Below are 144,179 nucleotides of genomic sequence, written 5' to 3'. Positions count from 1 at the left end.
CAAAAATGGCATGATGCCAGAAATGCTTACCTCAATTCAAAGACAACTGTTCGAGCAAATTTCTTCAGGAATGTGCTTTTCTCTTGTAGCCACTGAAATAACTTCACACAGGCCAATATCCCATTAACAAGTCACCCTTTATATATACATGGCAAGTCCTTACACTGATCCAGCTCTCAGAGTAAAAAAGATGTCTGACACTCCTGTTCTTATCTATGAGCCAGGGCTCCCTGATTGGGACTGTTAATCTGGTCCAATCAGGGAATTTATATTCTATGAAGTCCATCTGGCTGACCTTCACTGCAGATGCCATGCTTTAATGATTTAATTTGTAAGTGGGAATGGATTTTGCATGCTCTCTGTGGTATAATAAATGATGTCTTCTCACCTTAAATTGGAGTCCTTGTGCCCCATTTGTGGGCCTCTGACAATTTTTCTGCCAACTGACTCCATCTATCTTCCCAGAAGTACATTGTCTGGCATGAGCACAGATAGCAGATTTACTCTAATTCTTTGAAATCCTTGATACCACTTGCTTTTCTGGTGCCAATATGTGTTTAGACTTTTGTGCAAAATGCATTTACTTCCCAGTTGTATGTGAAAAAAACACAGAAATCATAGGGATGGTGTTCAGCACAATGCAATGCTTATTCTTTCAGGGCTTACTATCGATGATTACAAAAAATAGACATAATCGTTCATCAGATTTGTTGAATTCTCGGAGATTCTTTTCATTATCCACAAGACAGGGGGTCATTTTAAATTAACCTTCTTGTGACCACCTGAGGGATGAGGTGAAAAAGTAGTTGAGCGGTTCCTTCCCTCCTCAGCCAGGAGCTTGACAATTTGGAGAATCCTTTCTGGAATGGCAATAATTTGGACAACTTCACCTGCAAACTGGGCAAATCACATGGAATCGTTCTTGCTCTTACAGCCTGGTGTTGCTGTGTAAAATTCAAAGGAAATTCAAGATTACTGAAATGTTCTCCTCTCCTATATTGAATATTGGTATTATACAGACCAGCAAGCAGATAAAGTTTAATTTAGTGGTTTCCAAAATTTCACCAAAGACTCAAACAGTGTGCTCATCCAGCAAGAAGAACCAGTAAAACTGGTAAATGAGAACTATTGGCCTGACACATCTTGTATATTTCAAATGGAGCTCCATTATGACCATTTACAAATAATATTGTTTATTTACTAGCTTTGTCCCTCCAGTCAGGGAATCAACTGTTAAAATCCAGCCTTTTTCTGTGGGTCTCAAAGACATTATATGTGGGCCACTGCCTGATGACTTGTGGTCAAAGATGTTTTCCAACGTAAACTTTTCACTAAGAAGTGAGCTATTTGGCACATCCCACTGAATGGCGTGCTCTGCAGCAATGGCACAGACATGTCATTCACAGTACTGGACACAGAGAGAATCTCAGCTTAAAACAATACTGTGTTTATGAACTGAAGGTCTGCCATTGCTTAAAGCAGCCATTATTGAAGCCATCATGACTGAGGCCAAGGCCAGCAGTAGCACTTCATCAATTAAAGGTGGTGTCATGTATATCCCTAATCCTCCTCACATCTGTTTCTCTCTTAATCTTTAATCCACAATTATTTTTTATTTCGAAGCTACAGTTGGTCTAAGCATCATCCCTTATATTATCCCTATCCTCATCCCAAATTTTGTCCTTTCAGGTGCCATGAAATTCAGCCTGAGCAGGCAGTGGAGGAACAGACACAGGTGGAAGCCAAAGTAGGTAGATAATTAACAAGCAGAAACGCAATCATGCAGCCCAGTGTAAATCAATGAACAACTAACCTGAAAGTGGTTGATGATAACTTGAAACAGCAGCAGTGGGGGTTCCGGTTCATCTTCCTGCTGCTGAATATATGTATAGCTGTGTGAAGTTATTTATGAGAGGGAGCTAGTTGGAGCCTTCAGAAGATAGCACTGCAAGAGACATATCAATACTATATTGTGCCAAGCTCTGCCTACTCTACATAACCACTGTTCAACGCTTACCGCTCCTGTGCCATTGCCCTTGCCAAATTGGCACCTGGCAATGATATGTCCGAGAAGCATGAACACCTGGCACTAATGCCCTTTTGTTTCAAAAACACATCCATAATGTCATAGTACAGGCACCATGCAACTGCATTTTACAAACAGTGTGATATTCAACAGTTAACACTAGCAATAAGTGAGTCTAACATTTGAATCTCAAGGGCTTTGTGGAGGAAATTGCCTTTACTTAGACATGGAACAGGGGTGGCCTCCTTTCTTCTCAGCACCAATGTTGTTTGGGGCTCCTGCAGCAGTTGCAAGTTGAGAGGAAAACAAAAGCAGCTTAAGGGATTTTAAAGTCATTCATTACACACCATCTGGCATCACAGGAGATAAATGGCATTTAATGTTACGGCCAACTATTTATCAAATATCTTCTTCTGCCAAGAAGTGGCAAAAAATGTCATGGTCAGCTTGCTGACTTTCTCGAATGAAATGCAGTACAGTCACTTTAATAAATTGTGGAAAATACATTGACCGATTGTAACAGCAACTTGTGAGTGCTATTAGTTTTCTTCCTATCTAAACCAGTCAAATGATTTTAGACTGGGCTGGACTAACAAACAGCCTCATTCACACGTTTATTAATAGCTAAATGCAGATTGGCAACCTGTATAATTCTTCTGGCACTAGTTAGAGGAGCTTCGAAATTACATTTGTATTTCTGAATTTCAGAAATCACAGATAAGTGAGCCTGCTTTTAACAAAATTTGAAAGTTAATGGATTCTATATTTTCATGTTCATGTTTATGTCATCATTCATACTTTATATTGACTGACATTTTAAATATTATTAGTTACATTATTCCACCAACTAACTATCGTCTTGAAGAGGATTTCATCTGGCATTCTTATTGTCTAATCATCTTAGATGTAATTCCCGGGGGGTATTTTTGGGGCATTTGATTTCACACAATGTATTTTTATCACTTAATTAAAATAAGACAAAATGGGTTTTTTCTTCAGTTTTTATTCCATCATTCATTTTTAAATGTGCCATTTATTTTGACCGAAGGTAATGAATCTCAGTACAGCCTGCACCCTATTACAACAGTGCAAGATGTGAAATTGAATTCTGTGTGTGAAGTCGACAACAAAAAACAGAGAGACATCTGCATTCAGTTGGGATCATATATCCTCAGGCAGATTGTCTCATCTGATTAATAGGGTAATGTGAGTCATCCACAGAGATCTCCAGAAATCATTGACGAACCATACAGCAAAGCTCTTAGCAGTATACTGCAAGGAAAACAACAGATCCAGAGGCCACATGATTGTAACCAATTGGAACACAAGGGTAATATGCTGTGCCAAATGCTGGAAAGAGGAAAGATTATTTTCACATACAGGAAAGATTATATAGACCTCAAACTGTACAATCAGGCCCAGTCATTTACAGTGAAGATTCCACAATACAGGTAACAAAGCTAAATTATAATTCTCAAGAAAAATCATACTAAGGAAAATGAAGATATGTATACAGATGTACAAAAATGTCATCTACTGAATTTAGCCTCAGCACTTTTGTGACTTTGTCTGATTAGTTACTGACAAAGTGTAGTAAGGATGTCCAAAGCAGTTACAGTTTTCTCAGTTTATTAAAGGACAAAGACAACATTTTTACATTTGAGCCAGATTTTAGATGATACCACAGATGCTGCTGGAACTTGTCCTACAAACTTTGAGTACATCAACAACATAGGTTTCACCTCAATGATAAAACATGTTATATTTTGGGTTCCTAGATGAAAGGCACCTTATTCATCGACAAGCTCTCTGTTACAGTTATGCACACAGGAAGGGGCAGGGCTAATTTCTTATTCATTTGCATTTTTACGACACACTTTTGTTTATGGTTGAAGCTATAATTCAACAAATTAAATAGAAAAGTTCCACCTGAACAACCATAGTAGCTAATTTTCATGCAGTCAATTTGACATTAACAGAGCAGTAATAGCCTCAAAGTGTGCACATGAGAACTATTATCTCCTAATGCTGAGATCTGGCTACCTTTATTGTTAAAAGGGCCTTTTCTCATGGAGGATTGACCAGTTATATCAGTTTGTAAGGATCTTGGCTATGCAAAGCAGTGTTTTTGTTAGGATTCCAATTTTATGTGGCATATTCATGAATTGTACCTTATTCTTATTATACTGTGTATCCTGATAACTGTCTCATAGAATTCCCACAGTGTGGAAACAGGCCCTTCAGCCCAAAAAGTCCACACCTTCCCTCAGAACATCCCGCCCAGAACCATACCTATAACACACCTAATCTACACATCCCTAGTCGCTCAGGGCAATTTAGCATGGCCAATCCACCTAACCTGCACATCTTTGGACTATGGGAGGAAACTGGAGCACCTGGAGGAAACCCATGCAGACAGAGAGACTGTGAAAACTCCACACAGACAGTCGCCTGAGGCTGGAATCAAACCCGGGTCCCTGGCACTGTGAGGCAGCAGTGCTAACCACTGAGCCACCATGCTGTCCTAATATCTGTTGTTATTACTTTATTATATCTTGGTGAGTTAGGAGGAACAGAAATGCCTCTTTTATATTTGGAATAATGTCATAGAGTTGTACAGCATGTTATCAGGCCCTTCTGTCCAACTCATCCTTGTCGATCAGATATCCTAAATAAATATAGCCCCATTTGCCAGAATTTGACCCATATACCTCTAAACCCTTCCTATTTATATACTCATCCAGATGTCTTTTAAATGTTGTAATAGTACCAGCCTCCCCCACTTCCTCTGGCAGCCTGTTCCATACATGCACCACCCCCATGTGAAAAATTTGCCCCATAGCAGCCTTTTAAATTTTTCCCCTCTCACCTTAAATCTATGCTTTCGAGTTTTGGCCTCCTCCACCTTGGGGAAAGACCTCGGCTATTCACTCTATCCATGCCATTTTATAAGCCTCTACAAGGTCACTCCTCAGCTTCCGATACGCCAGTCTATTCAGCCTCTTCCTATAGTTGAAAACTTCCAACCCTGGCAACATCCTTGTAAATCTTTTCTGAACCCTTTAAAGTTTCACAACATCCTTCCTATAGCAGGGAGACCAGAATTGAATGCAGTATTCCAAACATGGCCTAACCAATGTCTTGTACAGCTGTAAAATGACATTCCCAACTCATGAACTCAATGCACTGATCAATAAAGACAAGCACACCAAGCTCCTTCTTCGCCATTGTTAGAGACAAAAAATGCTGCAGGTGCTGGAATCCAGATAGATGAACAGGGGGCTGGAAGAACACAGCAAGCAAGCAGAATCTGGAAGAAAGGAACAGTCAATATTTCAGGTATTACTCCTCTTCAGTTGACTGCTCCTTTCCCCCAGATACAGCATGACTTGCTGTGTTCTTCCAGCCTCCTGTTTGTCAACCGATCCTTCTTCATTGTCTTGTTTACCTGGGACTCCACTACCTGCACTCTAAGGTCTCTTTGTTCAGCAATACACCCCAGCACCTTACCATTAAGTGTATAAGTCCTGCCCTGATTTGCCTTTCCATAATGCAGCACCTCACATTTATCTAAATTAAACTCCATTTGCTACTCCTCCACCGATTGGCCCACTTGATCAAAATCCTGTTGTATTCTGAGGTAACCTTTTTCTCTGTCCCCTACAGTAACAATTTTGGTGTCATGAGCAAACTTACTAATCGTACCTCCTCTGTTCACATCCAAATCATTTACGCATATGATGAAATGCAATGGACCCAACACCGAACATCACAGCGTATCATTGGTCACATGCCTCCGGTCTGAAAAACAATTCTCCACCATCACCTTTTACCTGCGAGTTAGTTCTGTATCCAAATAGCTAATTCTTCCTCTATTTCATGTGATCTAACCTTGCTAACCAGTCTACCATGAGGAAGTTTGTTGAATGCTTACTGAGGTCCGTATAGATCACGTCTATCTCTCTACCTCCATTAATCCTCCTCAGTACTACTTCAAAAAAACTCAGTCAAATTTCCACCCCCAATCAACTTTTGAAAGTTCTTGTCTAATACTGTCCAAATTGGCCTTCTCCCAATTTAGAACTTTAACTTTTCGATCTGATCTATCCTTTTCCATCACTATTTTAAAACTAATAGAACTAATGTCACTGGCCCCAAAGTGGTCCTGGAACCTCAGTTAGCTGCCCTGCCTTATTTCCCAACAGTAGGTCAGATTTTGCTCCTTCTCTAATGGGTACATCCACATGCTGAATCAGAAAATATTTTTGTACACACCTAACATATTCTTCTCCATCCAAGCCCTTAACACTATGGCAGTCCCAGTCTATGGTTGGAAAGTTAAAATCCCCTACCATAACCATCCTATTATTCTTGCAGATAACTGTGGTCTCCTTTCAAATTTGTTTTTCAATAGCCCACTGACTATAGTGCAAATCCAATAAGGTGATCATCCCTTTCATATTTCTGAGTTCCACCAAAATAACTTTCCTGGATATACTCCCAGTAATATCCTCCCTAATGCAACTGTAATGTTATTGCTAATCAAAAATGCCACTCCCCTCCTCTCTTGCCCCCACTTTGTATCCTTCCTGCCTCTATACCCTGGAACATTAAGCTGCTGGTCCTGTCTATTCCTGAGCCATATCTCTGTAATTGCTATGATATCTGAATCCCATGTTCCCAATGGCTTGAGTTCATCTGTCTTATCTGTTAGGCCTCTTACATTGAAGTAAATGCAATTTCCTTTATCAGTTCTACCTCGTTCTTTGCCTTGTTCCTGCCTGCCCTGACTATTTGACTAACTCCTTTTCCCAACTGCACCAGTCTCAGACTCATCCATTTTCTCATTATCCCCCTGGGTCCTACCCCTCCTTACTAGTTTAAATCCTCTCGTGCAGTTCTAACAAATCTCCCCAACAGTAGTGTTGATGACTAGGCCCATCCAACATTGGATAACAAGGAACAAATAATACCCTTCCTTCACTGCAGCAATTCAGCTAGCCCACCACTTCATAATAAAGGGACAATGAATTTTTTAAAGTCAGATTAAAAGATTTCCAGCAAAAATCAAAATTATTTGAGGAAATCATATCGATCCATTGTTGAGCATGATTACTTAGGTCAAAAGAAATAAGCTTCCATTATTCAAAGTCATTTCTGAGTCTTAATTGAGCAATTTCAGTTTAATTTGCAGAACCTGAATTCACTGATTTGAATAGACTGCAAGACAACAAATGCTACAAAAACAAGTTTGCTGTAAAAGCTTAGCAGGCCTGGCTGCATCTGTGCAGAAAACAAAAACAGAGTTAATGTTCTGGGCCTGGTGACCCTTCTGCAGAACCCCAGTTCTGAGGAGTTCTGTTTTTTTCCTTCACAGATGCTGCCAGACCTGCTGAGCTTTTCCAGCAACTTTGTTTTTGTTCCTGATTTACAGCATCCACAGTTCTTTTGGTTTTTAGACAACAAATGATGTTTTGAGGGGTGACTTAAGTGTAGTGGTTGTGGTCCTATCTCTGAGCTAGGAGGCCTGGATTTGAGTCCCAGTTGTTCCAGTGGTGTGCCATAACATCTCTAAACAAGCTGATTTTAAAAAATACCCAAGTGCTGTTTTGCATCCTCCCTGTCTCCCTAACCTTCCCTCACCTTTAGTGGTTAGTGTTGCTTTTGCCAGGCTTTGCATGTACATTGATAAATTAGAAACAGTGATGATTTAGTGGTAGTAGATATGAGATGAAATGATGTGGTAATGGGGGAAAAATGCCATTCAGTTGGGGAAGTGATTCCCTAGTCATATTATTGATAGACTATTAATCTAGACATCCAGGCAATGTTCTGAGGACCCAGGTTTGAATTCCATCATGGTAGATGGTGGAATTCATTTAAGTTCTAGAATGAAGTGTCTAATGATGACCTTGAAAGTGTTGTTGAATATCCAGGGGAAAATAAATCTGTTTTTGTAATGCCCTTTATGGAAAGAAATCTGGCATTCTTACCTGGGGTCTGGCCTACATGTGACTCCAAGCCCACAGCAAGGTGGTTGATGCCCACATGATATCAAAACAAATATTGATTTTTTTTTTGGAGCATTCTTGTGGTGAGGTACTTCTCAGCCACAAATATGTGGGTTTAAGTGCTGCCTGCTCCAGAGACATGTTATAACAAGCTGGAACAGGTTGATTGAAAAAATATATAAATGCTGATTTTTTTTTCTTTTGGTAATACAGCAATGGGTACTAATATATGAGCTAATCATTTTGGAATAGTTAATGGTGAAGTTGCATTAGCTTTATCCAATCTGATGTGATCACATAGTCTTTGGGTGGAGACAAGTACAGTCTACACTGGCCTGGGCAGGGAACAGACATATTTTGTACAACTTCTGAGAGTATTTGGTAATTATGCATGACTGTTAACAGAAGTTGTATTTGTTGCAATTTCCTGGCACTGCACTCACTGCCTTGCCCTCACAGCTTCTTCATCTTACATTCTGTTGCCCTGTCTTTTTAGTACTTTGTCCTTTCAGATAGAGATAACTGTCTGATTATTACTCTCTAATGCCATGCTGTTTAGTGTAAATGCAATGGAGGTAAGCTTGCCTTAGTTGTTAGCAGGTCATCAATTCAAAGGGTTTTTTTTTTGATAGCTTTTGATCCGGGGCCCTCAGAACAGTAAGTCAAGGGCAACTTCTGATTCCAGTTAAGGTCCTGCAAAAAGTCAGTCATTCATCCAGAATAATCAGAGGCAGGATGTTCTCCATATGAGTGGTGACGAGTTGAATATCAGGTGCCTAACATTTGTCTTGAGTTTTTCTGCCTTATTGAGGGCTATTTTCCTCCAAGAATGAGAGAGGCAGATTTGCAGAGGAATAAAAGTGAGTGGCATAGCTATTACTTTGGTACAGATGGGAGATGTCCTGAGTGAGTGAACTGGCAACTCGGAGGGCACGTAAAATTAGTGGTGTTAGTGTCAGTATGGGTAATACCTCCCTATTTACACTTCTCATAATGCACATTGCCACAATTGAGGTTAGGCTCCATGAAGCACAGCTGCAGAGAACAGTGAAGAAATTTATATCCGGTCTGCGGAATTAGGAAGGTCACTGATTCTATATGAACTGGAAAGGATCAAGTTTGAAGAATTCTAGTACAAGGTTTTAACAGAAGAAGAAAGTCATGATTTAAATGACTAGGACTTGGTTTCACAATTTCAGTGGAAGATTTATGAGGATTACAACCAGAGAAATTTATTTAAAATAAAAAAAAATTCAGTGCCAGAAAACATTTGGTGCATTAGACTGGAAAGATGGGAAAACAGTATACTTACGAAGGGGGAAGAAAACTCCATCTCAGGTGCAGGAGCTGGGAAAACCCTGAAAAAGGAGGGGAAAAGCTGCTCAGCAGGAGGAGATTAATCTCTGTTGTTGTTGTTGCTGTTATTGGGCTTCTGAATGGGCTTCTCAAATATCAAATTTAATGTTGATCTCACTTTGTGTAAGTTCCATGCAGGTTTAATATTGTATTTCTTGCTCTGTTCTATTACCCTTATGCACTATGCATAGCATGATCTACCTGTAATGCATACAAGACAAAATTTTCATTTGTACCTAGGTACATCTGTCAAAAATAAATCAAATTAAATCAAAAGGAGACAGCATTACAAAGAAGCAGAAATTTGAAAGTGGTAAGTCATGACATACAGCCAGTAATACAATTTAAAGCTTTAGTGAAGAACTTAAAACATCATTATAACAACAGAGTCTCTCACAGTTAACAAAATTTTAAAAGCGTGAACACAGGAACACAAACTTAAAGAACAGCAGGTTACAAACAGTATTAAAATGATGCAGATTTTATAACCACATTAAGAAGGAATGGAATGAGAAATGAGTCAATGTCATCACTGGAACAGCAAAGTTTCACAGATACAGATGATGCCCAGCCATGACAAAAGACAGCTACAAGTTTGTAGGTTTAATTCCAGAAAAAAGAGTCATGGAACTGCCAAAAAGAGTGAAGAATAACAGGCACAAAGTTCAATACAGTAATCTCCTTTTTAGAGCAAATAACTGAGGCATTTATTGAAGGAATTTGTGGTTCCAACAACTCAAATTTCACTGAAAATGTTTGTGAATAGAAACCCTTTTGTTTTTCAGCTTCATATTAGTGCTGAGGTCAATATCCTACCAGACGAGTTAACACAGCTGAAGAAATAGAATTGATAGCTTTGAGAAACAAAACTATATGACATAAGTGTAATAACTGTCAAGAGTATATGTATTCTACAATTTGCACTGCAACACACAGAGCATAAGATGTTGAAAATGTTGTGTAGTTTATGACCAACACTTCTCACTTTTGGATCATTTTACACATTTGCATCTCGCTGTCATTAACAGGACTGAAAGAGTCCGACTGTTTCCAAGAGAACTACCAGTTAAGGAGCAACCTGTGGAAAATTTCATGGAGCTTTCTACACTTGTGGAACCTAAGAAAGAGGGAAAAAAAATTGTTGAGATGACCTAGGATGGCAGAAAATAAATGTTCATAGGGCTGAGAAGAAACAGTGGTCAGCAAGCCAAGAGCAGCTCAACCAAAGTTGAAAGAACACAAGAATGACCAGGAATGTACCACTATTCATGAACATTATGTTGAAGGTTGGCCAAATAAGAATTCAGTGAGTTGGCTGAGAACGCTTCCTTTCTGCACAAACAGCATTTCACAATCATAGATGACATGCTTGTGTATGGCAAAGACTAACTATACCAATTTTTGGGCTCACTTTGGCATTGGCAGGTGGCCTCAATTAGTAGAGTGGTGGCCAGATGTTTCAAAACAGAATGAATATCTTTTAACTCATTGTGAAATCTATGATTATACAGGATTGTCAGATCTGGAAAACATTCCTATCACTGCCAAAGACAGATCAGAAAATCAGAAGATAAAATAAAGTATAATTAACAGCTGTATGTGAAACCAGAAAAAATGTGAAAATTCTGAAAGGTAAATGACATAATGAGAACCAAATTTTAAAATATTAAACTTATAAGAAAAATAAACTATATAACCTTAATATTCTATTGTACAACCAACTTTTGTTTTGGGATAGACGCTTATAAATATAAACAGTTCATTACTTAGTTTAGGACTTGACTTTTTGTTAGAAATTAGAAACTTGTCTTCATATGCCCTGAAGAATGTTACATTTAACATTTCATGAATGTAAACTCGCTGGTATACCATGGTATTTCTGTATATTAGTTTTCTTGCAAAAGCCAATGCAACTTTTATAAATATCATCATCTTTGCTTTCCTGTTGGCTGACTTCATTGTTCTATCTAAACAGCCACAAACCGGATTGTGCTAGTTTCTAAAGTTAAATGTCTGTATCTTAAAGGCCATGCATGAAGTCTGATTCACATGTCACTGGTTACATTTCTCTGGGATATTAACCTACAGGTGGACTTGACCTTTCTCCTCGCAATCTCAAGGGCCATGAATTGACTGATACATAGCCAAAATATGGATAGCTGACAAAACATTGATCTTTATTAGTGTCTTTCAAAATCCAATAACCTTAAAGCATGTTTTGAATCATGGCATGTGTATGGATTGAATCAACTTTGACATTACCATCTGACAAAAAACATTATTGTAAAAGACTACTTTTGTGCTTCTCAACCTAATAGTGCACCAAAGGGTCGGTACCACTTATGACTCGGAATTTCCTCATTAACAGTTACTCTGTTGTTAGTCTACAAGGTTGACTGGCATGAAGAGTTTCCTGGAATGATAAACATTTTTGTTTAGTTGTTTAAAAGTGTTGTCTATATGTTTGTGGCAAAGAAAGCAATGAATAGCTTTGTGGCATTTTGCACGAAATCACTTGGTGGAATTTCTCATCAAAAGCAAGAATTCAGATTGACATCCTTGTAACCCTACTGATGACTGGAAAATGGTAAGAGTTAATGTGAAGGCTTAAAATCATGTTATTAAAACAGCATTGGGAAACAAAAACCTTTCTCAACTTAGCCTGGTAGACTGCAGGTTAGAAATATGTTTTGTGTGCCATTTGTATATAAAGCAGGTTGCACGAGAGTAAAGAAAATGAGGTGAGATTCTAATCAAAGTCTAGCTACCAACATGTCAGCTATATGCATTGAGGAGAAGCAGAATCCAGAACATTCTATCTATGAAAGAAGGTCCATTGTACTGACATCTCAGACGTCAGCCCCACCATCCAAGTAAGAGGCAAGACTATTAACCTTGTTGGAAAAATTATGTTGTTTGAGATCCAAGGATCATAGCAACACCATTGTGGATGTTCCTACACCTCAAAAACTGCAATGGTTTAAGAAGGCAGCTCATAACCATCTTCTCTGGGGCAATTAGGGGTGGGCAATTAAGGCTAGCCTGTCAAGTGCCATCCACATCCTGTTATCAAATAAAAATAAATCTGTCAGAAATATGTTGGACTAACCAGACTTATAAAACAGCTGTTTTGAAGTGTTGAAGTCAACACTTTGTAATAACAGTGTATGGTCAGCTTCCTGACAAATAGAAATTCTAGATAGTCTTATCTGGCCAGATACCTTAAAAATCTGATATATTCTTACTCACCTCTTGCCAGGTAGTCTGGGTGTATTAAGTTTACCTTCAAATCTTTCCAGGAATGATGGATTATTGTTTTCCCTGGAAAGAGTGCAAACTCAGTTACCCTGCTTATGTTTATCTCATATTGCAGTACGCTTGCCTTACCAAACATCAGAAATGAACTAGGACCAACAGCACTGTGGCATTTTCCAAAATACTTTATTGTGAGTTCTACATATTGCAAACTCTGTCCTTATATTCTCTCTGAAGCTTCTTACCCATAAGGCATGTGTAGGGAGTGATATATTGTGGGTATTACTTCTGAGCTTTTTAAAACATTTGAGTAGTTCTTGTTCTTGTGCTTAGCTGCTGAATCTGAAATGATCCTATCTGTTTAAATTTAAGGACATGACGATCATGAAATTTCAGGTCCTTTCTTTGGTGATGCAGACAACAAGTGGTCCAGTGAGGTGGGGATTTTATTTAATTATGATTCATCACCCTTGCAGCCTATCATGGTTTATATTGAACATAGAAGAGTACAGCATAGTGCATGTATCTCAGACTATTCACAATGATTCAAGAGAAATTTTTGCCAGGCTGATTGACTCGGTCTTTATATTTTCCAACCATTTCTATGGTGACTGTGGGAAGATAACATATTGTTGTCTGGAAGTGGTCTGCAGCTATTGGCTATAAAATTGTTATACTTGTCACTGCAGCTGTTTCTGGTTCCTCACATGGGCTGCTGTTTAGACAGTCCTCATGTCACCCTGTCTAAAAACAAGTCACAAAACCAGAATGTACTTTACATATTCATGACTCTTGAAATTTTGATATTTTTAGATTTTGAATTTTAATAAATTGGAGATTTCCAACAATCACCAATGATTCTAAATCTCCTAGCAAAATGTATGGATAAAACAATATATATTTTACACGTTTTGTTAGAGCAATCGTCCAACTCTGACATTCTTCCTTTACATAGGTAGAGTCTAAATGTTCCTCTGTCCAAAATGAACCCCAGAAAGGGTGACAAACTATTTTGCATTGTGACTGAAGGAACTCAACTGTGTTGTCAGTCCTAATGTGTCAGTGCATTCTTCTATAAACAGCATGCAACAAAATAGTACAGCAACTTCACAAGATACATGTATAAATTCTCTTTCCTGAATATAGAATTCTCCATTTACACTATAATGATTAGATGTAAGTGTAAATACTTGAAGAGCTGGACCAGGAGCTGAAACTATCGAAGCCTTCCACCAGAGTGTGCAATAACACAAGATATTAATGTATAGTGAAGGTGAAATTGCCAAATACCTAAGATAGATTTCTCTATCTTGGATTGCTGCATACTCCGCTTGTAATTGGAAATAATCGGTTCTCGGCACCACAAAATTCTGATGAATAATTTTAACCCATGTTATTAGCATCTTATATAGACATTTGTATTGCAACACCATCCAACTAACTGCATTATTTTTCGAACCACAGTTTTGCATCACAGTTCAGTTTGAAATAAATACTGAATTAAAATGTCCCTATCCGAAAAATCTTATCCAGATTTCAGTTAAAGTTTTAGTACAGAATCTAAAATGGCTGAGTTATTGTTCTTAGTTGCATTAGTCGGCTGGAGATGTGAATTAGAGTTAGAGATCCACAGATTACAGATGATCACTCAGCCTGTCATGTCCATGCTGACACTTAGAAAGAGCTTCTCTGGCAGGAGTCCAGCTTCAGAGAGTGTGTATGTGAGAAATTCAAATTGCATGGAGAGAGAGTGAGGTCTGGAGATTGTGGGAGCTAAAGCAAGTGTGGTGGTTGCCCATATGGAGTGGCCTGCTTTAGGGAGCAACCATGGGGGCAGACCTTGGGGACATAGGATTAAGTTGATTTTTCAAAAAATTGTTTTTGTGTAATGATCAAGCGAGGGAATGATTAATATAAAATCTGCTTAATTATGGGGCAAATTTAAGACACTATCTGCAAAGCCAGTTTGGAGTGAACCAAGTTTAGTGTGAAGAAACACAACTTTCTTAGTTTAGCTTTGTAACTTAAAGTGCATATTGCTGAAAAATGATATTTTCTGAAGCTTTTCACTTTTCACTCATCGAGACTTTTGGCAAGAATGAGCAAAGGGAAATCCACATTTTTTTTATTCATAGATGTAAGGAAGTTCGTATATTTGTACTTGAAAGGGCACAACCTAAACTGAAATATCTATTTGATCCAACTTTTTTCTTCACTAAATGCAACCTCTAATTTTAGTAAAAGCAAAATACTGCAGCTGGAAATCTGAAACAAGCACAGAGAATGCTGGAGTAACACAGCAGATTTGGCATCTGCTGTGAGAACAGAATTAATGCTTCGAGCCCAGAATGACTCTTCTTCAGAGCTTTAATGTTTAGCTTTATTGCTCCTTTTATACTTGATTCTTTGATTAGAGGTGGAAATTAGAAATGGCCATTTTCCAAATTCAGATGACCAGCATGCTGCTTTGCCCACCAGCTGCGTTTATCTGAAAACTACAATTAACTGCCAATGAATTTCCAACCATTAATTTATTATGCATAACCAGTGTGAAAATGCTCCCTGCTGCTCAGACAAATTCATAAAAACAACTTTATATTGCTTGAGTGCAAACAATACTGGATAAAGCTCCTTTCAAATACAGTTCTCACTTAAAGTGAGAAACAGGCTTACATTCCTATTTAAGGTATAAGCCTTACACAGCAAGCTAGGAAGAGAATCAAGTCAACGAAACAAAGGAGATGGTCATTGACTTCAGGAAGTGGAGTGACAGTACACCCCTATCTGCATCAATGGTGTTGAGCTGGAAATGGCCAAAAGCTTTACATTTTTGGGAGTGACGATTACCTACAAACTGGCCTGGTCCACCCATGTTGACACAGTTGTTAAGAAAGCATAACAACATCTCTAGTTCAGGAGGCAAGGCATTTTGGCATGTCCATAAAGACTATTATAAATTTTTCATGCATGCACCATCTGGATGCATCGCAGCATAGTATGGCAATTGCTCTTCCCAAGATTGCAAGAAATTACAGAGAATGAACATAGCTCAGCCCATCACACAAACCAGCCTCCCATCCATTAACTTGATCCAAATTTCAAGCTGTCTTGAGAGAGCAACCAACATAATCAAAGACCCCTCCCACCCCAGCTATGCTCTCTTCAATCCTTTTCTGTTCAGGCAGAAGATATAAAAGTTTGTGTACATGTTCAAACAGATTCAAGCACAGCTTCTTCCCCACTGTTATCAGTCTTTTGAATGGACTTCTGTAATGTTAATGTTGATCTCTCTGAGCACCTTATCGGAAGCTGTAACATTGTATCTTGCACTCTGTTCTGTCTGTAAAGCACAGAAGACAACACTTTTCATTTGGGTTTTGAAGTAGATTTGTAGCTTGGGTTGTGGGTGTTGAGGTTGGTTGGCTCACCAAGCTGGTTTCTTGTTTTGCAGATGTTTCATTACCATGCTGGGTTCCATCCTTGATGCAGCCACTGATGAAGTGTCGGTGTGTTTTCCCACCTGGTTTATAAACTCTGGAGTACGTTGAGATGGATTGCCTCACTTCTGGTTTCCCAATGTACATGGGTTCAAGTTCAATGTGTTTATTAATAGCATGCTTCATGGAGTGCCAGGCTTCTAGGAATTCTTGTGCCTTTCTCTGCCTATTCTGTACAAGGACCTTAGTGTTGTCCCAGTCAAAGCGGTGGTTCTCCTTATCCATGTGGATTGAGATGAGTGAGTACTGGTCGTGTCTTTTTGGAGCCAGTTGGTGTTCATGTACTCTTGTTATTAGTTTCCTTCCTGTTTGCCCAATTTTATTCCGGTATGGGTGTTGTTTATAAGTTTGTGTGTCTCCTCTAATTTAGTCCGTTTAATGATGACAAAGGTGTCGTCTGCATAGTGTATCCAAAGTTTTGTTTGGATGTAGTGTTTCTCACAGTCACTGCAGGGGATCTTATAGATGGCATTGGTCCTGTCCATGGCTGTGAGTGGGTCTTTAGTTCGGGTGAGCAGTTGTCGTAGCATTGACGTGGGCTTGTGTGCCACTCTGATGCCCAGCGGTCATAGGAGTCTAGTGGTGAATTCCGACATGTTCCTGATGTAGGGTTGTGTGATGAGTGTGATAATGGGAACTGCAGATGCTGGAGAATCCAAGATAACAAAGTGTGAAGCTGGATGAACACAGCAGGCCAAGCAGCATCTCAGGAGCACAAAAGCTGTCGTTTCGGGCCTAGACCCTTCATCAGAGAGGGGGATCAGGAGAGGGTTCTGGAATAAATAGGGAGAGAGGGGGATGTGGACCGAAGATGGAGAGAAAAGAAGATAGGTGGAGAGGAGAGTATAGGTGGGGAGGTAGGGAGGGGATAGGTCAGTCCAGGGAAGACGGACAGGTCAAGGAGGCGGGATGAGTTTAGCAGGTAGGAAATGGAGGTGCGGCTTGAGGTGGGAAGAAGGGATGGGTGAGAGGAAGAACAGGTTAGGGAGGTGGAGACAGGCTGGGCTGGTTTTGGGAGGCAGTGGGTGGAGGGGACGAACTGGGCTGGTTTTGGGATGCAGTGGGGGAAGCGGAGATTTTGAAGCTTGTGAAGTCCACATTGATACCATTGGGCTGCAGGGTTCCCAAGCGGAATATGAGTTGCTGTTCCTGCAACCTTCAGGTGGCATCATTGTGGCACTGCAGGAGGTCCATGATGGACATGTCATCTAAAGAATGGGAGGGGGAGTTGAAATGGTTCACGACTGGGAGGTGCAGTTGTTTATTGCGAACCGAGCGGAAGTATTCTGCAAAGCGGTCCCCAAGCCTCCGCTTGGTTTCCCCAATGTAGAGGAAGCCACACCGGGTACAGGGGATACAGTATACCACATTGGCAGATGTGCAGGTGAACATATGCTTAATATGAAATGTCATCTTGGGGCCTGGGATAGGGGTGAGGGAGGAGGTATGGGGGCAAGTGTAGCACTTCTTGCGGTTGAAAGGGAAGGTGCCGGGTATGGTGGGGTTGGAGGGGAGGGTGGCAACTGCACCTCCCAGTCTTGAATCTTGCTCAATACTGATGACATCTCACTGTTCAATCACATTGGAAGTCAGCTACAAAGGCCAATAGATTATCTCTCCCATGATTGTAATCTCTTATCCCTGACTATAAGCTTCAAGAAAGCATGCTCATGGAACAGGATGTCACAGCTCCATTCAAAATCCCACTAAATAACACACCACTGGGAGCAGGAAGTAGATATTGGACCTAACTGTTAATCTATCTCTCGATGTAGAACTTGGTATAAATAAAGGCAATGCAGCCACCACATTTGGCTGTCTCAGGAAACATGAATTGAATTTAAGTCCAAGGTATTTGGCCACAGGGAGAGACCTGCCATAGGGAGGTTAACGCACATGATAGAAATAGTGGCACATTGTGGCTTGGGGCATCCTACTGCTGGTGAACTGTCTGCATCTCAGCAGCATGTTATGTGTCTATAACTTACAGCTATTAAAAAGCAAATGTAGCAATTTACATCTTTGTTGTTTGCAGTACAATCTAGTCATCTCATTGAAGAACAATATCGCTTACGTCGGGGATTGGGTTCTTTAGCTATCAGCGAATATGCACCATTTGAGGCTCCCCTGTCGTGAATGGATTTGATTTATTGCATGTTCATCATACAGAGATGAAAGGATACTGACAGAATTCATTGTTACAGTTTTGGTGCTAGACTCGGGTCTTATCATCAAATTAAAACAGGTGTAAAATTCAAAGATTTTGTCTCCTCTCCAGAATCCAAGACCTCCAGAAGAGTAGATCCAGTGGAATTATACACCTACCAATCAAACAGAATTTCAGGATTTTAATTTTCCTTGCATTTTAAATTCATACTTTATCCTCTAGATTAAAGTTTTTTTTCATTACTGAATTAATACTGAGGGAACACTGATGAGACACCCTCATCAGCCTGTTTGTGTGGATGTAAAAGATGTAAAAGAACAATGTTATTATGTTGGAGAAGATCAGAGGAGTTACCCATTGGTTCTGGGAGCAACAGTTACCCTCAATGAACCTCAGAAAACAGATAATCTGTTAATTATCACTCTGATTTTTGTGGAATTTTGCTGACCACATATTGGCTGCTAAGTTTCAGACATAATGACAGTGGTTACACTGCAAGAAGTGCTTCATTAGTTGTGAACCTCCTTGAGAAGTTCAGTGGTCATGAAAAGTGTGACATAAGTGTAAGTCTTTCTTCTGAATGTCAATTTTTAATTATTTACATATATAGTGACCCTGCTTGCTGTTTCATGCAGGCACTCCAATTCATCAGGTGTACCTCTGGGAGGATGTAGTGCACAAAGCATTATGACCCAAAGTTTGCTGCTCCAGCCTCAATTTATCACCTAAAATGTGTGCAACAAGATTAAATTCCCCTTGATGTTTACACCTACTTTAGCGAGATAGAGCAGGCTTTTGGCTATCAACAACTGTGACTAGACAATCGCTAATATGTTTCCCAGAGTAAAAGATGGCTGATTCTGGTGTCAGGAAAAAAAATGCATTTTGAAATATGTAAACTGTATAAAGATGGGAAGCACAATATTTGAAAAATATCAATCGACTACAGTTTGCTAGAAACTTAGATTACCTTTAAGCATTGACATTATAATTTATCAGTCCTTGTATTCTTTTAAGGGAATAACTCAGTCTGTCAGTTGACCTTTATAAGTGTTAGCAAGAACACAATAGAAGAATGATTAGATAGAAAATCAAGGACAGCTAAGGTGAACGATTCTTAATATTTCATCTGATGGTTGTTTTTGAGCTTTTGAAATTTTTCTTAAGCGTGATTACTTAAAAGGAATAGGTGACCAACATTTATCATACTCAAAACTGAAAGATGTTTACTACAAACTTAATGTAACTTTGTAACACAGTATTGTTTGTTTAATGGAATAATTAGTTACACTTCGCCTACTTCTCTGCAATTATAAATCCATTTGAAAACTAAACAGACCCTAACGGTAGCTTAGGTTCAAAGGATGGCTTGTTATAAAATTAGATTGACTGCAGTGAAGTGGATTTATAAATCCAAACTAATGTCATTAAACATCTCATTAGATCCTGTGAATGATTTTTCACAACACCTCTACCCATCTATGTGAATTGTTTAATGAGGTAACGTAAGATTTGAGTGAGGTGGCTACTATGTCTTAAATTTTATTTTAGTTCATCAAAACCAGTTAATAAATGATACAGGTAAATAAAAATGAATTTGCAACATTTTGCTAGCATTATTTTTCTCCTTTCCTGTATCAATTACGGCAACACACAATACAATATTTTGAAAAAAAGAGGACGTATTTGTACTTATATAGCATCCTTCTCATTTTCAGGACAACATAAAACACATCAAAGCCAATGAATTATTTCTAAATGGTTTCCACCACATATTTTGTAAGAATACATGGAGGAAAATCATTACCACACATCATTAAAAACAACGTTGGTGAAATGTGTAGTTCTAGAAAACAGGGAAATAGCTAAAGTAATTTCTATATTTAAGAAGAGGGATAGAACATATCCAGGGAATCACGTGGGAGGGTCTGAAACCAGAGGGCATATTCTCCCAATAAGGGGCCGCACAGTTAAGACAGAGATAAGGAGAATTTCTTATCTCAGACAGTAACAAAGTTTTTACCATAAAGAGCTGTTGAGGCTGGGTCATTTTTTTTTATACAAGGCTGAGGTGTTAGATTTTTAATCAGCAAGGAAATCAAGGTTATGGGGAATAGTCAGGAAAATGGAGTTGAAGATTATCAGATCAGCCATGATCTCGTTGAATGGTGGAGCATCGACGGGCTAAATGGCCTGCTTCTGTTTCTAACGCTTGAGGACCTCCGGACCTCAGTTTGGGTGGCTCAATTCCCCAGGGGATGTGGGAGGTGCCCATACATGCTGTCAGAGACATCAAGGGATTGTCATCTCAGGACACAACAGAGGTGTTCTGCCATTTCAACTCCCTTCTACCAGGGCCCAAATATCTCTATCAGCTCAGACTGAGAGGAGATTTCACTAAGGCGTGTGAGGGATACCCCAGCAGACTGGGACCCTCTAGGCCCAGGGCGACCAGAGGATGACTGCCAAAGCAATCTTTAGCCAGGCATCAAAACAGTCAATAGGCTTCATTAGCTTACCTGAAGCTGTGGAGGAAGCAGCCAGATGGGAAGCAAATATAAAAGAATATTAAATTCACTTTGGCTGCATAGGTGTGAAAATTTTATAAAGCACTGACATGTAAATAATGCACCATAAGTTTACAAAATCCTTTTGTCTGGTGGACGTTGGTTCTATCTCAATGGTTTTGCATTGCCATCTGGAGTGCGATGGGACAGAATGGAGCATTGTGAGTTTGGTGTGTAAGGGAGTGCATCTTTTGACTGTAGTCTCTTTTTATAAAATCTAATGCTGCTCACTCGCACCAGCATCTTATTTAAGTTTGTTGCTTTCTTCTAAGCAAAGGTGGGACAAATCAAACTCTCTGCTGGAGAGAAGGTGAGAGCAATTGATTAAATAACTGGCCAAAACTGGTCCTGTAACTGCCAGATCACAAACTCATCAAAATCTAGAGAGGGAGGTCTTCTGACATAGTGGTAATGTCCCTCCTTCTGGGGTAAAGGATCCAGGTTCAGCTCCCAAAGTCAGAGCTATATCGCCATATGTCTGAATAGGTTCAGTAAAAGTAGCTCTCAGTAAGGATGGTTAATTGCAATGGGACAGAATGCATTATTGCACTCAAATAAAGTTGAATGGAGTGAGATATTTTCTTTATTTTCTTTTCCTATTATTGCCAGCCTTCAGTAGACCAGGATTTTGAAAGCTACATGAGCTCACGGAGTTTGAATAATAATATTAAAGAGGACCGTTACAGGAAAACTGTGAATTTATTGGTCTCTAATCTTCAATTCATAATAATTAATACCGATGTATGCTTAGGTTATGGCAGAGCAGCTTGGCCATGTGGAATGCCGATCTTCTGGTACATGGGGAATCATAGACACTTCACTTGACCTATATGAACATATGCGCAGGGAATATCCAACTGCAGAAACTTGAGCTGTAGGCTTCAGAACTTGAGCAATAGCTAAATTACTAATAGCTGAGGCAAACAAGAAGAAAGGCACTGCCAAGCCTGTTTCCTGAGAGCGAGGTGGACCAAGTAGATTAATGAGGGTGTTTTTAGGGGTCAGTGATCATTCAAGAATAGAACAGCTGTGGAAAAGGACACTGAACAATTTGGAGTAAAACTAACTAATGGGAGAGAGCTGATTTCAGTGGGGTAAGAACAGAGTTTGGCGAAATAAAGTGAAACCAAAGGTTGGCAAGAAACAGTCCGGCCTTTTCTTTAGCTACTTATGTTGTTACATTGTATTTCCACATGGCAAACTGCACCCATAACTCTCATATTTACTATATCCTGTGCATTCATATGCATCCACAGTAATCCTGATTTAAGCTTTATTACTTTCTCCCTAACTCCAACTTCATCTATGGATTTTCTCTGCTCTGTACAAGTGCATTCCAAATCTCCGGGCATTTTGTGCATCTTGGTTCTCCTCTCTAATATTCTCTCATGGTTTCCACATGCTTGCTGAGCAACATTCCCTCTAAGCTGCATGGACACCTATTTCCTGAAGTGATTGGTGCACATGGACTTCAAAGGTCTGTGCAGAAGAAAAAAGTTTAGCAGAAATGCTGAGTTAGATTAAAGTTCTAAAAAGGTTGTTATACATTGCCAGGAGCTCAGACTTGAACTCAGATGTGTGGCAGGTGAAAATTCTACCACTGCACTGATTCAATTTCAAAGTTAGCCGATTGTAATGAGCTTCCAGCATCATGTGAAGATGCTAAGGGAATGCACTAATTGGGAAGCTCAAGAGCTATGCCAGATCTTCAGCAGCATGTTGTGATGACAAGGGAGGGCAGTCAGAGAAGTCAGATGGATTTTCTCTGGAAAAAAAAGGCTCTAGAAAAAAACACTGAGAACAGCTCACTAAGTCATATAGGTCTGTCATCAGTTTGAGATAGCAATAAGTGATTTCTGAAATGGTTTCCTCAAGGGAGGAAGGAAGATGGGAGCTAATTTAGTTAATGGCGCAACTGGTAAATAACTGAACAGGAAAGATATCAGAGAAGCAATTTTCCATGATTCTGTCCCAGATCAGACTGGATAATTGCAGAAAGTAAGGGGAATTCAGGCTTGTTCCCAGTTCCAACCGTGAAGGCTGCTTTCACCCTCTTCATTGCCCATTAGAAGGTAACATCAGAGGAAAATCAAACTCAGCTTAGTCATTTCTTGAGGGCTATTTTACCCCCCTCCATGAGAATAATGTTGATTGATGAGTTATGACAACCTTAAGCCCTGCCTTCAATTGTTAATTTCAAAAATGAGATCAATAGATGTTTGTTATCAAAAGGCATCAAAGGATATAGGGCAAGAATAGTTACATGGAGTCGGCCACAGATCAGCCATGATCTCATTGATTGGAAGAACATGTTTGAAGCACTAATGACATTCTTCTAATTCCTCCAATTAATGCTAATTTTCTGTTAGTCACAATAGTACCATATAAAACACCTTTGTTCCAAATTTATCTTTGCTAAATCTCCCTATTAATCATTGAAAAAAAAGTTAAAATGTTGCTTGCAGTGTCAGTAGTTTACAAAGTGAATTATTTTCAGCAGTGGTGTTTACTTTCTTCCAAATATTCATACTGTGAGTAGTTAATCCAGTTGAATATGTTCTCCTCAGCCTGGGGAATTGATTGTGAAATATTGAACATCCTGAAAAACTGAAATATTCCTTTATTTACTTTCATGATATGAACATCACTAGCAGGACCAGCATTTATTGACCCTCTCTAATTGTCCTGAGAATAAAATTGATTAAAAAAAACTGAAATATAATTATGAAATTAAATTAAAAATGTATTTCTATTATGGCCCATTACACCTCCAGGTTACACAATATTTTGAACCTAACATTGGCTCTGCACTTAGTTGCAAGCAATTAAACAAAATTGTTGAATGGAGGTTAGCTAATGCAATCCACTATTTAAACAAAGGAGGCAGGGAGAATACAGGAAATTATAGACTGGTTATCCTGACATTGGTAGAAGAGAAAATTGGAGACCATTATAAAAAGTTTAATAGCAGAACACTTGGTAAAACAGTAACAGGATTGAACAGACTTATGAAAGGGAAACCATGCTTGACAAATCTACTGGAATTGTTTGTGATCTAACGAGCAGAGTTGATGAGGTGAGCCAGTGGATGTAGTTTACTTGAACTTTCAAAAGGTGTTTGCTGAGGTCTCACATAAGAATTTAGCATCTAAAATTAAAGTGCATGGGTTTGGGTTTAGTGACATGGATAGAGAACTGTTGGCAGGTAGAAAACATAGAGTAAGAATAACAGAGTCACTTTCTGAGTGGCAGCCAGTGACCAGTGGGGTATTGCAGGGATCAGTGTTTAGATCTTAGTTATTCATAATATGTATTAATTATTTAGATGAGGAAGCTAAATATATTATCTCCAAGTTTACAGATGACACAAAACTAGGTGAGAGGGTGAATTGTGAAGAGGATTAACTGGGGCATACTGGTTTAGAAATTGTATAAATCCAGGAAACAGAGTAGTGATCGATGAATTTTTTTGGACTGGAGGAATGATAGTAGAATTGGCCCCTATAAATCAATGTTGGAGTCATTTTTCTTCTCACAGTATAAAAGTGAACCTCATGTGCATATGAGCTGGAGATTTACAGAAGATACAAAAATGGCATGGTTGACTGTGAAGAAGATTAATCAGTCTTAGAAGGGCATGGACAATTTATGAAATCAGGCAAATATCAGATGAAAATTAATTTAAAAAATATGAAACAATACATTTTGGGAGGATTGTTAAGGAATAGACACATAATGTCAAACATTGAAGGAAGTACAGGCACAGAAGTGTTTAACAATTCAGATATAGTGGGACGACATATTGTGAAAGCAGTAAGAAATGTACATTGGAATCTGTGGGGTTTTTTTTCCCTTTATTGATTGACAGAATGAGGGCGTCGCTGGCTAGGCAGCATTTATTGCCTATCCCTAATTGCCCAGAGGGCAGTTGAGTCAACCACATTGCTATGGGTCTGGACTCACATGTTTGCCAAACCAGGCAAGGATGGCAGCTTCCTTCCCTGAAGGACATTAGTGAACCAAATGGGTTATTTCAACAATCAACAATGGATTTACAGTCATCATTAGATTGTCAGATTCCTGATATTTTATTGAATTAAAATTCACTGTCTGCCATAGTGGGATTTGATCCCAGGTCCCCAAAACATTATCTGGGTCTCTGGATTAACAGTTCGGTGAATATACCACCAGGCCATCGTCTCCCCTTTACGAACATTTATCCATAAATTTAAAAAAAAAGATGCAGTTGCCTCTCCATGTCTTGAATGATGAGTTTCTAGTGTCACATTTTTCAATCACTGGTTAAGGTTTAGTTATTATTTTGTAATGGTGATCTGCCCAAGGACAGGTCCCTTCGCAAATTTCTCCACATTTCATGATTTTCCACTTTCTTGATCAATTGCTCATAAATGCTTCCCACTTCCAATTACAATGAGCAATGACTAGGGGTAAAAGTACATAAAGTGGTTTCCTGTTGCCTTCCTTGTGTGCTTAAAGGAAACACAAGTCTCATTCCAAATGATCCTCTACCTGCAGCTAGCTGTTCCTTGAGGGTCTAAAACTTCTGCCACATCGCTAAAAATTCACTATTTCCATCATTAGTCATGACTTGTAACTCCACCCCTAAAATATTTTATATTATAGCATGTATAATTACTATATTTAATCTGTTACATTCTAAATTTTCAGATCTAAAAAGGTAAAGGCACCTTAGTCTTTCTCTCTCATTAGGTTTAACCTGGGAGTTACTATACCTCGGGCAAGAGGAGAGCTTGGGAAGGACAGTCATCAATGTAGCCTCAGCCAGTTGCAGGAATTGAACCCACACTGTTGGCATCACTTCACAGCACAAACCAATCATCCGTTCAATTCAATTTACCAACATCAATGTTATTGTTACTATGTTACCACACTTTACAAATTTTATCTCTATTTAGCTAAAAGATTTAGGAGCTTGAGCATTGAAGTCATAGCATGAATTGCATGTTTGCAACAACCTCATGATAAATCATCATTTATGTTGTAAATTTTTAAGAGAAAGTGATACAGAGGTATGATAATGAGATTGTAATCTTTTGGCGTATTGACATAAATGCAAAAAATGCAGAAATCGGGCAGGTTTGAATCATAATATAATCTTCTCGTTGACAGTGTGTAGGGTAGTTTGCACTGATAGTACTTTGTTTAACATAATCCCAGAATGACATCAATTGCAAAGTGATTTGTTTTGTTAATTTAGACCATAAAACGTCGGACCGGCCAGATCATTCAACCAAGTGGATGATCCATCTCAGCCTGCTCCTGAGGTCCTGAGGATCTCAGGTACCAGTCAGAGAAACAAGGTAATCGGACAGGTTCTGGTTTTCTGCAGTTTACCGCATATATGTTCAGACATCAGCTGTTACTGCCAATGTGATCCTTAATAGTAGTGCGCTGTGATATCCTCACCATTATTGCTACCACAAAGTCCATTTCCAAGTCATCAAATCATGCTGTTCAATGTAAATTGGTTGGCCTCATGCTGGCCAGGAATGTTCTCTTTCTTTCTAGTAAAAAAATACTATTTGTTTTTACCAAGAAATTAAATATGGAAAAGGATATATATCTGCAAAATAGCTGTAACTCCTTGATGCCAGAATAATTCATCTTAACTTTGAACGTGATACATAAGCAGGATTCAGTGATTGCAATTTGTAGTGTAGCATGTTTTCCATAACATATCAAAGTGTTCATTTAGTCTCTCTGTCTGCTGCTCCATATTTCTCCTCTGCGCCGTTTTCCCATTACTTGATGTTATCTTGTCTTTCAATCTATTCTTATTTACACCCTATCATGGCTCTTATTTTATCTTTATTTTGATACATTGCATCTCTCTTCCAATTTCCAGTTACTCTGAAATAAATGCTGTTTCTGCTCATTTTATAAAATGTTATTTACTCCCTTCTTTCAGCCTTCTTCTCCCACACTAAAAACATGTCCCATTAGCAGCTGAACCATCCTCCCTTAGGAACATATCACTTGAATATTTTCTGCTTCCCTTCGTGATTCTGCAACGACCTCCAACCTATTCAATATTTGCAGAGTGTCAAATCCTATTGTTTGTTTTTCTTTCTTTGTCACTCCTCTTACTTCTTTCTTTTTCTAACTCTCCATTAAATGTCTTTCAACTTTTTTTCTGTTCATCCAGTTTTTGATATAGTAGTAATCCAGTCATTTTTATTCCCTTATAAGTTACAAAATGAATCTTTCTTTCAATCTTTTTCTGACTCCCATTTGTGTGTGGTCCATCAATAATGTTGTACAGGTTATAGACTTTACTTTTTATTTTAACTGTTTGCTAAAAGTTGCTAATGTTTGTCAATAAGAGTTTCAATAATGTAGATTCCATTAGATTGCATTGAGGTAAATTTTCAAGCTCCTTAGTGTGCCAATTATTTGGAACTAGAATGACTGAATTCCTAGAATTCCCTATTACTAAACTAAAAACTCAATTACATCTCTGCTTTTATCTATGTGTTACAAGCTCTTTTTAATTGGAGTGATCTCACTGAGTCAGCAAGAATCTCCCCTCCCCTCCCGCCAAACAACATGATGTACAATTCAACTGTGCGGAACTATTTAAGGCACCAGTCATTGCCGTGGCTCTGTAGTCACATGTAGGCTAGAACAGTTAAGATGATAGATTTCACTCCTGAAAGAACATCTGTTGCGGAGTTGGAGGCAATTGCTGAGAGTGATGTCCCATTGCTTTAGAAGAGTTTAGTGGCTGGTTGCAGAATTTGAGATGGGTTATGTTGCAGAAGGTGATCATTTGGTCCATCATGCCCGCAGTGGCTCATTAAATGAGCATTATTACTTAGTGCCAATCTCCTGCTTTTTTCCTATATTCTTGCAGATTATTTTTAACCAAATCATCATCCAACACAGACTTGAATGCCTCAGTTGAACCTGCCTCCATGAAACTTCCAGGCAATGCATTCCATATCCTAACCATTTGCTGAGTAAAAATGTTTTTCCTCACTTCACACTTGCTTCTTTTGCAGATCATTTTAAATCTATGCCCTTTTCTTTCTTGTTCCATTCATGAGTAGGCACAGTTACACCTATCTGGCCTACTTATCATGTTGAAAATCTCAATTAAATTTCCTTTCAGGCTTCTTCTCGCCAATCATTACAGTCCCAACTTCTTTAATCTCTCCTCATAACTGAAGAGCCTCATGCTTAGATCTATTCTTGTTAATTGCTTCTGCATACCCTTCAATGTGTTCAGATCTCACCTACAATACAGCACCCAGCCTGTACATAATGCTTCAGCTAAAGGCTAACAAGTGTCTTATACAAGTTTGACATCACCTCCTTGCTCTTGTACTCCATGACCTTCTGACTAAAACCAAGGATACTGTTCGCTTTACTTACTGTTCTATACTTGTTCTGGCACTCTCAATGATCTGTGCCCATATATAACTAGGTGCCTCTGAGGGTCCAGCACCAATCTTTGTGACACATTACTGGTCACAGACCTCCAGCCCAAAAAGCAACCCTCTACCACCACCCTCTGAAATAACTCTACAGAGGCTGGTATCCTATCGCCAAGCCACCCTTTATTTACATGTGGAGAGCCCTTGACACTGTTCCAGCTCCCTCAGAGCCAGCTCACAGGCTAAACAGGATGCCTGACATACCTGTTCTTATCTGTCAGCCAGGGCTTCCTGATTGGACCCAATCAGGGAACTCATATTCTATGACGGCCATCTAGCTGACCTTGTTACTATCATTACACCCTCTGTCTCAAAACGTTTGAGCCAATTTTGTATCTAATTGGCTAGCTTCCCCTGGATCCCATATGATCTAACATTACTAACAAGTCTTATTATGTGGAACCTCAATGAACACATTGCTGAAGTCCATATACCCAACATCTAATGCAATATTTAGAATATTATGAGGGATTATTCCTTGAGCCAAATTAAGAGTTCTTGTGATTATACATGATTTTATCACTCCCTTCGGAGTACCTGTTTGGCAAAATACCTTTCAGAGGTAATAGAGACTCCATTGGGAGGTACTTGAATGTGAATTGTTTGTTTCTTTTGCTTCTCAGATGTATAATTGATTCAATGTGTCAAGTGGCTCACTTAGGATGGCAATCATACCCTCCTGTTTCCTTTTCAGTTCCCTGCCCAAATACAGGCCCAACCCACAGTGCCACAAATTCCACCATGGGCAGGGTGAGGAGACAGATCCAAAATCCATCCCAGCCAGAAAGGCAACCAAGCCCTGTGCTGTTCGCACCAAATTGATTCATACCAGTTTCCAACCAACTGATCTCTCCTGGCCACAATGAGTCTGAGCTGCCAATGTGATGTACACTTTGGCCTGTATACTGTGGTCCAGAGCTGTACATATCAGTGCTAGATGCTTTCATTTTCTTTCTGTCACATGGCTGACCAAAAATTGCTCCCAATTTTACATCAGTATGTGTTGGGAGGATTTACAGGTTGATACTCGATTTGTTTAACTACAAATGTCCTGGCCTTAAATGCTGGACTGGGGTTTTAACCCAGAGCGTCAGGCTTGGAGGCAGGGACACTCCATAATGCACCACAGGTCCTCCATTTACTATTTGTGTTACAAATTTAAGGTAGCTCTTCTTTCGATTTTGTTGTACCATAATGTTCACATATATCTAGAACCTGTTTCATATATTGTTCTGACTCATAACTATAATGGCAATAGTAAATCGAAGATTCCTTTAAGACTCAGACTCCTACTTGCAGGAATAGTTCACTTTGCATCTGTTGTTTCCTAACAGCTTCTTGCCTTCCTACTTTAGCCTCTTCATATTCCCTCCTTTGCGTGATGTATGTTGCTTTTCCTTTCCAAGTAAACATTTATAGTGCCTCAAAACAGAGCTTACGTGTTTCAAATAATTATGAGAGAAAAAAACAAATGAGAATGGAAGAAGTTGGACATTTATGATGTCAATTTATCACAATCTTTTTTGGGATGTATGATTAAGGTTGATGTAAGGATGGCTGGGCTCAAGTGTCAACAGGAAAGAAGGAAAGATAGGGTTGTGGGATCTCCTGCTAAATGACCGAAGATCCCTTTGCCTCAGTGTTAGCAGTGTGGTTGAATGTCAACTTCTGTACAATGCACAAGCTATCACGCCACCAGGTTTGTTTAAGATTGACCCAAGGATCTCAGAAATGTTTGCCAGCAGATAGGCAGACATTTTACTCTTATACATATAATTCCATGCATTGTTATTCACATTAAAGTAATACAATCTAACAGGTACTGACAGTGGTGTAAGAGAGTGGAATAAAAATGGAGTAATGTTTTATCTTTTTAATAAAACCTTGAATGGCTGTTACTCAATATAAAAGTGTACTCGTTTAGCTGTATCTTGACAATCTTCTAACATTGAGAAACTAAATTGATTTTGAAGCAAAGATGAAAATGAAAAGACTTATTAGATCCATGCTACGCATTGTGAAAGATTAACTGTGAGCTGTGTCTCAAACGATAAGACATGGGTTCTTGACATTAATTCATAAAATGGAGAGTTGTCAATCTATGGCCTGCTGTTAAGAAATGGGGGTCTGCATCCTTTAGGTGTGCAAGCCCACACCTGACAGCATAATGACTGCTAGCCATGATGATACTGCCTTTTCAAACAGCACTTGAACCAAGAAAGGTGTCATGCATTTTAAACTGCAGAGGAGGATTCTGAATATTTGCAGCCGCCTGGAATTTGCAGTCAGTATTGATGTAACACCTCTTGACATTGACCTGAAAGAAGATATGCACACGAAGACCAAAGAATTTTTGTGGTGTGAATTATATAATTCTTATATATTAATTTCACCGTGGTGCTAGCTATCTGGTGTCAAAGATGGTGGTCTCATTTGTAGGCTAAGCAGTCAACCACTGTGAAGAATTCTCTGACAGCAAACGAGAAAGTAACAAGCACGCTTTATCATTTGTTTTGTATTATTTTACAGAAACAGCAATTAAGATTTCAATATACACATGGGGTTAAGATTGAAGCTGAAATATAATACATAAACATCAATGTTTTTAAAACCATTTATGCAGGTTGTACAAATGTCATATTGCACAAATACAAAACTAGTTTTTTTCAGGGCCAAAGAGGTTGTTCAACAATAATAATGATCAAATATACTTTTTGAAAAAGATATGCCCCATTGAAACAGGCTTACAATTTTAAGGTGGCTTTTACAGCTAGCTTATCATGCTGTGAAATTTGGCTGTTTCTCAAAGAGCATTTCGGTACTTCAATTGTTCTGTGCTCCAGAACGGTGTCTCAATATACATGCAAACATCTGGTGCAGACCTCGCTAGATACCGAGTTAGTGATGGTGTTAGCATGTCATACTGATAAACCATTGGTGCTGCTGTTTTGGAGTTCAATGCTTCATTTTACAGTCCTTTTTTAACCTTACATAACTGAACTTTCCCTCAGAAGCAGAAAGGGCCATTCATCATTACTTTTTAAAGAGATCATAAACTATTTTCCGGCTAATTGCTAATTGATTTCTAATGATTGTTGCTGTTAATAAAAGTGCTTCATGGTTTCTTGCATGTTGGTAAACATTGCTAAAGCCTAGAGTGAGTAAATCATGTAGGAGGTCTGTGTTCAAGGATTCTACACACCGCTCAGTACCTGAGCCCCATGTGAATTCAGCAGTTTAGATAGACTTTGGAGTGGAGGATAACAGGGAGAAGGAGCACAGAGCACGCAAAGCAGGGCAAACTGCTGGAAGAAGTAGCAAAAGTGGGGAGGGCCATGAGTTGGAAGCCATATTCACCTGTGGAATTCAAAGAGCGATTCGACTTGAACCTCATAAAGAAACAATCGAGCATTTCACTAACCTTCTGGGGGAGAGCTGGGTGGGACATAAAATAGCAAGTGATGGCATGGCATGGAATTCTGGGTATTTCCCTCGTGTCAAGCCAGCTTGTGACAGTGAAAAGATTAGTGATTGATTATTCTGTACAGAGGTCAATTTGACCACATAACTGGCCAATTAAGTGTCTCTTCCATCTGCCACTGTCACTTTATTGGCAATCAGTAAGCCTCTTGCTGTGAAGACTACCAGATAAACCCTGGTGGTGTCCAAATGGACTCGGTTTGTAGGGAGGGGAGGATGCTCTCCAATTCAGGCACTGGCAATGTTCACTCCTGGATTAAATGCCATTCCACCCCCAAATATCATACCCATTTCACTGCCAAGGACTGCCAAACTGACCCCAGTGACCACAGACCACATTAATCTATTCAGAAGGGCAACATGCCTCCATGACATCCTCTTCTAGTGTGCACTCTCAGCAGTGGCTACTGCTCCCTGGCTATACTGCTGATGCTGGTAACACTCCAATTGTCTCATAGCTTCTAGACATGGTTGACCATGAATAACGGGGATGCTTGTCTTGATGGCAACCAATGATGGCTGCATGAAGCCTGTATAATGTGATTCTGTATCCTGTTGATGATCTAGAAAATGTCACTGCCCTCTTTGCTGCTCTGAGAATGACTGCACTGAAATCTTCCACCTGCTGCAGCTACAACTTCAACCACAGTGCACTCTGCAGAAGGACACTGTTGGTGGTTGTGACTGCGAACATTTAAGCATTGCATTCCTTTATAGCTGGAGTAAACAATGTCTGCAACAGCTCTTATTTTATCATATGCTGTTCAAAAGAGCCTTGCGGTATTCAACATTCCTGCTGAGAATGTATTGTCTTTTTCACACAAAAGGTGACCAAGCAGATTATTGGGTTGCTCAAACAATGCTTGCACTGCTCTTGAGCAGATGTGCAACAGCTGGCAGATTGTGTCAAAATTTGTATTAATCTGCTATATGCTGGACAACCTTATCACGATAAGTAAAGAACACTTGCTATGTGGTGTCTTCTCCCTTACACAAACACACCAACCACACAGTTTGGTAACTCAAGTAGATGGGCTAATTTAGTTGGAGAGCTGAAATTATGCTTAAAAATGTTTATGAAGTTAATTATCACATCCAGTCTGTAGGACTGCTCCTTTCATGATTACATGACTATATTGACAATATCCTATCTGGTGATGCATAGCAGTTTTAGATATGCTCTTCAAGGTTTACTACAAAATTCCTTTTTTAAGTTAATGTAGTACCCTTACATAATCAGGATTATTTACATTGCATCAAAATAGACCTGTTAGATGTGTAAATATATAGTCACACAAAATGATAAATTTACAAGTTTCTGAAGCATAACAGTAGGGTTTGCTCATTGATCCAGACTACTGTGAAGTGGAATTGAGATTGCTATATGTTCTCATAATTCTGATTGTTTGTACGAGTGAGTTGCTAGGCTCATGTCTTAGATTCTGTTCTACTTAAGATAGGATTTGTTAACTCAAGCAGCATGATTAAATTGCATATCAACACTGATTCTGCTTTGTTTTTAAGCAGCAAGACTTCAAAAGTGGAGCAACAGAGAACCACTGACAGCAACTACTGGTCTTCTGTATTGAACTGTGGATATGCCGGCACAGGCGTTGCCACTTTCACAGATCAATGGCAACAAATGGTAAGGGTTTCACTGTCAACAGAATTGTAAAATATTAGGAAATTGATCAGTACATGTATGAAATAAAAGCGTGTTGTTTTTCAGCAAAATACTATTTTCCCTTCAAGTAAATCCGTTACAATTCTCTCTCTTTTTGTGACATGATGGAAAACCCTGTAACAAAGCCTGGCAGCCATAACAGCAAAGATCGATGAGAAAAGAATGGCAGTCATAATCAGAACATTGTAACAACTGAATAACAGGCCTCACTCATAGATAAAATGCTATAGACTAAAGCTGTAACACTGGCTTTGCTCTTAACAGTGAATTCCGTTCAAACTGTTGCGTTAACACTTACTTAACAAACTCCCAAATGGTCAAGAGTTATCAATGAACATTATTGGTGTCCAGTACAGCATGGAAAAGTGCTTCTTCCTCACTGGACATACTGAGATTTTCAGTGGGAGTTTTACTCCTCTTATAACTTCCACTTTACCAGATCTAACATTATGTGTGTAATGTTATCTATTGTACAAATGTTATTGGCAATGGAAGGTTTGTTTTATTTCTGTATGTGAAACAGTGAGACACATTTATGGCACTTAACCAAGATACATGCAAAATTATATGTGTCAATGGCAGAACTAATTTGATATTACATTTTAGACTAGTATGAAGGAAAGCTGACTTTATAATCATGTGGGCTGTTGTATGCATTGCTGAGTGCACTTAGTTGGCAGTATAATTGCTCTGTGATTCTCCTTCTATGGAGGTGCAAAAGTCCTACCATATATGTTACATAGGTTTGTGGAAGAAACATACTGTTACATTTGATTCAGTGATAATGGGAACTGCAGATGCTGGAGAGTCCAAGATAACCAAGTGTGAAGTTGGATGAACACAGCAGGCCAAGCAGCATCTCAGGAGCACAAAAGCTGACATTTCGGGCCTAGACCCTTCATCTTCTCTCTGATGAAGTGTCTAGGCCCGAAACATCAGCTTTTGTGCTCCTGAGATGCTGCTTGGCCTGCTGTGTTCATCCAGCTTCACACTTTGTTACATTTGATTGTTTTGATTGCTTTTGTCTTGCTCTGTAACTCCAGTTTCCAATGTATTTAAAGATTTTTACAATTTTTTACAGATCATTCAAAAGCAATGACATAAAATGAAGCAAGGATGAACTATAGTGCATAACTGAGTGAATGTTAAAAGAACACAATATTTTTCTGATCATCAAACTGAGTGTAGGAATGAAGACCTATGTTAATGGTCAGGATTGAAGCTTTTGGAAAAAATCGTCATTTAAAGGGAGCTAAAAACCAAAATTATACCCTAATAGAAAAGCAACCAATATCTGTGCTTACAAACAATTGTGATTTTCTATCTGAATTTTCATACAATATTAAACTAAAGATAAATTCTTCCTTGGCTGGGAAATCGTTCGGGTTTTATCCTGATTGGCAAAAACAGCATTTTTGTTCTGTGAATCGGATACTTGAACCCTATCTTCCCCAAATCACAGTTTATATATTTACAGTAAATATGAGGTCTACATTTTTAAACTGAAGAATAGAATCATACAGTTTTTCTATATTTTGCTCCATAAATACATGTAACTGTTCCATCTATCTCCCCTGCTACTAATTTCCTGCTAATTCAAAACTGAACACATCCTTGAGTTATTACAAAAGGTATAACTACTGATCAATTATTTTCTGTGACCTTATGAGTGAATGGTAACTGGGCTTTTTTCAACAAAACTATACACAGAAACGGTAAAAAAGAACACTGTACTCACAGCCTACAGACCAAGACTCCACATCATCTGATCTAAGTATGACTTAAGTCCTTTTGCATGTGCCCAATAATTAAGCACAGAGTGAAGGCATAATTTTCTTTCCATCTCTCTCCAAGTTCTTCTATGGTACCCATTTTTACCAGTAACATTGAACAATGAACAGTTTAATACTATATTCCATTTATTCCTGCCTCCATACTCTACACAAATCTCTTGTGTTTGATGGACTAATTTTCAATTTCCAATAGGTTTCCTTATAAGATGTGTAGGATCTGTGTGCTGTCTTGTAACTTCCTTCGTGGTACAGAATGGAAACTCCTATGGACATCAGCTTTTTGGGCTATGACCCAAAGACTTGACTGTAGAAGACCTATTCCGATGCGCAAGCAAAACTCCAGGGCTCAAATAATCACAGCCTCATGAAATGGAAGTTGAAGAAATGGAATTCTCCCTCATCCTTGTATCTGCTTCACTCTTTATCCAGGGATGAGTTCAATAGAAGAAGAATAAAGTATTATGCTAGAATTGAGGTGATGAAGACCTTTATTATGTCTAGGATAGGAGCTTCTCTTTATTAGGAAGGATACTTGCTGCAATGTGAGGAGGCTTTGGTGCAAGCAAGACATCCTGGGGACTCTGTGAGAAAATAGAACTGCAACATCTCAGACAACACAACAAACTGCCAAAACAGATCCAATTAGTAATTTTTCTTTTGTATTCTGGTTTACAGAGATGCTTGAAAGGGCAACTTGTGTTTGCTGGTGATCTTTGTCATTAAGAAGGGACTCTAGATTCTTGTTCACTTTTTGGAGTGCTTATTTTTGAAGGACTAGGCTATTGCTCGTTAACGGTAGAAAGTTTCTTTAGCTAGTCATTCATCTTGACCTTGGAATGCTGAACATTTCGGAAATAAAGTGTTTTTCCATCCATCAAATAACTCTTTATTGTGCCACTTTGGTGAGAGCACAAGCCTATAGGTAAGATTCTGCAAATCTGCAAGCTTGTTTTCACACTGCAAGATAATAAAATGTGAGGCTGGATGAACACAGCAGGCCAAGCAGCATCTCAGGAGCACAAAAGCTGACGTTTCGGGCCTAGACCCTTCTGCAGTTCCCATTATCACTAACACACTTTCACACTGCAAGGTTTGGTTGTGTCGTACTGCTAATCAACAGCTGGAACTCTAATACAGTATCACTGAGGTAGTCAGATTGTGGAATTCTTGTTGAATTCTGAGCTGTTTAAGCTTGTTCTTATGTTCAACTTTAAACTTCACAGAAGTATTCTGAGTGTCCATGAACTTAATGATCTGGTTGTACGGGCTTTGGCTGAAAACAACTCATGTACTTTCTTGACTTACTGTAAATATTTTCTTTAAACATATCAAACTCATGTAGATGTTCTCTCCCTTGCCCGATTGAAAAAAACTCTATAATCCTTCATATCTCAGATTTTGTGATAACTTTACATTCTCTTAAAATGTTAGGACTTAAGTGCCTCTGGTGTCTGCCAACTGAAAAAACATCTAAGTCTAGACAAGCTTAATAAAGAATCGTAATGATTAGGAATTATGTACAAGGTTTCCATAATCTCTTTTCCATTGTAGCGAAGTGTCACATGCATCTGGCCCTTTCCTCCAATTCTTGTTCTATCTGACCCCCAGTGTTCAATCAAGGATGGTTTGAGGAATACTTTCTGAAGGCTTATTGTCTGATAATTCATCCTGGGCTTTTTTGTTTGTGCTGATTTGCTATTGTCTGGGAGTAGATTCAAAGACAGGGTGAGTAGGGAAGTCTGAAGTCTACTTCAGAAATTCTAGAACAGGAATCAAACCATCTGTCCCTGTTGAGGAGCAACTAAAGTTGCTCTGAATGCCTTGATGCCCTCCCTTTTTCCTGGCAAGATGTCAGTTACCAACATTGCCTTTCTCCTCGTGATTCCTATGAGATTTCTAAAAAGGAGACATAGCACACTATTTTTCTTTTTTACCATTTTTAGGTGAGGTTTTTTGAGAATTTTCTGGTAGAGAAACAAAGAGTGTATTCACGGGTGGTATTTATGGTGGATTTAAGGGCAGATCAGGCTCTGTGGGCCCTGCACCAGGATGAGGCACTGACTGAGCAAATTTTTCTTCATGAATCTTTGAGGCCAATGACAATGAACAATTCTTGAACAATGGCAATTCTTTGCTGCTTTTGTATGATATTTATGGAGATAATAGACAACATGAGGTGATGGATGATGTGGGCAATCTTGCAGTCTCCCAATTGGATGCTGACATAGTTAAGCAAGCATCAATGCAATATGATGTGCCTTATAACCAAGCCATGCTCTCGGAATTTCTCAGAGGAAAACTTCCAGTGGTGCTTACCTTCCCTACGCCTTCCTTGGGAGTCCACATGTTTTCAGAGGTTTGTGTCCCTTCCAACCAGAATGCCATGACCTAACATAGTCACACTCCATGAAATCAATTGAACATCAGAGTCACAGCCAAAACAGAAGCAGACAATTGAATGGGCTCAAAGATAGTTTGAGGAAGGTTCACCGAACCCAAAACATTAACTCTGATTTTTTTCTTCATGGATGCTGCCAGACCTGCTGCGCTTTTCCAGCAATTTCTGTTTTTGTGGCAGATTACTGAAGGAGCACTGGCAGAATGTAATATGTGAGAAAAATAGAACACTTCATTTTCTTCTGAAATATGAAAGATAAAAATCTCCATTCTCTGCTGTGGAGATAAAGATGAATATTGAAGAAGAAAAGACTGAACTAGCTCAGAGGAAACCCAAACTTGAGAAACCATCTCTAGGATGATGAATGCTTTAGGGAATACTTCTGCTCAGCTCACAAAAATGAAAGAAGAGTTGTAAGTGTAAAAGCAGGGAAGCAAGATAACTGAACATCATATGAGACCATTCAAAAGGACAGTTAAGAATCAATTACATATAAGCCTGGTAAAGATGGCAGCTTTCTTTCCTGAAAGAACATTAGTGAACCAAATACATTTTTGCAACAATCTAGAAGTTTCACGGTTACTATTACTATTTTTTAAATTTCAAATTTATTTAATTAAGTGTATTCCTGTTTCTAAGATGCTGTGGTGTGATTTCAACTTTTGTTTCTGGATTATTAGTGTAATCTTCCATATTGCTGTGATAACAGCCAAAGGTTCTGAAGATTTCAATAGGGTCTGGCAGCATCTGTGGAGAGAGAACAGAGTTAATGTCATTTTGACATTAATATGACTCCTTGCATTATTAAGTTTGTAATACAACCCATTTGGCAATATACCCTATATAATTCTGCAATATTCCCAAGGCCTGGGAAGTTGCAAATATAACCCTGTTGTTTAGGAAAATGAAGGGGAGAGAGATTAGGAAATTGTAAGCCAGTTGGTCTGATTACAGTTGTGGAGAAAAACATCTATTATTAAGGACGTGGCAGTAGAGCCCAGAATTTGCAATTGTAACGAGGATGAGACTGTTACTGCTTGGTGTTATTATGGTGACAGCAGCCTCCGCATTTTGCACATGTGCAGTTAGAAATGCAACACAGTAGAAATGTAGAAATTGATGTTGGTGACCTCCCGCGCCATTGCAGGATGCATGTTTCTATCTCCACATGATTAATCAATATAGTACTATTGATTAATTGAACTTTAACTTTTAATGGATTATTCCAGACATAAATACAATAAATATGGTAAACTTCCTTTAATTATGTGCATAAGCTTTTAAATACACACTAAGTCATAATTAGTGCTGGTTCTGAGAAGATAATTTCACAAGCATGGAGTCTCACACCCTCAGAGAAACATTTAAAATTTAAAATCTTCTAAAATTAATATTAGTTCTATTGAAAGATTGTTTTATGACATTTAAGTTTCTCCATTAACCTAATGCGTGTATTCTAACTTTTGTCTCACTTCTGACATTGCTCCCTGTTCCTACATGTCACAGGTGATTGATCAGATGACACTGAATTCAAAATTACATCAGAAATGAGGAATGGCTTCTTCTACAACCCACAAATTTTCTGTAGCAGCAATTGCCAAGAGCAGTAATGAGTGCTATCCCTTCATTGCTAACTGTAAAATCTGGGCCAACATGAATACGTCAATTCAATGTATGTTTGTGAAACATCAGTCATATTTGAGAAATCCATCAGATATTTTTGAGGATTTAATCATCAAGGAAGAATGGTTCGATGTTAGATGCCATAAAAGAGATTTTCACATAAGACTGGGGTCTTGGCGTTGGGAACAACGTATTAGCCTGGATTGACAATTGCTTAAGAAATAGAACACCGATCATTTTTGGGTTGGTGGGATGTAGCTGTTGATATACTGCAAGGATCTGTATTTGTGTCTCTGATATTAATGTCTATATCAATACCTTGTGTGGGAAATGAGTGTAATTAGTCCGTGATTGCTGATGATGTAAAACTGGGAGTTGAGGTAAACTACGAGGAAGATACAAAGATATGCTACTGAAATATAGGCCAGTTAATTGATTAAGCAAGATAGGCACAAGTCATATATAATGTTGGGAAGAGTGAAATTATCAATGTTGATCAGAAAGTAGGAAAACAAATTATCTGTTTCAGAGTGAGAGGTACAACAAGCAATTAGGAAGACAAATGGTGTATTAAGCTTTATTACAAGAGGTGATAGGTTGAGGAACATATTCAGATGAGCTCTCAATAGGCTAATTAGTGTATGATACGTTGAGTTATTTGTACAGTGGGATGGTATATTAGTCACCACACAACACTTTCATCCGTATGCTCTGACTAAAAGTAGGAAAATCATGTCTGAAACAAATCAAGGCTTAGTGGATCATGCAGGAATGTTGAATTAACTAAAACCTTAGCCTTAATTTTGAAAATGTCAGAGGTACAGTATGAACAATGGATGGCGCATTCCTGGTCCCATTTCTTTACTTCTACTGAAATATCATACTTTTGGCCATCTGACAGTGACATTTAAACCTGGGATGAAATTTAAAGCACAGTTTGACTTCAGCACTGTCCATTCTCTATCTCTCAGAACTACTGGTGTGCTAAACATATATTGTCATCCAAAAAGCAGAGAATTATGTTCATAACATACAGTGAATATCCAATCAATGGCTATAACTTAGTCAGATCTTCATTTGATGACATAACCCTTTCTAAGAGTTGGATCAATAGTTTCATGATTTCCCATGTGACATGCAGGTTCTATCTTGGCTGTCAAATTTCTTTGGCTCGGTGGTGAATTTGAGGAAGCTTGCAATAAAGATGGTGCCCAGGCTTTAATTAAAGAGGTGTAGATTGACTGTAATGACAATGTAGCTTTTGCTAGTAAAAATATGCTTTTGCAATTAAAAATGCTTGTATAATTATCTGTACAATTGAAAAATAGATATTACACTAACAAGACTACTGCGTCCAGTTCTGGGCGCCCTATTATAGGAAAGATGTGGATGCTTTGGAGAGGGTTCAGAGGAGGTTTACCAGGATGCTGCCTGGACTGGAGGGCTTATCTTATGAAGAGAGGTTGACTGAGCTCGGTCTCTTTTCATTGGAGAAAAGGAGGAGGAGAGGGGACCTAATTGAGGTATACAAGATAATGAGAGGCATAGATAGAGTCGATAGCCAGAGACTATTTCCCAGGGCAGAAATGGCTAGCACGAGGGGTCATAGTTTTAAGCTGGTTGGTGGAAAGTATAGAGGGGATGTCAGAGGCAGGTTCTTTACGCAGAGAGTTGTGAGAGCATGGAATGCGTTGCCAGCAGCAGTTGTGGAAGCAAGGTCATTGGGGTCATTTAAGAGACTGCTGGACATGCATATGGTCACAGAAATTTGAGGGTGCATCCATGAGGATCAATGGTCGGCACAACATTGTGGGCTGAAGGGCCTGTTCTGTGCTGTACTGTTCTATGTTCTATGTTCTAAGACTCTTCCCTCAATATGGCATTAAATGACAAATGTAGTAGGCTGATGAGAAACACAACAAAGAAATATTAAGAAAGCAGGAGTCATTTCTCTAGTCTTTTAATTTAGATTGAAAATATCCTTAAATAGCTCATTTAGTTACAAAAATTGGATTTCGGCAGGATTAGTGTTATGATGAAGATTTGTGACATTATTATTTGGAAAATCAGGTTCTAAAGTGTACGAGCAATGATTATGTGTCTATCTAAACACCTCTTAAAAATGTTGTTATTGTATCTGCTTCTACCACTTCCCCTGGCAGCCCGTTCTAGGGATCTATCAGTTTGAAATAAAAATGGACTTCATGAAAGCATTTGACAAAGTCCCTCATGTTAGGCTAGTCCAGAAGATTAACGCACATGGGATCCATGGTGAGTTGGTAGGTTGGACACAAAATTGGCTTGTTCATAGAAGACAGAGGGTAATTGTGAAGATTTTGTTTTACTAGAGGTATGTGACCAGTAGTAATACATATTACAAATAACAGAGACCCCAGTTCCGATCCTTGTGGAATACCTCTGATCACATGTACCTTACTCCACTCACAGGGAACCTATTGTTTTCTTTCAGAGACTCGCTCTTTTTCAGAAGGGTACCCTGCCTCTTTAATGAATCTGGTAGGTTAGCAATTCTCTTGAAAAGTGTAAAACCCACAAGTTATGTTTTAGAAACATTGAAAATAGGATCAGCAGTACATCATTTGGTGCTCTGCAATTCATTATCATCAGGGCTGATTATCCCACTCAATATCTTGTTCCCACTTATATCCCATATCCTTTGATCCCTTAAGTTCAGGTGCTTGAGCAATCTCCTTCTGAAAATCATACAACATTTGTCCTTGACTGCTTTCTGTGAAATCACCGCCCCTCATTCTTTTAAACTCCGTCAAATTTAATCCTAATTGATTCAACCTCTCTTCATAAGTCAGTTCTGCCATCCCAGTAATCAGTCTTTAAACCTTTGCAGCTCACTCACTCCATAGCAGGAATATCCTTCCTCAGGTAAGGAGAACAGAACTGCAGACAATACTCCTGGTGTGGTCTCACTAGCTGTAAAATTGCAGCAAGGCATCCCTGCTACTGTACTCGAATCCTCTTGCTGCAAAGGCCAACATGCCATCGGCCTTCTTTATTGCCTCCTGCACCTGCATGCTTACCTTCAGTGAGTGAGGTACAAGAGCTCCTAGGCCTTGTTGCACATTCCTCCCTCTTAATTTATAGCCCTTAAGATAATAGTTTGCCTTCTTCATTTTGTTTCAAAAGTGGATAATCTCACATTTATCTACATTATACTGCATCAGCCATGCTTTTACCTACTTACTCAGCTTGTTCAAATCACACTGAAGTATCAAGTTTGGAAATTCCACTGATGAAAAGTGAATTGTTGGAAAACGGTTGTACTTTCACATCTGCAACAGTCTCCATTAACCACCAATTTGCAAAGTACAAGCCATCCCTTATCCTTGACCCACTCCCAACAAAAATGGTTGGTTTGGGTTCTGGGTTTGACAACTCCTATACCATTTTGGCTAAACCAGAGAGGTTCTCTCTATCATTTTGAAAATTCATCCCTAAATGGTTGTTTCTTTACTATCAAAGTTACCACTCGCTTCGCTTTCCTTTTGTGATATCTGTGTCATTTAATCTTTCCCACCTTCTAAATATTCCAGATCTTCTCTTTTGTTCTACCAGACCCTTCCTTTTATTCAACAGTAAAAATTCCAATGCATTTCTACCTCTCTTCTATCCAAAGGAGAGTCATCTAGGTCTCAAGGCATTAATTCTGTTTCTCTCTCCACAGATGCTCCTAGGCCTGTTCAGTTTTTCCAACACTTTCTGAATTTCTGTTGAACTGGATGTCTATTTACCAAGTGAATTTAATACAGAGATGTCACCAGATGTAAGCATTTGTGACACTGGACCAATATCTTTAAACAAAGCAAATTTAATGAATTGGTTATTTTTGTGCTAAGATTGAGAGGCTCAGCAATCCAGGTATTTGAAGACATTATTTGAAAATTCTTTATTCCAACTGATTTTCAGCAATATATCAATACAGTTTATAAATGAGTGTCTTACCTTAATTTCCATCTTTATTAAAAATAAATATTGTTGATGCTGAATAGTATTTATGATGTGTTGTATTTACTTAAAATTTTTCAAAGGGAATCAAATCTAAATGCCATAAAATAAAACGTGAATGAACAAAGAGATAACTTTAAATATTCAAGTTTTGTAAGGTTACTGACCCTGCATGATTAGATTAGACTATCAAGGTGATGATGGAATGAGTTGAGCAGGAAACAAGTAGGTGATATCTGTTACAAAGAAAGTAATCGAATTGCTCTGCTATATAGAGCAAGGCTTTACATTATGTATTTTTGGGAAATTAATTTACCACATTGAGAACATTTAGAATGTGCAATAGTTGACTGCTGAAAATTTTTGAAGATCGTTGCCTCTCACACCTTCTGGTGTTTCCTTTGCAATTTGTGAAAGTCAGTTTGATCTAGCCAGTTTTTAAATTCTTCACTCTTCAGTCTTTTCTTTGTCTCCATTGCACATTTTCTTTGTTTGCTTGAGAAGGGTTACTTTGGAGGAGTCAGTCAAGGTTTATTAATATGTGCAGAGCCTTTGTAAGATCAGCAGCGAGATAAACAGGAAAGGAAGAGTTGCAGAAAGGGGTTCAAAACCTGCAGGCAAAATGAAATATCATTTGTACAGCACTTCACTTTGAACAGTCATTAATGACATTTCACAACCATTGCAATCAATGTACAAAAATGAGGTTTCTTATGAGCCCATAATGCCACACTCTCACCCCCTGTCTAATGCATGTGAAATGTATTCTCAAAATATTCTAAACCAAAATAAATTAATTCAGATGTAAAATGTTGGGGTATTTACAGAATGAACATTAGTATGATTGAATTCTGATAATAAAGACATATTTGACAAAGAAATAGTCTGGTTGTGTTTGGCCAGAGTTATTCTAAGTAATGTCATTTAACTGCTGCTATTTTATGATCCCATGAACAGAACATTAATTAAAATTCATTGATATATTTATAGTTTTTAGATGTCCTTTCTGGCCAATATATCATCAAAAGTAATCCTTCTTTGTTTCCTCTTGCAGTACTATTTTAATAAAAGCAAAGGAAACAAACAAAGACAGACAAAATACATGAATGCACATGAAATCTTTCACAACCTCAGGACATTCCAAGACACTTTACAGTCATATATTTTTGATGTGAAGTCACTGTTGTAATGTAAAAAGTGTGCGTCAAATTGGAGAGAGCTGCAGCTTTATAGATCGTCTTCACATAACTCGCTGAGTATACAGTGAATGTGACCCATCACTACTGTGGGTTCTTTTATCACATGCCATAGGTCAGAACTATATAACTTGGATTATTTTCAATAAAAATATCCTTATTTTTGGGCAAAGCTTGTTTCTTTTCACCATAATAAATAGTGTACGATAGACATAACCTTTGAAAAAACAGATTGAGGCTATTGGCAATTTCCTTTAATTGCATTTACAGACTAAATAGGAAAACTCTTCCTAAACATATAATTTGCATTACTATGTGCCAACTGTCTTTTATAACAATGTTTTGCATTTTGAACAGTAATAGTACATGCAATTAAAAAAAATTGGAATGTTACAGTATCTTCATGAATGTTCTGCAACTTGAAATCAAAAGATGGGAGCTGGAAAACATTTTCCCTTCGTTCTAATGTTATAACTTTCATTGGATGCAATCACCTGTATATACAGGATATATGTTATGCACACTAATTGAAGATTTCTGTATTCCTGTTTGTTTATTTTTGTTAAAGAAACTGCTTTAGGTTCTTATTATAAAAACCAACTGCTCCTCAGCCTGACCTTCACAGAGATAGTTGCTAGAAGGTTGTTTAATCTTCCCTACCTCAGGTACCCTTTCATCTGTTAAACCAAATTGTCTATACTGCCTTCAGGCTCACTACTGTAGGAAATTACTGAAAATAAAGCTCTTGCCTAATAGGCACAGGGTTCGGCTCCTGCTCTGTTTTTATAATTAAAATTCTTAACTGTTGCTTTCTCTGATGCTTATGCTTCCAATGGCTCCTATTTAAATAGAATTTGCTGCAAGGAAATCTACTGTGTCAGGGATTGGTATAACCATCCAGATTCTGCCCTAAAATTGTTGGAATTACTTTCTCTCATGATATTGCACTGTATTTATCTTTACAGGCTGGTGTTTAATTATTTTTCAAATTGGAGGAAAATTCCAGTCTGTGAAGCCTCCATATTTGACTAATCCGCCAAACACAGCTTCACATGAAAATTTGGATAAAATGACGAAGAGTGTCCAGTATTTGCAAACTGAACCTGAAGTGAGGAATCAATAATATTGGGATAGGAAATGGGAGAATAAATGCATCATAGAAATGAAAACAAAATGAGTTTCCCCATAATGAAAACTCAGTTGGTTGCAGAAATCCTGCTTAATCTCAACTATCTTTTCATTCCATACTGTCAATGATATTTGTGTACTGCTAGGACATCAGGGTGCACGGTCTGAAGTGCCATTGTTATTAACTATGCCATTTTTCGTGTGCACATTAATATTAATTCATCTCTAACATATGACTCGGCTCAGGAACTCTAGTAAAGTAGTTCTTCCACAAATGCTATTAACACTCACTATTTAAACAAAGTTTAATGTTAGTGGGGTGAAGCTTGTTTGAATGTAAGGGGTATTGTGATTATTTTAGATGGTGTTCAAGAAGGCTTGAAAAATAGCACAACATAATACCAATCTAACTTTCTCACCATCAAATCCTTTGGTTTACAGAATCCCAGAACCACTACAGTGCAAGATAGAGGCCAATCAAGTCTACATCGAACCTCCAAAGAGAATCCCACCCAGCGGCACCCCACTCCCACCCATCCCTGTAACCTCACATTTACCATGACTAATTCACCTAAGCCTACATGCCTCTGGAAACTATGGGCAATTTGGCATTGCCAATCCACCTAACTTACATATCTTTGGACTGGATGTGATACATTAGACTCCAAAACTGTCTCACATTGTGCCTATTTTATGTCAGTCCTGGGGAGAACAAGTAGACCTCAGATTGTAGGTTCATAGTTCCTTGAAAGTGGAGTTGCAGGTAGACAGAAAAGTGAAAAAGGTGTTTGGTATGCTTACCTTTATTGGTCAGTGCATTGAGTATTGGAGTTTGGAGGTCATGTTGCGGCTGTACAGGATATGGTTAGGTCACTATTGGAATACTGTTTGCAAATCTGGTCTCCCTGCTACGGGAAGGCTGTTTTGTCAGAAAACATTTATAAGGATGTTGCCAGGGTTGGAGGGTTTGAGCTATTGGGAGAGGCTGAATAGAGATAATGGAAACTGCAGATGCTGGAAAATCCGAGATAACAAAGTGTGGAGCTGGATGAACACAGCAGGTCAAGCAGCACCTTGAGAGGCTGAATAGGCTGGGGCTATTTTCCCTGGAATGTCAGAGATGGAGGATTGTCATTATACAGGTTTATAAAATCATGAGGGGCATGGATAGGGTGAATAGACAAGGTCTTTCCCCAGGATGGGTGAATTGAAAACTAGAGAGCATGGGTTTAAGGTGAGAGGGGAATGGCTTAAAAGGGACGTGAGGGTCAACCTTTTTCACACAGAGGGTGGTGCCTGTATGGAATGAGCTGCCAGAGGAAGTGGTGGAGGCTGGTACAATTACAACATTTAAAAGGCTTCTGGATGGCTATATGAATAGGAAAGGTTTAGAGGGATATGGGCAAAATGCTGGCAAATCGGACTAGATTTATTTAGGACATCTGATCGGCATGGACGAGTTGGACCGAAAGGTCTGTTTTTAGGTTGTACAGCTCTATGAAAGTGACGCAATGAGAACCAGGCCATAACTTTGAGGAAACACCAACGATCTGACGCTGCTAACTGATGACAGTGCTGCATTGCCTCTTTCTGGAAAAGCCTGCTGCATCTTATTTCAATCAGGCACTTGAAAGGCTAGTGTTTGCACCTTCCAGGGATTAAGGACCAGGAAGATACTGCCTACTGCCGTCATAATGCCCAGAAAAGCCTTGGATCATTACTGGGTCTCAGGCCAGAGCTGAGGAATGGTGGGAGGGTTGTGTGCAGTTGGCAGTCGCAGACCAAGGATTGAGCTGGGGTATGGGGATCAGTGAGATGAGGGGTAAACAGCAAAAGCAAGAGAGTGGCTCTCAGCAGATATCGTCCTCCTACTGTGCTAATACTGGGACCTTCAATCAGGCACTCAGTGCCTTTAAACAATGGACTCCCCTCACACCATGCTCTCCCCACCCCCCAGCAGCTGCTGGACAAGATCTCTGCATGTGAACACTCCCACCCTGCCATCAGTTCATACCAGTGCTGGTGGTAATAGTGGGCAGAGGTGAAGCCCTTAAGTGGGCATTAATTGTCTACCCACTAAGGGCATAATCGGGTGGATTAAATACCCCACCAAATTCTCTATTCGAGACAGCACAAGATTCCAACTCCAAGTTGCACCCCAATTTGAGTAAACAAAGTGATCTAACGACTACTGGAGGCATATAGCATTTTATTATTTTCTATTATCACGTGAAAGTAGATAATTGTGCGAGATGACTCATCGGAAATACTGCTATGGGCTGTCGATTCTTGTGAAATAAAACAGTTTAACAATTAATACCTGGTCATATACCAGGTCTTTCTTCATTCATTTTGAAAAGGATTAGGGAAGGATTCGAGGGCACAAGTGAAAGCAATGAAAGTCCAGTCAGATCAAAGGGAACACTACTCTTAATTTTTGGTTTGCTATTGTACAGTTAGAAATCAGACAGTAAAAGCACACTCTTAAAAGTACAGTGAAAAGACAACGTACAGCAACCATATTAACTGTAGAAAATGCACAATCACCAAAAATATAGAATGCTGCACACTGATCAATTACTATATGTCTTTCACAATTGTAAGCACTTCAAAAAGTGATGTATTATGAAGAGCTTTTCAGGAGTGAAAATGTGACAAATGTGTCCTTAGATACAATAATTTGTTAATCTCAAGGCCAGTGCTAACCTCAGAATTTGCACTAGGTCATCACCACACAACTTACATGTAGTATTTTCAGGTAAACAATATACTTTTCATTATAGTTGATGTGAAATATGGAAGTAGATTTGTCAACATGCTGTTTCGGTGTAATACTGGTTCTGGACATCTGTTATAGAAATGTAAATTGGACAAGTGCTAATTATTAATGCCAGTTTTATGCTCAAGTAGCAAGTTGAAATTCTACTACATGGCCTCTGGAGAAAAAAGAAAATATTAACATTCAAAATGTAAATGTAATTGACTGACAACAAACTTGAATTTATAATGCATCCTGAATGTGGTAACATGTCCCAAAGTGCCTCATAAGAGCATGATCAAAAAAAAATCAACACTGAACCAAATTGGGACATGCTCGGATAAATGGCTAAAAGCTTGGTGAAAGAGGTAGGCATTAAGCAGCATCTTAAAGGAGTAGAGACAAGTAATGAGGCACAGAGATCTGGGGAGGGAATTCCAGAGTCTAGTACCTCAGCAGCAGAGAACATTGTCATAAAGGTGGAGCAATTGAAATATAAATGATCTGGTCCTTTACTTATATTTTTTCAAAGAGCAAACTGTTGAAATAATTTCATTAACAAAACATATAATTCCAATATTTACTTTAAATTGATAGACAAACAATTGACCCTGTACTACAGTAAAGATGCTATCTGAGTGGACTGTGTATTAACTGTATCATTTTCTTTCAAGTTGTATGATCAGTACAGTAAAACTCAAAGATTAAGGCTTATGTTTCAATTCTTACTTTAATAATACAAATTTGATATTTTTCTGAGATTAGGTACTAAATATTCTGCATTCGAACAGAAATGTAACGTATTGGTGTTAAAGCTGCCACTGGCTGAAGCAGCATAAAATGGCTTGAAAAAAATTCTCAATTGACATAAAATAATTGGGGATGACTTTTAGTTGGAACAGCAGTTTCCATTGTCTGATGTTTAAAGTTACAAGATTGAGATGTACACAAAGGCTCTTGTGAAATTTATACAAAATAATCTTGTTGAGTAAGAAGCAAAAATACAATTGATGCTTTCAGAGAGACAACTTGTTGAAGAATATTATTGAAAAGTGCTGACAGAAGCCCTTCAGGCTAGACCAAAGTCTGGTGGTCATGATTGGGACAGAAGGGAAGAGTTTGATCCATATAAATTAAGGCCCCAGGTAATTGTAGCCACACAGTACATAGCTAAAATGGAGTTTTAAATGTACAGGCATTAAGGGATTTAACTGAATTCCCTTAACAGTGGCAGGGCCAGTGAGGGGGAGGGGGTGCGGATGTGATAAACAGCATGAGATCATGGGATGACCCAAAGCTGTTCATGAACAGATTATGCAGTCAAATGGTTAACCTGACTGGATGTGTAATCAATTAATAACTAATAATACAATTGGTATGTAATAGCACAGGTGGTCTAAACGCATAAGTATACAAAACATATGTTTTCCTTTGTTCAGTGGAGAAGTCCCTGGACTGCTCAGCGGCTTCCTCCTCACCAGTGTAAAACAGTAACCATTCTGATAGCTGTGGTGGACTTGGGTTTCAAATGATTCACTTAGTTATTCCGCCCCTGCTGTGAGCAGGGTACAAGAAGCATGGACCACTGACAAGCAAAGGAACCAAACTAAATGTGTACCCTGTATTCATGGTAGCCTGTAACCCGGGTTCATTCAGTGTACCCTTATCATCTCATATGTGAACCTTTAAAAACATAAAGAGTCCACTCAGTATCAAAGGACAGTAGGTAGCAGAGTAGGAAGTGCTACAACTTCAATATGTGATGGGCCACCTTGAGATGTCTTGATGTAGAGGCAAGATGAGCAACCTTTTCAGTGGTTAAGTAAACTAGAAGATTCCCCAATTCATGCTCTGAGGGAAGGAAAGAAGGACCTCTAAGAGTGATCGCCAATGATCTATCTTGGTCCATCCATGTTGATGCTACAGTCAAGAAAGACATCCTCAGAAGGCTTAGGAAATTCAGCACGTCCGCAATGATTCTTACCAATTTTTAACAGATGCACCATAGAAAACATCCCAGCTGGATGAAGCACAGCCTGGTATGGTATTTGCTGTGCCCAAGACCACAAGAAATTACAGAGAGTTGTGAATGCATCCTAGTCCATCAAAAAAATCAGCCTTCCTTTCATTGACTCCGTTGACACTTCCTGCTGTCTCAAGAAAGCAGCAACATAAGCAAAGATCCGCCTAGTAACACGCTCTTCTTCCCTCTTCCATCAGGCAGGAGGTGAAAAAGTTTGAAAACACGTACTAACAGATTTAAGAATAGCTTCATCCCTGTTGGTATCAGACTTATGAATGGACCTCTCAGATATTAGAGTTGATCTTTCTCTGCACCTTGCCTGTAGCTGTAAACACTATTATGCGTTCTGTTCTATTACCCTGATGTACTTATATAAGGTGTGATTTGTCTGGTTAGCATGCAAAACAATACTTTTCACTGTATCTTGGTACATGTAACAACAATAAATCAAATAAAATCATCTGTGTAGTAGAACTTAACTGAAATATACAGACTAGCGTGATACGGTGAATTTCCCTACATGGGATTGCACAGGCAGGATCTTCCTCAAGCGAGGGGTAGGGGACCTCTGAGATTGGCCCATTTGGATGCTGCTGATCCTACAATACAAATGGACAATGGAAGTGGCCACAGAAGATTGGTGACTGGAGCGATTCCTCACATGATTCCTAGCAGGAAAACATAAGAAACTATTTGACCGAAAGATTAAAACTAATTGAACCTCGTGATCCTCACCCATCATACAAAGGGAGTGATGCTAAATGGAAAAGAAAGACAAACACGATGTGGCCTTCATTTTAGCACTTTGAGCCCATGTAGAATCAACAAACTATGTAAATCAATTAATAAAGGAACAAAAATGGCCAAAGTAATGCAGCTGGGACAGCATTACTGGTCCTTGAACCAAGTCCAACAGCCCTGGCTCCCTGAGAGAATGGTGGACATGGAATTGACTGGGAAATGCAAGAAAGGTGAAGCAGAGTTCTGATTCTCTGAGCTAATGTAGAATTAACAAAACAAGTTCTGGAATAGGGAAAGGCAGAACTCGAGTTCACAGAAATATGAGGAGGGCAGGGGACTATGTTACTTCCCCTTGCCTGAAAACATTGGAAAGTGATGGATAATTAAAAGGGGAATTCTTCAAGCAGTGGGTGTTTGTCATAGTGAGTTGTAGGGAGGTAAACTGCTCCATCATGACTGTGTATTATACCAGCTGGTCCTGCAATGTACATCATTGGATGTTAAAACTATTTGCACATCTCACTGTCACTGAACAAAGGATACGCATAAAGTTAAAAACAGACATTGGAAGAATGTGTTTACAAGTTGTAGGAGAGAAAAGGAGAAGGCAGAATCTGTGCTTGATTGAGGTAATGAATCTTTTCCATTTTAATGTGAATTCTTTGAGTGTCCGTAGAACTTGAGTTCTGAGGAAGAGTCACCAGACTCGAAACATTAACTCTGATTTTTCTTCACAGATGCTGCCAGGCCTGCTGAGTTTTCCCAGCAACTTCTGTTTTTAATCCTGATTTATAGCAACTGGAATGCTTTCGGTTTATGTTAACCCTTTCTGGTCTGGTTTGTATACATCTTTGTTTGTTCGCTGTTAAATGCTGTTTTGTGTATTTTGTGTGTTTCCTTCCCTGGGTCTCAAGATCTGGGGCTATTTTAAGTTTAGTTTATATTTTGAGAGCCCATGGCAATATGAAATTGTGGTGTGTGCCTGTATCAGTTTAGAACATGTAAGGTTAAGTTGAAGTCCCTTGAAGGAACTATCAATGGTCATCCAAAAAAAACTGCTACAAAATATTTATCTGGAATAAATTTCTAAAAGGCTTTGTAAGAGTTTACCTCTTGGAATTAATTAAACATAAAATAAACTGAAAGAAGAAAAATCAAGTTAAGTAATTTCCTCTTTCCTTAAAACACTACTATCTGCTTTGCATTCAGCTTCAGGAAAGAGTTCTGGATATATGGTGAACTTGAGAACTTTTATGATTGAGTTATCATGTTTGGAATTTCATTTTCTGGCCACAGTGAACTTCCAAATATTATTTTAACATGTGGCTGAATCTTCAATTCTGGGGACATTAAAGTTGTAAAATTCACTTGATCCTTGTAAACTAACTACAATAAAAAAACACACAATGTACCATTCCAATGAAATCCAGTAAAGAATAGCTTGAAGTTGTAGCGTTAAGTCCTGCGGATTAAAATAATGCAACTTTGCTTATCTGACTCTGTGCCTAAATTGTAAATTTCTTAGACATAAATCGGGCAATGTGTAATTCAATAATATTCTCCTGCAGGGCAACAGGCAAAGACAGAATGTATGTGAGAAATTAAAGTACAATTCATGAGTATTAAATCAATATTTATTTGCCAGAATTTTTAAACAGTAGAAGAAACAAATCAATATTTAATGCATTGTATTGTTTATTTTGCCATGTAATGTAGGCAAAAAAAGACAGTTTATACAAGATGTCTTCAGAGATAATGGGAACTGTAGATGCTGAAGAATCCAAGAAAACAAAGTGTGGAGCTGGATGAACACAGCAGGCCAAGCGGCATCTCAGGAGCACAAAAGCTGACGTTTCGGGCCTAGACCCTGATGAAGGGTCCGAGCCAAAAACGTCAGCTTTTGTGCTCCTAAGATGCTGCTTGGCCTGCTGTGTTCATCCAGCTCCACACTTTGTTATACAAGATGTCTTTATTTGTTTTGTTTTAGTTAGTTTACAGGATTTCCCTTGTAGGGTGCAAGCAAAATAGGAGTATCGCTGTATGACATCACTGTATGTAAGGGAGACCCAGCATAAACATCAGCCATGACTCTCCAAACTTCATTCAGTTACAATATTGCGGGGGAAGGGACAATACTATGTATCAACCACAGAAATATCAGATATATCCAGAACCTTACGCTGCCCCATCATACACCCGAACTTTACTTTGCTCCTCGCCTACCAGTTACTATAGGTCAGGTTGGCTTGATGCACATCAGACAAAACAAAACTGAAAGTTCTCGAGGTATCTGACATGCTCCATGACCACCTCATGGGCTATGAGGAAGTAGAGGCAGCTCCTTTCCCATACTTGAGTGAGAAGTTGAGTAAAATTAGACACAGGATAGAGCAGACAGTTGGGGAAGAACATTAATATACACTGCTAGATCAGGACACTATATAGTAGTAGGAGTGCAATTAGTAATGACTCAAAAAAGCGGGGTGATTAAAAAATATATTATCCAGTTCTTTAGATCTTTTCAAAGAACAAACTGTTGAAATAAGTTTAATAACAAAAGATACAATACCAATATTGATTTTTAATGTTTAAAATATTAGCCCAGCAATTGACCCTGTACAGTTGTAAAGATTTTATCTGAATGACCTGAGTATTAATTGTTTCATTTTCTTTCAAGTTCTACTATCACAGAATCCTTACACTGTGGAAGCAGGCCATTCAGCCCATTGAAGAGCATCCCACCTACAGCCACCCCCTGCAACCCTGCGTTTCCTATGGCCAATCCACCGAGCCTGCACATCTTTGGACTGTGAGAGGAAACCCACACAGACACAGGGAGAATGGGCAAACTCGACACAGAGAGTCAACCAAGGGTAGAATTGAACCCATATCCCGACTACTGTAAGGCAGCAGTGCTACTTGAAGGAGCACACTGAAATTCACAGATTAACACCTGGTTGAAAATTCTTGCTTTAAGAATACATATTTGTTATTTATGAGGTTATGTACGAAATATTCTCAGTTCAGATAGAACTGTAATGGATTTGCACAGCACTAGACATCAGCAACTAATACTTTCACATTTATATCTGTTTATCATCGAGCCATCAGGTTGCAGCAAATAAGATAAAATTATCCCAACACTGTGAGATTTCACAAACACATATTTAGAATTAAACCTGTAATATCTTTAAAAAATTGTCCATTATTTGTGAGTTTCAGATAATCTTAAAAACTCAAAGCAGTAATTCAGCTGGTTTAGAATTACGTCTGGACACAATAAAATATTTTAACACTTCAGGTTTCAACATTGAACATTCTATCGATTTACCTTCCATATTTTTTAGAATCATATTTATAATTACAGAGTCATAGAGATGTACAGCAAGGAAACAGACCCTTCAGTCCAACCCGTCTATGCTGACCAGATATCCGATAAACGTCTAGTTTCATTTGCCAGCATTTGGCCCATATCCCTGTAACTCCTTCCTATTCATATTCCCATGCAGATACCGTTTAACAGTCGTAATTGTACCAGCCTCCACCAAATCCTCTGGCAGCTTATTCCATTTACACAAACGTGTATTTCTGCATGAAAACGTTGCCTCTTAGGTCCCTTTTATATCTTGCCACTTGAACATAAACGTACACCCTTGAGTCTTGGATTCCCCCATCCCAGGGAAAAGACCTTATCTATTTACCCTAAGCATGCCCTTCATGATTTTATAAACCTCTAGAAGGTCACCCCTAGCCTCTGATGCTTCAGGGAAAATAGCCCCAGCCTATTAAGCCTTTCCCTATAGCTCAAACCCTCCAAGCCTGGCAACATCCTTGTAAATCATTTCTGAGCCCTTTTTAGTGTCACGACATCCTTCCTATAGTTGGAAGAGACCAGATTTGCACATAGTATTCCAATAGTGGCCTAACCAATGTCCTGTACAGCTGCAACATGAACTCCCAACTCCTATACTTAATGATAATGGGAACCGCAGATGTTGGAGAATCTGAGATAACAAAGTGTGGAACTGGATGAACACAGCACGCCAAGCAGCATCTTAGGACCACAAAAGCTGATGTTTGAGGCCTATATCCTTCATCAGAAAAAGGGGAAGGAGAGAGGGTTCTGAAATAAATAGGGAGAGAGGGGGAGGTGGATCGATGATGGATAGAGGAGAAGATATGTGGAGAGGAGACAGACAAGTTGAAGAGGCGGGGATGGAGCCAGGAGAGGTAAGTATAGGTGGGGAGGTAGGGAGGGGATAGGTCAGCCCAGGGAGGGTGGACAGATCAAGGGGGTAGGATGAGGTTAGTAGGTAGGAAATGGGGGTGCGGCTTGAGGTGGGAAGAGGGGATAGGTGAGAGGAAGAACAGGTTAGGGAGGCGGGACGAGCTGGTCTGGTTTTCAGATGCGGTAGGGGGAGGGAAGATTTTGAAGCTTGTGAAATCCATTGGGCTGCAGGGTTCCCAAGCGGAATATGAGTCGCTGTTCCTGCAAGCTTTGGGTGGCATCATTGTGGCACTGCAGGAGTCCCAGGATGGACATGTCGTCTGCGGAATGGGAGGGGCAGTTGAAATGATTCGTGACTGGGAGGTGTAGTTGTTTATTGCGAACCGAGCGGAGGTGTTCCGCAAAACGGTCCCAAAGCCTCCGTTTGGTTTCCCCAATGTAGAGGAGACCACAACATGTACAGCGGATGCAGTATACCACATTGGCGGATGTGCAGGTGAACATCTGCTTGATGTGGTAGATCTTCCTGGGGCCTGGGATGGGAGTGAGGGAGGAGGTATTGGGGCAGGTGTAGCACTTACTGCTGTTGCAGGGGAAAGTGCCAGGTGTGATGGGAATGAAGGGGAGTGTGGAGCTTCAAAACCTCCCCTCATCCTACTGCATACCAAAACCAGCCCAGCTTGTCCCCGCCACCCTAACCTGTTCTTCCTCTCACCTATCCCCTCCTCCCACCTCAAGCCGCATCCCCATTTCCTTCCTGCTAACCACATCCCGCCCCCTTGACCTAGCCGTCCTCTCCAGACTAACCTATCCCCTCCCTACTTCTCTACTACACTCACCTTTACTGGCTCCATCCCCGCCTCTTTAACTTGTCTGTCTCCTCTCCATCTATCTTCTCCTCTATCCATCATTGATCCGCCTCTCCCTCTCTCCCTATTTATTTCACAACCCTCTCCCCCTCCCACTTTTCTGATGAAGGGTCTCGGCCCAAAACGTCAGCTTTTGTGCTCCTAAGATGCTGCTTGGCCTGCTGTGTTCATCCAGCTCCACACTTTGTTATCTCCTATACTCAATGTACTGACCATTGAAGGTAAAGATACCAGATGCCTACTTCACTACTCTATCTACCTGAAGCTTCTCTTTCAAGGAACTATGAGTCTGCACTCCAAAGTCTCTTTATTCAGTAACACTCCCCAGGGCCTTACCACTAAGCGTATAAGTCCAGCTCTGATTTGCCTTTCCAAAACACAGCACCTCACATTCATCTCAATTAAACTCCATCTGCCTCTCCTCAGCCCATTGGCACATCTGAGGTAACCTTAGCTGTCCATCACCTCTCCATTCTGTGTGATCTAATCTTGTTAACCAGTCTACCACGAGGAACCTTGTCAAATGCCTTACTGAGGTCCATATAGGTTACAGTCACTGCTCTGCCCTCATAAATCCTCTAAATTACTTCTTCAAAAAACTCAGTCATGTTAGTGAGACACAATTTCCCATTCTCAAAGCCATTTTGACTATCCCTAATCTGTCCTTGCCAAGTACATGTAAATCCTGGCCCTCTGGATTCCCTTGAACAACTTGTCAGTCACACCAATCTATAGTTCCTTGACTTTTTCTCACAACCGTTCTTAAATGGTGGCACAATGTTAGCCAACCTCTAGTCTTGCAGAGTCTCATCTACAGCTATTGTTGATTCAAATATCTCAGCAAGTGTGCAAAGAATAGAAAATATTTAATAGTCAAAGTCAAAAGGGTCAACAGATTCAATTTTTATGCTGGAGTAGAGAAAGGAGAGTACAATAATGTTCCAGGTGAGTATCGGTCTACTTAAAGTTCAGTTATTTTAGCATTAAACATACTTTAGGATATACCAACAGACTTAAGGGAAATGTAATGGACCATTTTAATGTATAGCTTGTGTGAGCATTTGTTTCACTGTTCTAGAATTAGCTCCAGAATTTTTCTTTTAATACCATCTTTTTCTTCTGCAGTTTATTAACATTAAAAAATTTAGAATATGTTCATCAATTCTAATGCACTTATGATGATTGATTGATCCATGACTATCCAAGTCATGTTGAGGCTGTTAGGGCCTCTTCTGGAATACTGTGTCCAGTTCTGGTCATCTAGTTGTAGGAAAGGTATTATCAAGCTGGAGAGAGCTCAGAAGAGATTTACTAGGATGTTGCAGGATATGGAAGTTTTGAGTTATAAAGAAATGCTGGATAGGCTGGGATTTTTTTCCTGGAGCGTAGGAAGTTGAGAGGCAACCTGATAGAAGTCTATAAAATAATGAGAGGTATAGATAGAGTTATCGGTAGTTGTCTTTCCCTCAGATGGGTGATTTCAAGACTAGGGGGCACATTTTTAAGGTGAGAGGAGAGAGATTTGAAAAAGCCAAAAGAGGCAAACTTTTTACAGAGAGGGTGAATTGCATGTTGAATGATCTTCCTGAGGAAGTGGCGGATGCGTCACTTACAATGTAATTTTAAACAATTACAATGTTTAAAAGGCATTTGGATAAGTTCATGAATAGGAAAGATTTGGACGGATATGGGCCAGGAGCAGGCAGGTGGGACTAATTTAGTTTGGGATTATGTTCAACATAGACTGTTTGGAGGAAAGGGTCTGTTTCTGTGTTGTATGACTATGACTCTAAAATTCTACATCTCAGGAATAGTTTGTAGCATTCTCCTGCAAGTTAAAATGTTAACAATATGTTCTTGCTTATGCACAGATGACATTTTCATTTTGCTTGTGCCAGGGTATGGACTATTTTTAAAAGGAAGGTGAGTTACTGCTCTGCTGTGCTAACTAACCATAGGCATTGCAAGTAATTTTCGATTTTCGTGGCTGGGTATTAATGTAAGAGTTGATTGCCTGCTTGTTATAAAGCTTACCTGACTTTCAGCTCATTACAATCAGAGAATTAGTGAATTTAAAAGTGAGTAGATGATCTGTTCTGCTCCATTACCACTCTCTCAGATGGTGACATTGTATATATCCTGCCTGTTGGACAAGCCATTTGAGACTAATAATCTTTTTTCCATACATTGAGTGTGGATTGATGAAAATTCTCAGGCTACTGATTTCCTATGGTGAATTTTAATTTCTTTTCAGTTTTTTCCTTACTTCCTTGATGAATTGTTTCTGGTTTCTGTCCAGTATGTTGTCAATGTCAGCTATTTATTTATAAATATTGATCGCGAATTGTTGGCAGCTGATTCAACCATTGATAACATCATAGCCTGATTCTAGCTCAATACTGACATCCATCTATACAGGAGGGAGTATGGTATTGGAACCATGAGAAGATATATACTCAGCCTTTCTACTCCACAGAGTCTCCACTATCACCATCCTGAGGGTTACCATTGCCCAGAAGAAGAACTGGATTAGCCATATAAACACAATGGCTACAAGAGCAGGTCAAATGCTAGGAATACTGCAGTCAGTGACTTACCTCACCAAAGCCTGTCCATCATCTACAAGACACAAGTCAGGAGTGTGATGGAATACTCCCCATTTACTTGGATGAGTGCAGCTCCATCAACATATAAGAAGCTTGACACAATCCAGGACAAAGCAACCTGCTTTCATTGGAAACACACCCGCAGACATTCACTCTCTTTACCACCGATGATCAGTAGCAACAGTCTATATCATTTCCAATATGCACGGTAGAAATTCACCAAAGATCCTCAGGAAGAATATTTCAAACCCACAATCACTTCCATACATAAGGACAAGGGCAGCAGATATATTGGAACATTACCACCTATGACACCCCTCCAAGTCCTGACTTTGAAATATATCACCGCTCCTTCACAGTTACCGGGTCAAAACCCTAGAATTTGCTCTGTAATGGCATTGTGGATATACCTGCAGCATGTGGACTACAGGGGCTCATCATAAGCTTCTTAAGGGTAACTAAAGATAAGCTATAAATGCTGACTCAGATAGTGATACCTATGTCCCATGTATGAATTTTAAAAAAGTCCCTTAGCAGGGCACTATTGCTGCCAGGCGATGGGAGTGCGGTGGTGACAGCTGAGTGGCTTTATCACTAGACTATCAATCCAGAGACCCAGCTAGTGCTCTGGTAATCTGGGTTCAAATCCTGCCATGGCAGATGATGGAATTTGAATTCAATTTAAAAATCTGCAATTAAGAGCATAAGGATGATCATTGAATGGGGGAAATGCTTGGCCATGAGGTTAGAGAATGTACTTGAGTACAAGTTTTGTTAGATCTGTCTGAAGATTAACCATTGCTGATTATTGGAAAAGTCCATCTGATTTGTTAATGTCCATTAGGGAAGGAAACTGCCGTTCTAACCAGGTCTGGCCTACATGTTGCTCCAGACCCACTGCTACTTGGTTGACTCTTAGCTGCCCTCTGGGACATAATAAATGAAGGTCTAGCTGGTGATGCCCACATCCTGTGAATGAATAAAACAAAAATCCAGTCGGTGCCAGCACAAAATTGAGACCTGGGATTTATGTGTATGTAAGGCTCAATTATCCATTTTTCACATTTTTGGATAATTTTCCGCATTGTAGCTGTATTGAACATATTAGTTGGAGTTTGGAGTATCAGTCTTCAGTATTTCTGCTGGAATGTCATCAAGGTCCTAATAAATCTTTGCCACATTCGGTGTCTTCAGCCATTTCTTGACATCATGTGAAATGAAATGAATTGATTGAAGACTGGCATCCAGATGCTCACAACCTGCAGAGCAGGCTGACATAAATCAACCATTTGACACTGTTGGACAGAGGCAAATGCTTCAGAATTCTCTTTTGTAAATGATGTGCTGAGCTCTCCAATTGTTAGCAACATTTCTGGGGCCTGATCCCACACCCTGTTAATTATTTACCATTCATGCTGGGATATGGCAGGATTGTAGAGCTCAATTTTGATCTGTTGGGAATGGCATCAGTTAGCTCTGTCAATTCCATGCGCTTCTACTGTTTGTATGCAAGGAGCTTCATGAGGTTGACACATCAATTTTAGGTATGTCTGGCAATTTTCACGAATTTCTTGGCTTGTTCGTAAGGACTGAATAGGGCAAATGCTGGGCCATGAGGTTAGAGAATGTGCTTGAGTACAAGTTTTCTGCTGCTTATGCCCAGTCTTGAGAGGTTAGATCTGTCTGAATATGATCCATTTAACATGCTGCCATTGCACACATAAAGGCAGAAAACGTCTGGCTGATTGCCAATTACGTCAGTATACTCTGCAATTATAGTAGGCTTGTGAGGAGGCTGGGTTTTCTACCTGGCTGCCTTCCTATGGATGTAGCGTGACATTGAATACGTATGTAGTAGTGAAGGCACCTTGAACTGTTCTGGAAACTACAAAGGCTGTCACTCCATCAATATGTTATTCATGTGTAACCACAAGAAGCTCTTCATGCAAGTATCCCATCACAGTTGTCATAACACTTTCATCCTGCGCAGTCCTCTTTCTCTGACGTCTTTGCACCTGGAAACAGCTTAATTGGTGGCTTCTCGAGTGCTATTGAATATATGGTGAATAACGTCACTTCACAGAAGCCTGAGGAATGAGGAAAGCTGCATTGAATTCTGAATAACAACCAAGTGTGTAATTGAACAAGTACTTCAGGTGCTTGCACAGATCTGGAACCTTCAGTACACAAACCAGGTCGACTAGAATCATTGCGGTATAGGATGCTTCACAGAACATTGTCCAGCAATGAGATATAGAACTGCAGGATGACCACGGCACAGCGAAAAGAGCCTCTTTTTTAGAATGTCAAGGAGGAAGAGGAGTAAAACGAAGAAGAGAAGGATGAAGATGGGGAGCTGGAAGGTGAGTAGAGCCAGACACAACCATTGGTGCACATTGCTGTGCAGGACGCCCTCAATACTGAGAATGAACTCAGGTTCCACCATTTCACAACCTGTTGGAAACTTCAATTTGTCCGCTCTCCAACCAGGTCACATTAAGTCTTCCCATTCAGTATCAGTATCAATATCTGAAATGTGCATTTGTTTTCAATATGGAAAACAATACAAAACAAAGATATTTATGTGCTTCAAATAAAAACAAGACATACAGCAATACAAATTACCTATTTATATACATATCCATGTTCAAGTGTAAATCTTTGTTCTTTTTTTAAAATGCTTCAGCTTGGTACAAATCACATGGAGTTACAAACAGATTACTCATACACCTGTCAGTACATTGTATAATCTCTACTGGTCCTCAATGGTTACTTATTTCACTGGTGGTGCTCTGGCTGTAAAATCTATGTCACTCGGAGATAGCAAGAACTGCAGATGCTGGAGTCAGACTCAATACATTGCGGAGCTGGAGGAACACAGCAGGTCAGGAAGCACCAGAGGGACACGAAAGTCAATGTTTTGGGCCTAGACCTGCTGGAAAAACACAGCAGGTCAGGCAGCATCAGAGGAGAAGGGAAGTCGACGTTTTGGGTTTACACCCTTCATCAAGACTGGTGAAGGGTCTAGGCCTGAAACCTTGACTCTTCTGCTCCTCTGATGCTGCCAGACCTGCTGTGTTCCTCCAGCTCCACTTTGATTACAGCATCTGTGTCCACTGAGTTTGGAGACACCAGTGACTTTCAACATGAATTCTTCACTGCTGCCCCTGACTCCGCCATCTGCTCTTGTTCACTTGTGAAGTGCAATTCTCAATGTGGAAACCCAGTGATCTCACCAAGCTGGCCCCCCAGAAATGTGTGTAGCTGAATGGATGCAAGGTTCAGATGAGTCCCGAAATGATGCACATTCAAAGAGATTGAGTTCCTCTGAGGAATCATCATTGGCAACTTTATCCACTTTCCTTCTGTGTGCCTGAAAAGGCAGGAGATATATGGGAGATGAAAGATAGTAACTAAGTATTACAAAAATGAGAATTATGGAACTTAATATTATGCACAAATCACATTTCAATTGTTTTGGGTGTCATGTCAGCTTCATACACAATACAGTTTTGTGTTTAATTCTGTCACTAAGTGGATGGGAGGCGCCCATCTCTCCATCTCCATATCTAGTCACCCCAAGATTCTAATGGTCTCCAGTCCTCCTCCTCCTCTGCACCTATCAGTTGTGAGATCAGTGGGAGGGCCACCTCCAGTTGTTTCGCTGGTGTTCTCAATTCAATTTCCTTTCAAGGGAACAGAGATGAAACTTCTAATTGAGACTAATGGCATGCATCCATCCAGCTGGTGGACAGCATTTGTTGAAGGGGACTATGAGGGATAGCCACGATATCACACAATGATGAGATTGCGATGGTGTGGATGGATAGATAGTGATACGTAGAAAGAGAGAGATAAGAAAAGGAGTAGATCATTTGACCGCTCAAGCCTACTCTGCCATACAATATGATTATGGTTGATCAGTGAGCTCAAAACACTAATCCCATCCTTCCCTCACATCCCTTGATCCCTTTAAAAACAAGAGCTATATCTACCTCCTTCTTGAAAACACTCAGCTTTCTACGGTAGTGAATTCCAGAGTCTTGTCACTCTCTAGCTGCTGAACTCAGCCTAAAAGGTTTACTCCATATCCTTAAAGTACGATCCCTGGTTCTGGACTCCCTCACCATTGGGAACACCCTTCCTGCTTCAAACCTGTCCAGTCCTGTTAAAATTATATAAGTTTCTATAAGAATTTTTTCTCATTCTTCTAAACCTCAGTGAATATAATCCTAACCAACTTAATCTCCCTTTATATGTCAGTCCTGTGATCCCAGGAACCAATTTGGTAAACCTTTGCTGCGCTCCCTCTCTAGCAAGAACAACCCTTCTCAGATAAGGAGGCCAAACTGCACACAAAATTCCAGGTATGGCCTCACCATTGCTCTGTATAATTGCAGAAGACATCCTTGTCCCTGCACTCAAATCCCCTCGCTATGAAGGCTAACAGACAATTAGCCTTTTTTGCTGCGTGCTGCATCTGAGTGTTTACGTTCTGCAACTGGTGGGTGAGGATGCCCATGTCTTGTACAACATTCTCTCCTCTCAATTCATAGCCATTCAGATGTGAGCAAGTGTACGAATACAGAAACACAGATGTATCTGTAAAGTAACACAAAATGATAGGGTTGGGATGATGACTGTAAAGATCGAGATGAATGTGTCACTGTTCTCACCCTTTCTACCCCGGTTAGATTATTAAACTGGTTCCTGCATGACAACTAGGTCAGCTGCTGACCTTTTATAGAATCTTCATGCTTGGTTTCTTTCATCTTCTGAGATGAGGCAGGCAGCTGAACCAAATCAGTCTTTCTTCCTCTGTATTCGCAATTAGTAAAATTAAACTGTTGAAGACCACTTCCCTCTTCCCCCCAATACTCACTCCAATGGTTCTTAGCTAGACTTTTGAATACCCAATCCTAGACTTTTTGAATAATTAACTTCTAGACATGACGTTTGCATCTTAATCAAAAGATTTAAATATATATTAGATGACAATAACTTCAGCAGAGAGAATATCTCAGAAGACATAGCTCAAAAAAAACCTTTAATTGTAGTTCTGCCTCAGACTGATTGACTCCTCTGGAGGTCTCAATTAGCATTCAAAAACCGCCATCTGCATGAGTGTAGGGTCTCTTCTAGACTTACTGGAACCAATTCCCATAATAGCCAACTTTTGCTATCTGATTAAACACAGTGCTCTTCCTGGGTCACTGTGTCTACTGAAACCCCTTTCACCAAGAATCAACCTTAATTAACCTCTAAACCTGGCCTCACAAACAAACAAAACTTGTTTGGTCTGTTCTTTACCTTTCACTACAAGCTGTGCCAAAGTCCATATGTCATTTTTAGCTCATAATTCAAAATTGATAAAGAATATAAGCAATATAATGAAAAGTCTGATTTTCTAACATTCAGCAGGTTATTCCATTCATTGCTAGGGTATAGTCTTTCTTCTCTGTTGCTCACAGACTCCAGTAACACATCCAAGGAGGCATCCATTAAGTGGAGGTGCAATTGACTTTCGGTTGCAACACTTCTTTTTGTCTCCTTCCCAACTCCAACTGCTGCAACTTGTATGTCTGGACAGTCTCTTTAATATCGGAACTGAAATCACACCATGAGGTCAGTCTCATGTCTGCTGCACTGACTGGGTGGGAAACCAGGAATGAAATGACAAAAAGGTGACAATATCACACTGGACATCAGGCACTGTTCTCCCACTGCATTAGTGCTTTAGAAGCCTTTTGATGTATTTTTTTTATCCATTTACCTTTACAGATACTCGAACCAAAGTTAATTCCTACAAAGGGGTAAATTTAAATACATAAACCTGTAATCATATTAAGTAATAACGCAAGCCACATAAAGATCTAAGTTTATTTTTCCACATGGCAGAACCTTGTAGACGCTAACACAGAAATAACTCCAATGAATGGTTGTAAGCCATTTCAGTAAACAAACAAATCACTGATCAATATCAAGTTGTATGTAAAACAACAAATGGCAGTGAGCAAGTTCAAAGGTGCTACACAAATCCCAGATTCATGGCATCAATTGCTTGAGATATGCTCTTGTGATTTATGATGTTATCAGAATCTCTCAGCCGTGTAACTACTTTTAAATTTACTTGTAACCATTTATTATTAAAGCGGTAGTACCAAAGCAGATTTCCACTTCCTCACATTTATAGCACAATATTCTAAGAAATGATGATAGCGCATGTGTTTAGTCTAACTAGTCTGTGCAGCATTCTTTTGAACTATTGTCTAAAACTGTAAATGGAAGAGGTTGCAGTTAATGATTTTGTAAAATTGAATTCTGCAATGACTATCTTCTATTGAATTAGCCCTGAACTAAGAATGAATAAAATCATTATCATCAATCTGTATATAACAGGATGTTATCCAAAATATGACAAGCTGTTTTGTTGTAATGTGACAAATCAGGACAGTATTGAATTTACATTTATCAAATTGAGTTTCTCTAAGTATTACTCATACGTGAAGAAACAACACAGTATATTTAAAGGACATTACGTTTGACTTTAACAAAAAGCAACAGATTTGATACTGAAAAATTTCTCATTTGTAACAACTTGTGACTAAACACAACCAAAACTTTGTGTGAAAATAATGAAAGACCACTCAGAAAATATAGGGTAAAACTAATTGTTTAGAAGTTGTTTGTGTATTTGACAAATGTTTCTTTCATTGTCATTTCCAACAATTTCAGCATTGACATGTTGAACAGAGACATACAAAGGGAGAGAGAAATTTTGGTCATCAGGCAAATTTTATATTCAATTTTGAAGAATTGAATTTGCGGGAAAATGTGCTACAGACATTTGTTGATAGGTAATAATGTTACAGCAAGGAAGACTGTTTTTCAAATCAAAGCATGAGTCTAGAAGTGGCTGTCAGTGGGAGTATAAATAATGAACATGACCTCAGCTCATGGCAGTTTGACTGAATTAGTGACATTGTCACTTCTGACTTCTTACGTCAAATCCATTGGACTGCAATTGTTATTTTTCTGATGAAAGGCAAACTTGCAGAGTTAAAAATCTCATGTTCCTATCTGAAGTGGAGCAGGAAATTCACTCATTGAAGTTGACAATAGGTTAACTGGCTACTTATCCCAACGTCAGGAATGAAACTGTGCTGTGCATTTGCAATGAAACACACACTGCACGTATGTCCAAATAAATCCTTTAAATTGCATGAGTTTCATGGGAAGAGGGTCTTGGTGATGATGATGCAGTGTTAATAGTGTTAACTAGTTTGGTATCCAGAAGCCTAGGCAAATGCTTGAGTCACAATGGTCGAAATCCTGAATAATGGCTGTATTTATGTAACACTTTGACATAGTAAACTATTGCTGGGTACTTCAAAGGATTGTTAAAATCTACAAGATGTGATAAATTGCTACATTTATGCACTTTTTAAAATTTCTCATTTTTTTCAGCTATTCTAAAATAAAAAAGAATGGAAATGTTGAATGAACATACAAAATTTTGTATGCTATTATGTAAATAAAAATTTATATGTTAATGTTTTTAAAATGACTTAATGAATGGGTGACCTGAATACACAAATTTATCCCAGAGAAATTTCAAAAAATATTGATGGAATTCATTAGAAAACAAGCAGATTCTTAAGATTTCAAAGGATTCTTAAGGTTTCAGAGATTAATTACTATAAAACAGCTTCAAGAAACCACTGAGATTGGGCAATTTTTGTCATACAGGCGCTCAATTTTTGAGCTAAAAAAATTAGTTGCTTTTCTGTTAAGAACTATAAATTATCTAAAAGATGTACAGCTGACTGGTGACATTCTTTGATTCCCAAAACACAATGATCTAGATTTTCTGATGCCAGACTGTTATTATTCCAGCATGGATGGGAGACCATACTTTGAAGGAATTTGACCAAATTGAAGACTTCTATACCAGTAACACTCCGAAAACGTCTATTTAAATCAGAGAATTCAGAGAGTTTTGAAGAAATTCAGTGAATAATTACTCAGTAATAGTTAGATGATTAAATACATAACACCTGAGTAACTATTCAACTGAACCGAACTTAACTGAACACACACCCAAATAGACCATACACCACTTACACCCTCCTAGAACCTGATCTGATTTACCCAGGGCCTAGCCTCCCTTCCCGCTAGTCTGGACATGAAAACCCTAAACCTGCTTTGGAGCAAATACCCCCTCACCTGTCCCCTCCTACTCACCCTCATCTCTTGGAACTTAACAACACCCTCCCACCACTGTCAGCTCCTGGGACCTGAATCCCCCTTTCCTATTCCCACTCGCCAGACAAAATGCACCCCCCACCCCAAACCTGAGATCCTCTCCTGTCCGGTCCAACAGGACATGGTTTCTCCCAGAAAACCTGGCACACTGTAAACACTGCAATGCTAACCAGCTTACATCCTGGTACTCAAGACAGCTGGCATCTTATTTTCCTAGTACCCTATCCATATGGCAACTTACTTCCTGGCACCCTGGCATCCTACTCAGTTGGCACTTTGCTTAACTTGGTTCTCCCCCCAGCTGGTACCTTACTAACATGCACTTTACCCCATTACCTTCCCAGCACCCGAACCTTACACTTATGTACTTAATGGTTTACAGCAGTTGTCAATTTTTTTTTTAAATTGGAGAATATGACAGCTGACTGCTGCAAACAGGGATGTGGTTTGCTTTCTTCCAAAAATTCGTTGCTATGAAAGAATTGCCAGAATGGAATACAGCTCCATACTTCTGAAGGAACCCTTGTCAGAAACTTTTGCTGGAAATAAAGAAATCTCTCCTTTTGTGAAAAGCTAGGGATGGAGTGGATATTTGTGTGAGATTGTCACTCCTTGGAAAATACTACTCAATGACTGCGTGCCAAGTAAGTTCCTCCGTCTTGAAAGGTGAGTATATGTTGAGCCAATAATGGAAACTCCAACTCACAAGCATAAACTAATGATCTTGAGGATGAAATTCACTTTGGAAGGAGATATGAAGTAAGTGATATACCATTGGTCACTGTATCTGAGTGTTGCTCAACAACTAAGCCCATTAATTTCAGTGAAATTGAATATTAGGTGGTGCAGTGTGCGGTCCAACCCTGGCTGCATTTTGTGTTATTTTTAGCCACAAAAGTACATCAAAGTGAAAGTATAATAGCTTAAATCTCTAATCTCTCAATGGCCCAAATGCTAACATACATGACTCATTGATTAAAAACAGATATCATGCACTATACAGAGAGCGTATTTAGTGTATAATGCAGTATACCAAAAAACATAGAAAAATATCCAAGTTGCATCTTCCATTTATGATGTTAACACCACAATGAAAGTTAAGCTTCATGATTTTGCATGATAAAGACATTTTCCCGTATGTGCCTTCCTGTCAAGTCGAGAATGTTGTACAAAACAATTTGCTCCAAGCATTTTTTTAAAAGTAAACAATCAAAATAACTTTGTCATAAGAATTAACCTTAATCCCCAAACTAGCCTGATTTTTAATTTGAAATTAGTGGAATGCACTTTTGTCAAATTCAAACTCTAATCTATTGGTTCAGTGGAAGCCAGGCATTTGGAAACTATAAGTGGCCACAGTGAAATAGCACCTATTTTCTCATTGGGGTTGTAATTTTAAACTGCTCTATTAAGCTAAGAGTAAGCTACATGATCTGAGTGAGGGAGGCTTTGTCTGAGTGAGATAAAGACATCACAGACATGATGATAGTGGGATTGTGTGATGGAAGGAGAAAGAGGTTTATCAATTAAGGTTTATTGCACGAAATAGAGAATCCCGAGCAAGAGGTGAACGTGAGAGCAAATGAAATGCAGATCAAAAAGGCTTTTGGGGCAGCATGGTGGCTCAGTGGTTAGCACTGGTGCCTCACAGCATAAGGGGCTGGGTTCGATTCCACTTTTGGACGACTGTCTGTGTGGAGTTTGCACATTCTCCCATGTCTGCGTGGGTTTCTTCTGTGTATTCTGGTTTACTCATACAGTCCAAACATGTGTGGATTAGATGGATTGGTCATGCTAAATTGCCTGATGGTGTCCATGGATGAGCAGGCTAGATGGATTAGCCATGGGAAATGCAGGGATGGGGGTGGGATGCTCTTCAGAGGGTCAGTGTGGACTCAATGAGTCGAATAGCCTGTTTTCACACTGTAGGGATTCTATGACTTTATGATTTTAACTGGAAATTTTTTTTGAGTTATAGGATGATAGATAAGAAAGGCCAAGTGAAGTACACATTCTGTGTTAAGTCATGGACATTCCATGTGTCCTGGACAAACATACCTGCAGGAACTGTCACCAGCTGCACAAACTTGGGTTCTGGGTTTCAAAACTTGTAGTGTCTGGAGTCACTGTCACACATATGTACTTTAGAGGACTACAATGATAGCACGTATAGAGAGTTGGTTATACGGCAGATTAAAAGCACACAGTCATAAAGGGAATGGGTGTCTATCAGAATAGCAGGCAAGTACTGCAGGAGTCCTCGGAGCGACTTGTGCTTGATAATCAAAATTCACTTTTGGTAAATGGTGAAGGCAATGGTCCCTCATGGGAATGCAGCAACAGCCAAGCCCATGAAGCCAAGGGTGACTCAACTGCACAGGGGGGAAGGAAGTAGAATAGAAGAGCAATGATTATGGGTATTCCATAAGTCAGGAGACCAGACAGGTGTTTCTACAGCATTAATCATGAAACCAAGTTAATGTGTTACCCTCTTGGTGCCAGAGTCAGCTGCAGGACATCCCATTGGAGTTGAGGGGATCTGTCAGAGGTTGTGGTTCACATTGGTGCTAGTGACATGCGTCAGAACAGAAAAGAGTTCCTACAGGCATTTTTCAGGGAGTTAGGAAGGAAATTAGAAAGTAGGACCTCAACAGTGTTCATCACAGGATTACACCCAGTGTCACGTGCTAGTGAGCACAGGAATAGGATTGATCGATTGAAGATATGGCTGGTGAACTAGTGTAGGAAGGAGCGCTGCAAACTTATGAGGCAGTGGGACTGGTTCTTGAGCAGGTGGGACTTGTACAAACTGAATGGGTTACAATGTAATGGGATAAGGGCTGAAATTGTCACAGGAGGATTTTCTAGTGCTGGAGAGGAAATGAAGAGGTTATCAGATCACTGCAGTAGATGTAGTGAAGGAAGCCCAACAACTATGGAGTTGATGAAAGTACATCTGCCGGCCCAAAAACAGTGCTGGAAATTGTAAGTTCATTAAAATATTTTGAAAAGAAATCTGTTTCTTGAAAGCAGAAAGTTTTGTGGCACAGTGGGTAGCAGCCTAGCCTCAAAGCCAGAATCTCCAGGTCAAAACCCATCCTTGTACTTACGAACGAATTTATTTGTTACACAGACAAATTGATAATGAATCTGCACATGCCAGCACACACAAAATAAAACGCAAATAACAAGAGGGGAAGAGATTCCTGGTCAGACAGCTTATGGAAAGAATGTTATTGCCTCTGGCATCACTATCCAAAGCTCCACAGCAACATATATGTATAAGTGCAAGTTGTCACAGCAATAAGGGCTCCAAGAGTGACCTGTAACAGGCCAGCACATCCTGAGAGTGGTTTGCTCTTGCAGTTTCCAATCCAGTCTCCATGAAAGCCAGAATGAGATCAGGGGTTCACAGAGTTAAGACATCCTCTGATGTATCCACTCTAGGTAAATAAGGTGGTTTATAGTTTCCCTTTGCTTCCATTAGCAACATCAGCATAATTTGGGCAAAATTGGCTGAAATGGCACAACAGAACGGGGAATTTTAAGTGCAAGTGTAATAACTCAAAACTGCTTATTTTTCTGTTTTCCATTATATTTCATGCTGACTTAAGATTCACCTCAGTTGGGTCAGACCCAGTTCCCAAACCCCTGTTCCATCAGGGTGAAATTGCATAATTCCACTTTTTGCTGTGGATCTGGAAAGTTATTCAAATTGTCTCATTTACTTCAGCACTGGAGGGTACATTCAAAAGGTAAGTAATTTGTAAACCAAGAGAGCTAAAGTAGAAGTATAGGTTTTAAAAAATATACTTAATTATTTAAATCTGGTCGCTCAAAGGTAGAAGATTGGATACTTCTATAAAAATGTTTATGATAACCTATTTTCCGCTGTATCAAGAAAACTGCCACAAGGCACTTAAATATATGATAGAATATTCTTTATGACAAAAGAACATGAATAATTGTGATAATGGGAACTGCAGATGCTGGAGAATCCAAGATAACAAAGTGTGGAGCTGGATGAACACAGCAGGCCAAGCAGCATCTCAGGAGCACAAAAGCTGACGTTTTGGGCCTAGACCCTTCATCAGAGAGGGGGATGGGGAGAGGGAACTAGAATAAATAGGGAGAGACGGGGAGGCGGACCGAAGATGGAGAGAAAAGAAGATAGGTGGAGAGGAGAGTATAGGTGAGGAGATAGGGAGGGGGTAGGTCAGTCCAGGGAAGACGGACAGGTCATGGAGGCGGGATGAGGTGGTAGGTAAGAAATGGAGGTGCGGCTTGAAGTGGGAGGAAGGGATGGGTGAGAGGAAGAACAGGTTAGAACCTATTCTTCCTCTCATCCATCCCTTCTCCCACCTCAAGCTGCACCTCAATTTCCTACCTACCACCTCATCCCGCCTCCTTGACCTGTCCATCTTCCCTGGACTGACCTATCCCCTCCCTACCTCCCCACCTATACTCTCCTCTCTACTTATCTTCTTTTCTCTCCATCTTCGGTCCGCCTACCCCTCTCTCCCTATTTATTCTAGTTCCCTCTCCCCATCCCCTTCTCTGATGAAGGGTCTAGGCCCGAAGCTTTTGTGTTCCTGAGATGCTGCTTGGCCTGCTGTGTTCATCCAGCTCCACACTTTGTTATCATGAATAATTATGTTCTCTTGACCTGTCAGCTGACTCTGGTTATTGCCAAACTTTACATTTGGGATTATGTTTATGCATGTGCAAACTAATTTCAATAGCAACTTAAATTGTAACCTAACCAGCGCGATTTCGTGGATTTCCCAATGTGCCCAAAGTCAAGCCTCTACTGGTATATAGATATATATCTTAATAATCAAAATTATCCCCCTACTTTTTATTAATTTTGCTTAATGTAGTTGCTCAACTGGAATCAACAGAACAAAAAATGTGAAAAATAAAAGGATGATTAGTCCAGACTTCAGAGACACTGAGTTTCCTGAATTTCTTATGAAATGCTTCATGTTGGCAGTGTCACCACAGAGGATTACCATTCTCACCCCACACTGAATTGTAGGCTGGAGGAAAGCAACATAAGGAATTCTTGCTCCACTGTGGTGGGTACAACACCTCAACACCCTTCCTATATATTGCTTATGGATTAAAACTGTTACTGGGCAAAGTCATTTTACCACTTTTTTTGTATCCTCTTACTTTCTGAGTTTCTTTTGCTGTTTTTACTATTTGGAATATTTCTAAGCATTAAATCTGCTTTCAGCTGTCATCTCAATGGTGAATACTGACTTTATACTTCACCTTTGTATAACTCACACCTTCTTAATAATTTGAATACATTCCATTTCTGTATCCATTTTCATGATACGTACTCCAAAACTCTTCTCTTTTATTCTTTCATGAAGTGTGGGTTTTGCTGTAGCCACTGTTGGAGTACAGTAATGGCTACGCAAGATGGGGTCAAGATACAACACCTCCCTGTGATGTTCCTTCTTCTCATGGATTAAGGAGGTGCTTTCCATTTTTACAGGGTGAGAGGGGAAGATTTAGAAGGGTTCTAAGGGCCAACTTTTTCATGCAGAGGGTGTTGTGTGTATGGAATGAGCTGCCAGAGGAAGTAGTGGAAGCTGGTACAATTACAACATTTAAAAGGCATCTGTATGGGTAGATGAATAGGAAGGGTGTAGAGAGATATGGGCCAAATGGGACTAGATTAATTTAGGATATTTGGTTGGCACGTATGAGTTGGACCAAAAGGTCTGTTTCCGTGCTGTACAGCTCCATGACGGAAGAAGTGCTGTAACCAGGCAACTTATAGCCTTCATCTCAGGACAATCCAGTGGACCCTGTCACTCTACCTCCCCTAGCCTAATGGCTTCTTACACCAGCAGGTAAGGCCACGGAGGGTGCACCTGCACCTGCATAGGACAAACTGTTACCCATCGGCCTTGTTAGTTCCTCCCTCATTCCTGAGTTTCTCACAGTAATGGTAAAGTTGCATAGTTCTATTGGACCATAGGGCCGCTCCCTTAGAAAGAGGTGACTGGTGGCTGTTTAAACCTGAGGGTGACCACACTTCAGATGAGGGGAGAGCTTGAGAAGGAAAGTCCTTCATGGGAATCTCAGCCAGAGCTGCAATTGGACCCAAGCTGTTGATGTCAATCTGCACCACAAACCAGCCATCCATCCAACTGAACTAACTGACCATAACCCACAAATCACAAGACATTTGGAGTAATCTTCCTATATTGTGTCAATTCCACTCCTCGTAATCATTCAGAAATTACAATCAATCTATTGACATCCAAGGCCCCTGCATACTCCAGCAGCTTCCTTCCAACTCCTGCAAGAGATTGCAGCACTGCTTCATCTTTCCTTCCTTCATTGAAATGCATCCTCCTTTAATGCACCCTCTCTTCCTGCTGAGTTTACTGGCATCGCGCCCGAATAAGCTTTGTGCGTCAGGCAGCAATATGATAATAGTTAGAGGGTGACCATAGAGATGAGGATATACCACACCATCGTCCCCATCCATTTAACTCATGATTATTGGAGTGTCCCTTTAGTTGGTCAGTTATACTCACTATTAAGTCCACCCAACCCAAACAATATTCCTCAATGTTCAGGAACCAAATCTTTGTAGCAACTGCATTTTCAGAACCAGCTGCAAGAAAAGGGTTTGAATCACTTTTCAAACACCCACCAGCACCTTGTACCCTTTCCTGCTGAACCACCACCTTCTCCCATTCACCCTCAACCCACCAAACATTACCATTCCTCACCCCTCTAGTAATACTCCCTTGCCCATCTCTCTCCACAGCCTTATGTAAGGCCATAAGACAGAGGAGCAGAAGTAGGGATTCAATCTATCGAGTATGCTCTGCCATTCCATGAAACAAGGCTGATCTGATAACGAGATAACAAAGTGTAGAGCTGGATGAACACAGCAGGCCAAGCAGCATCAGAGGAACAGGAGGGCTGACGTTTTGGGGCTAGCCCCTTCTTCAGAAATGGCACCTGATAACGATCCATTCTACTTTCTCTCCTTTTCCTCATAACACTTGATTCCCTGACTCTCACCTCTGAGCTTGCTCCATGACTAGTGGCTTGAATCAGACCCTGGATTACATAGTGATAATCAAGCATTTCAATCTGAGTAAACATTTGCTTTTTGTCTGTTTTCTAATATTCTGGGCGGGTCCAAAGAAATCTCACAGGATATATCTAATTCCTTATGTTTGATTTTAATGTAGGTGAAAGCATACAGTAAAACAGACACTCTCCGAATATCTAGATTAAACTGACTTTGAGTAGGGTTAGGTCAATAATTCTGATATTTCACAACAGAGCAAATGGAAAACTTACAGCCTAAGCCATTTGTTCCATCAATATGAAAGAATGTGTGGTTCGACCTACTAATCAAGGGCTATAGGAAACTCTCATTTTACTAGATTTGTAATAATTGAGGTACTGAACATATACCTTCGAAATGCTTATATTTACCGTGGGTTAAGGAAATTATTTATCATAAATTGTCTAGCTGTGTAAATAGTAGGTATAACTGCAACAAAATATAATTGAAAAACCTACGAAACAGTCTCCCAGATGTGGTATGCTTTTTGCAGCAGGTCAAACTCAAGCCACCGAAGGTACTGCCAACAGTGTGGCTTGGCTAACTCTCTTCAGGAATATATTTGAATTACATGGGACTGCTTCATGATCTGAATGGTTCCCTGTTCTCCCAGAAATGAACGTACACACACGGTTTTAATGCAACTTCCAGATACCTTGCCAAATCACCACATGTGCGCCAACATTGTTTTGTTTAGGAATGCTCAACTAGGGCCAGCTCAATTCCTACCTGGGCATGCAAATTGCAACCCTCACCACTAATTACTAATTGGTGAATAATTATTCTACTATCAAGAAAAAAAATAACAGTTGGCCAGAGATTTACCAGTGATTTTTAACTCCAGTGCTCCAAAATCTCTTTAACTCATATCCCATTTTTCTATTTTTTTAACATTTTCATTGAATTGCTGAAAAACTCACCCTTTACCTAAAGCAAAACTGAAAAGTTGACACAGACTGAAGAAACTAAAAATGTAAAAACTTACGAACTAGGAATTAGTTGAGGCAATTCAACCCCTTGAGTCTGCTCTGCTATTCTATACAACCATGGCTTATCTCATCTCAGCTTCAAATTTTCTGCCAGATTTCCATAATCCATTAACACATTACTATTCAAAGCTTTCATTTATCTCCTCTTCAAATTCATTCAGAGTCTTGGGATCCACAGTGCATTGGGGTCATGAATTCCACAGATTCATGGCAGAAGTAAATCCTCCTCAACTCTATTTTAAATCTGACCTCCCTTAACCTACAATTACAATCTCTTGTTTTAGATTGACACAAGGGGAAACATCTGCTCTATGCCTGCTTGGTCAACACCTTTAGCATCATATGTACTTCAATCAAATCTCCTCTCAATCTTCTAAACCTGGAATTACTTAATTGCTTTACTACTTTAAGGAGGGATATTCTTGCATTGGATGCAGTTGGAGAATAAATGCTGGGCTCGTTCCAGGATAAAGGGGTTGTCTTATGAGAAAGAAACAAAAATATACTATAATTCTCTGAAGATTAGTTTTAGGCCAGAAGACCAGGAAAATTTAAAACACAGCCATGAATGACTAAAAATGTATAATAGAAAGAGAAAAAGGAGTATAAGGGAAAGCTAGTTAGAAATATAAAAAGGAGTATAAGAGAAAGCTAGTTAGAAATATAAAAAAGATAGTCAGAATTTTTGACGAGTATTAGAAAAGGAGTATAGCAATGAAAGTGAGCATTGGTCTTCAGCATTCACCGAGTGAGTTTTTGAACTAGTAATTGGAAATAATGAAAGGTGGATATTGTTGCATAGATATTTAAACCTGCCTTCTTTGCAGAAGACACAAATAACATCATAGAAATACTTATATATCAAGAGGTGAAAGAGACAGAAGGACTTGCATGGCACAGTGGCTCAGTGGTTGGCACGGTGGCTCAGTGGTTAGCACTGTTGCCTCACAGTGCCACGGTCCCAGATTCAAAACTACCCTCGGGCGACTGCCTGTGTGGAGTTTGCACGTTCTCCCGATGTCTGTGTGGGTTTACGCTGAGTGCTCCAGTTTCCTCCCACAGTCCAAAGATGTGCATGTTAGGTGGAATGGCTGTGCTAAACTGCCTGTAGCATTCAGGGATGTGTAGATTAGGTGGGTTATCGGGAGATGGGTCTGGGTGGGATGCTCTGAGGGTTGGTGTGGACTTGTTGGCCCAAAGGGCCTGTTTCCACACTGTAGGGATTCTATAAATTTAAAACAATTACAATCACAAAGTAAAGGGTATTGAGAAACCTGAATAAACTAAAGGTTCAGAACCTAATGGGTTTTGCCCAAAGTTTCTAAAATTAGTGGATTAATTAATTAAGGACAGAGTAGACGCCTTTTCTAAAATTTCCTTGATTATGCAAAGGTTCCATTAGTTTAAAAGATAACCAATGTTACTCCTCAATCCAAGAAAGGAAGGAAACAACAAGAAGATAACTACATACCAATTAGCTGAACACTTGTTACAGGCAAAAGGCTAAAATCTATTATTAAGGAGATTACAGCAGAGAAACTGGAAAGTCTTGATGCAATTAGACAGAGTTAAGATAGTTTTGTGAAAGGGAAATCAAGTTTGACTAATTTAATAAAGTTCTTTGGAGAAGTAATAAGAAATGTGGTCAAAGGGGAATGTGTACTTTATCAAATGCCATTTGGAAATATAAGTTCTAAATCAAAGGTTACTGCATAAAATAAGAGCTCGTGGTGTAGGCATTAACAAATGATCATGGGTAGATGACTGAGATAACAAGGTATAAAGCTGGATGAACACAGCAGGCCAAGCAGCATCAGAGGAGCAGGAAGGCTGATGTTTTGGGCCTAGACCCTTCTTCAGTTTTTTTGAAGAAGGGTCTAGGCCTGAAACGTCAGCCTTCCAGCTCCTCTGATGCTGCCTGGCCTGCTGTGTTCATCCAGCACTAGACCTTATTATCTCAGGCTTTCCAGCATCTCTGGGTAGATGATTGGTATTTTAAGGTATTTTGTTTTGACCAGCAGACCAGCAGGGATTGGTGCTAGGAACTTAAGATAGATGAAGTATTTTGTGAGAAAAATGTGAACCTAAAAAGGAATTTAGATAATGTAAGTGAATGGGCAAAGATTTGGTGTGTGGACTATAGTGTGTGGAATTGTGAACATGTTCACTTTGGGAGAACAGAAAAGCAGTATGTTCTTTAAATTGGGAAATAATGCAAAACTCTACAGTACAGAGGGATCTGGGTGCCCTGGAATACTAATCATAACATATTAACATGCAAGAACAGCATATGATAAGGGAGGAAAATGAAATGAAATTTATGCACAAAAGCAAAGTGCTGGAAAAGTTCAGCTGGTCTGGCAGCATCTGTGAGGAAAAAACAGAGTTAATGTTTTGGGTCTGATGACCCTTCCTCAGAACTTGTTTCTGCAGTTTACTGTTCAAAAATCTGTCCATCTTTGCCTTAAAAACATTCAATGAGGTAGCCTCAACTGCTTCACTAGGCAGGGAATTTCATAGATTCGTAACTCTTTGGGTGAAGAAGTTCTTCCTCAACTCATGAAATTTACGCAGATGATTTAGAGTTGGGGACCAAGTGTAGTATGTCAAAATTCGCAGATGATACTAAGCTGAGTGGTAGAGCAAAATGTGCAGAGGACACCGAAAGTCTACAAAAACAAAGATGTAAGTGGGCCAAGGTATGGCAGATGGAGTGCAATGTTGGTACAGGTGAGGTCACCCATTTTGGCAAAAATAACAGCAAAATGGGCTATTATTTAAATAATGAAAAATGGCAGCATGCTGCTGTGCACATGGACCTGGGTGTCCTTGTGTGTGAATCACAAAAAGTTGGTTTGCAACTGCAGCAGGTAATTAAGAAGGCAAATGGAATATTGTCCTTCATTGCGAGAGGGGTGGAGTTTAAAAAGAGGGAGATAATGGTACAGCTGTATAGGATGCTGGTGAGGAATACTGTGAGGACCTGGAATACTGTGTCCTTACTTGAGAAAAGTAAGTTTCAGTCTCCTTACTTGAGAAAATATACTGGAGTGAGTGCAGAGGAAGTTCACAAGGTTGATTCTGGAGTTGAAAGGATTAGTTTGAGGGGAGAGATTGAGGAGACTGGGACTATACTTGTTGGAATTTGGAAGAACGAGGCGGGGTCTTATAGAAACATATAAAATTATGACGGAAAGCTGGGAGGTTGTTTCCATTGGCAGGTGAAACTAGAACAAGGGGCATAGCCTCAAAATAAGGGGGAGCAGATTTAGGAATGAGGATAACCTTCTTTACCCAAACAGTTGTGAATCTATGAAATTCCCTACTGAGTGAAGCAGTTGAGGCTACCTCATTGAATATTTTTAAGGCAAAGATAGATAGATTTTTGACCAGTAAATGAATTAAGGGCCATAGTCAGCTGGCGAATAAATACAGCTCAGTCCATGGAAAGATCAGTTATGATCTTAGGGAATGGCAGACAAGCTCGATGGGCCAGATGGCCTACTGCTGCTCCTATTTCTTATGTTATTGCTAGGGGGATGAAATATAGAAGTAGGAAAAATGTAATTTCATAGGAGATTAGTGAGCTCATATGTGGAACTTTGGTCTCTTAAGGAAGAATATAATTGTATTCCTTTCTCTCTCACTGAATTAAATCCTAGAGCTGCCTTTCTAACAGTCCTGTGGATGCTTGTACATTCCATGGATGTACCTCAAGAATATACCTCACCACCAGCTTCATAAGGGCACCCAGGGACAGGTAAGAAATGCAAGTCTAGCCAGTAGTGCCTACATTCCATGGATGAATTACAAAAGAAAGTCCAGAGAAGGCCCATTTGACTGACTGCTTGGATGATGGGGTCATCAGGAAAGGAAAGGTTGGACAGCTTGTGGCTGTACCATTTTGAATTTAGAAGAATCAAGAGTAGATCTTACTGAAACAAATATTTTGAGGGGATTTGACAGGCTGGATACTGAAATATTGTTTCCTCTTGTGGGAGAGACCATAACTATTGGAAAGAATTTTAAAATATGACCTTTCCTTTAAGAGAAGAATGTGTTTCTCTCAGAAAGTCATTGCTCTGTGGAATTGTCTTCCTCAGAGAACAGTGAACATTAGGTAAATTAATATATTTACATTTGAGTTAGATTTTAAATTGACAAAAATCAAAAGTATTGGGGGTAGACATGGAAGTTAGTTCAGGTCACAGTGAGATTAGCCATGATCTTATTGAATGGCAGATGTACTCAAAGAGCTGACTGGCCTACTTTTGCTCCTAATGAGTATGCTTGTATGATTTTCAAAAATAGAATCCCTACAATGTGGAAACAGGCCCTTCAGCCCAACAAGTCCACACTGACCCTTGGAGCATCCTCCCCAGACCCATCCCCATCCCTATATAACCTACCTAATCAACACACCCCTGAACACAATGAGCAATTTAGCAGGGCCAATCCACCTAGCCTGCACATCTTTGGACCATGGAAGGGACCAGAGCACCCGAAAGAAACCCATGCAGTCATGGGGAGAATGTGCAAACTCCACATGGACAGTCGCCCAAGGGTGGAATTGAACCCGGGTCGCTAGCACTGTGAGCCAGCAGTGATAACCACTGAGTTACCCTTCTCAATCTCCTCTCCATCTTCTCTGCTGTAAAGAGAATAATACCAGTTTCTCAGTTTATCCACCATAATCGACTCTTCCTGGCAACATTCTAGTAAATAAGTCTCTTCTGTACCCTTCCTAAATCCTTCATTCCTTTTATAAGGTGTAGCTTCTAGAAATGGATTTAATCACCTCAACTATGTTTTATGAAATTTAACATTACTTCCAGTGTTGGTATTTAAAACTTGTGGACCATTTACTGTATTAACTGCTCTGTTAGCTTGTCCGCCATCTTCAGATTAATGGTCAAAATTCCCAAGTTTCTCTCTCCTTGCAATCCCTTTAAAAATGTGCATGTTATCTGTCCCATTTTTCATATCAAAATATAACACCACACACTTTTCTAAATTCATAAACATAGCAATATCTATTCTCATGTAAGAAAAGAAACAATCTCCCATCTAACCAGCTGAGGCAACTTCTGCAAATGTTTGAACAGCTTTGACAACAGTATAGAAGTTATTAAGAATCAAAATTAAACAAAAACCAAATGTGTTAGAATGCATCTGGATAGGATGTACAATTGCAGGTGTAAATTCTCTTTTTCTTCTAAAAGTGGAAATTTCTGTGCCAGAGATAATGGATGAAAATGTATCCCTAAATATTTCCAAACATTTGTTCAAAAAGCAATGACAATGACAGGCCTGAAACAACATTTTATTTCCATTTGTGAGACAGATTGTAATAACTCACCTGTATAGTGGAGACAGTGTATACGTTTGTTTTACAGGTACTGCGTCAGGTTCAAAATCTAAAGAAATGTTTTGCACTTGATTATGCCTAAGCATGGTGATATTTTCTTACATGACAACAGTAATTACAAATCTAAAGTACTCTTTTGACTGTAATGCACATTGGGATATTCTGAGGCCATGAAAATAACCAAATAAATATAACTCTCTCAAAATATTTTCATTTCCTTTTGTGGAAAAATGGATGAATTATGGTAAGTGATTACCAAACATTAGTAACTATCCTCAAGATCCCTAAATCATCAACAATAATAAAATGGTATGTGGCTTATTTGTTATAAACATGTAGCCTCAAACTAAATGGAATGCACAATGAGAAACTCAACAGTTAAAAGATCCAAGAAATTCAATATAAATAAAGCAATATTTTATATTTAGTCCTTGTGAATTGACAGCCTTAGTAATATATCCTGAATATATAAAATGCCTTTATAGGTAGCTATGTAGAATTGAAAAGAGGATACTTGGTTACCAACTCTGTGCTAAGTTCTATCACGAAATTGGAATATTGCATCATTTTATGTGGAAGAAATCGAGATATGAGGGCTCCTCTTATCTAAAATGTCCTTACTGTCTTGCAGTTGAAAATGTGGCAACGTTGAGACAGTGGAAGACGATTAAAAATGAAGAACCTCAATTGGGATGAAGACATAAATGTACTTTATAAGAAAATCTGTTGCATTCTTATAAACAAATGCATACAGACAGAAGAACATACCTGTATACACGTATTGCAAAGGACTAAATTTGCTTCATCGAAAAATGTGAGATTCAAGCAGTAACTGTTGGCTACACAAATATCATAACAAAGGAATGAAGAGAAAATATGCGTCGACATTACCTGAGCTAAATATAAAATTTTAACTCATACAAAGTAGTCAAATAACCTTGTATGATTTGCCTTACCTGAAGTTAGCATCTGTGTTGGTTTCCCACCTGTAAGAAAACAAATGCATGACAATGTTTAAGAAGATCTTGTGTTCTCAGTCTGTCTTATAACTGTATTGTTTTTCTTCCTTTTGAGATTTTCATATTCAATGCCATCCATTGTGAGTACTGTACAGCAATATTGAAAAACATAAAGGTGTTTCCCTAGCCTTATTGCGTAATTCCACTATAATGAGGTAATGAATGAGGTTGAGTGAGAGGCAGGTGGGTTTTTGATGGAATTTTGTTGCACTTTTCATGTAAGCAATTTAGAATCAAGCACACAAAATTCAAGTAGAATAATGTCAGACACAGAGTAAAGTTCCATTTACATTAGTTTGATTGTTTTTCCTTAATTCTAGTTAGAAGAAAATCCTTAGTGCATCACAGTTTGATTTCTCACACCAATCATCATTGTGACCTTTTTGAGTTTGCTTGCCAACTTAATGACAATTTTTAATATTCGATTATGGGTACTTTGTGTAGTGTGACTATTACCCTCAAAAACACATTTTACTACGGACCATTTGTTGGCAGAAAGAAAACAATCATGCCAGCAAATCAAGGTTTGAAAAGAAAAGCCAATACACTAACAAACTGAAGCATCTTTTTTTCTTGGATCACAATCACTACATAATTTACAGTGAAAATGATTAACTTTGAAAGCAACATTGCTCTGGAACTATCTCAGCCTTGAAAGGATTAGGATAGATATTGTCTCAACATCAAAGCTTTATTTGAAAACCGACAGTAAATTCCACTTCACAAAAGTGTTACTGAATTTGCAGTTGCGTGTTTAGTTTGTGTGACAAAGGTGCAGCATTTACATTGCTAAACCAGCTTTCTAATGCCGAGGGCAGAGTGGTAGATTCACAGAAAATTAAGTTTGTGTTTCTGCTGCTGAGATAAGTGAACCAAATTAGCATTGCAAATGTTTTAATCTGCAAATCACTTGTCCAAGCTAAAAGACACCTTGGGCCACCAGTCCTACCCCAGACACATCACTTGCCACCACACAAAAAATATCACTGTAAGTGGTAAAAATGGCAGCACTTTGTCCGCAAAACCAATGATTTATGCCTGAGTAGAAGCTAATGAATTTTAGTGTCATGCCAACCTCCACATTTACCAATGTTTTACAACCTCATAAGCTTTGAAAATCTCATTTCACTGTTGTGTGCTGTAACAGCAACATAGATCTTGCAACATAAATGAATTGTTGTTACTTCAGCTTCTGATGATCTATGCATGAGCCAGTTGGTTGTGAGACACATTGAGTGTTGTGGATAAGATTCTGTTGGTTTCTCTTATGGCTTTAGCCATTGTGTCATCAATGAATTTGGACCAATTGGTGGATTACTTAGAGGATCTTTGTGACCACACTTTGAGAACAACTGAACAAGTGGAACCCGAGCATATGCAATAGTCTCACATGATCCAAATTAAACAAAAATAAAGCACCTCTATTGGTCGTATATTTCTGTATTCATGCTGTTATTTAAAAAGGAAAGTCCTTCTGTATTAAAGTTAGTTATCTTGAACATTTGCAGGTAAGGTGTATTCTGAGCAGTAAGTGCATCACTTTAATTTTCTGGTGGCTTCACTTGGATTATATGGTCAAAGTAGAATGGAGCCAAACAGCTTGGGGACATTCTAGATTTGATTTTAGGTGTCCACTGATCAACGCCAGCTACTACAACTGACTTTAACACATCTGGGCTAGAAAGGAAGAAAAGGAGTGGGCAGCCAGGAAGGTAAGGTTTCTGTATAAAATACTCACCTCTTGAAGCTGTGGCCTCCATTTCAGCAGCGGGCGTCATAAGAGTGTGAGCCAGGGGGGTAACTGGGAAGGTAAGGCTTCTGTATAAAATATTTGCCTCATGAATAGGCAGAGAGAAGTCTGAGCAGGTGCAAACGTGTACATAGGGACTGCTGGATAAGTGAACTGTTATATTTGGGCAGTGGCTATTTACCAGAGCTCTTCAGGAGGGTTAAAACTAGTTTGGCAGGGCAATGGGAACCTAAACTATGGATCAGAGGATAGGGTAGCCAGTGTACAGGTAGAAACAGCATGCAGAGAGTCTGTGAGGAAGGATTGACAGTTGGTATGGCAAAGTTTCAGTCAATGTGACAGGTTGAATTGCATCTATTTTAACGCAAGAAATGTCAGGAATAAGGGTGATGAACTTAGAGCATGGATCAGTACTTGGAGCTACAATGTTGCGGCCATTATAGAACATAGAACATAGAACAGTACAGCACAGAACAGGCCCTTCAGCCCACAATGTTGTGCCGACCATTGATCCTCATGGATGCACCCTCAAATTTCTGTGACCATATGCATGTCCAGCAGTCTCTTAAATGACCCCAATGACCTTGCTTCCACAACTGCTGCTGGCAACGCATTCCATGCTCTCACAACTCTCTGCGTAAAGAACCTGCCTCTGACATCCCCTCTATACTTTCCACCAACCAGCTTAAAACTATGACCCCTCGTGCTAGCCATTTCTGCCCTGGGAAATAGTCTCTGGCTATCGACTCTATCTATGCCTCTCATTATCTTGTATACCTCAATTAGGTCCCCTCTCCTCCTCCTTTTCTCCAATGAAAAGAGACCGAGCTCAGTCAACCTCTCTTCATAAGATAAGCCCTCCAGTCCAGGCAGCATCCTGGTAAACCTCCTCTGAACCCTCTCCAAAGCATCCACATCTTTCCTATAATAGGGCGCCCAGAACTGGACGCAGTATTCCAAGTGCGGTCTAACCAAAGTTTTATAGAGCTGCAACAAGATCTCACGACTCTTAAACTCAATCCCCCTGTTAATGAAAGCCAAAACACCATATGCTTTCTTAACAACCCTGTCCACTTGGGTGGCCATTTTAAGGGATCTATGTATCTGCACACCAAGATCCCTCTGTTCCTCCACGCTGCCAAGAATCCTATCCTTAATCCTGTACTCAGCTTTCAAATTCGACCTTCCAAAATGCATCACCTCGCATTTATCCAGGTTGAACTCCATCTGCCACCTCTCAGCCCATCTCTGCATCCTGTCAATGTCCCGCTGCAGCCTACAACAGCCCTCTACACTGTCAACGACACCTCCGACCTTTGTGTCGTCTGCAAACTTGCTGACCCATCCTTCAATTCCCTCGTCCAAGTCATTAATAAAAATTACAAACAGTAGAGGCCCAAGGACAGAGCCCTGTGGAACCCCACTCACCACTGACTTCCAGGCAGAATATTTTCCTTCTACTACCACTCGCTGTCTTCTGTTGGCCAGCCAATTCTGTATCCAAGCAGCTAAGTTCCCCTGTATCCCATTCCTCCTGACCTTCTGAATGAGCCTTCCATGGGGAACCTTATCAAATGCCTTACTGAAGTCCATATACACCACATCCACAGCTTGACCCTCATCAACCTTACTAGTCACATCCTCAAAAAACTCGATAAGGTTTGTAAGGCATGACCTACCCCTCACAAAGCCGTGTTGACTGTATTTGATCAAGCCATGCTCTTCCAGATGGTCATAAATCTTATCCCTCAGAATCCTTTCTAACACCTTGCAGACGACAGACGTGAGACTTACCGGTCTATAATTGCCGGGGATTTCCCTATTTCCTTTCTTGAAGAGAGGAATTACATTTGCCTCTCTCCAGTCCTCAGGTACGACTCCAGTGGAGAGCGAGGATGCAAAGATCTTCGCAAGTGGCGAAGCAATTGCATTTCTCGCTTCCCAAAGCAGCCGAGGACAAATCTGATCCGGGCCTGGCGACTTGTCAATCTTAATGTTTGACAAAATTTTCAGTACATCAGCTTCCTCTATCTCTATCCATTCCAGCATGCACACCTGCTCTTCAAAGGTTTCATTCACTACACAGGTCGTTTCTTTCGTAAAGACAGAAGCAAAAAGCTCATTTAGGGCTTCCCCTACCTTCTCAGGCTCCACACACAAGTTCCCTATGCTATCCCTGATCGGCCCTACTCTTTCTTTGACCATTCTCTTATTCCTCACGTAAGTGTAAAATGCCTTTGTGTTTTCCCGGATTCCTTCTGCCAAGCCTTTCTCGTGCCCCCTCCTGGCTCTCCTCAGACCATTTTTGAGCTCCTTCCTTGCCTGCATGTAATCCTCTCTAGCTGAACTTGACCCTAGCTTCCTCCACCTTATGTAAGCTACCTTCTTCCTTTTCACTAGAAGCTCCACCGCTCTCGTCATCCAAGGTTCCTTTATCTTACCCCGTCTTGCCTGTCTCAGAGGGACATATTTACTCATCACTCCCAACAACTGTTCCTTAAACCATCTCCACATGTCTATAGTTCCCTTACCATGGAACAACTGCTCCCAGTCCATGCTTCCTAACTCGTGTCTAATCGCATCATAGTTTCCTCTTCCCCAATTAAATATCCTCCCATTCTGCCTAATCCTCTCCTTCTCCATAGCTATGTAGAATGAGAGAGTGTTATGGTCACTATCACCAAAATGCTCTCCCACCACAAGATCTGATACCTGCCCCGGCTCGTTTCCGAGCACCAAGTCTAAAATTATGGAGACTTGGATAACACAGGGACAGGAATGGTTGTTGGATGTTCTGGGGTTTAGATGCTTCAAAGAAATAGGGAGGGAGGTAACAGAGGTGGGGGAGTGGCATTGCTAATCTGGGATGGTATCACAGCTGTAGAAAGGGAAGTCATGTAGGAGGGTTTGTCCACTGAGTCAGCATGGGTGGAAGTCAGAAACAGGAAAGGAGCGGCCACTTTAAGGGAATTTTCTTTTGATGCCCTGATAGCAACAGAGACACTGAGGAACAGATTGGGAGGCAGATTTTGTAAAGGTGCAGAAATTATAGGGTTGTTGTCATGGGTGATTTCAACTTCCCTAATATCGACTGGGACCTCCGTAGTGCAAATAGTTTGGATGGAGCTGATTTTGTCAGGTATGTCCAGGAAGGAAGGATTCCTGACTCAACATGTAGGTAGGCCAACGAGAGCGGTGGCCATATTGGTTTTGGTGCTTTGGAATGAACTAGGCCAGGTGTCAGATCTCTCAGTGGGACAGCAGTTCAGTGATAGTGGTCACAACTCCCTGACATTTACTATAATCATGGACAGGTATAGGAGCAGACGGTATGGGAAGGTATTTAATTGGGGGAAGGGGAATTACATTGCTATTAGGCAAGAACTGTGGAGCATAAACTGGGAACAGATGTTCTCAGGGAAATGCACAACAGAAATGTAGAGGTTGTGTAGGGAGCGCTTGCTGAGAGTGCTGTATAGGTTTGTCCCACTGAAGCAAGGAAGGGATGGTAAGGCGAAGGAACCATGTATGACAAGACATGTGGAACATTTAGTCAGGAAGAAGAAGGAAGCTGACTTAAGGTTGAGGAAGCACGGATCGGATAGGGCTCAAGAGGGTTACAAGGTAGCCAGGAAGGAACTGAAGAATGAACTTAGGAGAGCTAGAAGGGGCCATGATAAAGCCTTGGCGGGTAGGATTAAGGAAAACCCCAAGGAATTCTGTACTTACATAAGGAACAAGAGGATGGCCAGAGTGAGGGTAGGCCCAATCAGGGATAGTGGAGGGAACTTGTACCAGGAGTTGGAGGATGTTGGGGAGGTCCTTAATGAATACTTTGCTTCAGTGTTCACTAGTGAAAGGAACCTTATCAATTGTGAGGGCAATGTGAAACAGCTGATATGCTTGAACAGGTTGATATTAGGAAGGAGAATGTGCTAGAAATTTTGAAAAACATGAGGATAGATAAGTACCCTGGGGCAGATGGGATATTCCCAAGGTTATAATGGGAAGCGAGGGAAGAGATTGTTGCAAGAGATTGCTCGAAGATCAATGGTGATCCACAGGGATCTGTTCTGGGAATTCTACTCTTTGTGATTTTTAATAATGACTTGGATGAGTAAGTTGAAGAGATTTGGCAATGATCTTTGTGTCCTCACAATTCACTAGAGTCATACCAGATGATTGGAGGGTGGCAAATGTTATTCCCTTGTTCAAGAAAGGCAATCAGGATAACCCTGGGAATTACAGATCAGTCAGTCTTCTGTAGTGGGCAAATTATTGGAGGGAATTCTGAGAGATAGTATTTACGATTATTTGGAAAAGCACAGCTTGATTATGAATAGTCAGTATGGCTTTGTAAGGGGCAGGTCATGCCTCAGAGGCTTTATTGAATTCTTTGATGATGTGACAAAACACATTGTTAAAGGTAGAGCAGTGGATGTGGTGTATATGGATTTTAGCAAAGTGTTTGATAAGGTTCCCACAGTAGGCTCATTCAGAAGGTAAGGAGGCATGGGATCCAGGGAAATAGCTGTCTGGATACAGCATTGGCTGTTCAATTGAAGACAGAGGTGGTAGTAGATGGAAAATAACAAAACAAAGTTGCCGGAAAAGCTCAGCGGTCTGGCAATATCTGTGAAGGAGAAAAACAGAGTTAATATTTTGGGTCTGGTTCTGAGGAAGGATCACTGGACCCGAAATGTTAATTCTGTTTTTTCTTTCACAGATGCTGCCAGACCTGCTCAGCTTTTCCAATAACTTTATTTTGTTCCTGATTTACAGCATCTGCAGTTCTTTCATTTTTTTTAGTAGATGGAAAGTATTTAGCCTGGTGCTCGGTGACCAGTGGTATTCTGCAGGAATCTGTTCTGGAACTTCTGCTCTTTGTGATTTTTATAAATGACTTGGATGAGGAAGTGGAAGGATGGGTTAGTAAGTTAGCCAATGACATGAAGGTCGGAGGAGTTGTGGAAAGTGTGGAGGGCTGTTGTAGGTGGCAAAGGGACATTGACAGAATGTAGAGCTGGACAAAGAAATGGCAGATGGAAATCAACCCAGAAAAGTGTGAAGTGATTCATTTTAGAAGGTCAAATTTGAATGCAAAATACAGGGTTAATGACAGGATTCTTGGCAGTGTGGAGGAACTGAGGAATCTTGGGGTCCACGTCCATAGATCCCTCAAAGTTGCCACCCAAGTTGATAGGGTTGTTGAGAAGGTATATGGTGTGATGGCTTTCATTGGCAGGAGGATTGACTTTAAGAACTGCGAGGTTATGCTGCAGTTCTATAAAACCCTGGTTAGACCACACTTGAAATATTGTGTTCAGTTCTGGTTGCCTCATTACAGAAAGGATGTGGAAGCTTTAGAGGCGGTACACAGGAGATTTACGAGGATGTTCCCTGGACTGGAGGGCATGTCTTATGAGGAAACGTTGATGGAGCTATGGCTTTTTTCACTCGAGTGAAGAAGCATAAGAAGTGACTTGATTGCGGTGTACAAGATGATGAGAGGCATATATATAGTGGATAGGAGAGACCTTTTCCCAGAGCAGAAATAATTATCACAAGGGGGCATGATTTTAAGGTGATTGGAGGAAGGTATGGGGGGATGTTAGTGATAGGTTCTTTAGACAGAGTGGTGGGTGCATGAATGCGTTGCCAGCAATGGTATTAGAGTCAGATACATTAGGGACATTTAAGCAAGTCTTGGATAGACACATGGATGATATTAAAATAAAGGGTATGTAGGTTAGTTGGATCTTGGAGTAGGATAATAGGTCAGCACAACATCATGGGCCGAAGGGCCTGTGCTGTTCTACGCTTCTATACTCTATTTTGTTCTATGAAAAATCAGCAGGGCTCAATAGCGAGGATCACTTGCCAAAAAAAAATCAATTCTGGATGTCAGATGAGGAAGGGTCTGGGTTCAGCTGTGATTGCCCACAATGAATTGCACAGCAATTTCTCAAAGACACATCTCTCATTAATCTAATAGCCAGGCTCACTTCTTGGCTGTGATAACTCTAACTTCCTTCTTTAAACAAACAACAGATAACATGACATTTTCATTTGCTGATAGGCTGTAAGCAGTTCCATAGAATTCTGTACACTATGTTGAACTTAAGTAAATTTTGAAAGTAAATGATCAACCTTGTGACTTTTTTTTGTGGCACATTTAACCAATGGAGTTCATATCTACTTAGGAAGAAATTTTTATTTGGCATTTCAGCTTTGGGGAAGTACTCACTGCATTGTCTCCCAACTGAAATGCACAGAAACTTGTCTGAGTTCTTCAAAGATGCTCCATAATGTCCATGCATCAGCAGCAGTCCATACGACAGCTGGATAAGTGATTCACTGCCATTTGACTTCACTACCAGTTTTAACAACACTTTTATGATATATCTCAAGAAGTGTGACAACAGCAACAAATGGACAAAAAAAATCAGATGATTCTAGCACCAATCTAAAGAACACAGAACTTAATTGAAGTCTTCAACTCTCAAATAAGTGATTTTAAGGCAAAAGAAGCAGATGTGAGTATGGGTAACCAGGTAACCTAGGAAAAGATGACACTGATGATAAGTGGCAGCTCTCAACACTAAGACAGTAGACAATTCTACAGGGTAACATCAGACAACCTACCCAGACACCAACATATTCCACCACTTTGAAGCAACATGGAAATTACTAGTCATCGACAATGCTTTCTGGTTAAGGATGGTTCTGCTTCATCTTAAGCTATCAGCTTTATATTTCCCAAATTCCTTATGTAATATCTCCTGTGCCACTTACCAAACCAGTTTTTACTGCCGAGTTTTAACCTCATTTACTCTATATTCTTGTAGGACTAGGTGTGGGATAATGTTCAACATTGACAGAGCACTCTTTTAAAGGAAAAAGGAATATATAGGAATGTAAAAAAGGAAGCAGGAAATCAGGGAGCATTCAGATCTGACTGCGGAAGGTAGCAAAATGGACAGCATCTTGGAACAACTTCCCACCTCTTCATCCCAAAAAGGTAATGCACACTCATTTTAAAGTATACTCTTTTTTCTTGCAGATCTATCGTAGAAGCAGATGGCATAGAGGTATGAAGGTAATGAAGAAGAAAGTAAAGAGGATCAAGTCACCTGAGTCAGAATTACAGGATATTGCCAGGCCTGTAAACTATCTTCCTTAATGAATGACACTGGTGGTACGTGGTAGACGACACCAATCTACCAAGAAAAAACCAACATGAGGCAAGGGATACCTCAGTTGCCTAAACAACATTGGGAGCGTGATCACTTAGGTGGCACTTAACATGAATACCAGAATAGAGGGAAACCACTAGTAGGAAAGATTTACACAATTGTGTTCCTTTTCAACTAATATCCTAAAACAGATTAAATGTTGAAACAGTACTTTCACATTCACAGACACTAGTCAGACAGGAAAGGATGCGTACATTTAGTTTTGATTTACTAGCATAGTCAGGGAAAAGGCCGTTGATGTGGTGGGATGGACAATGGATTGAAAGAATGAATTGGGAGACATGGAAGTAGCCAATGAATGGCAGGATATAGGAAGGTTGGAGGAACACAAGCATCTTGGGGTGCTTGTCCACAGTTGTATGAAGGCAGCCGGACAGATTCATAGAATAGTTATGAAGACATATGGGACACTTACAATTCAATTCATGACTGATAAAGGTAAGTACAGAGAGGTTATATTGAAGCTGTACGCAATCTTGATTAGGCCACAGCTGGAATGCTATGTGCAGTTCTGGGCACCATACTATAGGGAGCATATGATTGCACTGGTGCGGGGTGCAGAGGAGATTTATCAAGATGTTGCCTAGGATGGAGCATTTTAGCTATGAAGAGGTACTGGATAAGTTGGAAATTTTCTTTACAGCACGGAAGGCTGAGAGAGAATAGCAAGAACTGCAGATGCTGAAGTCAGATTTGATAATGTGGAGAGCTGAAGCAACACAGTAGGTCAGGCACCATCAGAGGAGCAGGTGAGTTATGTTTCGGGCCTAGATCCTTCATCAGGACTGAGAGGGGACCTGATTGGGGTATATAAGAGAACAAGGGACAGGGTAGATTACAAAAAAATCAGATCCTCTTAGTTGATGGGTCAATAACAGGGGATATAATTTTAAGATGAAAGGAAAGAAGTTGAGATGGGATTTGACGAAATTTCTTTTCACCCAGAGGGTGGTGGAAATCTGGAATACACTTTCTGGGAGGGTAGTTGAGGTGGAGACATCACAAACTTTAAAAGGTATTTGGGTGTGCACTTGAAATATGATAACATTCAATGCTATGGGCCAATTGCAGGAAGGTAGGACTAGTGTAGATTTAGAGTAGTTTTGTTGGTGCTGACTTAATGGGCCAAATGGGCTCCTCTGTACTTTATGATTCTAAAATTTTATGCATGTTTCTTTCTATATCTGTGGAAGAAGGAACTCAGGCTATAGCAATAAAGCTGAACTGTGTTACGTCGAAGACTTCAAAGGTGATCTGTCTTATGTCTGAGAATTCCTTTAGGTGCTGCCAATATTGATAATCTGATCTATGCTTTTCTTGTTCCAACTGAGCAAGGGTCTTGTCATCACACATGTCAAAGCCCTACCCTTTCTAAAATGTAAAGTTACGGATGTTACATTATGATATGACTATTTTTGACACCTGATCTAGACTATTGATCAGGCAGTGCAAACACCATGCTTTGTGTAACTGATGGCCCTCTCACTGGTGCTTTGCTGTGGAACTCCACTGCTCCTGGTGTGTACCATCACCAGGATTGTTAGCAAGGGCACAGAGAGTTGATGTTGTCATCCAGAAACTATCCGTTATTTTGATTATATTCCTTAGTGAGGCTAGATGTGGCTGAATTATGAAGGAGATAAATATTGTACAAACTTTCTGCATATTAAGCATTAAAGTTGCTGATCCTCTTGAATTGATTGGTTTTGTTCTCTGTAAAGGCCTTAAAAGAAACGTGGGTGCCATTGATTAGATCCAATGTTTTAACAAAACTGCTGTATCTTTGTTTTACTGCGTCTTGCTGTGTTGCCAAAGGTAATGAATTGGCCTGCTCTCCTGCACAGAATGCCAGTAAACTGATCAATGCATGCCTGTCATGCATGCTTGTTGATAACATGTAAATCCTCTGTGGCTGCCTGCAATGATCCTGCGCTGTAAACACTGAAGGACAATGGTCACTTCCATAACGATTGATGATTCAAGACACACACAGTTTATCACAGCTTTAGGATTTTTTGCAACAGATGGCGATACTTTGTTGCTTCTTTGTTGAAATATATAACAGAATAGCTTTCATTAGGTCTTTGTTGCTTCTACAGGATATCGTGCGACATAGGGGTGGGAAATGGGAAGACTTGGTGTGCTGTATCTTTCTGATATAGTGCCTCTCTATCGTTACAAACTATGCTGCCCCTTCTCCACGATAACTGCATTCATATGACCATAAAAGGCTCCCCATTCCTGCCCCACACACCACTTAAAGCGTAGTATAGTGGCTATTTTACTGGAGTAGTAGCCCACTGACACAAATTCAAATCTTACTACCACAACTGTAGAAACCACATTGAAAGAAATCAATCAGGAATAAAAGCCAGTGATGGTAACCATTGCTGTAAAAACCCATGTGGCTCATTCTTGTCATTGGGGAAAGAAATCCATTTGTCCTAGTTCCTTAATAGTTCCAACATATGCAGATGTTTTCCACAAATATATTTGATTAAGTTTTTAAATATAATTTCTCCAAGTTTCCAAATATTCTGTGATTGAAATTATTAGCACAGAATTGCAAAGCAAAAACCCATTTATTGCTGAAATCATTGTCTGGAAATAATTGATAAATTTATCAATGGCAAAATTCCAAACAGGCGCTTAAGTATCAGTCCTGGCCCAATGGTAGCAATTTTACTTCTGAATCAAAGACTTCAGCCTTCAAGTCTCATTCCAAAGACTTCAGCATACAATTTGGCTGGCACCATCACTGCAGCGTTGATGGGAGTGCTTTCAGAGATGACATTTTTCAGCTCAATTCTGAAACTGAGACCAAACATGACCCCCAACTGGATGTAGAAGATCCCATGGCACAGGGGAATTCCCTCTCCCTCTGCCCAACATAACTAGAACAGATTAACAATTTATTTCTCCTTTGGGGTTCTTCCTGTGCACGTTTGATATATTACTCACTCTGGGGTCACACATCAGAAGTACTTCATGAAATGCGGTATTCTGCGAAGCTCTGGTGTTGTGAAAGACAAAATTAAAAACGTCAAGTGCTTCCTCCTTAAGTAAACCGGTGGAATATGCTCAGATACATTCCCATTAATTGCGGACGTGGTAGCAGAATTTAGCGAGGCATTCTGTGGTTATGATAAAAACAAGCTTCATATGTGAACTCATTTGGAAACCCGGCTATATAAACTGATTTGTGAAGAAAATTCGCCGACTTGATACGTTATCTCGTGTTTTTCTCCATAGGTGTTACCAGACCCGCTGTGTCTGTCCATTCATATTTCAGATCTCGGCCCAGTGTTTTGTCAATTGTCTGCATTAATTTGATTAGCACACACACAAACACACTGTCGGACAATGCATGCTCCTGACTGCCCACATGGTGGCAATGTAACCTAACTTACCGGAGGTGTGCTGTCCGATCATGGCTGCGTTGCCCGGGGGTGGGGAGACAGAGGAGGTGCTGGGTGAAGAGGTGGTATCGTTACCATAGCTCGCTTCTGCGACTCGCCTCTTGTCTGAGCCCGGCGCCGGGCTGGAACGCACGCTGCCCCTGCGGGGTCCGTTACTCTGAATGTGGGAGACAGCTTCGGCCGCTTGCATCTCCGGGCCGTAGAGGGCTAAGACCCGTAAGGTGGCCTGGGCTTTGTGTTCCTGAGTTTCGTCGTCGATAAAGTCGGTCACTCTGCATTCATAAACACCCTCATCCTCCTTCTTCACACCAGAGAGCCGTAGCTTATGCGAAATATCGTTGCCCATCACCCGGACAGTCTGCAGGCAAGAAAAGCCTGTATCAGAAAAAGGGGCTCCAAACACATGAGCAAAAGATCAGTCTCAATAGCGGGAATAGAATTGAAACACTATAAATTGGATAGATAATGACATGAAGAATAAAACAACAATTAAAACTGCACAAAAATACTATTAATGATCCATTGTAGGGAAAGAAACTAAATATAGGATATGTTTTTTATTAAAATACTTTTTACAAAAGTTACATGGTTTTAATAACAGTGCAAAATAATTACTGACTGTGTTGAATTATGCCATCGTTTAATTATTTAATTAAATGAAATGGTAAAATGTATAAGGAAATACAAGTAAGGATATGAGCTTTCTCTACGTCGCTGTTGTTTCTCCCGGGCACTTTGAACGCAGGGAATCCAGTACACTTCCAAGTGCCGAGCAGCGTATGAGCGTCGCCACTGTGGCTCGTTCGTCCCCGCCATATTTTACGGCAAGCAATGCTGTAACAGGGACAGGACTTGTTAATTAAAAGTGTACTGGAAAACAGCACTTACGCTGATTTTTGTGGCATCTTTGTTGACTGGTACCTGGAAAAAGTAAAGAAATTGCATTAAATCTTCCAGGCTAAGAGATCAGAACTGAAAATCAAATCTTCCTGACAAACATAAGCGGAGAGAAAGATTATTGGAAGCAAGAATGGAATGTCATTTCTTCATCTTGATCCTTTTTTTTACCCGCTGATGCTTTAGGTTGCCCTGTGCCAAAAGTCATGCATTTAACTTGTGTTCCGATTCAGCCCGTATTTTAACCATTTCCAGAGTTAGGTCTGTGTATTGTCAGCAATTATAATGCAATTAACGCTGCTGATAGCCAGTACGTTGGAAATACTCAATTGTACTACACGTAATAATATATTGGTACAATTAGGAAAGTAGGATTGAGGTATTTCAGTGCCATAACCAACGTTGCCATTTTCTCGGTTTGCGAATGATTAATGCAGATATGAGGGGGGTTTGATACTTCTACGCGTGACAGGTTCTCCGTCAGTGAGTAACTGAGGGGGTCAAAATGAGTTCGTCCTGTCACGGAAACCTGGGCCTTTCAGTTGAACTCCTCTGTGCCAAAAATACCTGTACGATTGGTACCCTGTCATTTTATCCGAAGGAGAGAGAGCCAGTTGGACCAGCCCCGACATGGAGGAGAGGTTCCGCTTCTCAGTCTATACCTACTTTGTTCCGGACATCTTGTCCGGGAGTTTATCATGCGGAAAGCTTGGCTGATTTGAGGACAGCTTTAAAATGCCTTTACACCACTAGGATACGGGATGGAGCAAAAACCTTAAGATTCCCATTCAAACATGATCCCACTGTGGTTCTGGCGCTAATCGCGGCTGTGCTGATAACCTCCTGCTCTCCCCATACCTTCAACATGGGTTCGGTGACATACCTGCCCTCACCCGTTTCTTCAAACTACCAGGTTCAATCCAAAGGGCTGGCCTGCTGTTTAGCCCGGAATTTCTGTTCACCCACACGAAGGATTCTGCGTTCGACTTCCCGCATTAACCGCTTATGACAGTTAGCGTCATAACCTTGTGCCCGCATTGGGTTTGAAATCAGAATACAAACCCTGCGCCCATATATTGATGAAACCAAACACATTTTCAGCTAGCTCGATTTTCTTCAAGGAACCCTATACTTGAAACTCCTGGTCAGTTATTAGCCTTGACATTTGCTAAATGTCGTGACAATGTATTTTCACTCTGGGGCAATTATATGCGTTCTCACCTCAGACCTTGACCCAGAGTGAGCATCCATGGAGTCTGAAGCGTTTAATGCCTCTTTATCAGCAGTGTTTGGACTTAACTTTTGCTCTTACTTTAAAATGTACTATTTCTTTTTGAAAGGAAGATTTCTACCATAAGCTTTCCGTGCGCCTATCTCTGTAACTATTGTGAGCTATGTTAGAGATATTTGTTTACGCTCTGCATATGGGCTTATTTTATTCCTCCCACAGCCCGCCCTCACCACCCCCCTCCCCCCACTCCACCTCATCATGAGCGGTCAATGCATTCTCACTGCATTGTGATAAAGGGGTTTCTTCAGTTTAGTGCAGTTGCGAGCGCTTCCGTAAATGCCTCGGAGGTGAATGTCTTCATCTTGCCCACGTTCCCCATGCTCCAGTCTCGTCCTTACCTTGGGCCTGTTTCCCTGGCCACCGCGTGCCAACTCGTGTGCCAGCTCCCTGGGGTATTGCTTCAGGTACCACCACTGGATCTCCAGCGAGTACGAGGTGGCCCCACTGGCGCGGAACGCGCAAGACATCTCAATGTCATCGCCTTCTTTAGCAATCACATCCTGGGGTACTTCAAGAAATTTTGCTGTCAGAAAAAGGAACGGGGTAACAGTATAAAGCGACTGGGTCAATAAACAAAAGAAGTCTTGGTGCAGTTTCCCCTCATTTAAGCGCACGGTAGAGATTTGGAGGATAGCCTACATCGTTCAAATTCTTATGTAAAAAAAGTCATAATTCGACTTTGTTTACAACAGGTATGAAAGATTCCAGCCAGTCTCCGCTAGACATCTTCTTTCTCACACGGTCTACATTTTAAAACCACCCACATTATATCGCGTTGAATGAGAAACATACAAGCAACAATGGTTTATATATGGAATGAACTTCTAGAGCAAGTGGCGAATGCGGGTACTGTTACAACAATAAAAGGTATTTGGGTAAATACATGATTAGGAAGTGCTTGGAGGGATATGGGCCAGGTCCATGTTGTATGACTATAATTCTACTCAAAACCCTCCCCTCGCTCCAATATTGTCCCTGAATGCAATTCTAAATTATAATAGAATGTTTCTAAAATGCGTGATGCACGGCCGGAATATTTTAACAACTTCCATTCAATTAGTTCCGAACAAACAGAACTGCAACTCTTCAAAGTACAAGCATGTTGAATGACTGCGTTTTGAGGTTGTCGCCAGTTCCCAGTTCAATCAGACTTAAAATCCATAATTCTGTATAATGTACAGCCAGCACTTTGCCGGTCCCTTTAGTCAATTTAGTCGGATGTCGTTTCCACTCGTTTTCTTCCCAGGCTATAGGTTCCCGTGGCTTCAGCCCGAGCAAAGCGAATGATACTCACCGATCTCTCCAGTGAAGGAGATGCTGCTTCAGTTACTCACCGTTAACACAGAGCAAAAGCGGTGCGTTTAGCATCAAGTAATAGAGAATATTGGCGATCCCGCGATTTTCCATTTCATAGAGAGTTGGAATGGACGGAACAGACGCCAGGCAATGTTAGACCTCGGGCTCTCTGGAGCGCTGCGATCCCATCCCAGTTCCAGCGCCTCAGAGCTCCCTCTCCAAGGTTCTCACTGTACAACAGCAGGCTTGGTGCTGACGGAGAGCAGGGAATGGGATCAACCACTTGATCGCACTTGATTTTGTTCTTTCCTCCGGGCTGGAAAGCGCAGGCTCTGGTATATGACCAAGATGCTCCGTCTCACAAACACGTCTTGCTTGAATACATGCTCGGACTGGGGCTGATCAGAAGCTCCGGTTATTCCTGCACGGTGAGAGAGTGGCTGCACGGACGGGCAGAGTAATCATACCGAACCGGACTGCCTCGCACCCATTCCCGTATGGTGTCTGATCCACACAGCACTCCCCCCTCCTCCCCACCACCCCCCCCCCTTCCACAACCTCTCCTGGGGAAGAGCTCAGCGACAGAGACGCGTCTCCTCCAGGCTTCTGTGGGTGCACAGCACTCGGATCTTGGTGGCTGGATGGATTAGCGACAGGAGAGGCTCCCGGACATCTCCAACAGGACGGCAGCAGCAGGAGTGGGAGCAGTGTGCGTTTCCACACAGCACCAGCATCAAACACGGGGCACGGAAATCTCAGCCAACAGGCAGCAAGAGGGAAACAACAGAGACGTGCTCCACCGGCTCCCACATCAACAGCCTCCTCAACCTGTCGGCACGATGGATACAACTGACGTCTCGCGTACTGGATCGAGTAGCGAGCAACCCCGCAAAAGCCCGAGTTGCCAATTCAGTAGCTTGCGCCATATGGGGCACCACCTTCACCATGTCCACCTCCCAGACACCGTGGGAGGGGAGGGAAGGTTGGGGGGTCGGGGGAGGAGGGGGTGGTGGAATCACACACTAACGCTTGCAGAGGCACAACTTCAAATTATGATGCTTTGGGAATCTTGTAATCAGATAGCCCCCTGGGGATCATAACTAAAAGCCAGGGATTCTATTTTAATCCGAAATGAATTTTGTTGCGAGGATTAAGAGAGTGGAATCTCAATCAGACTTTTATTCTCCTCAGTAATGTTAAGGGACAACTACTTCTGTCGGAAATCCGTGCACAGCACTAATTAAGAAATTCTCCCTCACCCCCTCCAGCTCCTGTGTAGAGTCTGCCTGAACAGACTTTGGATTTTCTTTTCTAGGACACAAAACAATTCTTTCTCAGCTAGCTGATCTTGTTTAAATGCTGCTTCAAATCGGAAGCCGCTAAAGTACTGCTCTCTTTGGTGGCCTGGTCGAATACAAACCACATCATCTTGATACAATCATTTGGCTCATTTGAAAAGCTGCAGCAGACACGATGGGCCAAATGGCCACCGTCTACATTGTCAAAGGCTTGTGACTCTGTGATAATCACTTTTTTTTTAAAGACCTACCTTCTTAGACTTGCCCTCGACCATGTTCCATAATATTAATATATGGCCTGGGCTCACTCCCCAAACAGCAATACTAACCCACCCACATTGTGTAAAACTTGTCGCCTGTTAATCATCCCATAATAAATTTAGTAATGCAGCGTGCACCACCATCAACCTCCCATTTAGACCGGACATTTATCTGTAGCGCCCTTTCTCATTTGTATCAAAGGCCTGAAAGCAAAATAAAATCTGGAAGCAAAAGCAAAATGTGATTAATCTGCAGTGAGCCAGGTATCCGGCTCAAACTTCTCATATGATCGGATAATCTAATAAATGTCAGCCCCTTCATCTTGCGGGAGCATCGACAAATTTCTGGATCTAACGTCGAGGGCTTATTCAGTTGGAAAGAGCTCCATTTTCAAGCTTGCATCAATGACTTTCTGATATAGCTGCACTTTCCCTGTGTGTTGATGCATTGCTGATTGGGAAACACGCTTTGAACAGTGATAATATTAGACTAGCTCATCTCTCTCCACAGATACTATCAGAGCTGCTGCGTATTTCCAATATTTTCTGCTTCTATTTCAGCTCAGACTAAAAGCGGTTCTCAAGCAACGCGTGACAAGCAGGCGTGGGACTGTTACCTGGAGGGAGGCTGCACGGAAGAGGCCTGTTATTTCAGTATTAACCCAGGGATTGCTGCCACTGATCAATGAAGTGAGAATTATGCAACTAAACGTCCTTCCATAAGAATTTTTGTGCTTTTCTTTTAAAAGATCGTTGTAAAACTCACACCTATGTCAGATATAATCCCTGGCAGGAATTAAAGGAACAAAGTCAGGAAATGCTGGAGAAACTCAGTAAAGTCAGTTAGAGAACACATCTAACTTTTGGAATCTAAGATGACTTTTCTTCGAAACCTTCTTCGGTTTCAAAATTTCGTCCAAGACTTGAAATGTTTCTCTCTCAACTGATGCTGCCCAACCTGCTGAGTTTCTCCAGCATTTTCAGTTTTTTTTTCAAATCGCCTGCATCAGCAGCGTTCTGCTTTTCTGTCACTTTGGAGGGCTTTAGGTGTAATTTTTCGAGAGGAGCACTTCCATAAGAAATCACAGGAACCAGTAAATTCGACAATAAAATCAGAACAGGAACTGTTGGTAAATTCTCAGCAGACCAGACAGCATCTGAAGAGAGAATTTCTGCAGGGCAATGATCTTGAACGGGACATTGTTGGGGGTCCCTGCGCCGAATTCGCTGTCTGCAAGCATTTAATTTCAGTCTCCGATATTTTCAGCATGCAGTGGTTTGAATGTAAATTCGCTATTCGGACGCATGTTATCTGCCCATCTGGGGTCAACCGAATACATTGGCAGGTGGATTGAACTAAAGAGAGTCTGCAACATTTCAAATATACTTCCAAATTTAATCTCTCACTATAGTCCACCCTAACCCCGTCAAAAAAAAGTGAAGAATTCGAGAGGCAAAGACAGAAATAGCTGGCGAAACACAGCAGGTCTGGTGCCGGTGGGGAGAAAGCAGAGTCAACGTTTCGGGTCCGATGACACTTCATCAGAAGTTTGATCAGCTGGATACCCAGAAATCTGAATTCTGCTTTCACTGCGTAGATGCTGCCAGACTTACCGAGTTTCTCCTGCTATTTCTGTTTTTGTTTCAGTCTTCCAGCATTCCACGCTTCTGAGTTTTATTCAAGACTTCCAGAGGTTGTAACCAACTCTTGAGATTTAACCTGTTGGAACCCGCGTCCTTTTAACGGTGACATTTGAGAGTGGGTCGGTTTGATAATTAACGTGAACATCGTTTTCTGTCCCCAGAACTCTGAGTCAAGGCGCCACTGCAAAAATCTCGCGGATTTCTCATCCCGAAGGAGACGGCGTCCGTTGTTAGACATTTTTAACTTCTGTAATGTAGAGTGTAAAACTAACTGCGGTATTGTCGGCACCCTGGACACTACTGTCAGAGTGTGTGTGTGTGTGTGTGTGTGTGTGTTTTTGCGTGCGTCTGTCTTTCAATCACCAAGAGACCGAAATCCGCTTACTACTGATGGTTAAGATGCCGAAACAAAAGAACGAGGTGATGGAGCGGCTGACTTGTCCAGTTCTTCTTTATTTTTCTGCAGCCGGGTTTACTCTGTGTGTGTGTGTAGATGATGGTCAACAGTTGGTGCAGGTAACAACTTGACCGAGGCTTTGCTCCTCCAGCGTGGACTGGGAAGGACTGAACCAGAATGAAGTGATGAAAATATTGACAGCTGTGATCACCAGGATCAAACCGGTCACAATGTTATTCAGTAGATGTACTCTGAAAACAAAGAGGAAAGAGTCAGGAATCAAATACACCAAGGTCATGGTGGAAGACACGATGACTTTTTTCAGGTTGACTGCCACCTTGGTGCTTACATGTGAAAGCCCAGATCTGCTATTTATAACTATGAAGTGATGATCCACTGTAATGAGAACCAACATTTAAATTAAGATTTGCATGTATTACAGATACACCCAGTGGTGGGTCCAATGGCAATGCCAATGGGGGCCATGATTATCTCCACAACTACTACCACACAATCATTTGGAGGTTGGTCAATGAGGCTTTCGATGACTATCTCTATTTTGCTCTCAGGAACCTGTCACTAGCTATGGCCACTAGCAATCTCAACCCAATCATCAACAAAAATATGAAATTACTAGTATCACAAAGAGAAATACATAGTTGGAAACAGATCTGTTGCATGAAATTGTGCTTTTTGGGGTTCAACGGCATTGTTGGGAGAGACTATGTGGGGATTAGAAGATTGATTTTTCTAACCCGTGGCTTGGGAATGCTTAACATCAGCGACACTGATTAGTAAAAATAGGGGTGAAAGTTTGATGTCACCCCAGGATTTGCAAGGCTGGAGCTTGTTGTGTACTTGGAACAGCTGAAGTCACCTCTGAGACATGTAGGTGAGGTGTGAGAGTGAGAGAAGGAGAGAGAGGGTAGTTTCCCAGCTAACTTTCTGGATCACTGCTTGGTTGCACTTGAGGACAAGTGATACCAGAAAACATGGAACTGTTACCTGTCAATGAACCATTGCAAGCCTGGAGATCCAAGAGCAAACCCCGTAAAATATTTGGCTCATACATAGCATGGAATCAGGAGGAGGGCAGGAAAAACACACATTAACTGTTCATAAGTTTCTTGCCATATTCAACCTCAGAAATTGCCTAATACAAATAGCAGATGGTTTAAACACTTTGGAGATAATGATTATAAGCAGAGATCGGGTTACATTTGCAAGTGCACAATGGGTAAGTCATTCAATGACATTGCAGAATATATTTTCATATATTCATGATTATACTACAAATAAAAGACTCTCCTCTAATATGTCCAATTAAAACTTGCTCAACCTACAAAAGCTGCAAAACTATAGCAATGCCACAACAATAAATAAATCAATAAATCAACAAATAATGTCATTACTTAATGTGATTAAGCACATACTGTTACATTTGTTCATGCATTGAGGTTGCAAAACAGTTCAGTGGCATCACTAAAATATTAAATCAGGTCTATCTTCTGCATCTAATTTAAATTGGCAGAACCTCTATCAGCTTCATTTAGTAAATAATTTAATTTCTGACACAACTGAAAGGATATCTAGTGCAGCCACTTGTAAGATTTTGTATGCTAGGCTCCATTAACAAAGCAATTGTTTTACAAACACCCTGGAGTGAAACTGTAGCTTTATGCTGAAACCACAGTTAAAACATATGCATGTCTAAACACAAAGCAGTAAAAATTCAGGAGATGTAACTGGCTATCTAGTTAACTGAAAATTGCAGGACAATTCAATCATGATGATAAAATAATTACTATGTGAATACATTAATACCAAAAGTCTTACTGACATTTGGCCAATGTAAAAGAGCTGCTCTGAATCAACTGAACTCCCTTATTCTCTTTCTCTGCTTCTCTCTGATATTTGAATGGAATCCAAGAACGTTATGGTGTGAAATAATATGCTAGTGGCTGGAAGTAATTTTCTTGTTGCATAATATGCATCAACATCCTTTAGAAAGGTTTATAACTGAACTTAGTTCAAAAATTAACTACACAGTGCCCTTTAGTTTCCAGTGTCTAGGGTATACTGCACCAGGAAATGAGTGAGATTAGATTAGATTCCCCACAGTGTGGGAACAGACCCTTTGATCCAACAGGCCCTTGGTGCATCCCACCCAGATCCATCTCCCTATAACCCACACACCCCTGAACACTGGGCAATTTAGCTTGGCCAATCCACCCAGCCTGCACATCTTTGGACTGTGGGAGGAAACTGGAGCACCCGGAGAAAACCCACGCAGACATGGGGAGAATGTGTAAACTCTGCACAGACATGTAATTGTTCACATTCTCACTAATCCATAGGTTTACATTATTTTTGTCCAATTCCTGAAAAGTCCACCTTAAAACAGGTGGACATGTTGTATGATGTGATGCTCACTACTTTGCACTGGGCTTATATTTTCTGGAGTTTTGAAGAATGAGAGATGATCTCATGGAATGTACAAAATACTTAAATGGATGGACAGGATAGATGCAGGCAAAATGTTTTTCTGGTTACAGAGTCTAGAACCAAGGGCAAAATCTAAAAATATTGGTGAGTACTGGGCTTTGGAGATTGGGTGTTTTAAAAGGCCATTAAATGTTCAATCAACAATGATCATTTTGAATGGGGGCTTGATTGGCAGATTGGGCTACTCCATTTTTAATGTTCCTATTTTGTAACTCACTTCTGCAGAACATAAGTAGGTGTCTAGTGGTGATTCAAATGGAAGATGCAAATTCATCTCAAGGGGCAGTTGTTACTTTTCTAATAGTCGTATGCCAGTTGTTGCTTTGCAACTCAGGAGAATTGCTTCGCCAGGAGAATTGTTGACCAGCAGTTGAAAATCCTGGGCTATTCTCATGGAGCTCTGTATGTCAGGATTTCCACAGGTTATTGACATGCATCCTCAGTCACACGTAAGGTTTCCAATGTGTGGATGAGTGACTGGATTTTCTTGACATTATATGTATGTAACATGCAGAGACAAAATTAACAAATTGCTCAGTCGACCATTATTTTAAATCTTTGAGGTTACAAAGACAGTTAAAACAATAATGAATGTTAAGTTTATTTTTTTTGTCTCATGCTGGTATTACTGGACCAAATCTGGGAACTCATTTGTATTGTATCACTTATGTGTCACTGACTTTTCAGTGGGAGTTGTCGTAAGCTGCCCTAGCTCAACTCTTGCAAAGACATAGCTATGACATTCAATGAAATCAAAAGTTATTGCATAATTTAGAAAAATAATGGGGTTGCTTGGGTTGGATGGGCAGTTAAAGCAGTAAAAATCTGAAATAGGGACATAACAACCTTGAACTTGTGCAGATTTAGCAGAGGCAGCATGAGACTTGGTGATCAATTTACTCTCAGGAGACAGGTCAATCACTGAAACCTTTTAAAGAGGTGACATGCATTTCTTTAAACAGGATTTCTACTTTTAATTTACTTTGGCCAGTCTTCCTGAGCCTTGGGAGAATCAACAGATAAAAGTAAGTGAAAAGTTTGAATCTATCAGGCTAGTACCTTAGTTGTAGATCAGGAGGAGCTGATCCAACCAGTCGACATGTGAGCAAACTGCCACTACTTCCCTCCATCCCTCCCTTTCATCACCCTCGTAGCCCTTGATTTCCCTTTGAGTTCCACTCTCTTTCTAAGTCTGTGCTTATCACACTAGCATTCCCACCCATGCTACTCTACTCCACCTCACACTCCATTTTCCTATGCGTACTGTTCAACAAGTGTTGAACACTGCCTTTTACTGGAGTATTCCCCACCTGACAGACATCTAAACATATAAATCAGACTGTTTTTTCAGACAGAGAATCTTTTCAAAGGAACAAATGCATTGCATAGGAATTTAAGAACAGTATTAGACCATTCAGCCCCTCAAGCCTGTTCCACCATTCAACAAGGCCATGGCTGATCTGTGGCCTAACTACATCTACCTGCCTTTGGCCCCTTATCCCTTCATACCTTAGCTTGAACCCAGTTGTCTAATGCATGATTCTTTTTTATTCTTGACTGGAACCTCAATATCTTTATTCATCCATTGTTCCTAATCCTACCAGCCTCACCTTTCATTCTAAAACGTACATAGTGACTGAACTCTCATTATCTCATACTTGAATGCCTTCCATTTATCAGATATCCTTTACCTGTAAACAGCATACTTCAATCAATTTTTGAAAGTTCTTGTCTCACACCATTAACATTTTTCTTACTTCAATTAAAAGCTTTAATTTTAATGGATGTTATTTATGTGTATCTTTTTCCATAACCATTTTGAAACAAATAGAATTACGACCACTAGACTTTTTAAATGTTGTGATGGTTACAGACTCAGCTGCCCCTTCAGACAGTAAATTCCAAATATCCACAATCTTCTGCGTGAAAGGATTCTTTCCTAGAATCATTCCAACTTCCAATTTTTACATTAAATTTATAGTCTCTGTTTATTGATCTCCCTGCTAAGGGGAAATGTTTATTTCTATCTACCTACCTGTGACCCACATAATTTTATGCGTCTCAGTCAGGACTCCCACGTTCCCCCTTACCTTTCATTCCTCTTTACAAACCTCTGAGGTCAGTGCATTGCAATGACTTCTGGAAACAGAAGTCAATACTGTAATCCATGTCAGCACATCAATTGCCATTGTGTGGAACATTGCAACTTAGACGAAATTCTGCTCCCTTCACAGTATTTTCTACACTTAGGTGAACAACCCAGCCCGTCTAGTCTCTTCACAGCTAAAATGCCCCATTTCAAGCAACATTGTGGTGAATCTCCTCCACTCCCTCTCTAGTACAATCACATCCCTCCTGTAATAGAGTGACGAGAACAGCACACAGCCGTGTCCCTAACTATCAGCTTATATGGCTAGATGCTGTATCCTTTCTTTTCAATTAACAATAAACTACATTAAAACCAACCATAGTCATACAATTAAAACATTGATAAAGGTAAGCAATAAAATAGCCTATAGTTTATATGACCAAAATGATGTTCAATACTCATTATTTCTTTTTCTCATCCCCGGCAGCCTTAGCTTACTGTTACACGCAACTCTCCCTCAGTTAAATGTAGCTTTTGACTGTTGACCAGATAGGTTTTCTTTCTGATCCAGATGACAACATTCCACAGAGCCGAAAAGATTATTTTCCTCCTCCAGACTGTCATTCACTGTGGTTATGTACAATATTTCTGAGCCTAGGCAATTTCACTTAAGATTTCTAATCCATTTCCCTTCCAGGTCAGTAGCAGTAATTCTTGACAGGCATGTAGTTTCTCTTCCTGCTGTGGACAATGTAAAATCATAAGAGTTTTTTCACAAACTTGATTTTGGCCTTAATGGAAGCCATTGAATATTGAAGAGAGATCCCATAAATAACATCACTCTTTGCTCCAATCATTCTGAAGTATTAATCTTACACTTTTAGCCCAGTTATAACATATCCTTTTGAAGCAAAATAAAACAAATGGAATTTCCAGCATGGACTAAATCTTTTAAAAATAGGTTTAAAACTTCTAATTTGATTGCTTATGTGCAATGAGTAAGTTTGCAAGTGCAAACATTTCTTGCACAGTTTGTCATTGATGACTGTTGTAGTGCCAAACTAAGAACAAAGAGAAGGAAATGAATTAAATCAGGGTATTTTTGTTTTACTTTTATGGCTAGAAATCACATTTTGTGTCAAGTATTATTATTTCTGCTTAAGGAAAAGACACCAATTAGTGAACTACATTTTGGAGCAAGCATCATGAGCATTTTATAAAACATTTGAACAATGATTGACAGAAATCACTGCTTTGAATCAAAATGTTAGTTATGGAAATTGAAAAAAAACTGGCATGATATTTATAGGGTTATTTGAAAGTCTGTTTCCATTTTTACAAGATCTATATTGTGATGAAATATTGGGAATATGCTTTAAAAGCTGGAAAATTTTAATCATTTTGTACATTTTAGGTGCATCAGTTCTTGTTGCTCCTTTGTCACTTAGCTGGTGGAACTATGAGGAGAATGTTTGATCCTGTCAATAAGAATTATAGGCCAACCCTTTACTTTGGATGTGATTAATAATCTTGTCAAAATTGCATTGGTGTTCCAAAATTAAGTTATAGTTCAAGCTCCTATTCAAACTTATTTGCATATCAAAAGCATAACCTTGCCATAAAGTTCAGTGCAATCGGACATTTGTTTAAAATGTAGCTCTTTCGTTCTTCTTGAATTAGAATTTGTCCTTAAGGTGCACAAGCATAGTCCCTGTTTCAGTTTTATTAATGTAGCTAAAAAGGAGTTTGACCCAAAAAAAGATTTTGAGCACACCCAATCCACAGGCTAATGTTAGTAACTAGATTTTAAATAACTGATGGCAACCTTTTTTTAAAAAAGGACTTGATAAACCATTTAATTGATGCTGTGGAGTGTGGTAGGCAACTGATTTGCAAATTAAGTTGTTTCAATAATGAAATTAAAAAATCTTTTGAGTAATGTCCCGTCTAAAATATAACTTGATATGTTGAGTCTCCTTGGAAGCCTGCAAATTGGCACAATTAGCAAAAATTTGTTGTGCTCATTCATTTGATTTGTAGGTATGGTTAGTTCTGTGGGCAGGACTACCTTTCGTTATGAATTTTCTTAAACCAGTGCAAAAGATGTAGAGAACTGATTTGCTCTGCTCATAACTTTTCAAATTCTATGTTCTTTTGTGTTGGTTAGGTAGTTTTGGGGAATTGCACTTCCGTCACACAATTTTACCTCTGTTTTTATTTAGCTATTCGATGAGTATGCACTTACACAAGAACTCTTTTGTTTGCTTTAAGTTAAATCTTAATAGATGAGCTAACAAATGAAAGACAAGATAACTCTTCAAAGAAAAAGCTGCATATATATGATAAGATACCTGTCACTGAGCTTTTGCTCAGGATCATCACATTCTATGTTCTTTGATCCTTTATAAATTAACAGGGCTGCAACAATCAACTGAAGTATGATAGAGATGCACTGTAAAACAATAAATGTTAACATTTGACACAATTTGTACATATGGCAATATACAAAACCCCATACTTTTAACATGAATGGCTCTAAATATAAAACGATTTATCATTGATATATACCTACACTTATTTTTGTTACATATTCTTGTAGCATTTTTAAATATATCACTGTTTAAGTTTAGAATTAATCTTGCTTCTCTGCCTGCATATTTCTTACAAGTAAACAGTTTAAGAAGATGTGTGTGATCTTATTTGACAAATTAAGACATTTTTAAGAGGTTGCTCACCAAATATGTAATAACTGCACCCTTACTTCCTCAAACTACGAAGGTGATCACTTACAGGTTATTTAAACTGAGTCTTAGCAAATAGAACCTAATCAAATTTCCTTAATAAAATTGTTTGTGAATGTTGTTAGTACTGACAGGGCTGTATTAATTTCCCATTCATTGGTGCCATAGTAATTGAATGAAATTTTCTAGCAATGCAGATGGGATTAGACATTCAGCATGAGGTCTGAAGTCATGTGTAGATCTGAAAAGCCAAGGGTGGTCAATTCCTTTCTGTGAAGGGCATTATTTGGATATTTTTGTCTTCACACTAATGCGGCAGCTTGATATTTATTTTACTGGTTCTATCCTACAAACGACAGATTTTACTGAATTCATTTTAATAAGTTGTTATGAGAGATTTGAATGTAAAATGATTTTGGTTAACAAAATCTAATGTATTGCTACAAATATGGTTTCTTTTGATGTAATGTTGAATTCAATAATTTGCAAAAAAAAATCTTGCTTTTGCTAGTTGTACATCCTAAACGCTGGGGCCTGTGCTCACATTAACAGCATTGTGTAGCATAAGGTGTTTCACATACATACCAATAGAACAAATAGGAAATAGTAAAACTGTAGTTCTGGGCCTTGTTGCAGGAGATGCTTCATCTGTGATGCATTTGCAGTAAATAGAGCTATATCTAGAAAGCCCTGAGCAATGGTCTTTGTTCTTGCAAATGTGTTGATGTTCCTTATTACCTGGAACAGAAAAGAAACTATAAATACAGGTTATAATCCCAGAATTCAGCAGAGTGGCAGATGTCTAAATAACCCAAGAACTAAAAAGGAATGCAATCCAAACTCACTACAAAGAAATAACTGTTGCCATATTTCTTGTTTTGTTAAAAAGTAGCACAATTCCCTATTTTGTTTATGGCCCTCTAATGAGATGGAAGTAGTGTGTAGTTTTGCGGGAGCGCCATTCCATTAGCATGAAAGAAAGAATAGCCAATCATTACATATCTGTAAGAGTCACCTACTGACACTTCTTAAACAGCTAATGAGTTGCATTGCTGATAAAAGTAATGGATTGTTTGGAAATGTTTCTATGGGTTGAATGTAGTTGTGCAGAGGACAGATCACAAATTTGGAAATCCTATTTGAGGCCCTGAATGAAAAGCGTTTGAAGATAATGGAGAAACAAAAACACATCAGTAAGTGACAGGCAATCTGAATGCTGAGGACATCAGATGTTGCCCTCACATTCTGAATGAACAGGATTACTGTTTCATTGTCTGTTGTTTTATCTATAGAGCTAGAGAGTGCAAAGGCAAGGAAATAATGTAGACTTGAAGATGTAGAAACATTAGAGCGGGTGCAGAGAACATTCATGAAAACAGTTTCAGGGATGAGGAACTGCGGTGTAATTTACATAAATTAGAGGATTTGGGATAGTTCACTTTGGAGAAGGGCAGGTTGAGACTGGATTTCAAAAATGTTTTTAAATTCATCACAGGTTCGAACAAAATAGATTTGAGGTGTTTGGCAAAAGAAGCAATGGTAGCATTAGAAAATACATTTTAATATGGCAAGTGGCTAGGGTTTAAATGGGAGTATGGTGGAGATTAGTTTGATAAAGGAATTCAGGCTGGAATTGGTTTGTTGTTTGGAGAAGGTAAGGGAATGAGTTTTTCTTTCAGATATCTGAATTGTGAAATTAAGTTATTTCTCAAGAAAGAATTTCTTTCCCAGTGTTAAGCTTTCTGTATATGAAAGATTCCCTGATACCATTCCCAAAATTATTTCATCCACTTTCAATTATTTCCCCTTTGTTCTCTTCCTGCTGTTTAATTTAAAGTGACATTCCAGATTATTTCTTTCCATAACAGTTATTACCTCACATATCTCTGTAGGACCATGTCTCAGATGTCTCTTCTTTCAGGTTGAAAAACTCAAGTCCTTCCCACCTTTTCTTTAAACACAGATCCCAAATGCTAAAAACGAGCCTTCTAGCTTTTGTCTACATACCGTATTTTCAGTGGTTGATTGTCTTCTTTGCTTCGTACCAGCCAGATTATAATACAACATTGAAGATCCACAGCATTGTACAGTCTGATCACAACTTCTTCTGATTTGTATTCACCTTTGTACTCTGTTTGGTAATTTAATATTCTATTATCATTCCTGTTTTTTTCCTCCAATGTTTGGACACATTAGTCTTAATACTGATATGATTTCCAGATTACTTTCAACCTCATTCCTGGTTATTTAAAGCATAATTTATTTGTCTTGCCTACATGCAGTGCTCTACACTTGTGCTCTTTAAGAGGGTTAGCACCTAAAAGGATGAAATGACATTGCAAGAAAGCTTGTCCATCAGGACATAAAGTGTTGTACTTGGGTGGAACTAGTAGGCTTCTATGTTGTTACCCTAAGAGCTAAGTTCCATATGGCTCAACAATAAGATATAGTTACCCTTAAATCTGGTTTGAGGTCTCACTGGAAATTATCATAATTCAGATGCAATGTAACTAAGTGCAATGTAATTAATGATTAACAATTAAGTACACTGCAATAAAGTTATTCTGTTCAATAAGATCGAGCCTCTCTTCTGAGTCTGCTTGGTATCATTAATTTAGACTAAGACAAATAAGAAGGATTGTTGGCAGGGGATCAATCCAAAGCATTTCAGATTGTACCATGGGATGTGATAACAACAGACCACCTGTCTTAAAAATATATTCACATACTTTCTGTGTTGTTAGCCCAAATTCCTGGAACTCACTCTCTAATGACATTTTGGTTCTACCTACACCAAATGGACTGCAGTGGTTTGAGATGGCAGCCCATCACCACTTTCTCAAGGGCAGCTACGGATGGGCATTAAATGTTGGCCCAGTCAGTGATATCCACATCTCAAAAATGAATGAATGAAAACAGCTGCCATAGTGGCAACAAGTGGGCATTATGTTTCATATAACATGCAAGGAACTGGAATCCTCAACAAAAGCCACAGCCACTTGAGGAGAAGAGACAAGACAACATTTCCAGCAAGAAAACTACGAGTATATCTTTAAATTTTCACCAGCTTAGAAACACCCAGAGCCAGTGGGCTACTGTGAAGGCCCTACAGTTAAGAAGGCTATTGAAGCAATATCAAGACTAAGCCTACCATTAGAAGCTCAAAGGAGTTGGAAAGTGGAAAATGCTGAAAGACCTGTGAAGTGTACAAAGAGTCTTACCAAAGCCAGAAGGAGAACACTCCAAATCGTAAACCTAGGCTGAAGAGGTCAAGTGGTCAATACAGCAAAAATACTTAACTCTTCAATAAAGAGTTAAAATTCTTGCATTATAGGAAGAATTCTAGGCCTAGGAGCTAAAAGAAAGCTTAAATTGATTATTTAGTAAATGAGTATTGCTATAAGCATTTAATCTTTAATGTAAGAATTTTAACTCTTTGTCAGGAAAAGAGAGAAAATAGACTTTGAAAAGAAAACCCTTTAAGAAGTTCATTAAACTGAGAGTTTCACTCAACTAGCTAGTGTGAAAAAGCCCAAGGCATAAGAAAAATTTACAAAAATGATGCATTTGATGACAAATGTTAGATGTGCAATCAAAAATTACCTTGGAGATGCAAAAATAGTGCCACACCATCCTTTTCAGCATAAGAAAGCTCAAATCTTACAGAGAAGAAGCAAAAAAGCACAAATAATCAATACTTCTAAAAAGAGTAAAAAACCCAATTGAAAGAAGGGAAAATGGTGAAACTTTAGTCTATCCTCCATCTTGGGAACACTTCAAATATGTTTCTTCATTTCAAGGTATAACAATGATCTCTCAACATTTACAAAAAAATTGAACAGAAATGGGAGGATATTTCTGGAACAATTATAAGATTTTTTAACATTAACTAGCAGAAATTAAAGAACAGTTTTGTAAAGGAAAAGAAGAAGACAGAAGTAAAAAATGTTTTTTCAAACAATAAAGCTTCATCCTGATAAAGAATGATTAACAATTCAAGTACATTATCTAGAAATTATAAAGAATGCAATATTGGAAAGGAAGCTCTCAGTTACGTAGACCTATGAGAGATTTCCAGACTGCATACTTGGTGCTGTAGTTCTGACAGAGATGGATCATGAAACATTGTTTTCACACTTCGATGAAAAAGAAATGTTAAGAATGAAACGTGGATACAATAGTTTCATATTCATCTGATGAGATTTGCATTCAAGACTGAATATATGGAAGGAAGTTTATAAATATCAACAGATGTTCTCTTAAGAGAGACTCTTGCCGGTGAATTCTTTACCAGCTGGTCAAACTCAATTTGTAGACTCGAGAAACAAAAATGTAATGGCCAACAAAACGAACGTGAAAAAGAATCCTAATGTCTCACCATACATCGCTCACGTATAGAAAGCTGGCCAGTAATGAAACCAAATGTCGTAATTATGAAAATTTATTTTGAAGGTAGGAAATCCTTCACAATGGTTGATGACTCTTTTTCCATGATTAGCTGGGTATCTCTCACTCACTGAGAGCTGTGATATCCTTGACAAGAGATGCTTAGCTTTCACCAAGTGTACAGCCACAATTACTAAACAGATAGAATATTTTATATCAGCATTGAAAGAAGAGAACCACTGATTTCTAACATCTTTCCCCCTTAGATCGTGGGAACAGATAGGGACTGACCGGTTTTTGTTTGGTGGTTGTCATCTGATAGTGGCCGACGATTTTTCTCAATGGCTCCAAGAAATTACACTCCACCACCACAGTCGTCAAAGTCCTACATGAAATAATGCCACTCGTGGAGTCCCAGTTGTGGTTAATCCAATGAAACTTTCAAGAACTTTACAACAATTTTAGGATTTCAAAACAAAACATGTTGGCTAGAATATCCTCAGTGATATGAAGAAACTAAATGTGGAGCTCAGTCAGAAGCTTCTTAAAGGAGCACATAGACTCTGCGATAACAAGATGTAGAGCTGGGTGAACACAACAGGCCAAGCAGCATCAGAGGAGGAGGAAAGCTGACGTTTCAGGCACAGCTTTACTAAACTATGACCCACTGCACTCCAAAATAATTTTTCACCACTGGGACAATTCACTGGTAGAAAAAGAAAAACCTTGCTGTTGTTTCAAAGTGGCCGACTCCACTAATGGTCTCCATCAATTTAAAAAAATGCTATTACAAAGAGCATAAATTCTGTCAGGAGCAACTAGCCAATGACAACATACAGTTTTGTATCAATACACTGCCAAGTCAGGAGTAAGGTCAAGTGGTGTGGGTCAAGGTAATCAATAGGAATGGTGCTGTTATAAAACATGTACCAAATTAGCAATGAATGTACCTCATTAACAGATCCGAAGGAACAGTACGTTGAAATTGCAGGCTCCTTATCTTACTTAAGCATCATGATTCATTAGGATTAAAAGAAATGAATGGGATGAATGACACCAAGAGCCTGATCAGCCGCAATCGATGTCAACAAATAAATCAGCTATACTCAAATGATTGAAAAACCAGTCCTCCCATTTCAAATAATAAAATGTGAGGCTGGATGAACACAGCAGGCCCAGCAGCATCTCAGGAGCACAAAAGCTGACGTTTCGGGCCTAGACCCTTCATCAGAGGTCTAGGCCCGAAACGTCAGCTTTTGTGCTCCTGAGATGCTGCTGGGCCTGCTGTGTTCATCCAGCCTCACATTTTATATTCTTGGATTCTCCAGCATCTGCAGTTCCCATTATCACTCCCATTTCAAATCACTGTTTGTTCAGAAAGGATAGTAAAACACTAGAATCAAAAGAATTTATAAAGTCAGAGTCTTAGGAAGAGATGACATAGTTGGGGCAGCGGTAATCCTATTTGGCATACCTACTTTGTATACTTGAAACAACATTATAAAGAATTAAACAACCAACCAAATTACTTGTAGGAAGATGTTGAATAAGACAGCTAGTACCTGACATCACAGGATAAGCCTTACTAAACAGGATATAAAAGATTGTTCCTGGGAGAAGTTAATCAGTTTCTAAGTTGTTTTTCTGGTTTAAAGCCTGAGAAGATTTGTAGCTCGGGTTGTGGATGTGGTTGCAGACAGACATATCGCTGAGCCAGTGAGTTTGGTTGCAAACATTTTGTCACACTGCTAGGTAACTTTGTCAGCACGCCTCTGATGTAGTGTCGGTGTTCTGTCCCACTGTCATCTATATGCCTCGGTTTGCTGGTGTTTTTGGTATTATTTCCGGTTTTGTTTCTTAGTGGTTTGTATGCAGGATCTTGATGACATGTCCATCATGGGCCTCCTGCACTGCCACAATGATGCCACCCGAAGGTTGCAGGAACAGCAACTCATATTCCGCCTGGGAACCCTGCAGCCATATGGTATCAATGTGGACTTCACCAGTTTCAAAATCTCCCCTTCCCCCACTGCATCCCTAAACCAGCCCAGTTCATCCCCTCCCCCCACTGCACCACACAACCAGCCCAGCTCTTCCCCCCCCACCCACTGCATCCCAAAACCAGTCCAACCTGTCTCTGCCTCCCTAACCGGTTCTTCCTCTCACCCATCCCTTCCTCCCACCCCAAGCCGCACCCCCAGCTACCTACTAACCTCATCCCACCTCCTTGACCTGTCCGTCTTCCCTGGACTGACCTATCCCCTCCCTACCTCCCCACCTACACCCTCTCCACCTATCTTCTTTACTCTCCATCTTCGGTCCGCCTCCCCCTCTCTCCCTATTTATTCCAGTTCCCTCCCCCCATCCCCCTCTCTGATGAAGGGTCTAGGCCCGAAACATCAGCTTTTGTGCTCCTGAGATGCTGCTTGGCCTGCTGTGTTCATCCAGCCTCACATTTTATTATCTTGGAATCTCCAGCATCTGCAGTTCCCATTATCTCTAATTCAAAGTGTTTGTTGATGGAGTTCTGGTTGGATACCAGGCCTCCAGGAATTCCCTGGCATGTCTCCGTTTGGCTTGTGCGATTATTGATGTGTTGTCCCAGTCGAATTTGTGTCCCTCATTGTTAGCGTGTAGTGAGACAAGTGAGAATTGGGTGGGTCTCTTGGTAGTTAGTTGATGTTCATTTATCTGTATAGTCACTTGTCTGACTACAAATGGGTAACGAGGCACACAAATTCGACTGAGACAACACATCCATAATTGCACAAGCTAAACAGAGACATGTCACGGAATTCCTGGAGGCCTGGTATTCTAATCAGAACTCCATCAACAAACACATTGAATTAGACCCTGTGAACAAACCACTGAGAAACAAAACTGGAAGTAATACCACGTACAAAGCAAACCAAGGCATATAAATAATAAGTGGGGCAGAAGACCAACACTTCACCAGAGGTGCACTGATGCTGTTACCTAGCAGCGTGACGAAACATTTGCAACCAAACATACTGCCTTGGCGAGCACGTCTATAACTTTGCTGTTCTTGTGCCAAATTCCATGTAGCTCAATATTAATGTGTATTTTCTCTTAAGTCTAGCCCAAGGTCTCACAAGAGACTATCATGGCAATTGTTGTCAATGTCTTACAAATCGCCTTCATATTCTCCCACAACACTGCAAGATAAATACAATCCATCACTGGAATTTATTTGTTTAAAGCCTTTTTAATTATCTCTGACTTCTATCTCATTTGTAAAATATTTTGCATTTTGATTTTGCACTTATTTTAAAATGTCAAAAGATGTCTAGTAGTCAAAGAAAGAACTTGCTTTATTCTTTCATATTTTCAGGGCAAAATAAATAATTTAAAACTGCAGTCACTATAATCAAGTAAACATGGCAACCAAGATGCACACTGCAATATTTGACAAAAAGCGGTGACATTAATGTCCAGATAGCCTGATTTTTATATTATGTGGATCAAAAGGATATATTTTTTCACCAAGATACCTGAAAAACTCACCAGGGTTTTTCTACAAATAGGGACACATGGAAATTTGACCAGTAGAACAGAGGATGCCCTTAAGAAAGACTAATTTTAAAAAGAGAATACCCCTCATCACTGCAGTAAAATGTCAGTCTAAATCATGTGTTCAAATTCTGCAACACATGTACATCAGATTTAGCAGTAAGAGTGTTACCATCAAATTATTTCCCAAATCTAGCCTGTTAAAGACAGAACTTTACAAACATAACATTTGTAGCAGCTCTGTGGTTAAAATAGAGCAGGAATGGTTCTTGTATTCTTTTTGTTTGCCTGGGCAATATTTGCTTCAGATGGTTTTAAATCTTAATAGCATTTTTGTCTACTTGTCAATTTCTTTTGTATCAACATAAATGCAATTGGATACACAGGTCAAAGAACCTGGGAAAAGCTATTCAGCATATTTTCTGCATAAGTGCTCTTTGACATTAGGTGAAGCAAAGCTGCCCTGACATCTGTTAGAGGTTTTCCAGAAATAATATTACAGAATATTGATGATGCCATTAATGCCACATTATAAGGCACTATATATAATATCATTGACTGCAACAGAAGTATTGAACTTTTACTGAATAATATTCTGATCTGATTTTGGGAATATGCATTCTGTGAGATCAGATAAAGAAGAATAAGAACTGAAACTATGGCGACAAGCAGCAAATCCATTAAAACTGCAATTGTACTTTCTTCATTGAAATTAATGCAAAACATAGCCTGGTCTGAGCATATCAGCAGAACCTGCAAAAAGAAGGTTGTCAGCGCAAAATTGCTTGATGCTTTTTTGAGATTTTTGTAAAACTGATTTTGATGTTTTCAATGATAGTTATAGACAAAAGAAAACATAGTCAGAAACATTGCTTCCAGCTGGGAATGCTCAACGTAACTGGTATTGTCTACTGTTTGTCAAGCATGATCCCCTCTATCAAACCATGCTTTACACGGTGAGTTTGTAGTCCTTTCGCCGCACATACAAACATGGTAGAAGACTTAGCCTTTAAACCTACCCTGTAATTAAATTAGATCATGTTTGACCTGTATACCACAAATCTACTTTTTTAAGATTGATATTTCTTGATATCCTCACTTAACAAGGCATCTACCTGAGTTTTGAAAATTGTCCAAACTTTCACAGCCCTTTCTATGAAAATATTCTTCCTGAATTCACTGTGCACACTTCACACTTAACTGGAGTTAACAGTTTACTTACAATCAATGCCAGGCTTAATAAATATTGACATGAGAGATATTATGTCCTACATTTTTTTTTAAAAAGACATATTGATGCCTGACTGACGTTCTTCAATACTTTTGTTCAATTATTTATTCTCATGATTGCCCAAAGTTCCTTTTCAACCAATTTCATTACGCATTTCCTCAAATAAAAATGAGGCTATCATGTTGAGAGTTACATTATGGATTAAATGGGTGTTGTGAATACCTTTGAATTAATCCACCAGTTTCCAATCAGAAATGAAATTTTTTTTTAAAATTAAGCAAATTTTAAAAACTCTTTGCTTATGACAGGGTCAGCAGCTTCTCTGCAAAAAAAAAATCAATCCAGAGGAATTGTGCAGGATATTTACTGTCTCCAAGGTATTAGATAACTTTTAAAGCTACTGCACACTCTGAAACCTCTTATTTACTTATACAATTCTATTATATAATCATTGTAATACTGTTCTCATTATTTATTTGTGCCTATCTAACCAGCTTTGTAACAGCCCTACATAGCTGCCTGTCTGCCATTAACCTCATTGTTAAATAGACTATTTAAGAGGAAGGCCCTCAGCTGAAACTCATAACTCTGAATAGTTATCATCCTCGAATTGAAGGGCAGCTGATGACAACAACATCTAATGATGTATAATTGAAGAATCCTCTATAGAGGGAAAAATTGGCTCGCAACACATATACCATTTCAGTTCTAAATTGACATTTCATTGCACATTTACCTCTGGTATGGATCTAATTGTATGGCAATTTGATAAGCTTGTTAACATGGATGCTGAGAGTGTGTTGTAGAGTACAAGTTGGCAGAATGTCCAATAATGTGGAACATTGATTAGACTCCATTGATGCAATTTTTCACTTAAGTGATTAAACAAGTGTTATTTGTTAAACTCGAGTTTAACTTGTATTTAGCCTCATGATGGACTCCCACCAATGCTAATTAAAGGGATCATCAACAACTTTCAGATTAGCTTAATTGATTACCAGTGGCTGTTGTTGAGTTCATAGGTGAGTTGTTCAGTTTTGTGCTTTGTCCTGTTATTTAGTGAAATATGCAGCGACTGGCATCACATGTGATGAAGGTCTTAGTTTTCAAATCATAGATTCTGCTCACACTTGCTCCCAGTCATGGGTCCTGTAGATTCCATTGTTATGAAACCTGACAAGAATAATGAGCTAAGGCAACACAGTGCAGTTCAAACTATTAGACGAGGGACTGTAGGGAGGAGTGGGAGAAGGACATTCAACAGGAGGTCATATCAGCTCAGGGACTTCAGGAATTAATTGTCAACCTCAACATAAACTAAGAACACCCTATACGATGTCTCTGCACAGGCTTTGTGAAGGCTGCAGCTGTATTTCCTTGATAGTGACTGGAAATGTTTTGGCAAGCCTGACCAACATACCCCTCGTTTCTGTGAGAGCCTATCAGTGAATTTCTGCATGTTGTCCCATAGAAGTCCTCTTTTGAGCCTGTACAACAGAGCTCATGTGTGATCTCGCTTGTGATGAGCTGGGATCTGCCATATCATTTTTATTATATTACACTCTAGGCCACTTATACGTACACCATGAACGTAAGACCACTAGAACCAGGAGCAGGAGTAGGCCATCTGGCCTTTCAAGCCCATTCCGCCTTTCAATAAGATCACGGCTGATCTTTCTGTGGCCTCAGCTCCACATACCAAAACTCTCACCATAACCTTTAATTCTTTTACTGTTCAAAAAATTATCTATCTTAACTTTAAAGACATGAGGAAGCCTCTACTACTTCGCTGGACAGGGAGTTCCAAAGATTCACAACCCTTTGGGTGAAGAAGTTCCTCTTCAATTCAGTCCTAAATCTGGTCCCCTTAATTTTGAGGCTATGCCCTCTTGTTTTAGTTTCACCTGCCAGTGGAAACAACCTCCCTGCTTCAATCATATCTATTCCCTTCATCATTTTATATCTTTCTATAAACATTCTTCTAAATGCCAATGAATATTATCCCAGTCTACTCATTCTCTCCTCATTGGCCAACCCTCTCAACTCTGGAATAAACCTAATGAATCTACTCTGCACCCCCCTCCAGTGTCAATACAACCTCTCTCAAGTAAAGAGACCAAAACTGCATGCGGTATTCCAGGTATGGCCTCACCAGCACCCTACACAGCCATAACATAACCTCCTTGCTTTTAAACTCAATCCCTTTGGCAATGAAAGACAAAATTCCAATTCCTTCTTACTTACCTGTTGTGCCTGCAAACCAACCATCTGTGATTCATGCATAAGGACACCTAGGTTCCTCTGCATAGCAGCATGCTTCAATTATTTACCATTCAAATAATATTCCTTTTTACTGTTATTCCTACGAAAATGGACACTTCACATTTATCAACATTGTACTCCATCTGCCTGACCTTTGCCCACTCACTTAATCTATCTATATCCCTCTGCAAACTTAGAGTCCTCCACACACTTTGCTCTACCACTCAGCTTAATGTCATTCTCAAACTTTGACACATTACATGTGGTCCCCAACTCAAAATCATCTATGTAAATTGTAAGTAAATGTGGTCTCAACACTGGTCCCTGAGGCACACCACTAGTCATTGATTGCCAACCAGAAAAGCGCTTATATATCCCCAGTCTTTGCTTCTGTTAGTTAACCAATCCTCTATCCATGCTAATACATTGCCTGTAACACCATACTACTTTATATTATACAACAGCCTTTTGTGCTGCAACTTGTCAAATGCCTTTTGGAAATCTGGATACACCATATATTTTGGGTCCCCATTGTCTACTTTGCTCATAATGTCTTTATAGAATTCCAGTAAGTTAGTTAAACATGGCCTGCCTTTCAGAACGCATGCTGCATCTGCCCAGTAGAACAATTTCTTTCTAGATGTTTTGCTATTGCTTCCTTAAGCATTTTCCCCACTACAGAAGTTAAGCTAACCAGCCTATACCTCCCCATCTTTTGCATACCTCTGTTTTTAAACAGTAATGTCACATTTGCTGTTTTCCAACTACTGGAACTGCCCTAGAATCCAATGAATTTTGGAAAATTAGCACAAACCTGTTTGCTTTTGCTTCCGCCATCTCTTTTTATACCCTGGACTGCATTCCAACAGGGCCAGGAGACTTGTCTATTTTTAGATCTATTAGCTTGCCCAACACTACCTCTTTCATGATAATGATAGTTTCTAGACCCTCATCCACCTTAGTCTCCTTGTCAGCAATTAATGGTGTCTTATTTATGTCCTCCATTGTGAAGATCAACGCAAAACAGTTGTTCAATGCCTTGGCTATTTCCTCATTTACCATTACTAAATACCACTTTTCATCCTCTAAATAACCAATGTTTACCTCAGCCACTCTGTTTCATATATGTGTAGAATCCTTTGCTATCTGCCTTTATATTCTAAACAAGGTTAATCTCATAATCTATCTTATTTTTTCTTACAGGTTTTTTGTGGCTTTCTGTCAATCTTTAAAGTTTTTCCAATCTCCTGGTTTCCTACTGGTCTTTGCCACTTTTTATGCCTCGCCTTTCAGTTTGAAAGCACCCTTATTTCCTGAGACATCCATAGCTGATTACGCCTTTTTTGAAAGTCCTTCCTTTTCATTGGTATATACTTTTCTGAGCACTTTAAAAACTTGCTTTGAAAGTCGTCCACTGTTCCTCAATTGTCCCACCATAAAGTCTTTGCTTCCAGTCTATTTTAGACAATTCCTCCCTCATCCTATGGCAGTCTATTTTGTTCAAGCACAGGATTCTAGCATTGGATTTTATTTTCTCACTTTCCATCTGTATTCTAAATTCAACAATAGTGTGATTGCTCCTTCCAAAAGGATCCCTAACCATGAGATCATTAATTATTTCTGTCTCATTACACAGGACCAGATGTAGGATAGCTTGGTCCTTTATTCGTCGGCTCCATTACGTACTGTTCAAGAAAACTATCATGGATACATTCAAAGAACTCCTCCTCAAGGTTGCCTTGACCAATTTCCTTCGACCAATCAACATGTAGATTAAAATCTCCACGATGATTGCTGTAACCATTTTTCCAGGTATTAAACCTACCCCAATGTGACGTTATTATTTGGTGGCCTATTGATTATACCTATGGGTGAATTTTTATTCTTAGAATTTTTAAATTTCTATCCAAATGGATTCAACCTTATTCTCCACAGAACCTATATCATCTCTCACTACCTCCCTGATCTCGTTCTTAAATATCAGAGCTACACCACCATGGCCCCACTTATCTTCCTGTCTGTCCTTCCGAATCATCTGATACCCCTGGATATTTAATCCACAGTCATGACAATCCTGCAACCATGTCTCCATAATGGCTACTATTCATTTGAGATGATTTGTGTTGATTTGTTTGGAATGCTATGAGTATTCAGATAGGTGCTTTTATACTGGTTTTTATATTTTATTTTGTTTTTGAATTATAACATTTCCATTAACAATATCTCCTAAATTCTCCTTCTTTATAACTTCTTTCACAGTCTTCAATGTAGTTAAACCCTCCTGCACACATTAACATGCTGCCGTCTTTTTCTATTTATTATTATACTCAATGTTGTTTCCCCCTTCCCTTCTCCCAATTCACAGTTTAAAGTGCTAGTGATCAACCTATGTACCCGTTTTGCTCGAACACTAGTTTCAGATTGGTTCAGCTGGAGACCGTCTCAATGGTACAGATTCCTCTTGTTCCAAAACTGATGCCAATGCCCCATGGAATGGAGCCCCTCTTTCCCACACTACTCCATTAGCCACAAGTTTACTTTCCTAATTCCCAATTTGGGCCACAACAATAATAACTTGATCCTTCTTACAAAGGATGCTATCAATCCTACCTAAGTATAGAGTCCCCTAGAGCCACCGCTTGTCTTTTTGCCTCCCCCTCCTGAATGGTCTCCTGTACCATGATGCAGTGGTCAGTTGGCTCATCCTCCTGACAGCGTTTTTCCTCACCACTCATCCACACAGGGAGCAAGTACCTCACACCTGTTGGACAAGGTCAAGAGCTGAGTTTCTTCTGTTCCTGAATACAGGAACCTCCTGCCTGCCTCACTTGAGGTCACACCTTGCTGTCCCTGATCACTGATTGAACTTGAAGTACTTAATCTACCAGATGTGACTACCTCCTGAAGCAAACTGATGTGACACAGTGTTTGAAGCTCAGATTCCAGCTTATTAGCTCTGAGCCAAAGTTCCTCGAGCAGCCAACATTTGCTACAGATGTGGTCACCGCAATTCGCATTTGGATCAGACAGCTCCCACATCTTACAGCTACAGCATATCAACTGCCCAAACATCTGTACTTAGTTAACTACTTTATTAAATTAAATAAATTTACTAATGAGTTAATTAAGTTCTTAATACTTCTTTGCTGTGTTCTTTTTCAAATTTAGTGCAGATCTTCCACCAGCCAATGCTGTCACTTCAGTTTTCTTCGTGGCTATAATGTGCCCTGCTGAGCACGGTCAGTTTTATTCTCACTCTGTGCTGCTGCTCCGCCCTCCAACTGCTCCCTGCAGTGAATGTGAAACATTTGTCTCAAAACTACCCTCTCTAAAGTTGTGGTTGGTTGGCTCGCTGAGCTGTTTCGTTGTTCCGCAGATGTTTCATTACCCTGCTGGATAACATCATCAGTGCAGCCTCCGATGAAACGCTGTGTTTTCCCACCTGTTATTTAAACTCTGGAGCCCGTTGACCTGGATTACCTCACTTTCGGTTCCTCTTCTTGGTGGAGTGTATATGGGGTCGAGCTCTATGTGTTTGTTGATGGCTTTCTTCGTGGACAACCAGGCTTCTAGGAATATTTGTGCACTACAACACTAGGAAATACTACAGGCCCTGACACACCCACCACACCACCTTACAACAAGAACACATCTGAATTGACCACAAGACTCCTATGACTACTGGGCATCAGAGTAGCTCACAAACCCACATCAAACCTACGACAAGTGCTCACCTGAACCAAAGACCTACTACCCACTATGAACAGGACCAATGTCAGATGCCCAGCAAGGTAATGAAACGTCTGTGGAAAAACAATGAATCAGCTCGGCGAACAAACCAACTACAACATTCACAACCCGAGCTACATATCTACTCTAAAACCTTGCCCTCGAAAGTATGTGGAATTGTCAATATTTGAGCATGTATGAAACAAGCAAATGTATTTCTTCATTATGAGTCTTTTCTTCCTCTACTACTTCTTGCTCCTGCACAACCATCTGGCCAGGCTACAATTCTTCTGGTATTTAGAAGAGAAAGGAGCAAGGTAGGGTGAATGTTTCAGCTCCCCCTTGACCACTGTTTTAGTGTAACTGTTAAATGGAGTAAGGATACATATTTATCCCCAACCCCTGTTGGTTAGGTACTGTGGACTGTTATGCAACATCATCTTCTGAGAAGGAAGTGTATCAGCGAATGTAATTTGGGTGACGTACCTGTTACTTGAATAGCTAACAGTGTGTACAGGCCGTGAGTTATACTATGATGTTTGCAGCATTTGAGTCTAATCCTGAAGTGATGTATAAATTGGGATTGAGAATGATGGTAGCTGAATGAGGTTAGTGGACGGTGAATGGAGCAGTTCATGAGGCTAATAATTCATGTGTAGGAAAAGGCATTTAAAGGTGAATTTTCTCACCTTGACCACATGTGTGAGCTCATTCAACTGTTTGGGGTACTATATCCTGGTTCTTACAGTTACACCATTTATACTGACTGACTCCTACAGCTACCTCGAATACACCTCCTCCCACCCACCTTCCTGCAGAAATTCCAACCCCTATTCCCAATTGCATCACCTCCACTGCATCTGCTCCCAGGATGACGCATTCCACTCCCGTACACCCCAGATGTCCTCATTTTTTAAGGACTGCAACATTCTCCCCCCGCAGTAGTTGAGAACGCCCTCGACTGTGTCTCCTGCATTTCCCGCAACACATCCCTCACACCCCATCCCTGCAATAACCGCCAAAAGAGAATCCCCCTAGTCCTCACATACCACCCCACCAAACTCCGCATACAGTGCATCATCCTCCGACACTACCGCCATCTACAATCTGACCCCACTACCAAAGATATTTTTCCATCCCCACCCTTGTCTGCCTTCCAGGGAGACCACTCTTTCCGCGACTCCCTTGTCCGCTCCACACTCCCCTCTAACCCCACCACACCCGGCACTTTCCCCTGCAACCGCAGGAAGTGATACACTTGCCCCCACACCTCTTCCCTCACCCCCATTCCATGCCCCAAGAAGACTTTTCACAGCAAGCAGATGTTCACCCTGCACATCTGCCAATGTGGTATATTGTATCCATTACACCCGGTGTGGCTTCCTCTACATTGGGGAAACCAAGCGGAGGTTTGGGGACCGCTTTGCAGAACACCTCTGTTCGGTTTGCAATAAACAACTCCTAGCCGCGAACCATTACAACTTCCCCTTGCATTCCTTAGACAACATGTCCATCCTGGGCCACAACCATGCCACCCGAAGGTTGCAGGAACAGCAACTCATATTCTGCTTGGGAACCCTGCAGCCCAATGGTATCAATGTGGATTTCACAAGCTTCAAAATCTCCCCTCCCCCCTGCATCCCAAAACCAGCCCAGCTCGTCCCCGCCTCCCTAGCCTGTTCTTCCTCTCACCCATCCCTTCCTCCCACCCAAAGCCACACATCCATTTCCTACCTACTAACCTCATCTTGCCCCTTGACCTGTCCGTCCTCCCTGGACTGACCTATCCCCTCCCTACCTCCCCACCTATACTCTCCTCTCCACCTATCTTCTCCTCTATCCATCTTCAATCTGCATCCCCCTCTCTCCCTATTTATTTCAGAAACCTCTCCCCCTCCCCCGTTTCTGCTGAAAGGTCTAGGCCCAAAACGTCAGCTTTTGTACTCCTATGATGCTTCTTCGCCTGCTGTGTTCATCCAGCTCCACACTTTGTTATCTCGGATTCTCTAGCATCCGCCATTCCCATATGTCTGTAAATGACATCTGTTGTCATTACCTTCACAGTTGGTCTGGCGGGCTGCCTGGCTCCATACCCATAAAGGAACCCTTACTTATTGTCCATCCAATCTACAAATGCCCCCAGGGCTGTTACTGATAACCTTCCAGCATGGTCTACACAATGTTTCATTGTTAAACAGTGTTCTATCTGTCCAGAATGTTGTCTTCAGTCACTTCCAGTGCCTCTTCCAGCCAGAATGTACCTCCTCTTTTAAAAGGTGCAGACTGGCTTTAAATATTGCATTTGGCTTAACAAGGTTGACATTTAGATCTTCTGTTGAATTTATATGACCTGATTCTAATAATAAACTCAATTGTGATCTGATGCAGTTTCCAAAATCTTTCCTAACATTGAGTTCATTGACAAACCAGACCCAGAATCACTTCTCCAATCTTGTGATTCTTAAGCATCTGAGTGATGGTAGGCATGACAATGCGGAAGAAATGAATCTGTTTATGCCTGCTCACATTTATAATCCTTCTTGTTAAATTTCCCAAATGTATTTGCTTTCAGAAATACCTCACTAATCTGTTTCTCGAATTCAAACCCCATAGTATCACTCTGACATTGAAACCTGAAATAGATCCCAGTATCTTTATCTTAGCTTTTAATTAACTTCTAACTTTTCCATCGTGTATCCAGGATTAGTTATTTCCAATAGCATGAAAAGCAAGGCATCTTCCTGACTAAGCTCTCCGTCCCCACAAGTCAATGATATATTCTTTGAGATATGTCTTCCAACTATGAGAAGTGTAGGTCATAAATTAAGGATAAAAGGCCTTGCTTTTAAGCAGGTGGAATTTTAATAGAACATAGAACATTACAGCACAGTACAGGCCCTTCAGCCCTTGATGTTATGCCGACTTGTCATACCGATCTCAAGCCCATCTAACCTACACTATTCCATATACGTCCATATGCTTATCCAATGACAACTTAAATGTACCTAAAGTTGGCGAATCTACTACCGTTGCAGGCAAAGCGTTCCATTCCCTTACTACTCTCTGAGTAAAGAAACTACCTCTGACATCTGTCCTATATCTTTCACCCCTCAATTTAAAGCTATGCTCCCTCGTGCTCGCCGTCACCATCCTAGGAAAAAGGCTCTCCTTATCCACCCTATCTAACCCTCTGATTATTTTATATGTCTCAATTAAGTCACCTCTCAACCTTCTTCTCTCTAACAAAAACAGCCTCAAGTCCCTCAGCCTTTCCTCATAAGACCTTCCCTCCATACCAGGCAACATCCTAGTAAATCTCCTCTGCACCCTTTCCAAAGCTTCCACATCCTTCTTATAATGCGGTGACCAGAACTGTACACAATACTCCAAGTGTGGCCGCACCAGAGTTTTGTACAGCTGCAGCATAACCTCCTGGTTCTGGAACTCGATCCCTCTATTAATAAAAGCTAAAACACTGTATGCCTTCTTAACAGCCCTGTCAACCTGGGTGGCAACTTTCAAGGATCTGTGTACATGGACACCAAGATCTCTCTGCTCATCTACACTACTAAGAATCTTACCATTAGCCCAGTACTTTGCCTTCTGGTTACTCCTACCAAAGTGCATCACCTCACACTTGTAGCCTTGCTGTATAATGTCTGAAACTATGCAAGCTTTGATCTATTGTGTGTGATGGTGTTTGTTTTTTATTGTGTGTGGAGAGGCTAACTAGTCACAATAGGGGTGTTGGAGTAGGTAATGTTAAGGATGGCATGGGGGTTTAAGGATGCTGATAGATCTCATGGACACACATTCTCAGCACGTTTTGAGAGCATGCAGAGTACAGAGGAGGCACTGGTGGAGTTACATTATTGGTAAACTAATGATCCAGAAACCCAAGCTGATGATCTGGGGGTGTAAAATGAATCCTACCATTGCATATGTTGAAATTTGAATTCCATAAAATCTGGAATTAGATTTGAAACCAGCCTTATGACAACCGTGTAACCTCTGTTGATTGACATCTGGTACACTAATATCCTTTAGTGAAGGAAACCTGCTGTTCTCACTTAGATAGATAAACATAAATCTTCGTGCCCATTTAGCTACTAACTACTAAGTGGAAGATACATTCTTTGATAATAAAATGTGAGGCTGGACGAACACAGCAGGCCAAGCAGCATCTCAGGAGCACAAAAGCTGACGTTTCGGGCCTAGACCCTTCATCAGAGAGGGGGATGGGGGGAGGGAACTGGAATAAATAGGGAGAGAGGGGGAGGCGGACCGAAGATGGAGAGTAAAGAAGATAGGTGGAGAGAGTGTAGGTGGGGAGGTAGGGAGGGGACAGGTGCCACCCGAAGGTTGCAGGAACAGCAACTCATATTCCGCCTGGGAACCCTGCAGCCATATGGTATCAATGTGGACTTCACCAGTTTCAAAATCTCCCCTTCCCCTACTGCATCCCTCAACCAGCCCAGTTCGTCCCCTCCCCCCACTGCACCACACAACCAGCCCAGCTCTTCCCCCCCACCCACTGCATCCCAAAACCAGTCCAACCTGTCTCTGCCTCCCTAACCTGTTCTTCCTCTCATCCATCCCTTCCTCCCACCCCAAGCCGCACCCCCCGCTACCTACTAACCTCATCCCACCTCCTTGACCTGTCCGTCTTCCCTGGACTGACCTATCCCCTCCCTACCTCCCCACCTACACTCTCTCCACCTATCTTCTTTACTCTCCATCTTCGGTCCGCCTCCCCCTCTCTCCCTATTTATTCCAGTTCCCTCCCCCCATCCCCCTCTCTGATGAAGGGTCTAGGCCCGAAACGTCAGCTTTTGTGCTCCTGAGATGCTGCTTGGCCTGCTGTGTTCGTCCAGCCCTACATTTTATTATCTTGGAATCTCCAGCATCTGCAGTTCCCATTATCTCAGATACATTCTTTGTTCTGTTTAAATTTTTTTTCAGAATTCTGTCAGTGTAAAGGGTAGACATTTAACTAAGTCTGTCCTACATGTGACTCCAGACATACAGCATTGTGGTTAATACTTAACTGGCCTCTGAAATTGCCGAGCAAACAACTCAGTTGCATCCAACTACTATAGCTTAAAGAAAGGAACTGGAATGTGATAGGCCACCTGGCATGACCTCGGCATCGAAAGCAAAGTCCACATTCACACCGCTAATACTTTCCATCGTATTGTGTGGTAACAATTCTGTGCTAAATGGCATGGGCTCTGAATAGGTCTAGCCACTCCAAACTGAGCATCCATGAACTGTTGTGGGCTATCAGCAGCAGTAGAATTATATTCAACCACAGTTTGTAATATAATAGCTCAGTATATCTTCATCTTTTTCAGTGCCATCAGGCTGGGAGATCAACCTCCTTGTTGAACAGATAGTGCAGGAAAGTAGAGCAGGAGCAGCACCAGTCTGATAATAAGGTGTCGACCTAGTGAAGCTACAACACGGGACTAAAAAGCAGGAGCAGCATACTTTAAAATGTCAGGAGTGGCTTGATGCAGCAAAACATACATTTCATTCAAGAGTTTGTGTCACCTCCATCATGAAGACTGGCTACAAAGATCATCTACTTGAACAGCATTCCAAACCATCCACAGAATTATCCAATGATGTTGAATTTTCTGAGATTATTAAGTAGAAAACGGGCCAACCATATTCTATATAAAAACCAAAAAAACTGTGGATGCCTTAAATCAGGAACAAAAACAAAGTTGCTGGAAAAGCTTAGCAGGTCTGGTAGCATCTGTGAAGGAGAAAACAGAGTTAATGTTTCAGGTGCGGTGACCGTTTGAGCTCTGAGGAAGGGTAACTGGGCCCAAAATGTTAACTCTGTTTTCTCCTCCACAGATGCTGCCAGACCTGCTGAGCTTTTCCAGAAACTTTGTTTTTGCAGCTATGTTATATGCCTTGGTTTATCTCTGTAGAGAAATCTGGACAGCATTTAGTTTTGGGACAATGACTGTGATTTGCTCTGAATTCATTAAGTAATGACACTGGCAGCATATTATCAGTGAGAATTGCCAGCAATAGTGAGGCTTATTGCATGAAGGATATGACAATTACTGAGTTAAACTGAGTATTCTTTGGATCAGCTGGCGTTGTTGTATTTAGAAACATACACCCACATCAGGACTAATACCATCTAGAAGGTCAAGGGCAGCAGATATGTGGGAACACCACAATTTGCAAGGGTCCCTTTGAGGGATTCACTATCTTGACTGGGAATTATATTGCCACTCCTTCAGAGTCATTGGTTCAACACCCTGAAATTCCCTTACAAATTTTGAGTCTTCCTAATGCAAATGCACTGCAACGATTTCAGAAGGGAGTTCACTGCTATCTTCTTAACGGCAACTAGGGAAAGGCAATAAATTCAGATCCCATATATTTATTTAAAAAATAAACAAAGGCTTTCCAAAAGCACTTATGTCGATGTTATTTTGCTTTCCACCTGAATAAGACAATCTTTGACAACCTGAGAGAAAAATATTTCAGATCCACAATGTAAGGAGTTTGAACTACACTTTTTGTCCGCTTATTTCCATTCAAAGACAAGCAATGAGCTGCAGCTGCATAATCATGAAAAGTATTCTTACAATCATTCTGTAAAGTATTCTTACAATCATACAATAATTGATCCCATTTTCAGGAATAAAAACAAATTCCTCAGTATGTGCAAAATGGAGTTTATACTCCATGCAAATCCCAAAAATGTGAATGAAATGCTTTTCTTCCCTATTTTGCCTGCTTAATTGATTTCAGTGTTCTAGAGCAATGATTGCATAAACAGAACGCAGCTTTTAACACAAAATACAGTTATACACACTATATACATACTTCAACATTTGTGAAATAATCTGCATATATCAGAAATGTACCCCATTTTGGTAGTGATTGTGCTATTAGGAACCAGTTATCAAAATCAGCTCCTCCAAAGAACTCCACTTGTTCTGCCTTCATTGACAGCCTAAACTATGACCAGTAAAGACATACAAGTACAGAAGCCATTCAGGAACAATCATAGAATTAAACTGACTCATTTCAATTATAACCTGCAACAGATTTTAACATTTAAATCCACAACAAGACATTAGGAGACCCTACCAGTGAAATATAAAAACTGATGGTTACAAATGTCAGAATTTTGCAAAGGGGTCAAGAGTAAATTAAATCTGTGACCTCCTGAAATTCACATGAGACATGTTTTATGATGTTCAGTCTTTAAGCAGCTTCTTTAACTTATAAGGGGAACAAAAATCAGAGATTTTATTCTGAAAAATTTACAGGCGATGTGGGACAATGTAAAATGCATCCATGTGGACTTACATTCATGCATAACTGACTTGGATTTCTAGCTGTACTTTATCAACATCCATCACAATGTCATGCACAATGATTTTAATATTGTCACTCTCCTGGTATGCAACTTCCATTTTTTCTACTTCATAAACTGGTACATTTTTTCATGCTTGACAAATGCATTACAAAAACTGGCTTCCAACTCCTACTATAACATATACTTACATTTATTCTGCTATCTTCATTGGAGCTTTGCTGAAAGAGAGGCTCCTCATCAGTAGATATATCACTGCCATCACTCTGGGAGTTATGGTGCATATTTCTCCAAATTAAGGTGTTCATCCTGTTCTTATGAACCAGCTTCCTATCAGAGAATCATAAGGAAACATGAGGTTTTATGGATGCACACTCCATTTCTAAATCCTTCTGGAATTTCTATAACCTGTTGTTAATACAGTGAAAACAATGTACTTTGTAACTCATGTACATTTCAGGAACTTTAACCAGGCATACCATTCACTGTACCAATGACAGTAAATACAAGGTATGAATGTGTTATAATTCTGGTAGTTTCTTCATGCATCATAGTGTGAAGTTTCTCTTTTGCAGTCACTGTGAATAAAAGCTCTAGAGCTGCTGACTCATACAAGCTGTTGAAAGCTTTTAGCTGCCTCTAACAATTTTCTTTTGTGTTCTTTGCTTCCTGTTATTAACTCTTCTTTACATATTAATTAGGCTTGGTGAATATCACATCAACAAATAATTTAAAGGCACAGTGTTCTCAGAGAAAAAATCTCCGATCCATTTCCATTTTTTACAAACACAGAAAGTGACAATATTTAACTGTTTCCAAATGAACTATATTGGCGATTTGTTCATCATTTTCACATTAACAGCAATGTGTATAATATATAAATATTTTCTTTTTCTCAGTATCCTTCCAAAGTGATTTAAAGTCTAGTAAACAACCCGTTTGTCCTTTTTAATGTTTCTAAATATAATTATAAATTGATCAAGCTCAGTTCCATGACTTGGTAGTTGATTAAACTCAGTTACATGAATAGGGAAGATCTCAAAACCCATGAGTGAGCTGTAAAAGTTTTTTTGGAGGTTACTTCAATTCAGCCAGGTTACCAAATATATAGCTGAGCCTTACAGACTAGGATTCCTGAGTTGGATCACCTGTCGATTAATTGAATATTTATTCTTATCAAGGGAGAGTGGCAGAAGCTCTGGACTGTGCTTTATAAAAGGAAACGTTGATCAGAATTTCTGATCTTGGCAGTATCCAGTGACCCATGTTGGAAATAAATGTGTGTGGACTTCAGATAATCAGAGGATCAGACTAAATCCTGGTGTCCATTATAGGGAATAGTTGCCAGCACTTTCTTAGACAAAGCTTTTCCTCAAGTATGAGACAGCACCATTTGAAATGTATCCAACAATGAGTGAAGGCTTTGGAGAATACGAAAGAAAACTGCTGATTTAAAAGAGGAAAGGAATAAAATAAATTGTCCATCCATTAGTTAGATGTTGGAGTAAAAGAAGGATTTAGTCCAATCTTTCACCATCTGAACAATATTCTTCCTATAACAAGGAAACCAGAGATATTTCTTTAAGCTGGGAATAAAAGACATAATGTCCCTCACTAAAAGTGGATATTTACTAAATTCCACCTAATTATTCAAGAGGAGCTGTGGGAAAACTGTGACGCAAAATGTGGTCCCAAAGTTTTATTTTCTCCCATTATATTGTTTATAAACTAGGGCACACTTGCTAGAGCTTTGAGAAGATTTAAATTATTTAATTATTTTTCCCATTTAGATTATTTATACCATCATGTTGGCTGTTGCTGTTTGTCTTCCCAGATTTTATTAGCCCATTCCTCACTTCATTTAAAATATATTTTGCCAGCATGGAAAATGCATGTGTCATCTTATTGTCTAGTTTGAAAATATATTGCATGGCATTAAATGACACTAAATTGGTACATAATTCTTATTTTATGTTCTTGCATACATTTTTGGTATATTTTCTTGAGTAACCAATTTCATTTATACGTTGTTTATAAAATGCATCCATCTGCCAATCTGTTTGTGGATAATATTCGTTATTTTATACAATAGCATAAGACTCAAATACCAGCAACTTTAATAATTTAAAGCAAATTGTCAATAATGTGACAAGCATTATTATTTTTCATCGAAACTGCATACAGATTATGCACATCTAACAATAATTGCAGTGCAAGTGACAGATGGGATGATATTTGCTGCTGCAGAAACATTAATTGACATAATTGAAACCAAATCCTCTTTTTGTCTAACTACTGCAATTTCCTTCTATCCTGATTTCTTATACATCTACCTTAAAACCTGTTGCAGGATAAGAACATATTGTGCTGTCAGCACTTTTCACTTTCTCTTCTGTTTCTTTTAAAATCCGTGCAATTGTAAGCATTGCCTCAGTAATCAATTTGTATCATTGAATCTAATCTGGCTGTAATATCCATGTAAGTGAATAGGGGTTGACAGGTAGATGCTTGAAAGAGGAGAACTCCCTCCTTTAATGGGATTGTGGGTCTCCCTGCAGGAAACGGACTGCAGAAATTCAAGAGACCACCTTCTCAATGGCAACTAGGGACAGGCAATAAAAAGTAATGTAGTGATGGGCAACAACGCTAGTGATACCCACATTTCTTGAATTAATTTTTAAAAGTGCCCAATTGAACAATAAATATTTTCAAGAATTATTTGTTAAAACAACACTGATCAAGAAAACTCATCAACCAGCCATAGGTGTAGTTTTGACAACTCTGACTTAGTCATAGACACCAATTTTAGTAGAAAAGAATTTACGTAGAATTGTATCATGTCTATTTACTGAAAGGACATTTAAAAACAATCAAACTAAATTTTTAAATCAAACTTTGGAACTCTGGCATAAATTTACCAAATACATTGCATCTGAATGTAATGCCTAGGATTGAGCAGCACTTTAACTTTAGTTGGGAAATAGCTGAGAACTTTGGTTTATGCATCAAAATGCCCAGAATCAGTTCTGCCCAAAACAATAGTGGATGCTTCTTAGCTTTTGCTATGTCTTGCCTGTTCATTGTTGAACTTCCTTTCTTCAACCAGCCCAGGACAGCTATTCTGATTGCACAGTTGACCATAGTCAGTGCTCCCTGCTCCTTACTACCTTGTTAGTTCTCCACATGCTGAAATTCAGCATTTTCACTTGTGGTTATACACAATTTGGCGGATAATTCATAGGCTGTAGACAGTCAGTAAAACATGCACATCAATTGAAACCATTTAAATAAAAATAAACACTGTGGATGCTTGAAATCTGAAATATATTCAGAAAATTCTGGACAATCTCAGCTGGGCTGACAACAATTGTGGTACAAGAAAAAGTGTTAATGCTTCCATAAGACCATAAGAAATAGGAACAGGACTAGGGAAGTCAGCCCCAAGATCCTGCTGTACCAATCATTAAGACCATGACTAATACAATATTCCTAATGTGCACATTCCAGTCTTTTTCCCATAACCCTTGATTCTCCTACTGATCAAGGATCTATCTCAGCCCTACATATACACAAGGACTCTGTCCTCACAGTTCACTGTAGCAAGGAGTTTCAAACACACAAAGCCCTGAGTGAAGAAATTACTCCACATCTCAGTCTCAAATTCGCACTGCTTTATTCTGAGACCATGCAAACTAGTTCTACACTCTCTATAAAGGGAAACATCTCCTTAGCATTTACTCTATCAAGCCCTTTAAGGATCCAATATATTTCAATGAGATTACTTCTCATTCTTCTAAACTTCAGTATGTAGTATCTCAATCTGATTCGACTTTGATCATAAGACAATCTCTCCGGACCATCATCCTAGTGAACCTATTCCAAACTGCTTTCAATGAAATAACAAAGTGTGAAGCTGGATGAACACAGCTGGCCAAGCAGCATCTTAGGAGCACAAAAGCTGATGTTTCGGGCCTAGACCCTTCTCTGATGAAGGGTCTAGGCCCAAAACATCAGCTTTTGTGCTTCTGAGATGCTGCTTGTCCTGCTGTGTTCATCCAGCTTCACACTTTGTTATCTCAGATTCTCCAGCATCTGCAGTTCCCATTATCTCTGCTTTCAATAAAATTATGTCTTTTATTAAATAAGGGGACAAAAATTTCTCACAGTAGTCTCACAGTACCTTATACAGTTGCAGTAAGACTTCCCAACTCTTATACTCCACTTTTTTCCTAATTCCCTTGAAATAAGGGCCAACATTCCATTAGTCTTCCTGATTACCTTCTGGACCTGTGTGCTAGCTTCTTGTGTATTGTGCAGAAGTATCCACAAGTCCCATTGTGTTGCAGCTTTTCAATATTTAAATAACACTCAGTTCTTTTGTTCTCCTTTCAAAAATGAACAGTTTCACATTCCTCCCCATTATACTCCATTTGTCAATTTTTTGCTCACAGACTTAACCTATCAATATCTCACTGTGATCAGAGATAATGGGAACTGCAGATGCTGGAGAATTCAAGATAATAAAGTGTGAAGCTGGATGAACACAGCAGGCCAAGCAGCATCTCAGGAGCACAAAAGCCGTCGCTTTGGGCCTAGACCCTCATCTCACTGTGAACTGTTTGTATCCCCTTTGCAACCTGTCTTTCCACCTATTTTTGTATCATCTGCAAATTTGGTTTCAGTCCCTTCACTTCCTTCCTCCAAGTCATTAATGTATATAATAAATAAGTTGTTCTAGCATGACTCTTCTGCTCTGCACTGATTCTGCTCCCTGTATTATCATTTCACCAAAATTCATACAATATGGTCAAATGCACATTCATATGTTATTTAGACATCAGTATCAAAATCACATTCTTCATCATGGTACTTATTATATATTAGGCAACTTTGAATTTCTAACCAGATGCAATATTTAATATTGCATTGGACAACATTGGGTTAAAAAGCTAAAAACACAATTAATAATACTTCTAAAAGGTTTTAGTTCACATGCACGGTGTAATATAATTTCAAGTGATGAAGTTATTTTGCATCTTTACAAGGACATGCTTTGTATTTAGTTCTGAATCCATTTTTGGTATTTTGCACTAGTTTTGTTTAATGTTAGAAATTGCTTTCTGATTACCAAATGTAGTCATACAATCCAAAAATAAAGTTTCCATTGTCAAAAAGCAATTGTGATTAATAACAGAAGTTATAGTGATTGGTTTAAATTTCATATAATGTTTGTACATAGTATATTTACCATATCTCAAAATAAAATTTCTTGAAATGCATTGACCATAGTAAAAAAGTAGATAGAATTCAACCATTTGAGAGATACCTATTTTTGATTCTCAGTCTTGCCTTTCCTTTCTGCTTGAGCACTGATCTCAGCATCAACACTGAGAGTAGAAATTTCACTTTTATTAGTTGTATTATTTCTCCAGCGAGAATTTTCTTGACCTAGAAATGATATTAATATTTATTGCCTCTGTTGCTTTCGATTTTACTTGAGAAAACAGTCAGGCCATCTTCAGTAACAATTTGTAATGGAAACCTTCTCAAGGGAATTACTAAATGTTTATAACATTGAATCTTTTCAGTCTATTGAATAAAGTGTATTCCACCATTGCATTCTTGTAATAACAAGACATGGTCAAACACTTCTCCTTGTTTGGGATTAAAAGTGTAATTGGATACTTTGACAGCATTTGTGATTTAAGTCTTCTAGATTTACTGCAACTATCTGAAAACTTTCCAGCAGTCAGATTGGAACCAACTCGATCTTGGACTTCCTTCAATTCAAAGATCAGTAAAGGGTCAAAATCATACCCAAAACTGATTAAAGTTTGACACTCTTACGAGGTTTCAATGCTGGTGAGTGAACAGCAATGACATTTTTCAATCTCAGTACCATTCTAGCTAAAGCCAGAAACTGAACAATCCAAAGACTTTGCCAGATTTAGTGACCCCTCTAGTAAGAAGCACTCATTCAGTTTACGATGGACATTTTGAATGAAAGTATGAAATGTAACAGGACAGGTGAATCTATTGCTGCATGTAAATAATCTGTAAACTGTCCTTCATCATTTAGTTTGCAATTTTTTCAGACATGTCATTGATATTGAACTAAATAAGCTGTCTTTCACCAACATGTTGTTTGTATTACATTGCACCAGATTCATGTCCATCCATTTGCTAAATGTAATTTGGGATTTACTCGATAATGATACACTTACTTTGGGATTACCTGTTCAGTTCATTGTGTAAGAAACACAGTGACATTTTCCAGCTTTCAATATTTCTTGTATATTCATTCAGAAAGAGATGCATTTTTTAAAAAAAAACTAGTTGTAACTTTTGACAATGATGAAGGAAGTTAGAGATCATAACTAATTTCTTTATTTGTTAAATTTAAATGGTAATTCTTCAAAATATACTTTGAAGAAATTCCTGAGCATACCTATGAATCCTATGCATGATACATGTATCTTCCTTCAAATCACTCTCTCGTACCCAATGGAATTATGTCTTTCAATTGTTGTCATCTTCAAATTGCTTTACTTTTGGCTTGAACTTGTCTTTCTAATTAGAAGGCAATTTTTGTCCTTCTGTTGAACTCATTGCCAGGGGGCTGTGGAGGCTAAGTCATTGACTACATTTAAGGCACCGATAGATAGGTTCTTGATTCGTAAGGGGATCAAGAATTATGGGGAGAAGGTGGGAGAAGGGAGTTGAATAATTAAATGTTGGTGCAGATGAGATGAGTTGACTGGGCTAATTCTGCTCCTATGTCTTATGGTTTTGCTTTTATTAAAGTAGAAGTTATAGTATCTGGTGAGAAACAACTTGGGGCTGAAGAAGCCCAACACACCCTCAAAGGACATGGGCCAATAGCAATTCAGTTGGGGAAAAATGGCAAGGATAGAAAATTGAAACTTTTGTCATTCAGAAAGAAAGTGTGACTTTGCAACCAAGATTTAAATGATGAAATGAGAATCTCACCTGAGACCAGTGAGAGGCCTGTTTGCAGGTATTACATTTCATTAGCACCCAATCCTGCCTTATTTATTTGCGATTTCATCTTCTTCCACACGCTGGAGAGGAATTAGATGCTGCCAATTTCCAACGTGAGTCAGAAGTCGCTACTTGACCCTTCCCCTGGCCTTGATCTTAGACAGTTGTCTCTAGCACCTTAGTCAAGTCAAAGGTAAGTTTCAAGGAAGAATGGAAATGGAAGTTCAGGGGGCTTTGATTATCAGGATCAGCACATGACTCAAACTGCCTCATGTAACCAACATTGCCTTCCATCTTCATCCAGATCACAAATGTGCAGAGATAGTAGGAACTGCCGATGCTGGAGAATCTGAGATAACACTGTGAGAAGCTGGATGAATACAGCGGGCCAAGCAGCATTTGAGGAGCAGGAAAGCTTGACGTTTCGGGCCAGGGCCCTTCTTCAGAAATAGGGGAGGGGAAGGGGATTCTGAAATAAATAGGGAGATGGGGGACGCGGCTAGAAGATGGATAAAGGAGAAGATAGGATGAGAGGAGACAGACAGGTCAAAGAGGTGGGGTTAGAGTAGTGAAGGTGAATGTAGGTGGGGAGTTGGGGGGGATAGGTCAGCCCAGGGAGGATGGACAGGTCAGGGGGGCAGGATGAGGTTAGTGGGTAGGGGAATGGGGTGGGGCTTGAGGTGGGAGGAATGAGTAGGGAAGCGGGGACTAGCTGGGCTGGTTTTGGCATGTGGCCGGGGGAGGGGCGATTTTGAACAAAGAACAAAGAACAAAGAAACCTACAGCACAGGAACAGGCCCTTCGGCTCTCCAAGCCTGTGCCGATCAAGATCCTCTGTCTAAACTGTCATCTATTTTCTAACGGTCTGTGTCCATTCGCTCCCTGCCCATCCATGTACCTGTCCAAATATATCTTAAAAGACGCTAACGTGTCTGCGTCTATCACCTCCGCTGGCAACGCATTCCAGGCACCCAACACCCTCTGTGTAAAGAACTTTCCTCGCATATCTCCCTTAAACTTTCCTCCTCTCACTTTGAACTCATGACCCCTAGTAATTGCGTTCCCCGCTCTGGGAAAAAGCTTTGTGCTATCCACCCTGTCTATACCCCTCATGATTTTGTAGACCTCAATCAGGTCCCCCCTCAATCTCCGTCTTTCTAATGAAAATAATCCTAATCTACTCAACCTCTCTTCATAGCTAGCACCCTCCATACTAGGCAACATCCTGATGAACCACCTCTGCACCCTCTCCAAAGCATCCACATCCTTTTGGTAATGTGGTGACCAGAACCGCACACAGTACTCCAGATGTGGCCGAACCAAAGTCCTATACAACTGCAACATGACCTGCCAACTCTTGTACTCAATACCCTGCCCAATGAAGGAAAGCATGCCATATGCCTTTTTGACCACCCTATTGACCTGCGTTGCCACCTTCAGGGAACAATGGACCTGAACACCCAGATCTCTCTGTTCATCAATTTTCCCCAGGACTTTTCCATTTACTGTATAGTTTGCCGTTGAATTTGATCTTCCAAAATGCATCACCTTGCACTTGCCTGGATTGAACTCCATCTGCCATTTATCTGCCCAACTCTCCAGTCTACCTATATTCTGCTGTAATTTCTGACAGTCCCCTTCGCTATCAGCTACTCCACCAATCTTAGTGTCATCAGCAAACTTGCTGATCAGACCACCTACACCTTCCTCCAGATCATTTACATATATCACAAACAACAGTGGTCCCAGCACAGATCCCTGTGGAACACCACTGGTCACAGGTCTCCAATTTGAGAAACTCCCTTCTACTACTATACTCTGTCTCCTGTTGCCTAGCCAGTTTTTTTATCCATTTAGCTAGCACACCCTGGACCCCATGTGACTTCACTTTCTCCATCAGCCTGCCATGGGGAACCTTATCAAACGCCTTACTGAAGTCCATGTATCTGACATCTACAGCCTTTCCCTCATCAATCAAATTTGTCACGTTGTCAAAGAATTCTATTAAGTTGGTAAGACATGACCTTCCCTGCACAAAACCATGTTGCCTATCACTGTTAAGCCCATTTCCTTCCAAATGGGAATAGATCCTATCCCTCAGTATCTTCTCCAGTAGCTTCCCTACCACTGATGTCAGGCTCACCGGTCGATAATTACCTGGATTATCCTTGCTGCCCTTCTTAAACAAGGGGACAACATTAGCAAGTCTCCAGTCCTCTGGGACCTCACCTGTGTCTAAGGACGCTGCAAAGATATCTGTTAAGGCCCCGGCTATTTCCTCTCTCGCTGAAGTTTTTGAAGTCCACATTGACACCCTTGGGCTGCAGAATTCCCAAGTGAAATATGAGATGCTGTTCCTGCATCTTTCGGGTGGTGTCATTGTGGCAATGCAGGAGGCCCAGGATGGACATGGTTCGCGACTGGGAGGTGTAGTTGTTTGTTGCAAACAGAGCATAGGTGTTCCTCCGCTTGGTTTCCCCGAAATAAAGGAGACCACGACGGGAAGAGGGGACATAGTATACCACGTTGAGAGATGTGCAGGTGAAAATCTGTCTAATGTGAAAAGTTTTCCTAGGGCCTGGCGTCACAGTGAAGGGAGAGGTATAGGGGCAGGTGTAGCATTTGCTTCGGTTGCAGGGAAAAGTGCCAGGGGTGGTTGGGCTAGAGGGGAGTGTGGAATGGACGAGGGAGTCATGGGGAGTGGTCCCTCTGGAAAGCACATAAGGGTGGGGAGGGAAAAATGTCTTTGGTGGTAGGGTCAGATTGCAGATGGCAACGCGTCATCCTCCAACATTTCCACCATTCTTTCAAAGAAGAAGGTGAGGCCAATGGGCAAGTAGAACATCACCTTCAGCATGATAGAGTGGTGCAGCATCAGTTTAACAAGCCTCACAGGACTGAATTCATACAAACTGTCAACGGATATGACACTGGTACAGTAATCATTTATTGACAACTAATTTGTTGTTGCTCCAAAGACAAGTAATCCCCGTCTGTCCTAAAAACAAATGCAGATTTTTCTGTTTTCTGTTCCTTTGCTTTAGCTGTTGTTCAATAAAGGTTAATGGGCAGAATCAGATGAGAAATCTGAGGCTCATCTTGGCATTGGAATAATCTCTTATCAGCTCTTTTTGTCTAAGTTTGAACTAAGGGAGTAATGGATAAAAGAGCTGAATTCCAGAAGTGAGGTGAGAGTGACTGCCTTTGACATCAAGGGCACATTTGACTCAGTGTGGCATCACACCATCAAAACTTGAGTCAATGAGAAGCAGGGGGAGAAAGAATCTCTGCTGATTGGAGTCATACCTGGCACAAACTGAGATGATAAAGTGTGAAGCTGGATGAACACAGCAGGCCAAGCAGCATCTCAGGAGCACCTGTGCTCCTGAGATGTTGCTTGGCCTGCTGTGTTCATCCAGCTTCACACTTCATTATCTTGGATTCTCCAGCATCTGCAGTTCCCATTATCTCTGATACAAACTGAGATGGTTGTTTTTGTTGGAGGTCAGTCATCTCAGCTCCAGGACAGCTCTGCAGGAGCTCCTCATGACAGTTCATTAATGACCTTGCCTCCGTAATAAGGTCACACGTGAGGATGTTCACCAAAGATTGTGCAATGTTTAGCACCGTTCGCGACTCCTCAATACTAAAACAATCCATGTCCAAATACAGAAAAACCTGGACAGTATCCGGACTTGAGCTGACAAGTAGCAAGTAACATTTGTACCACAAATTTCAGGTTCCAACCCTGGAGATTTTGACTGAGATTAGGTTGTGAAACCAACTTGTGTAAAAGCATTAAATGGCAGATAATATGTCCCAAAACACTGCTCAACAGTCAGGGCTCATCTTTCGCTGTTTGACTGAAGGGGAAGAGAGAGAGAGAGAGAGAGAGAGAGTGAGAACAACTTTTGCTCACCCTGCTCTTTGCTTTCTCTTAAACCAAGTCCAAGGACATTTATCTACTTGGACACACGACTTCTTTTTAACAGACAATAGACTCTCAACAATTGATTGTAAATTCCAAAAGTTAGTTTGAGTTATCTTATGCCTGCAGACATTATAGCTATGGTTTCATAGCCTCAGGTATTTTTCATGTCCCGTTGCATTGTTGAATCCCTACTCTCGATGAGAAGGAAAGTATTTACATATCTGTTGGAGCTTATTGTCTTTGGTGTCCTCAAAGAACTTACATTCCACTTAAATGGAATTTGATTTACACAGTAATGCAAATTGGCAACCATTTTAATGTGACTCTGTGTCCCTTTGCTTCAATGAGTTGTCTCTGTTTAGTTGAAACTGTCTTTTTTTGAAGTCGTATTGGATATCTGGCTGTTTAAATTCAAAATTAGTAATTGAAAATGACACATCCTCTTGAAAATGCAGGATAATGTATCTGCAATTTATGCTCACAATGAGCAGAAGATTGATGCCACGGATCCCACCACATGACTTCCTGCCTTTAAAATTCACAAGGATGTACTCTACCAATGTTCAACTAGTGTGTGATCATTAGGAGTATGGGTTGTGCAGGCTAGGGCACCCTTCTTTTGCAGTCATTATGCAGCTTTTATATTACGCTTCAGTTCAGAAATTGGCTGCATGATAATTGGATCTGGGACCATAAGGTTACAAAATTACAATGATGAAGTAAGGCAGCGTAGCAGAAGGATCTCATGGTTACTAGAAGTGGTTAAAAATGCACCTCGTCCCTCATTACTCATATCCAAGTGAAAAAATGGCAGCAAAAGAATAAGCTTAAACAATAAATCCTCCACAATAAACTAATCGGCAGTTGAAGATGTCAAAGTGATATAATGTTTCATACTTACACAAAATCATCTCACAAGGGGAAGTAATCAATATAGTACAGCTCTACCTATTATCAAGTCTATTCTTCTCGTTGAATACAGTGATAGCACTTGTTAATGTTCTGTACTGATTAAGATAACTGCAGGTTATCAAACACATGAGTCATTGTGTTAAAGTGTTCACTAATCTCTTTCTATCCTTGAATAAATTCTCATTAATTGAAAAACCAAGCATTTGTTACAAAAATTATTTTAAACATTTGCCACCATAGTGGTGCACTTTTAGCACACCCAGAGAAGCCTCTATGGGCATTCTAGGGCCTGCCATGCAATATCTATTGTTTGGTATAGTTTTGGTGCAGTTTAACTATGGCAGCTGTTTGTCCATCATTGCAATACAGCAAATTAACAGCAACAATTATAATCATTAGGCTAACATGGAAAACTGCTTTGATGCATATATACCTCCGAATTAGGAGCAGGAATAGACTACTCAGCATCTTGATTGTCCTCCATCAGTCAGTAAGATCATGCCAAATCTGATCACTTCATATTCCTGCCACCCCAATAACTTTTCACCCTCTCCCTTATCTATCTATGCCTGCCTTAAGATTATTCAAAGGCTCTCCCCCGGCTTTCCAAAGAATCAAATGCTCTGAAAATAAATTCTCCTCATCTCCGTTGTAAACAGGTGACCCTTACTTTTAAATAGGGATGTCTGCTTCCTGATTGTCCCAAAACAGGAAGCACATTTTCCACACCCTCTCCGCCAAAGCCCCTCAGGATCTTGCATGTTTCAATTAAGTTGCCTCTCACACTTCTAAACTCCAGCAGATACGTGCTTTACCTTTCTACATCAGGCTGTCTGTCCAATCTAGGCATTAATCTACTAAATCTTCTCTAAAATACCTACAACATATTTTCATGCTTCTTGAATCAGGAGATCAATCATATCCATATGACTCAAATGTGTTTCCACTAATGTCCTGTATAATCTCAAGCATAACTTCCTTCTTTTGCACTCAATTCCCTTCACAACAAACAATAGCATTCTAGTAACTGTCTTAATTACTTTGAGTTACTTATTGGATTCTGAAGAAGTGTCGTACCAGACTCAAAATGTTAACTCTGTTTTTCTCTCCACAGTTGTTGCCAGATCTGCTGAGCTCTTCCAGCATTCTTTATGCTTGTTCTTAAATTACTTAATGTACTTATACACCAACCTTTTTGTGATTCACATACAAGCGTACCCAGATCCCTGTGTAGCTCAGAGTTCTTCAATCTCTCAGCCTTCAAATAATATGCTTCTCTTGAACCTTCCTCCCAAAATGGACAATTTCATATTTTCCCTATTATACTCCATTTATCAGATTTTTGTCCATTCACAACTTACTTGCATCTCTTTCTATTCTCCTGATG

The 144,179-nt window shown here is 39.9% G+C and overlaps 2 protein-coding genes across 4 annotated transcripts; both read right to left on the bottom strand.

Annotated features, from left to right (window-relative positions):
- Window positions 1-41,210: 41,210 nt before the first annotated feature.
- On the bottom strand, window positions 41,211-98,060 carry vstm2b (V-set and transmembrane domain containing 2B). Its single transcript, XM_048546831.2, has 6 exons — window positions 97,562-98,060; window positions 96,566-96,750; window positions 94,928-94,960; window positions 94,031-94,397; window positions 81,552-81,581; window positions 41,211-43,927 (listed from the first exon to the last, which is right to left on the bottom strand). Exons 1-6 carry the CDS (start codon window positions 97,632-97,634, stop codon window positions 43,851-43,853), a joined length of 765 nt encoding a protein of 254 aa, XP_048402788.2. The 5' UTR covers window positions 97,635-98,060; the 3' UTR covers window positions 41,211-43,850.
- A 2,889-nt stretch (window positions 98,061-100,949) lies between these two features.
- On the bottom strand, window positions 100,950-131,520 carry LOC125460042 (ninjurin-1-like). 3 transcript variants are annotated; one of them, XM_048547107.2, is made up of 5 exons: window positions 131,427-131,520; window positions 131,139-131,277; window positions 109,043-109,195; window positions 108,068-108,168; window positions 100,950-101,373 (listed from the first exon to the last, which is right to left on the bottom strand). In XM_048547107.2, exons 2-5 carry the CDS (start codon window positions 131,253-131,255, stop codon window positions 101,226-101,228), a joined length of 519 nt encoding a protein of 172 aa, XP_048403064.1. In that variant the 5' UTR covers window positions 131,256-131,277; window positions 131,427-131,520; the 3' UTR covers window positions 100,950-101,225. The 3 variants fall into 3 exon arrangements, with proteins under 3 accessions (XP_048403064.1, XP_048403063.1, XP_048403062.1); XM_048547106.2 differs by having other exon boundaries at window positions 131,385-131,502; XM_048547105.2 differs by having other exon boundaries at window positions 131,401-131,490.
- Between the last annotated feature and the right edge of the window lie 12,659 nt (window positions 131,521-144,179).

This window comes from Stegostoma tigrinum, chromosome 16, assembly GCF_030684315.1.
Source record: "Stegostoma tigrinum isolate sSteTig4 chromosome 16, sSteTig4.hap1, whole genome shotgun sequence".
NCBI classification, from domain to species: domain Eukaryota; kingdom Metazoa; phylum Chordata; class Chondrichthyes; order Orectolobiformes; family Stegostomatidae; genus Stegostoma; species Stegostoma tigrinum.
This window is presented reverse-complemented; position numbering and strand designations above follow the sequence as displayed.

Coding starts and splice junctions, on each gene's coding strand:
- vstm2b (XM_048546831.2), bottom strand. CDS start 97,634: ATGGAAAATCGCGGGATCGCCAATATTCTCTATTACTTGATGCTAAAC. Junction 81,582..94,030: donor GATCGGACAGCACACCTCCG/GTAAGTTAGGTT, acceptor GTTTTCTTACAG/GTGGGAAACCAACACAGATG. Junction 43,928..81,551: donor AACACAGATGCTAACTTCAG/GTAAGGCAAATC, acceptor TTTTGCCTGCAG/GTTTTGAACCCCTTTCTGCA.
- LOC125460042 (XM_048547105.2), bottom strand. CDS start 131,429: ATGGTATGCCTGGTTAAAGTTCCTGAAAT. Junction 131,278..131,400: donor CTGGTTAAAGTTCCTGAAAT/GTACATGAGTTA, acceptor ATTCTCTGATAG/GAAGCTGGTTCATAAGAACA. Junction 108,169..109,042: donor ATTTCCTATTTGTTCTATTG/GTATGTATGTGA, acceptor ATTGTTTTACAG/TGCATCTCTATCATACTTCA.